This window comes from Balaenoptera acutorostrata, chromosome 3 (genome assembly GCF_949987535.1).
Source record: "Balaenoptera acutorostrata chromosome 3, mBalAcu1.1, whole genome shotgun sequence".
Taxonomy (NCBI): Eukaryota; Metazoa; Chordata; class Mammalia; order Artiodactyla; family Balaenopteridae; genus Balaenoptera; species Balaenoptera acutorostrata.
In genome coordinates this window covers 33,829,075-33,973,253 of record NC_080066.1, presented here as the reverse complement: position 1 = coordinate 33,973,253, position 144,179 = coordinate 33,829,075, and the positions used below count along the sequence as shown (strand labels likewise).

The 144,179-nt window shown below is 46.5% G+C and overlaps 3 protein-coding genes and 1 pseudogene across 7 annotated transcripts; 2 read left to right on the top strand and 2 right to left on the bottom strand.

Moving 5' to 3' along the window:
* Positions 1 to 44,701: 44,701 nt before the first annotated feature.
* On the top strand, positions 44,702 to 101,750 carry CTXND1 (cortexin domain containing 1). The gene is made up of 3 exons (XM_057541992.1): positions 44,702 to 44,777; positions 95,731 to 95,892; positions 97,513 to 101,750. The coding sequence occupies exon 3, from the start codon at positions 97,575 to 97,577 to the stop codon at positions 97,752 to 97,754; it is 180 nt and encodes a 59-aa protein (XP_057397975.1). The 5' UTR covers positions 44,702 to 44,777; positions 95,731 to 95,892; positions 97,513 to 97,574; the 3' UTR covers positions 97,755 to 101,750.
* On the top strand, positions 91,206 to 93,391 carry LOC103000905 (histone acetyltransferase KAT7-like; annotated as a pseudogene).
* A 3,083-nt stretch (positions 101,751 to 104,833) lies between the features above and the next one.
* On the bottom strand, positions 104,834 to 120,329 carry LOC103000621 (annexin A2-like). The gene is made up of 3 exons (XM_057543786.1): positions 119,709 to 120,329; positions 118,798 to 118,927; positions 104,834 to 106,095 (listed from the first exon to the last, which is right to left on the bottom strand). Exon 3 carries the CDS (start codon positions 106,088 to 106,090, stop codon positions 105,422 to 105,424), a length of 669 nt encoding a protein of 222 aa, XP_057399769.1. The 5' UTR covers positions 106,091 to 106,095; positions 118,798 to 118,927; positions 119,709 to 120,329; the 3' UTR covers positions 104,834 to 105,421.
* On the bottom strand, positions 111,307 to 142,996 carry FAH (fumarylacetoacetate hydrolase). Of its 5 annotated transcripts, none has more exons than XM_007194230.3 (14): positions 142,837 to 142,995; positions 138,071 to 138,181; positions 136,786 to 136,907; positions 136,244 to 136,293; positions 135,793 to 135,883; positions 133,884 to 133,981; positions 133,741 to 133,793; positions 129,121 to 129,220; positions 128,243 to 128,373; positions 126,309 to 126,384; positions 124,115 to 124,161; positions 122,156 to 122,257; positions 121,275 to 121,392; positions 111,312 to 112,123 (listed from the first exon to the last, which is right to left on the bottom strand). In XM_007194230.3, the coding sequence occupies exons 1-14, from the start codon at positions 142,915 to 142,917 to the stop codon at positions 112,101 to 112,103; spliced, it is 1,203 nt and encodes a 400-aa protein (XP_007194292.2). In that variant the 5' UTR covers positions 142,918 to 142,995; the 3' UTR covers positions 111,312 to 112,100. The 5 variants fall into 5 exon arrangements, with proteins under 5 accessions (XP_007194295.2, XP_007194292.2, XP_007194291.2 ...); XM_007194229.3 differs by lacking the exon at positions 111,312 to 112,123 and adding an exon at positions 112,962 to 113,188 and having other exon boundaries at positions 142,837 to 142,994; XM_007194233.3 differs by lacking the exon at positions 124,115 to 124,161 and having other exon boundaries at positions 111,307 to 112,123; positions 142,837 to 142,996.
* Positions 142,997 to 144,179: the final 1,183 nt, after the last annotated feature.

Genomic DNA, 144,179 nt, shown 5'->3' with positions numbered 1-144,179 from the left:
GTGTCTGCATTTGACAGCATTAATTGGTCAGGTAGTCCATGAGTACCAAGAAACCACACATTTATGAAAATCACTAACATGCCTTCTTAGCTTCTGATTACTTTAATCTGAAATAAATCTGTCACCCCTATGTTTATTTGATGTCTATACTACTAGCTTAATTATGCAAATGGTACACTCTTAAAATGATCTAAAATAGCATCATTGATTTTGATGAACAAAGGCTACTTCTGATAAAAATTTCTCACCATATGTTTCATGGATCTTTTCTTTTGTCTTCAAAGATAGCATAAACCTTCCCAAATATGGGTATTTTCCTCACACAGAAGTAAATCCTCTTTTCTCTCCTGCTTGGTTCTCTAGGCAGCTTCCAAACAACATTCTATCCTGGTTGTTGTAACTGCAACAAGTAAACAAATAGAGACAAATATGCACGGCTTAATGAAATTATAAATACATAACGATGCCCTTCTGTTTTAGTTTTGTGCTTGCAATGAGCTTTTCGTTTCCAAGAAAATATCCATGTGAGTGTAATCTTTGATTTCATTGCAACTTGAGTAAGTTCCACATCTCTGTGCCTGTTGCTAAGCTGGGTTTTCATTGTGATGTAGTTTGCACACGGCTAAAGTCTTTCTTTTTGAAATGAAAGTATAAAAAGTCAGTGTATATAATCTAGTGGGAAGCAGCAACATAGCACAGGGAGATCAGCTCGGTGCTTTGTGACCACCTAGAGGGGTGGGATAGGGAGGGAGGGAGGGAGACGCAAGAGGGAGGGGATATGGAGACATACGTATACACATAGCTGATTCACTTTGTTATACAGCAGAAACTAACACACCATTGTAAAGCAATTATACTCCAATAAAGATGTTAAAAAAAAAAAGTCAGTGTATAAGCTTCAAAAGGTACATCAAGCAGCATCTGTATAATGAATGGAGAGATAAAGCCCATGTATGAGTTCCCTGTTCACTAAAGCCTAAGTAGCTTAATTAGATGATAAAGACACACTTCTAATGGATGAAATGCACTTTGTTGAGCACTGCTGCCTTTGAAAGGTGAGTTCTGGTTGGAAAAACAGTAAGGAGTTTGAAAACCAGAAGGAAACTTCTAGTCCAATGGTTCCCAAATTCAGCCTTTGGATTGATGTTGATCCTTGAAGATACGTTTACTAACACATACAGAGAAAGAAGCAAAAACGACAGTGCAGTAATTTTTCATAAAAATAGAGTCAAATTAAAATCTAGAAGTCAAAGCAAACAAATAAACCAAAGAATCAAGCACGAACCACACAAAACTATTTTCCTTGAAAAATAGAAGCACACACACTAACGTATCTCTCCGTCACTGTGGCAGACAGATTTCTAAAATGGTCCCTCACAGCCCCCACCTCCTGGTGTTCATACCCTATGTAATCCCCTACCCTCCATCCCCCAGTATGGGTTACAGAGAGTGACTTACTTTTAATGAATAGAGTGAGGCAAAAGTGATCGATGTCACCTCCCAGATTTGGGTATAAGAGTTCATGACTTTCCCCTTGGCCGGCACCGTCTCTGGCCCTTCTTGCTTACTTGCTCTGGTGAAGCCAGCAGCCAGGTGGCGAGCTCCTCTGTGGAGAGGCCCACAGGTCAAGGAACAGCCAAAAAGCTGAGCAGACCTCCCCCAGTCTAGCCGGGAGACCACCAGAGCCCCAGCTCACGGGTAGATTGCAGCCTTGGGAGAGACCCGGAAGCAGGGCATCCAGCTAAGCCACACCCAGAATTCTGTCCCACAGAAGCTGCGACATAGTGACTGTTGTTGTTTTCAGCCAGAGTTTTGATGTAATTTGTTGTAAAGCAGTAATGAAGGGGTTCAGAACAAGCGTCCCCCAAATGCGCCACTTTTGCATACGGATTATTTGGAGCTAAAGGCCAGCAAGACTCAGCAGGCTCAGAGAAACTTCTGCCCCTCCCTTAATGGTAGTTAAGGTATAGAAGGTATAGGAGTATTTAAATTGGGGGGGTCTTCCCCAGAATGAGAATTATTACCAAAGATAAGTTTTGATTTGAGCGACGCATCTGTACATCAGGGTAGACACCTAATTACCAAACATCTGTTCTTCTTCTTTTTCTTGTCCTGTGAATGATCCTCTTGTCCTTGGAGGTCCCAGGCCCCATTCCTTCGCTCAGGATGACATACATACCTCATTTTACCTTTCTGTCATTGAACATCTGTATGTACAAAATTAAATTTGGTTTCTCTCCTATTAATGTCTCATGTCGATTTTTGATTATTAGACCAGCTGAAAGAACCTCTGAAGGGTAGAGGGAAATTCTTCCTACCCAATACGTAGTAGGTAGCTAGAACAGTTACTGTTGTTCCCAGTACAGTACACATATAATCATGGGGAGACTTTTGTAAACAAGACAATAAGTTAAAAGAGAAAAGATAAATGTATTTGCTTGAAAAATAATGCTGTTTTAATTTTACATGGCAGAAGATATCAAATTCAAAGTAACTAACTTCTATTTCACTGAGGAAACTGAATATCATCAATTCAAAAGATACATGTTAGGCTGGGAAAAAATATTCAACACAGATGGCGGATAAAGCACTGGTATCTATAATGCACAAATTAACTTTTTAAAGGAAAAAGAATAGGAGATTCACAGGAAAGCATAGCCAACTGGCCAATAAGCCTACGAAAAGATACTCAAAACCCTTTGAAGTCTGAAAAATCACAGAATAAATAATGCGTTATCATCTTAAACCCATCAGGCTGACAAAACTAAAATGAATTGTAAACTCTCCCTCTGGTAAGCTTTCAGGGAAAAGAAGATTCTGACACACCACTGATAGAAATGGGAATTTGTTTTAGACCACTAGAAAAGAGTCTGGCAGTAAGTTTTAAAATTAAAAACATACTCTGAAACTATAGTCTCTCTCCTGGGATTCTACCCATAAGAAAAAGAAGCACCAAAACATAAAACTTCATATATCAGTACAAGGATGTTTACTGCAGCATATTTGTAATGGCCAAACCCAGAGACAATGCGAACCAGCATCAGTAAAGGAGACGTTGATATAAGGGAGCTGCATAACATCCTGGTGTCCCAAGCAGTTAAAATGAGGCTGTGCGTCACTTCTTCTTGAACAACAAGCATGCGTGATGCAATCTCACTCATGCAAAACAATGATCCCCCAAGCTTATTTTACTCACACATGAGAGAGAGAGAGGCAGATAGGTAGATAGACAAACAGACACAGACATAGTCAGGAAGGAGACAGGGAAATAGGAAAATACCCATTAGGTTCTTAACATGTGTTGGAATTGGGGTAGAGACAGAGCCAGGGGAGAGACAGAAAGGAAGAAGGGCCAGGCAGGCAAAACAAAATGAGAATTTAAATTTAAAATGATGTCCTGAGTAAATAGAGCACAACTTCATTTGTGTAAATGTGTGTGTGTGTGTGTAAGGATATGTACAAAAGGATAATGACAGAAAGGTAATGATGACTCTCTCAGGAGGTCTGATTTCAGGGACTTTCATTTTTTCCTTTATACTGTTTTGTACTGTTTTCCTCCCCAACAAACATGTATTATTTATATAATCAGGGTGAAAAAAAACCTCAAAAATCTATTTTCACCGTGGAAATGAAGGAACCCATTTATCATTTTTATCAGTTTATATATTGTACTAGTTCTACAGAAGGTTTTATTTGAAAAAAGAGTTCTGCAAAGCACTGCTCTGGACAATAAGAGCCTTTCTCCCTGGCCCCCAAGCCCACTGGAATTCCAGAAGAATAGATTGATATCTCTGTTTGCCAGCAAAAAAAGTGAGCTTTAACGGATGACAACTAGACTTGTGGTGGTGACCGCTCTCTGGTGTAATCAGAAGTTGAATTATAATGCTGTACACCTGAAACTTTTATAATAAAAATTTTTTAACCTAGAAAAAAATTAAATTTGCAAAAATGAAAAATAAGCAAATCACTGTTGAATTAAAACACATTGCAAATTATAGTTTACAAGACAGGCTAAAACTGGCAGCCACAGGCTGCATCCAGCTCAGGGATGATTTTATGAGGCTCACAGTGTGTTTTTAAAAAATGAATTAAATAATGGGACTTCCCTGGTGGTCCAGTGGTTGACTCCATGCTTCCACTGTAGGGGGAGTGGGTTCGATCCCTGATCAGGGAACCAAGATCTCACATGTCCCCTTTAGTCGGGACTCACTCCCTCTACCTCCCATACTTCCCCCTGAGCCCTTCCTCATGTCACCTGCCTGACATCTGCCATCATTCTAGGTGTCGACCCTGATTTACCGCGATACAAGGGACAGCGCGGGCCAGAAAGTGACTCTGGGGCTCACTTTGATTGCTCAGGCAATGAGCTCCCTAGGACCAGGATAGGAAGCTTCAACTTCCCACAGGACCTAAGATTTCCAGGTTGTTGCAGCCACATTCTCAGACAATGGCTCCAGCAGCTGCACCCAGATTCACACTGCTGGTCCCTGTGGTTTGCGTGTCCTTCGCCAGTAAGGCTTCTGTCTGCCAGCACGGTCCTGTGGAACACACATCCACAGCAGGGCCAGGGAGCAGGGTGAACCCCCAACCTCATCTCTCCATGAACCTACCTTTGTAAGTTCCTCCTTCCCTAAATAAAGCCTGTGCACGAACCTATACCAGGTGATGTGGAATTCACTCAAGGCCCTGCTGCCAGACGATTGCAGTATTGGTCTCCCAATCCCTCCTCCTTTGGGAATTCATCTCCTCTCAGTCAGGGAAAGTCAGGCAACAGCTACGTTCTGGTTGCACCCTGGCCCTGACTTAGTTCATCACCCTTCTCCTGTATTCTTCTTCTTGCACCTGCTTCCCAAGCTGATGTGTGTTGGCAACGTCAGAACTGACAATTTGGTTCCAGAGCATTCTCAGTGTTTAGGTCGACACGTGCCCCAGGCATGATCCCAAGAGCAGAAGCTCTCAGCCTTCACTGTGAGGTTCCCCAACTGAATTGCTCTTGATCTTAGCTCTCCATGACTCAGCACAAAGGGACCGCACTTTGTTCTTAGCAGCACTGTGTCTGCTGCTGTGGCCCGGGTGGGGATGGGGTTCTCCTCTCTGATTTAAAGAAGGAAAAAGAGTGTATTCGGGGCTGAGTTCTTTCTGGAAGAATCCATGTGATTACTCAGACAGCCTTTCTCTTCTGGTTGTTTCTTATTCTTCCCTTAAAAAAAATGCCCCGAGTTTGCATGGGGGCTTCTTGCCAAGCTGTAAGCATTTGAGCCACCATCTACAGGCTACTCTAAGGCCATCAGGCATCTCAGGGGTTGTGGTTGGTAATATCTGCACGGCGGGGAAAGGGAAAACAAGAATGCCTCTCTGCTAAGTTGCTGTGGCAATCTATGTATGTCTAGAACGGTTGTTTGGGAAAAGAGCTGGAAAGAGAGGTGTGGACCTTGGAGAGAGAGACTTCCCCTACTGGGGTGTTCACAGAGTTCTCAGGAGAAGGTCTTCTGGGGCCTGGGCTGGTGGATTTATTTGCAGAGCTCTGAAATGGGTATCAGACCAAGAGGTAGAAACCCAACTGAAGACTAGGGAGAGATTTGTCTAGAGCCTGGGAATAAGGACAAATCCTGAGGGCTGAGCACCTAGAAACACCACAAGAAAAGATGGGGTTCAGAGATGGCATCAAGGAACAGGTGGGCAGAGGGTCTGCTATCCAGGACCAGAGATCCACTGAGCACCTGTGTAATGGATTTTTATAACATGGGACATACTGAAGATTCTGTTGTTTAGCCCATAACTTTTCAACCAACTCAGAGAATGGCCAGCAAAATAATTAATGATCTTCTTGGACTTGGTAGATTGTAATATCCTTCTTGTCATTTGAGCCTTACAGAAGCTATTTGTTTTGAAGTAAAGATATTAAATTCATGCTTGAGAGGATTAAGGAAGGAAGACAAATGGCCTCAAATGAAATAAACTGCTTCTAATGGAAAATGCCTCTTGAATTGCTCTAGCATTGTTGCCCTCCAAATCCCTTTTTTTCCCTTTTGCCTGGGCCTTGGGGAGTTGGACACTGTCTACTTTGGGTCAGTCACTTCTCATGCCCAGGCCTGATCCTTCATCTGTGAAATGAAAGGGATGAAACAACATCTCAATCCCTGACCTTTAGGGATCCTGTGATTTTCCATTCAGACAGTCTCTAAGCCTTAGGTTTGTATATGTATGATTGCTCACAGAATTAGAAATTGAAGTATAAGCTTTAGGAGGTATGCGTTTTTATAGATACAGCTGGAGTGAGCCATACAGGTTCATTAAAGAAGGGGATGCATTTGCTCAAGAGAATGCATCCAAGTTCTTCCTTTTACTTGAGTAAAAGATAAATGTCATGGCCTGAGTTCTTTTAAATTAGGTTTATTAAGCTTCAGACCACGCTCTGAGTGCACATTAATGTGCTGTCGAGTTTTCAGCTTTATTTAATATCACTAGGAATAAATGTGATGAAATCACACTTTATATTTCCTTTGATGGCACAGGAACTGAGATTAGGCAACCTTTCTGGAAATTAAAAACTAAATAGCCGTCCATGAATCACTCTTACGCAGGCACAAATCATTTCTTTTCCATTTTCCATTTTCTAGCTCAATCACTTTTCAGATATTACTCTCTGATTTTGAAATCACTGATCTCAAAGACTGGATGGCTATAAAGCCCAAATCATCCCACTACCTTGACCCATCATCACCTGTATGTCTATCGAGTCTGCCTTTCTTGGTCACAGAAATAGTCTCCAAAGAATGGCTTGGAGCAGTGCACCCTCTGGGGACACAGCCAGGTGTGTCCCTGTCTGGAAGCCCCTGTGCCTCTCTCTGGAAGGGCCCAGGTCCCACTGCCCTGGTGAATGTATGAGGTTCGCAGTGTGACAATGCTAAATAGCTTCTACGTCTGGCCTGATTTTGTACTCCACTCATACATGGATTCATTGGCAATACCAGGGCCCTGCCCTCTGCTGGCCTCTCTGTGCTGGTCACCAAGAACTCCAAAGAGGAGCAATAGTCCCTGCCCTGGAGGGCTCATTCCTGCAGGGAAGTCTTCCCTTCCCTTCCCATCTGTCCCCGCCTAGGTTCTTTGTTCTCATGGCTGCAGGAGAGCTTAGAGAGCCTTTACTTTCCCTTCCCCATTCCCCTCAGATGGGTGAAGCAGCTCACCTGCTTTCACGCATACATTCTCAATAGCCAGGCTAGAGTCTGACAAACAGTAAATCCTTCAGATCGAATGAATTTACCATACTTTCCCAAGGTTCCTCCCCAATAGTGCTGTGCACATATAAGAGCCTCAATAAATATTTGTTCATTCTTTATGAAATAGAAGACCCCAGTCAGTAAATACCACGGTCATTATATTGATAGCAAGGGCATTGTATGGAGTCAGATAATACAGAGTGTGCTGAAAAAAGAGAGTCACTGACCTGCAGGCATAATGGTTGACTTACAAAGACAGAAAGAAAAATTCTTCATTGAAGCAGCAAGAGCAAATACATATTACATACAGTGTTTACAGGGGCCAGCTCCAGTAATACGAAGCAGAGTAATGAAGGATGTACTGGGAGTTGAGAGGAAACCAGTTGATAACTGGTACCTGGGGCGGGGCAGGGGAGAAGTCATTTAAACTGAGAGGTACAATCAACAAGAAAAAATAGAACAGCCATGAACCATACACAAAATGGAACATAAAAATATATAAAGCAAACTTATTCGATATACAAAGAGGAACTAAAATCTTGCACATTGCCTAAAGCATAGTGGGTGCTCCATAACTATTTCTTGAATGGTTTTTAAATGATTTGCCAGGATCACAGTTGCAATCGGCTTCAAAGTATCCATTTCAAATGGATTTGGCAGTAGACTCTGATAGAAGAAGGTCCTGAGGGACTTACCTTAAAGCTGTATGTGCACAGCAAGGCAGAGTTGGGTTTTGTTTGTTTGTTTTTTAGATCGTATGTTTCTTTGGAATGATTTTAGAAGTCGCTGGCTGATAGAGAACATGCATAAATAAAAGCCCTGACAAAGTCATTTGGCATTGCCTTTGGTACTGGGTGATTTTAACACAACACTATCAATGCATTATAGATAAAACAGACCAAACTTGAAATTTGAGAGACTGAATACTTACTGAATCAATGGCACTGTATGTATGTATGTATATATATATATATATACACATATATACACAGTGTGTATATATGTATGTGTATATATATATATATATATACACACACATATATACACACTGTGTATATATGTATATATGTACCCTGTGTATATATATGTATATATGTGTGTACATACAAATATACATATCAAACTTTGACCTGTAAATGATAACATACCATATTTTCAAGTTACAATTAATCATTTACAAAAATTGATCTTAAATTTTAAGATCCAAAAAGTAGGAATTGCAGGAACCAAATTTAACACTCAAGAAGCAATAAAACTACAAAACATAAAACAAAAATCCAACTGGATATTAAGAAACACCCCGCCAAATTCTACCAGATAAAGGAGGGGGAAGTGACACCGTGTTAATATAATTGAGTATCATCAGTCATTACAAATTACATTTCAAATGTTTTTGACATCTGTCAAAATGTTCAAGATACAACCGTGAGTGAAATAATTGTAAACATTCTTTACTGACAGCATGATCTCAAACAGAACCAGATATGAGCAATCTGGGTATGGATAGGCACAAATAAAGATACAATAGACCCTTGGTTTGGTTGATGGATAGGTTCTGATATCTTCAACACGTTCTGTCTTTGCTGATAACATTTAATAACTGCATAAAAATACAATAAAACATTACAACACCTTTTCCTCACTTATATCATCAATGTAGCAGTTGGCTTGGGGCACGGTGTAATTGGGGGGTGGGTGCAATTCCCAAGAAATGATGTATTTGTTACTTCAGAGCATAGACAAAATGAGTAAAGAGCCGCGATGCCAATAAGTTGCAGATGCTGGACCAGTGCCAGGCTCTCTTACCAGTTAAAACATTTGGTTCCACACAAAAGACTCACAGTACATGTACTAGTCAGGGCTCTTGAGGTTGCAAGTGACAGAAACTTAACTAAAACTGAATTAAGAGGGGAAAGTGGGAAGTAGAATATATTGACTCTTGGGACTTCCTTGGTGGTCCAGCAGTTAAGACTCCGTGCTCCCAATGCAGGGGGCCCGGGTTCGATCCCTCGTCAGGGAAATAGATCCCACATGCTGCAACTAAGACCCAGCTCAGCCAAATAAATAAATAAATATTTTTTAAAAAGTAAAGAATATATTGACTCTTATAACTGAAAAGTCCAGGGATTTCCAGCTTTAGGCATGGCTGTATCCAGGTACGCAAACAAGGTGGTCTGTCCCCATCCATCTCTTGCACTGCTTCCCTCTCAGATGCCTTATTTGTATGTGTAGTTAGCTATAGTCACTAGCAAAGGCAGAATTCTATGCTATGGGCCACCCCAATGGAAAGAGCACATCTCTTTTCCAGCCACTGTAGAAGTCCAGGAGCTGACTGCAATTGCACTGGCTTGGGTCGCATGCTCACTGGTGATTGGAGGATGGGATCTGCCAGTTGGCCAGGCCTGGGTGACTGTGCATCTCTGAGCCCACTTGGACTTAGCGCTACCAGAGTCACGTGGGCTAAGATGGTGGTGAGCTATTTGACATTTTTTCTTTAAGTTGCTTCCTCTAGCATATGTGACTGGATACATACCTAAACGAGGACATGGACGACCCATCCATGTCATGAGCCTTCAAGATCACTAGATATATTCAGACCATGAGGGTCTAATGTACAGAAAATACATAGCAGTGTCCAACAGAAATATAATGACCAAACACATAATATAAAATTTTCTAGCAGCCAAATTCAAAAAGTAAAAAGAAACAACTCAAGTTAATGTAATAATATAATTTAACCCAATATATCAAAATTAACATTATTTCAACATGTAATCAATATAAATAATTATTAATGGACTATTTACATTTTACCTTTTTTTTTTCATGCTAAGTCTTCAAACTCCAGTGTATTTAATGCTTACAGCCCATCTCAATTTGGACCAGCATACTTTCGAGTGCTTAATAGCCACGTGTGGGTTACTCTCTCAGACAGCACAGATACACATTATAACATTATACAACATTAACAGTGTTGTTTCTGGAGAGATGTCATTTTCTACTGCATATTTTCCTGTATCTTGTAAATTCTCTATAAGGAGCATATATTTCTTTCTAAATAATGGTAAAGTAATAAGAAGTATGTCAAGGTCGTTCCTGTAACGTGTTCATTAATGGGATAAGGCCAGCTGAAGGGAACTATCTCGTAATCTTCCCCAAGGGTCTGGCCCTGGCATCATTCCCCAATTTTTTTAGTGAGCAGAATAAGAACAGATGCTTCTGACTATTTGATTTGCCATTAGTGTGATGCTGAAAGCCTTAGAGGCTTCTGCAAGTGCCAGAAGCAAAAGGCAAAATAATCTCAACAAGCTGGAATGATGGCATGAATCTAATGAAACAAAATGTACACATGAAACAATGCATCCTTGATTGGGTTCAAAAAGCTAAGTGTCCATGTACAGAAATATGGATGCTATGGCTAAGGGAGGTCATTTACCAAAGGAATTAAGAGGTTAGGTTGACACTCTAAACTCAACATCAGTCAGTCGTTGAGGAGGCTACTAATAACGGGTGCGGAGGCTGTATTAATAGAAGCAGAGTGTCCAGAACAAGGGAGCAGATGGTCTTGGTCTCTACTCAGCCATCAGCCACTGAAAGTATCTCATTGTTCTGGGTACCAGGATTTGAGAGGGATGAATTCAATCAGATTTTCCCAGAAGAAAACAAGGAGAGGGAACAAGAAAAAGAACTGAAGAGCTAGCGCCCCAAGTTTAGAAAACTGGAGGAAATATAAAGCGCACTAAAAGATAGGAAAAAATGCCCACCCTCACCCATGATAAGAGGAATACAAAATAAGGCAACACTGAGGTGCCTTTATCCAGTGTTCAGCTTGGCAGACATCGACAGTGTAATGACATTATCCACTGATAAGATTACCGGGGTCCCCCTTCTACATTGCTGGAGGAGGAGTAGAAACCAAGCATATTTTGACACCCAGAGCAGATCATATTTTAATACCTCTTCCTTTGTATTTATCAACTATTTTCAGTAAAAATGAGGTCAAACAAAAAGTTATTGTTATGGCCAGAAGAGAGGTGCAGTTATTTTGTTTTCTTTCTTGAACTTCACATCTCTAATGAATCATACCATTAAAAAAGATAAAAAGGTACAAAAATAATCATTACAGTACCAAAAAAATATGGCTCAGTGCTTTTTAATTTCATTAACAAAAATTTTTAAATGTGTACATATTCGTCTCTCATAGTAATAAGTAATAACATTGCAGTTTCTGTTTTTAAGACTAATTTTTGTGAATTTTTGAAGTTTTCAATGCAAGTAGAAGCTTTAAGTGATCGCACAGAAGGATAGAATTGAAGTAACCTGAGTTCTGTTTCTTCATCTTTATGGTCACTGCATAATCCTAGTTTATTTTTAATCTACTGGTTAAGCCCAGGCATGTGGAGGACCATGGGGGCTTGAGACAGGATTGCACCAGAAGCAGGCCCCCATGGACATGCACACCCCGATTCTGGAAACATTTGCCTCTCATCCTGCACCAATCGCTGACTCTGAATGGGGCCAACGGTATAACAATGAGTCCTCCAGATTAACTTTCATGTAGATAGAATGCAGTGATTGCATGTAGATTATTAAAACCCAATAGTGACTGCAGCAATTATTTAGAATTCAGATCAATCAAAGATCTGGGGAGGGAAGAAGTCTTTTATCACAGACTGTCGAATTTCCAGTTCATGGGGTCAAAAAGAAAGCACACCAATTTTCAGTTGGTTTTACTATTGGCTTTTAACTTTCCTACAGACAATACATCCCTTGTTGCCTCTACCAGGGGCCGAATTTTCCCACTTCCCTGCCCTCCGTACACTACTGAGAGGCAGCAGAAATTGGTACAACACTGCCTATGGAGGAGAATGTGGCACTATGAATCCAAGTTATAAGTGCTTTCACTCTTTCACCCAGCAATTCCACCTCTGGGAATTATACCACAGATACTCTAGCACTGGTACGAAATAACATATTTTTTATTCACTGTAGTTTTAAGTTTAAAAGACTGGAAATGACCCAAATGTCCATTAAAAAAAACTGGTGAAAAAAAAAATTGAAAATGGCGTATTGTATCCATAGGATGGAATAACCTGCCACTGGATGGGGGATGGGGGGGTAGGAATAAATCTCTCTTCTGCTGAATCAGAGAGTCAAAAACAGCAAAGCGCAGAACAGTATGAATAATATGCTACCTTTTGTATACAGGAGGGAGAATGTGAACTTAAATTTACGTTTGGGTCTACACTCTGGAGAGACATATCAGTAATTAATGACAGTCGAGGTGTGGGGGAGGAGATAAAGAAATGGATGGATGGGTGGATGGATGGATGGATGGATGGATGGATGGATGGGGAGAGAGAGAGATTCAAAAAGAAAGAAGTCTCAGTGGAGACATACTAGGTCTCTTCAGATCTGTGCTTGGCCATCCACTTCATGCTTGTTGCATGTGTCTCCAAAGGGCAAAAGTAGGACCCCTAGGCTGAGGTTACGACCAGTGCTCTGTTTAGCTCAATGTCTGAAACAGACGAGCAGGGGAAGGAGGGTGGGAGGGAGGGAGAGAGAGAATGAGAATGAATTCAACTCAGCATTTGGTCTATTGTTTTGATGCTCTAGGGATTTGACTCAAACGTGGAGCTTTCTAGAAGCAGTTCACTAGTCTTTCCCTTGAGACATTAGCACACAGGTCTTCCTGACATAAGTCACTTAGACAGCTTACACTCCAGGCGTCCTCTTTGCAAAACATTACAAATTCTACCAAATCAGAGCAGCGGCCCGTATGTGAGTGATTTAACAGCTTTCAGCACAGGGTTACGTTGTCACACTGACTACATGGCACAGACAAACGTAGCCGAGGATTTTTATCTGTTGAGTGTATATTTTTAATGAAGAACCCATTCAGCTTGTCTTTCTGATGAATGAATTTAACGTCCTTTTCATAAACTTGGAAATGTCTCCGGTGACTTCCCATAAATCCGTTCTAATGAGCTCGGCACAAAAGTTGAAAGTACAGGGGAAAGTTTAGGAAAACTCACGTTCACTCCCTACCTCATTTGACATCAGAAATTGCTTCTCACGGTATGGTAGAATCAGTAGCCTCTCCAGATGAGTGTGAGTGTGACATGTAATCATCAATTATTAATTCATTGCCTTCTACAGAAAATGTTTCATTGTTGTCCCTCAGCTACCCCAGCAGGCGGAGGCTCATGATGTCTTACCTGCACATCTGTATAAGCAGGATGGGCGTTGACACAGACTTCAGATGTTGCCAAAAAGAGAAGTAAGGCTAATGAGGGTAGAAAACAGTGGAGAGGCTCAGATCATGTAAATTCAGGTGCCTGGCTACGTTCACACGTGACTGAGAGTAACTCTAACATGGGTCACAGTTGCATCTCTGCCTGAAGGACAGAGACAGTCCTTTGGAGAGGAAGATTCTGAAGATTGCAAATGTATTATTAGAATCTTGGAAAGTATCCACCATTAGGACATGCACTGAAAGCAGAGGAAATTGGTCTCCTGGATGAAAATAAGCAACGATTTCAGAGAGGATCCATGATTTGTTTTGTTGTAACAGCCCATTTATCAGGGAAATAAACATTTCATTGGAATGAAAAGCCCTGTAGCTCTTACTTCTGTATTTTCTTCAAATAGTTTTTAATATGTGGGGACACAAACATCCAGACCATAGCATAAGGCAACTGTAGTCCTGACTTGCCAGTAAATAAATGTGCAATTTGTTTCTGTCTCTGTGAAGATTTCAATACTTTAGCTTCTTTCAAAAGTGTAGTTTGCATATTGGTCTGTTTATTTGAATTTGTCTCTCTGTTAAAGTAGAGGCATGTCTGACTACAACATAATGATTTTTTAAGAGAAATACTAGAGGAATAATAGAAGAAAGGCTCTCATAACAGATGAAGTAGACTAGGAAACACAAATCAAACAGGCATTATAAGAACAAATAAACAACGTTCTTATTTATTTTAGCATATAAGTATTTTATCCACCTGGAATTAATTTTGATATATATGTCTGAGGTTCTAGCTTTCTTTTTTTCTTTTGTTAAAAAATCTCCTCATTCGTTTTAGACCTTTCCAAAGTATCTCTCATTAATACTTCCAAGTTTAACATATGTTTGTGTTTTTTGCATTAAGGGGGAAAAGTTGGGGCCAGGCATGAGTCCTAAGACTGAAAATGGAAACAAACCAATTTAAATCAGTATTTCACTGAGCAACATTTAAGGCCCAAATCCATTTTCATTCCTTCCTTACTTTAGCATGTATTTACTGAGCATCTACTTTGTGCTGGGTATTTCTTGTGCACCTATTTGGTACAAAAGAACTGTCAGAGGCCAGGACATAACTTTAAGGGGCTGAAGCCAGAGCCCAAGGCCTGTCCAGAGTGGTCACAACCAAAAGGGTGCCATTTGGCAGCCCTACTGGGATCCCCTTGCCGAGGTCCCTGTGGACCCTGACTTGCTTCCTTTGCATATAACTCCCCTTTGGCGGTTTCCCCAGTTCCAGAGTCTTGGTTGCAACTCTTTATTTTTTATTTTTCCTTTTTACCCTCTGACCCTCTTCACCCATTTCTCCCTGCCCCCCAAGCCCCTGCCTCTGGCAACCACCAATCTGTTCTCTGATTCTATGAGTTTGGCTTTTTATTTTGTGTTGTGTTTTAGATTCCACATATAAGAGAGATCATGCAGTATTTGTCTTTCTCCGTTTGATTTATTTCACTTAGCATAACGCCCTCAAGCTTCATCCATGTGGTCGAAATGGCAAGATTTCATTCTCTTATGGCTGAATAATATTCCATTGTATATATGTACCACATGTTCTTTATCCATTCATCCATTGGTGGACACTTAGGTTGTTTCCATATCTTGGCTATTGTAAATAACGCTGCAATGACCATGGGAGCGCATATATCTTTTTGAGTTAGTGGTTTCATTTTCTTTGGATAAATACGCAGAAATGGAATTGCTGGATCGTATGGTAGTTCTATTTTTAATCTTTGGAGGAACCGCCATACTGTTTTCCGTAGTGGCTGCACCAATTTACATTCCCACCAACAGTGAGATCTTTCAATTTTAAAAAATTAATATTATTTTGACCACTGCTATGAAATGTCATCTTTATCATGTACTAATTTCCTTAAAATATTTAGTTTCTTGCTGTTTATCTGCCTATTTCTGAACTATAACCAAACTGGTTTAATTATCACGGCTTTCAGCCAATGCTCATAGCAAAAGCACTGACATCATTGTTTTTAATTCCTCAAAAATTTCTTGGCTCTTCGTGAGCATCTATTCCTTCTGATGAACTTAAATCTATTTGACAAGTTCAAAAATGATCTTCCTGTTTTTTCATTAGAATCACATTTGATTTATAAATTGGTTTTGAGAGAATTAATATCTTGGAATAACTATTCCATTGCCTAGGCATCTCTCTTCAATTATTCAAGTTTGTTTTTATGTCCCTCAGTAAAAAACAAAACATTGCTAAAAATAAAGACCCAGCCAACTTCATAGTAAGTTTACTCTTTTAACATTTTATTAATTATGTTGCTGTTTGCTCATGGAGTCTGTGACATTTCCTATTTAATTATTGCTAGGACAATTATGGATTTTTTGAATACTTATTTTGCAGCCAGCCAATTTATATTACTTCTTCCAGTTTTTCGATTTCTTCTCTCAGTTTTCTAAGTAGGCAATTGTATTACCTGTAAATAAGTTATGGTAATTTTTCCTTCTCCTTCCTCACGATCAAGCTTCTTTCCCTTTCTTGGTTGAATGACAGAGAACTTTCAAGAACAGGGGTATACTGAGAGTGGTGTGTAACGTCATTTTCATTTTGTTCCTGGTTTTGAGGGGAAAGCCATCACACACTGGCCATTGTCTTGGGAGTTACTCCCCGTCACGGCAGAATCAGGTTAACCCAGGTGTGTCCACCCCGGCCCTGCTCGCAGAGCTTTCCTGTGGAGGAGGCTCTGAAGGCAACGTGCCCAGGCCAGGCTCCACCCACTGTGCTTCCTGCATCTCCTTCCAAGCATCTGTGGTCACTGGGTTTGGCTGATCTTGAAGGGATGTGAGTGAACAGCACTGCTTCTCACTGGAGGTCTGCAGGTCGACGAGGAGGCTCTGCTCCATGTCCCTCGTCCCCTCCCTGGGACCATCACCAGCAGATGAGCAAGGGCCTCTCTTCCCCTGGTGGTGGTCGAGGGGCAAGAGGGGAAGCAGAAAAGGGGAAGGACTTTTGAAGTCCAAACTCAGAACTGATATTTTTTCATTTCAGCCATGACAAGCCACATGGCCAAGGCCAAGCTCAAGAGAAGAAGTGCACTCCATCCTAGATGAGCCAGAGCACAGGTGTGGATGCAGGGAGCGCCATGCTGCAGTGCACTACAAACTCCACTCCCTCAAAAAGGAACAGAAAGACTGCAGGAACAGCAGAGGCAAATGATAAAAGACATGATATGTTAAACCTACAAAATGTGTAGTTAAGTTTAAAGAACTCTCATTAGCATGAACATTAACTTAATGCAAATATTATATACATCCTCAAAAAAGTTGTAGAAAAAAAAAGAGGCTGTTAATAATAACCTGGATCTAAAACACTAGATTATTCCATCAAAATATTGTGTTAAATGGGGGGGGGATAATGAGAGATTTAAAAGCTTATTAAATTTCTTATTTTTCTTAGAGTTATTTTTCACTGGAGTAAAGAAAGACAGGTTCAAGTATGTTTTTCCTTAAAGGTAATAACTAGTATAGTAAAATGAGATATATAGCTTCTAATCCACATAAGGAAAAAAAGCAGCATGAAAAAATATTAGCACCATAACAAAGAATAATTGGAAAAAATAGGAAAGCAGAAAAGCAGAAGGACAAAATAAGAGAGTCATAGCAAACATATACTGTGGGCCAGGTCCGGCTCTATGGGCTCCACGTGCGTTAACTGGTCAACTTCTATCACAACCCTGTGGGGGTGGGTCCTGTTATGACCCGCACTCTGTGGCTGAGGAAACTAAGGTGTTGAAGTAACTTGTATGCAATTAATTAATTAATTATGCAGCTAATAAGAGACAGAGGTGGGATTTGAACCTGAGGAGTCAGAGCCTAGAAGTCTAAGCTCTTAAAATTGCTCTCTTCTCATTGCAGGCTTGCTGATCATCAATCACATTAACTTACCCTCTACTGCATCAGCTCAGCTGTTATCACATCAAGTCTGAACTGCTTCTCCACCCCTATTCAAAGACACACTCCCAGAGCAGGTCATAAGCAACCACAAACAACAACAAGTCCAACTCTGGTCTTAACAAAAGACATAGCTGAAACAGAATGACCCCCCCAAACTCAACATAAAGCAAGGGCCAAAACAGCCTGTGGAAATAGACATGAAAATATACCATGTAAATGGAAAGGAGGCAAAAGGAGGGGTTGAACATAAACAATGGTAGAAGGGATGACCAGGAAGAAGCAGACCCGAGACAAAGGCAGTGAAGGAAGGAGGCCAGACCGCAAATCGTGAGGCCAAGGCTGAGAAAAGGGAAGACTTAGCAATGACGCTGGGTAAGTAGCATCATGGCCAAGTTAACCAACCCAAGAAGAAAAGCAGGTCTAAGGAAGAGACGCCAGCTCCATCCACTCAGTCATTCACTGAAGAACCATCACAGCATTCCCAGGCAGTGGAGGGGCACGGTGAGTAAACTCAGCCACAGACCCTGCTCTGCAATCAAACAACTGCTTAAATAAATGTAAGATTGAAATGTTGGTATGTTTTAATAAGCTAGGGGACTGGGGACTATGCTACAAGAGCTTATCACTGGGGGAGGGTGTTGACCTGATCAGGGGAGCCAACAAAAGCTTCCTGGAAGAGGTACCATTTGAGCTGAGACCTGATGGATGACGCAGCATCTGGAGACGAGCATCCCTAACGACTCAACATAAACAGTTAACTCCCCAGCCCTTCATTCTTTTCTCCCTTCCCCTTGCCCAGTTTATTTTTATATCACGTGTCACTTCCTGAATATGTGTTATTGATGGATTTGCCCATTGCCAGCCCTCCATCCCCCAATCAACTCTAAATTCCAAGAAAATAGGACTATGATTGTTTTTGTTCACCGTTGTATCCCCCAGACCCTAAAATGGAGCTTGGCACACAACAGGCACCAGATACACATTTGCCAGCTCCATGGATGAATGTACGTGGGGCTGGACTCAGGGAGGGGAAGACCTTTTCTGACTGGGGATTCAGCCGCCACATGCCACAAGTAAACATCTGCTCCCTGGGCCGTCAAACCTTCTCAGTCGTTATCTGTGAAACTCATGCTGTCCCTCCAAGTACACTCACATGCTGTCACCCTCGGGGTAACAGCATCACAGCTTGATGCCAGCAGTAGCCGTGCGGTGGAGAGAGCAAATACGTATGCAGGAGAGGAAGGCTTGCTGCTGGCACAAAGTCCGAGAGGTGGGTGAGCTCTGGGGCAGAAGTGGAGGGGTTGGACATAGAACCAAGGACAGTCAACCCTTTGTATAGGACAGGAAAGTAGAGTGTGTGGGTACAAATGCAGGCGAGCTGCCAGGTTGGTGGTTGAAAGGGCATGATCACACACAGGGATGGTAAGTGTGACCTTTAGAATAATACTTTGCACTCATCATGGGCAAATGACACAAGGACTCAGGTCCCACCGGCTGGAGGAGTGAAGTCGGGGGTAACTCATGCATTTTTTTTGAATTTTTATTGGGGTATAATTGATTTACAATGTTGTGTTAGTTTCAGGTGTACAGCAAAGTGAACACATATACATACATACATATATATATATCCACTCTTTTTTAGATATACATATACATATATAACATATATATACATATATGTATATATATGATACATACACATATCTTACATATATACATATATGTATATATGATACATATATACATATAGGTGTATATATGATACATATGTAACATATATACTTACATGTGATACATATACATATATCACATATATACATATATATGTATAAATATGTTATACATATGCATATATCCACTCTTTTTCAGATTCTTTTCCCATATAGGCCATTCCAGAGTATTGAGCAGAGTTCCCTGTGCTATACAGAGGTCCTTGTTAGTTATCTATTTTATAATAATAGTGTGTATGTGTCAATCCCAACCTTCCAATTTATCCCTCCCCCCCTTCCCCCCACTCCCCGGTAACCATAAGTTGATTTTCTACATCTGTAACTCTATTTCTGTTTTGTAGATAAGTTCATTTGTAGCCTTTTTTTAGATTCCACATATGAGAGGTATCATATGATATTTGTCTTTCTGACTTACTTCACTCAGTATGTGAACGCATTCTTACTGAACAAGTTCATAAGGACTTGAGCTAATCTGCAGGAATCTGTAAAATGTTGGTGGGAAAGTGTGTAGGAGGAGGAGTTAGGACCCCTGCGTGTGACTCCCCTTGTTGCCCCTGATCCAGCATCAGGTGACCCTTGGACAAGCCCCTCCAATGATGAGTTAAAACAAGATCATCTCTTTTACCAAATTCCCTTCTCTCACTTCCCAAGAAGAGAGATTGCCTGGTCCCTGTTTGCAGGTCAAGGATGAGTGTACACGGACCAAGGGCTCCCACCCAGCCTGGGCTGCTACCTGCACATGGAAACTCGGAAACTTCCTTGGCCTTTAAACAACTCCTGGGCTGCTGCAACCACAGGAAGTGAAACAGCACGACTGGCCAATGACAAGTGGTATCATTGGGCTGAAACTTAAAACAACAGGGCCCATATGGGGAGGAAATTATTTTTAAATGACTGAAATGTCTGATTTGCATAACTTATAGTTCTTGTTCATATTTGCACCCAGTGGGTGTTATATGAATATTTGAATACTTGATGCTTGATTTATATCATTTGGTAGGACCTCTCGTTGTTGAGAAGGGTTTAGACCAATTGTTTTTTTTAAAGGCTGCCAGTATCTGGAAAAAGTGAAAAAGCATCAGAACGGATTTAGGAAAATTATAGTATACCTTAAATGTTTACATTGAGTGAAACAACACTTTAAACATACGCACAAAAACACAAGGCATCTGTATGCAAACCTCATTTGGCAAGAAGGTGCAAAGTCAAATTTGAGAACCTTGGTGGCCCTGATCCCATACGGACACACATGTTCCACCCTCATCCCCACCCCATGTTAGATCCTGTAATTGACATTATACACTGTTCATTTGGTGGGCTCACCCTTCAATTGCTAAACATCCTCCAGATAAACAGCCTGCTTGATTGGCAATCAGAAGACCAAGAATCACCCCGGTCCCTCCCTCTCAGTCACTTTGGGCAGCACCTTCCCAAGACATGGAAAAAGAAAGGACAGCCAGGTAGCCTGAAGGGCCCTTTCAAGCCCTGACAACATGACTAGGTTCACTTTGGATTCCTGATGGTTTTTTGCAACAAGACTTTTAATTCATGGCACTCCACAGAGCTGGTGCTTTTAAGATCAAACTAAACTTTCAGGCCGATGGTCGCTCCCTCTCACCCACATAAATGGCCGTACTGGACCTCGTTCTCTCTCTGCGTCCATGGCAAGTCCATCGTGGGTCACAGCAGCTCTCTACAGACATTGATTTGTGGCGGAGAAGGGGACACCCTTCCTGAGTGACAGAGAGGCGTCCAGGCCTCCTGGGCCAGAGGCTGGTGGGGAGGCCAGACGCAGTGCCGTCATAATCACGATCAAGAAATGCCAAGTCCTTGGACTTCCTTGGTGGCGCAGTGGTTAAAAATCAGGCTGTAACACAGGTTCGAACACTGTTCCTGGAAGATCCCACATGCCGTGGAGCACCTAAGCCCGTGCACCACAACGTAGCCAAAAAACAAATAAATAAATTTAAAAAAAAAAAAAAGAAATGCCAAGTCCTTCTGGATTGATCATGATGGGCCCAGGATGCTGGCTTTCAGGAGACCTAGCCTCAGGGAATTTGAAAAAAGAAATCACAAAGATGAACAATTCCAGAACACCATGGGCACTGGCCTGCCAGGCTGGCCTTGACAGCGTCCTTCCCCTTCTCTGGGTTAAGAGGACCACCCTCATGCCTGCCTGCCCAAAACACCCCAACTCTTTTTTTTTTTTTTTGGCCGCACTGTGGGGCATGCAGGATCTTAGTTCCCCGACCAGGGATTGAACCTGGGCCCTCGGCAGTGAGCGCTCCAAGTCCTAACCACTGGACCTCCAGGGAAGTCCCCACCCCACCTATTATATGACCATATTTTGTTCTTCCTTCCTTGCCTTCCTCCTCTCCCTCTCTCTCTCTCCCCACCATAAAGCCTCAAGTTTGTCTATTTGCATGTCTCCTAAACAGGAGGAAAAAATAATTCCAGAGATGCCCGCAGCAAATGTGTACCTAACAGTAGGTAAAAATCACTGAAAACCCACAAAAGATAAGATAAACTCAAAAATGACAATATAAGTGTATATGTTTGAATATGCATTGGGGTCACTCAGATATGCAAAGAAAAGGCAGCTTGTTTATGCTGTTTCTGATGTAATCTTCCTCATGAACCCTGCCCAGCTGGGTGATGTCAACGGTTGACACAATGCCCCTTTGCCTTGAGAAAAAGGCCCTGGGGGCTGAATTCTCCACCTTCCAAGCTGTCTCTTTGCCCTTCTCCTGCCCAGCAGGGGAGGTGCGGGTCTTTCAGCCTCACAGAGTGAGCTGCGGATTGGGTCAGAATAAGAGTCATGTTTTGTCCCCCTTTTCCCCATCCCCAGCTTGGTCACAGGCTGATGCCGAGTGAGGCAGGAATCCCTCACCCTAGGGTCCGGGCCACCCGGACCTGTGCTCACGTTCTGGGTGCTGCTGGGGCTTCTGCAGAAGGAAGCAGAGTTCGGTGTGCACAATATTTATCAGGGATCCCGCCTGTGAAAGCAAGGGGGAAGCAGGACCAGGCAGGGGGAAAGCCAACCCAGCAAAGTCCCAGCAAAGTCCCAGCCACCCGAGCTGTTCTCTCTGGGGCAAGAAGGGGCCCGCAGAGCGGGCTGGGCCTTTACACCCCTGCCGGGCGCAGACCCCGGGACACCCAGGACCTTGGTGAGGCAGGTCTCGGAGGCTGAGGCGGTGCCCACGGGGGCAGCAGGCCCTTCCCTGAGGGGGGTCTGAGGTGACGGAGAGCGGGAGGTACCTGGGGCAGGCCTGGCTGTGCTTTCCTTCAGGCTCCTGCCAGATCTCAGCCTGGAAGAGAGGCAGTAACCGCCCAGCCTCCAGCGCCTCCTCCCCTCGACCTCCAGGATTTGGGCCTGGACAGAGCAAGCCGCGGCCCACACTCCAGCCACATGTCTCCCTGCTCCGTCCACAGCACCCCCTACCCAATACCGCAGCTTCCTCCCTCCCCAGGAACAAAGGGAGAGCTCCCCAGAGCTCGAAGAATCTTCCAAAAACATGTGCCTTGTCACACACACCTTCACTGAGAGCAAAGCTGACTCCTTGATGGCCAAGCTCGTCCCTCAGGCCACATGGGGCTCAGCTGCCCTGACAATTCAAAGAAGGGGCATCCGGAGGATGGCGCCTCAGAAACCCCTCCAGCCCATGCAGCCCAAAAAAGGATATTCTGAAGGAGACTGGGCAGCTCAGGGCATCTGTGGGATAGCTGACTCTCACCCTCACCTCCACCCCTGCCCGCCAGGCTTCAGGAAGGGCAGAACCAGGGCAGTGTCAGAGACCTCGGCGCCAGAGGTCCAAGATCCCTCTCAAGGCCACTGCCGCCTGTGTCTCTCTGTGTCTGAGACCCAGACAGAGACTCAGATGCCCCAGCCGGGGTCAGTAGTGACCACAGACCAATCAGCCTGTAGCCAGGAGCTGGGTCCCGTGGACCAACACACCACTGGGATCCTTTCAAGGAAGAAGGGCCATGACCAGCCCACCATCCAGGTGGTGTTGACAGCAAAGGCAGCTGGGGAATAATCCGCCTTCTGTAGGACCCTGAGCACTGAGAGGGGTGAGTCATTTTTCAGTGCCTGGGAAGCCTTTTCAGCTTGGCACACGGCAGATGGTGCTAAGGTCAAGACCAGGAAGTTATTCAGTTCACTGAACACAGATGCCATGTGAAACTCAGCCCAGCTTCTTGCAAATAGATATCCTTGATCACTAAAAAGACGGCCCCCACCTCCTCCCATTCCAAGCCCACTCCACACATCCTGGCCAAGTGCATCCTGGCACAACCTTACCCATGCCACCCACATACTCAGGATGGTCCAAGGTCTCCCTGCAGACACCCCCCAACTCCTCTGTGACTTGGTGGCCCCCCACCCAACACTGCCAGCCACAATGTCCCACTCACTGTTTCTTTTCTTTCTTTTGTTTTTGTTTTGCCGCGCCACATGACATGCGGGATCTTAGTTCCCCAACCAGGAATCAAACTCGTGTCTCCTGCAGTGGAAGCACGGAGTCTTACCCACTGGACCACCAGAGCCAGAGAAGTCCCTCACTGTTTCTTCCTGTACACATAACTTTGAGGTGTAATCCACATACCACAACATTCACCCTTTTTAAAGTATATAATTCAGTGGGTTTTAGTATGTTCAAAGTTGTGCAACCATCACTACTATTTAATTTCAGTATATTTTCATTATCCCCTAAAGAAACCCCATACCCATTAGCAGTCACTCCTGATTTCCCCATTCCCCCAACTCCTGGAAACTACTAATCTAGTTTCTGTCTGTACAGATTTGCCTGTTTTGGACATTTCAGAAAAATGGAATCATACACTATGAGGCCATCTGCCACTGGCTTCTTTAACACAGCATAATGTTTTCAATGTTCATCCATGTTGTGGCATGTATCGGTAATTTATTCCTTTTCATGGCTGAATAATATTCCATTGCGTGGATATACCACAGTTTGTCTATCCATTCATCAGTTGATGGACATTTGGGTTGATTACATTTTTCTGATTAGTACTAATGACACTGCTTTGAATATATTTTTACAGATCGTCCTCAACTTAGCAAACCTGAGGTTACATCCTGATAAACCCATTGTAAATTAAAAATATCGTAACTTCAAAATACAGTTAATACACCTAACTTATAGAACACCATAGCTTAGCCTAGCCTGCCATAAACATGCTCAGAGCACTTACATTAACCTACAGTTGGGCAAAATCATCAAACACAAAGCCTATTTTATAATAAAGTTTGAATATCTCATGTAATTTGTTGAGTACTGTACTGAAAGTAAAAAACAGAATGGTTGTCTGGGTCCAGAATGGTTGTAAGTATATCAGTTGTTTACCCTCATGGTTTTGGGGCTGGCTGGGAGCTCTGGCTTGCTGCCCATACCCAGCATCACGAGAGTATCTACTGAATATTGCTAGCCTAGGAAAAAATCAAAATTCTTTTCTTAAAAAAATATTTATTTATTTATTTACTTGGCTGTGCTGGGTCTTAGTTGTTGCATGCGGGATTTTAGTTCACTGACCAGGGATCGAATCCCGGTCCCCTGCACCGGGATTACAGAGCCTTAACCACTGAGCCACCAGGGCAGTCCCCAAATTCTAAGTACAGTGTCTACTGAATACATATCACTTTCTCACCATCGTCAAGTCAGAAAATCCTAAGTCAAGCCTCTTAAATCAGGGACCGTCTGTACAAGTTTTTGCATGGACTTGTTTTCAATTCTCTCTGGTATATACCTGGGAGTGGAATTTCTCAGCACTTGTTAACACTTACGTTTAACATTTTGAGGAACTGCCAAATTGTTTATCAAAGTGAATGTACCATTTTGTATTCCCAAAAACAGTACATGAGAGTTCCTATTTCCCCACATCTTTGCCAAAACTCTTTATTGCTTATCTTGTTTATTTTAGCCATCCTAGTGGGTGTGTAATCGTATCTCATTGTGGTTTTAGTTTGGATTTCCCTAATGACTAATGATGCTAAGCATCTTTTCATGTGCTTCTTGTCCCTCTTGAATAGATACAGGATGATGATGATGAAGATAGATAGATAGATAGTTAGATAGATATTCTATCTTGTATACATCTTTGCAGGAAAGTCTATTCAGATCATTGCCCATTTTTAATTGGGTTCTTTGTCCTTTTATTGTGGAGTTGCAGGAGTTTTTTAATATGTTCTGGATACAAGTTCCTCATCTGGCATAAGATTTGTATCAAATTTCGTTATTGAACTTTATGGCAAGATATGTGTATACCTTCTTGGAAAAGATATATTTCACATATTACAGCAAATAGAACAGGCAATGTTTACAAAATCTTTTTGTGTAGAAATCATGCTGGCTTTCTGTTTACTGTCAACCCTGGAACAAAACCCTTCCCACTGAACCACCTCATACGAAGTATGGGAGGTATCATTAAACCTCATCTTGGATAAGCAATCATTTCTGCCTCAGGGGAGATAATAAAGGAGTTAAATCAACTCCTAGCTTTGGGGCAATTTCATGCAAAACCTTCCAAGAGTGACCATCCCCCCTCAAAAAGAAAGAAGTGTCCAGAAATGCTCAAGATGTAAACAAAACTCCCTTCACCCTCAGAAGGTAGAAACCAAGATGGGTAACATCTGAATGGTGTTTGGTCTTGCTTTGGGTGGAGGGTGAAGGGGTGGCAGAAAAACACCTTTCTCTAGTCTCGTGTCTTCCCACCTTGAAATTCCCTCCTTATTTCTATACTATAAATGAATTGAAATCTCCTCTGGGACAAAGAAAGAACTCATTTTGGATTTCAGTAAGGTCCTAAAATACCTCTATAATAATAGATTTTGCTTTACTCCAATGGCAATTGGAGCCATGTAAAGGTTTTAAGCAAGAGAATGACATGATTTGATTTGAGTTATTAAAGATCGTTTCAACTACATGATGAAGAATGGGAAGGGCCAACCTGAAAATAAGAAAAGTTCGAAGGTTGCTGCAATAATCTGGAAGAGAGATGATGGTGGGTGAGGACAACAGGGATGGAGAGAAGTGGACAAATACAGGGGCTTGGTTGTTAAGAGTGTGGAGTACAGTGAGGTTGATCTCACGAATGACTCCTGCGTCTCGGATTTGAGAAGTTGGGTGGGCATGGTGCCACTGACAAAGATAAAACACATGAGAGGAGGGGCAGGGGTAGGGAAGAAAAAGATCGGTTGGGTCTTAGACACGTGGAGATAGAGCAGCCTTAAGTGCAGCTGATGGTGATTGGAGGTGTGGGCTTGAAGGTCAGGAGAGACAGGGCGGCTTGGTTGGAGGTCTGGGAGCTGTCAGCACAGAGATGGTCATTGGAGCCTTGAGGGTGAGCAAGATGTCTAAGTAATGGTGCACGGACTGAGGCAAGAAGAGGGCCCAGGACAGAGCCTTGGGGAGGTTCGAGCCCTAAGAAGGACATGCCAACTGGGCAGCCTAAGACAGATATCAGAGAGGACAGAGGAAAGCCACAGGAGTTGGACAACATGGAATGAAGGGAAGAAGGAGGATGCTATGAACTGAACGTTTGTGTTCCCCCAAATTCATATGTGGAAGCCCTAACCCCCTACGTGACGGTATTTGGAAGTGAGGCCTTTGGAAGATAATTAGGTTTAGATGAGGTCATGAGAGTACAGGCCCCAAGATGGGATTAGTACCCTTATAAGAAGATGAAGAGACACCAGAGCTTCCTCTCTCCACCAAGGAAGGACACAGGAAGAAGATGGTGTCTGCCAGCCAAGAAGAAGTCTGTCACCAGAAATAGAACTTGCCAGCACCTTGACCTTGGACTTTCCAGTCCCCAGAACTGTGAGACAGAAATGCCTGTTGTTTAAGCCACCCAGTCTATGGCATTTTGTTATAGCAACCCAAGCAGACTAAGACTGAGGGCATGGAAACTGAGATAAATGTTGACAGAAGTAAAGAAAGAAAAGGAAGGAAGATGGGAAGGAAAAAAAGTAGGGCCGTTGGATTTAGTCATTTAAAGTCTTTGACACCCTTGGTGAGATAAGCCAGATCTTAGTAAATTGAGCAGTGAGGGGAAGGTGTAGACAGTAAGTTCAGAGAACACACTCGAGAACAGCAGCAGAGTGATGAGGAGGTGCCTGGAAGACCCAGCTAGAGGGTTGGTAATATAATGGCTTGTGCTCTGTCTTCTTGGTCGTCCAGAATTTAATGCTTTGCAGTTGAACTTTACTTGATGATGTGTCTGCATCTCCAACTGGTCCTTAAACACCTTAATTCCAGAGACAGTCTTATTCCTGTCTATGGCCCCAGTGGTGCCTAATATATAAGAGCTGCTCAATAAAAGCAGCTCTTATATATTATTTTTAATTTATATTTTTCTGTGTGACAGGTGATGTCTGGGTTAGAGGACCCTGGGCCCACTCTCCAGGGCAGAATACACGTTGTGTCACTTGTTTCCACAGCATTTGGAAGGAGGCAACTGTGTTCCTCCACTTGAAGGAAAAGCATATTGAGCTGGCTCAGCCACATAGGGAATTCATTGTTCTTTCCACCATATGGCCTGGTGCTGACAACAACCGGGGGTAGTCACTGCCAGCTCCCACGAGCCCCAGGATGTGCAAGAAGTGAGGAAAAGCGAGGGTAATAACACAGCAAGAGCTGGAAGGGGCCTAACATCTTGCTAAGTCCAGACCCTAAAGATCTAATCATGCTGCTATGGCAACAATTGTTTGTACAACATTCTCTCAAGAATGCATTTGCCTCCGTGATAGTCAGGGTGATGGGACCCGAGGTCCTGCTCCACTGACCCAGAAGCTCTGCGGAAATGGCACTCAGGTCCCCTTGCAACCATTATCTTCCACCTTCACCACTTGGAGGGCAGCTGGAGACTGGGACACACCACCATGTTATTCTCTTGGGAGGTCTGGTCGAGAGAGAGAGAGAGAGAGAGAGAGAGAGAGAGAGAGAGAGAGAGAAAGAGAGAGAGAGAGAGGAAAATGCATGATCTGGGAGTGAGACAGACCTGGGTCGACTCCCCACTCTGAGTTCAAATCACACCCAACTGAATTGTCAATGGAAGATTGGTTCTCAATGGATTCTTTAATTGAGGTTCGTGGAGGGATGCAGGATCCATGGCGTCTGTATTAGTACCTCACTACCCTTCCTCATTCCCTGTTACAGCCCTGTTGGACTAGAGGCCCAGACACACCCCTTTGTGAAATGCACGCTCGCCGGCACTAGGCAATGCTGTCAGGACACTAGAAAGAGGAGTGACCTCTTCTAACTTTTGAATCTTGTACCATGTGACTATTTACCTATTAAAAATACAACTCAGGGACTTCCCTGGTGGTCCAGTGGTTAAGACTTCGCCTTCCAGTGCAGGGGGTGGGGGTTCAATCCCTGGTCAGGGAGCTAAGATCCCACATGCCTCCTGGCCAAAAAAGCAAAACGTAAAACAGAAGCAATATTGTAACAAATTCAATAAAGACTTTAAAAATGGTCCACATCAAAAAAAAAATATGAATCAGAAGAAAAGCAAATAAGTTGTGAGGGAAAGAATTCCAGTATACTTCTTGAATTTTTTTTTAAAAAGAAAAATTAAGACAATTAATATACATTCAGAGTGGCTGGCACCTGGTATCTGTTATAATAAGCTCTGTACTTGCCTATGATTTTTTTAAATATTCTTTTTCTTTTCTTTTTTAGCCACGCAGCATGCGGAATCTTAGTTCCCTGACCAGGGATTGAACCTGCACCCCCTGCAGTGGAAGCACAGTCTTAACCACTGGACCACCAAAGAAGTCCCTAAAAATATTCTGACATAGTGGAGAAAGAAGCAGATGCATCAGTGGCAGTGGATGGAGAGAAGGAAGTGGTGATATTAAGAGGCATAAGCCAACGACCCTCGGTGACTGATTGCAATCAGGAGGTCAGGCAGGCATGACTGCGGCTGACTTTGCAGTGTAGACCTTAGAAACCTGGGTTGGGTGGTCATACGCAGGATTGAGATGAGGAACTCAGGAGAAGTGATCTGAAAGGAGAAGGTGATGTGTGTAGTTTAAGCATGCCGAGTTTTGGTGCCTGAGGGCCATGGACAGGAGTCCGCTCTTTCTTTTTTTACTGAATTATAATTGACTTACAATATTATATTAGTTTCAGGTGTACAACATAGTGATTCAATGTTTTTATATGTTACAAAATGATCACCATGATAAGTCTAGTTACCATCTGTCACCATATAGAGTTATTACAATACTATTGACTATATTCCCCATGCTGTACATTACACCCCCGTGACTTATTTATTTTACGGCCGGATGTTTGTACCTCTTAGTCCCCTCCAGCTAGTTTGCCTGTCCCCCTCACTCTCCCCGCCTCTGGCAACCACCAGTTTCTTCTCGGTATCTCTGAGTCTGTGTCTGTTTTGTTTTGTTTATTCATTTGTTTTGTTTCTTAGATTCCACATATATGTGAAACCATATGGTATTTGTCTTTGTCTGACTTATTTCACTGAGCATAATACCTTCTAGATCCATAAAACTCCTAGAAGAAAACACAGGCAGTTAGCTCTTTGACATTAGTCTTAGCAATATTTTTTGGATATGTCTCCTCAGGCAAGGGCGACAAAAGCAAAAATAAACAAATGGAACGGCATCAAACTACAAAGCTTTTGCACAGCTTTGTAACAAAGCTGAAATGAAATCAAATTTATATTTTAAGGCAGGACAAGAAAATTTAAACATAAAATTATCTCTCTGTGTCCCTTTGGGTCCCCTCCCTCCCTAATGTGCAGGGTGCACCTGCATTACACATTAACCAGACCTCCTCAAAGATGGGAATGCCTGCTCAACCTTGAAGATCAATTTTTTTCCTTCCTCCTGATGCTAACAATATAACTTCTTAAAAGAACAGCATTCTTTCCCAGCTCTGCAGGGGGTCATGGTGACTTGCTACTTGCTTTGTACATGCCTACCTGGACCATTTGTCTTTGGTGAACTTTATGTAAATATCAATACATCATCCTGATGAATGATCCGTTATCTCGAAAATGTGTATAACTGTGCTTTTGACTTTTTTTTTTCTTTTATCTTTGGCTGCATTGGATCTTCGTTGCTGCACGCAGGCTTTCTCTAGTTGCGGCGAGCGGGGGCTACTCTTCGTTGCATTGCGCGGGCTTCTCATTGTGGTGGCTTCTCTTGTTGCAGAACACGGGCTTTAGGCGGGCGGGCTTCAGTAGTTGTGGCTCACAGGCTTCAGTAGTTGTGGCTCGCAGACTCTAGAGCGCAGGGTCAGTAGTTGTGGCGCACGGGCTTTGTTGCTCTGTGGCATGTGGGATCTTCCCGGACCAGGGCTCGAATCTGTGTTCCCTGCATTGGCAGGCGGATTCTTAACCACTGCGCCTCCAGGGAAGTCTGACTATGTCTTCTTTATTCACTGACTCTACAGTGGGAACCCAGTAGATACTTGTTAAATGAATGAGTGTGTGTGTGTGCGAGAGAGAGAGATAGAGAGACAGAGAGGAAGGGGGAGAGGAGAGGCATGTATGTGTGTGGATAGGGAGGGAGAGAGAGAATGAGAGAAATACTTGTCATCCTTTTGTAGGCTTGTGGGGAATATGAGATTAGCAGGCACAGGATAAGAGCATAGCAGACAAACACACTCGGGGTCCCCTCCTCCTTCCGTAGCTAGAAATGACAGGTTACTGTCCTGTAATCTGAGCAGCCAGGCTCTCCTGAGGCAGGTCATCCGAGGGTCATCAGTGGTGGCCATGGCCATGGGAATTACTGTAAAGGGTACCCGGGACTCTCACCTCGCTTCTGCCTGGCTGACCCTTTCCAATGACAAATGCATCAACCTCAGGGAAGAAGACAAGAACGGATCACAGACAGAGACTGAGTGGCCTGAGATTTCATTTCACTCTCTCTCCTTTCCTACCCTAAGCTCAGAGCTTTTTAAAAGTCTTCTTCTCTCTCAGCTTTTCCTCCCTTCCATCAGCTCTTCCCTTCATGGGGCACAGCTTACTTGAATTAGAAGTGCATCCCATCCGCTAGACAATGCTGAGGTTTGGAGTCTGGAGTTAGATAGAGGATATGGGGAGATGCTAGCAGTGCCTGGAGCTGTACCTCATACCCAGCCCTGACGGGGAAGAGGAGGCACAGGGAGTGAAGAGGCAAATGGTCTTTTTGGAGTGGGGCTTCCTTATGGCTCTTCAGGGGACTGTGGGCTTTTGAGCAGGCAGTGCTTCCTGGGAAGCGTCCATCCAGACCCACTCACTTGTAGGAGAGTCAGGAACCACAGACCTAGGATCAGGACGGTGATGAGAAGTCTGTGAGTCCCGGAAACTCTGCACTCCGCCCGCCCCCGGCCATTTGCTACTGCCTTCTGCTTGCCCAGAGAAGAAGCCCCTTAAAGCAACAGTGCGTGCCTGTCTCTGGAAGTGAAGCAGGAGGGAAGCTGGGGCTCAGCCCCACTCCAAGAGAAAGCCCAGAGACAAGGGTGGGATGAGGAGGCCAAGTTCTCAGAGGACGAGTAACTCTAGACTCCAGCAAGGATGGAAAAGAGGGTCCACAGTAAACAGGGACTCTGCAGCACCAGGGCTCCCATGGGGCATCACCAACTCGAACCTAATCTTCCTGGGAGCAGGTACAAACCTGCATACCACCTCTCAACACACACACACATACATATACACACACGTACATACACACATACAAAAACATACACACACACACAAACATACACACACACATACACACACATATACATATACATACACACACACACATGGTCACCCGTTCTGGGCTGAAGGAGGAGACGAGGGGCCCAAAGATCTCTGTACTGAATGATGCAGATCCCAGAGAGGTCAGACTCTTCCAGGCTGATCTTTCAAACTCGATGGTTCTCGAATCACCAGGGATCATGCTTGAACAAAGATGGCTAGGCCCTTCCGCCCAGAGACTCTGATTCAGATCTGGGATAGGGCCCACGAGTTTGCACAGCTAACAAAAATGAGAATTCCCAGGTGACGCTGATGCTGGGGTCCTGGGGCCACCCTTTGGGTTCTCAGGGGCTGCTATGGTCAGGCTGCAGGCAGATCAGTTTAGGAGTGTTGACAGACTGGAATGGCCTTGGGAAAGCCTGGAAAAGAGGAGGAGTCATGGAAATTGGTGCATGACATCCTGGCAGGTGCCAGGACAAAGGTTGTGACAGCAGAAATAAATGGGAAAGGGTCAGATGGAGAGCAATTTCTTTTGCCTGGAAAATTCTACAGCCCTAAAGGCTCCACCAGTCACAGGATTTTTTATGCTCCCTGTGAACCTGCTGGCATTCCTCAAAAAGTTAAACACAGAAAATTACTATATGACTCAGCAATTCCCCTCCTGGGAATACACCCAAGAGAACTGAAAACACCTGCCCGCACAGAAACTTGTATAGGAATGTTCATAGTGGCATAACAGTGAAACAGTGGGAAACAACCCCAAAGTCCATCAACTGGTGACTAGATAAACAAAATGGAATATTATTCAGCCATAAAAAGGAATGGAGTATTGATCCATGCTACAACACGGATGAACCTGAAAACGTGCTAAGTGAAAGAAGCCAGTCACAATGGACTCATATTTTGTCATCCCAGTCCTATAAAATGGCTACAGTAGGCAACTCTGTGGAAACAGAATGCAGATTAGTGGTTACCAGGGTCTAGGGGGTGAGGAGAAGAGGAACTATCTATATTATGGGTGTGGGGTTTCTTTTTGGAGTGATGAAAATGTTCTGGAATTAGACAGTGGGATGGTTGCACAACATTATAAATATACTAAAAACCACTGAATTGTACATTTTAAAACACTTCAGATTGATATGTACACATTGCTATATTTAAAATGGACCTACTGTATAGCACAGGGAGCTCTGCTCAATATTAGGTAACAACCTAAATGGGAAAAGAATTTGAAAAAGAATAGATACATGTGTATGTATAACTGAATCACTTTGCTGTACACCTGAAACTATCACAACATTGTTAATTAATTATACTTCAATGTAAAATAAAAAGTTAAAACAAAAACAAAAAAATTAAAAAATAAAATACTTCAAATGGTGGATTTTATGTTATGTGCATTTTACTTCAATGAAAAAAAATTTTTTTAATAACCTGCTTATATTTTCATTCTCTCTAGATCCCCTTCAAGAGGGCAAGACTTGAATCAGGGCTTAGAAAAGAGTGTTCACATAGGGAAGAGCAGACTTTGAGGGAAACAGCTCAGAGTGAGTGCCCTGCCTTCATTTACCATGGCTCAGTAACACCTGTAACTATGGGGCATGGAGAACAATTGCTTCCATCCCATACACACAGCTCCTGTTACACAGCAGGAAAATGCCAACCTTCTCTCGGGCATCTTACGTTAGAAGCAAACATGCCTTACAAACAACAGCCTTGCTCCTGGTGGCAAAAATCAGTCCAGGGGACCAGTGCTGCCTGGCTTTATTATGGAGTCAGCGGGAGGGGTGGGCAGCTGGCCGCAGGCATCAGTGGGGCTGCAACCCAGCACAGACTTGATACAGACAACGCAGCCTTCCCCCACCAAGGCACTGAGTCACTGGGCTTAACACAGGGGCCCTGAAAAGGACCATGCCCTTCCCTCATTCACTCATTTGTTAATTCAGCATTGACTGAGCAACCGCTACCTGTCAGCTGCTGTGCTGGGTGCTGGCCCAGCAATAAACGAGTCAGGTGTAACCGAGCTGCTTCTCCTCTGCCTCTGTGGACACAGGGAGACTCAGGTGAGGCACCTGCCTGCCTGCTTCCATCTCAGGAAAGCACTTCTGCACACACTGCTGTAGCAAGCAGAGGTATGGATAAGGTATGGGCTGGTTTATGCTGTGCAAAATCTAACCAACAGATCTAGTGGCTGAATGCTATGAAATCTATTTCTTGCTCAAGTTGTCCATGACCAGTAGGGGTCAGTAGGGAGCTCTGCTCTACGCAGTCCTTCACGGACCCTGACTGATGGAAATTCTACCATATTGTGGCTGTACTGTTTGGAATCCATGGCTTTCTCCATCACCTGGCAGGAGAAGCAGGTGCTGAGAAGCCTTTGCATTGGCTGTTAGAGGCTTCATCCTGGAGGGGACACACTCATGTCCGCTCACAATCCATTAACCAGAAAGAGTCAAATATAACCCTCCCATGTGCCCAGAAGGAGAGAATCACTGTGGATTAGCACTAGAAGCCTCCACGATAGTCACCTCCAGGGGAGAGCACTCATTTCTTCCTATGGACTTGGTGGACACAAATATCATAACAATATAAGTAGTAAAAAATGCAAGGGAAGATATTCAGAATCCCATCACCCTAACAAATCAACCATTTTGGGTTTTCATTTTTTTTTCTCTTCCTTTCACTATTCATCTGAATAAATAATTGTACATTGTTTAGTGTTTTTCATCATGTTTTGCTCATTATCATATGACAAACATTTTCCCACAGTCTTCATTAGCATTACTCTAATAACTGGCAACCACTTCAATTGATGTGTCCATCTTTAATGATTCTTAACTATTCTCTCGCCCTAGGCATACTCATTATACACCAGGCTCTGCACTCACGTTTTACCTGTGTAACCTGGCTCAGTCCTCACAACACCCCTAAAAATGCAGACACCCATTTATCCTCCTGTCCAGGGAAGGAACCCGAGACATGAAGATGGTGAGTAAAAAGCCCAAACCCTCTCAGTGAACAAGTAATAAAGCCAGAATTTGAACCCACACCTGTCTGGCTCCAAAAGTTCACCCGTGGTCACAGCCAGCTGGTCTCTATTGTGGATCTTGCTTCCAGAAACCCTTCGAGTGTCTCATGGCAACAGAGCTTTTGCTGTTGCCCTGCATCCCACAGAACCCCCCCTTCCCTGGCACATTAAGACCTTCCCCAAAGCGGGTTCCCAAAGAATTCCAGGTAATGGGATCTTTACTAAGGATTTTCTCCAGGAGACAAGAGAAGGTTACATTGTAAACCATTCAGCAAGACTTTCTGAAAGTTTGTTCTAAACGTGTCTTTCTCAGAATGTGTATATATATATGTATATGTATATGTATAACTGAATCACTTTGTTGTATAGTAGAAATTAACACAACATTGTAAACAACTATACTTCAATAAAATAAAATTTTTAAAAAAAACATGTCTTTCTCTCTTCGCAAAATATCAGCCCCTCTGGCAGCTGTTTAATAATCCCTCCCTCCACCCCTTCCTGCATCTCCCCTGCTGCCTCTCTCCAGAATCCTCCCCCTTATTCTGCTCGAGCTGCAGCTCCAGAACCTCCCGAAAACTTGTCCTCTGCTTCCCAATCCTCTCCCAGATAGTTTCCTCTGGCTGCATCTCTTTCTGGGCCGGGATCTCGTACCCTCTCCCGGCTCTCCAGTTCTCTCCACCTCCCAGTCCCGCCCCCTGCAGCAAGAGGCTATCGTGGATGCCCATCCAAGATGCAGGCCAGCTACGAGTCCTTCCCCCTTTAAAAGGTGGCAGGAGGGTGGTATGCATGACTAAGGTAGTCAGGGGTCTTCCATGCCATACCCTTCCCCTCATACTGTAGTGTATTTCCTGAGGGCACATGGGTACCGCCTGGAAACAGGCTACAGAAGACCAGCACCTCTATACCTCCTCCTATGGTACAAGGGACCATAGGCTGGGCTGACACCTCCCTCCTGCACCTCCTCCAACGGGGCTTCGCTCCCTTGTCTGCATCTCCAGCCCCGAGGGGCACTGAGCATCGACACCCTTGAGTCTTCCCCTTCCAGCTAAATGCCCTGAGCCCTGGGCTTGGCAGAACCTAGGGAGGCAATAGACCAGGAGGTCTGGTGTCACTTGGCCACACAGTAACAATTTCAACTTCAAGAGTGAAAACGTGACGATGGCAGGTAAGGCAGTTGGACATGGCAGAAACTGCCTCAGCCAGAGACTCAGGAGACGGGTTCTAGTTCTGGGATTTTGGACTGAAGTCTCAGGACTTTGGACCAGCTACTTAATCTCTCTGTACTCTCCGTTTCCTCATCTGCAAAACAGATATCGTTCCCTGCCCCCTCCGCCCCGCCTGTACGGATGATGTATGAGAAAGGGCCCTGCACGCTCTGAGCTGGTCCAGCTGGCAGGCGCCACCTTGTTCCCTGGGGCCTCTTCATTTAGGATTGGGTCATCCATCAGTCGTTTGCAAAATGCAAAGAGGAGGGGCGGGCCATCACCAAAACCTAGTGCCCGCCGCCCTTCTAGTTCACTGAGAGCATGAGCCAGCCTGAAGGTTCTGGCCCTGAAATGCAGGGTGATGGGAGACGGAGGGGGAGCTGACCCCACAGCTCTGCCTTGTCGTCAGCAGCGGCAGGGAGCCCAGAGCAGAGGCAGAAATGGTACTACAATGCAAACAACAGCCAACAGCTGCGGATTTTCCAAAGCTTCCCCTCAAAAGCCACTTCCTCCTCCCATCCCAGGATGGTACGCCAGAGCTGATGGGAAGCTCAGGGTGCTCCAGTCCGGTGGAGAAAAGGTGACCAGAGAGAGCAAAGGGTTGGTCCAAAGTCACGTGCAGAATCCTGCCCACTGTGTGTGCCCTTTCCAAGCTGCCTCCTGAGGTAGCCCCTGAGGTCTTTCCTGAGGGTCTTTGGGTCTCCTCTTCCCAGGTCTCGGAGGCAAGCAGCCCTCCTCTGGGCTAGGACATGGCCAGACAGGGAGAAGCCCACAGCTGAGCTTTCACAGGCAGACCCTGCCCCAGTGCCTGACACCCAGCACGGGAGGCAGGAGCTCTCCCATCCCCACCAGAAAGCAGCCTCGCCTCCCCCACCAGGTACCCCACCTGGGCATCCATGTCCTCAACTCGGGCCCATCGCTAAAGACACAGAACCTAAGAAAACAGTGACCCGCCCTCGTGAACATGCACTCCAATGAAGAGAGACAGACCACACCCAACTATACAAGTAAGTACAGTGGGGATAAATGCTACAAATAAACAAAGCAAGGTAAGTGAGACACAGTGGAAGGGTCAGAGTTTCTATTGTGTATAGAGTGATCATGGAAGTTATCTGACATTTCAGCACAGGAGAAAGGGAAGGTGCAGTCCTTGTTGATCTCTGATAGAAGAATGGTCCTGGTAGAAGGAGCAGGAAGTGCAAAGGCCCAGGGGCAGGATGAACTGGGGATGCAGAAGAGCCTGTTGACTCTCATGCTGAAGAAGCATGAGTGTGGGTGGAAGGGGCAGGAGAGGAGGGTGGAGAAAGACCAGGGTGATTTCCTAGGGACTGTAAGTCATTGAAAGACTTTGGATTTCACTTTGAAATGGAAAACCAGTGGAGATTTCTGCAAAGCAGTGGTAGGTGTTTTTTTTTTTTTCACTATTATTAGTGAAACATTGCTTTACAATGTTGTGTTAGTTTCTGCTGTGCAGCAAAGTGAGTCAGCTATATGTATACATACATCCCCTCTTTTTTGGATTTCCTTCCCACCTAGGTCACCACACAGCACTGAGTAGAGTTCCCTGTGCTATACGGCAGCTTCTCATTAGTTATCTATTTTGTACATAGTAGTGTATATATGTCAATCCCAATCTCCCAGTTCATCCCACCCCCCCCCTTCCCGCCTTGGTAACCATAAGTTTTTTCTCTACATCTGTGACTCTATTTCTGCTTTGCAAATAAGTTCATCTGTACCATTCTTCTAGATTCCACATATAAGTGATATTATACGATATTTGTTTTTCTCTTTCTGACTTACTTCACTCTGTATGACAGTCTCTAGGTCCTCCACATCTAAAGCAGTGGTAGGTTTTAAAGAGGGTAGCTGTGGCCACTGTTTGGAGGAGTGGTCAAATTCTGAATGTATTCTGTAGATGGGACCAACTTAATTAACCAGGAAGTGGAGAGTAAGAAAATGCATCAAAAGTGACAGGAGGAGTTGAGGCTGAGTGGAATCTGCTGCCTGCGTCTCCTTACCTACGGCAGAGCCGGTTTCCCAGGCTGTGTCCCCACTGTGGGCTTCAAGAGAAGACCACAGTTGTCTGGAATCACGAAGCTGCCAGCCACAGAGAGCAAGCTGTGTCGCCCAGGCCCAGAGCAATCGGAACCTTGGGCTGGGAAGGAGCCTTGGAGACAGACCAGTATGACTCTCCCCCGCCCCAGCCCGTGTCAGAGCTCAAATCCCTCGGCAGCCCTCCAGGCAGTGGCCACCCACCGGTGCTGTGCTGAGAATGTTACAGGTGATTTCAAGCCACCAATGACTTACAAACTGGCTTGAAATTTTCCAAAAATTTAAAACTGGCTCTTGCCAGCTAGTACAGGCTTATACTAGCACCTGGGGCACCACTTCCCTCCACTCTCTTGTTGAGCATCTCCTCAGACGGAAAACCTACTGCGTTCGTAATTCATCCCATGCTGGGTTACAGCCAGAAGCTTTGGAAATAAATATTTTCCCCCCAACTGTCTCCTTGCTAATCCGGCCATTGAAGTAAAAGAATCCCTGGGCCACCAGCAGGAATTGGGAACCAGGAAGCTATATGCCTGCTTCATGAGGAGGTCATAGATGCATGTCACCTGCTGCAGAGAAGGCATTGGTACCTATAAATGTGCTAGGGACCCACGGGCACAGATTCTGGGCCTTCAGTGGCATCACTGGGGCACAAGCTGATGCCAATGATGATCGCCAAGCAGGGAAGAGCAAGCAGACTCCACAGGGTAAGGTTGGTGCTGTCCTACCTGTAGTCTCTCCCACAAAGAGGGCAGCCTTCCACAGAAGCTGACTCCAGTGCTCAAATATCCACCAGAATCAGGTGCAAATGAGTGACACTTTAATCCTGTTGAAAGCGACCTCTGAGTTAAAAACTCAGTAGACACAGGACATCCCTTTATGAAGGATGCCACTGATTTGTTCCTGGTGGATGCCGAGTAGGAGCAGGTGGGCAAATTTCTCTTTTTAAAGGTCAACAATAGGGCTGAGCCAACCCAGCGACACTCTGCTAAGTGGTTTACATTTGATGTTGCATTTGATCTCTGCAACAATCCTGCAGAATTGTTATCTCCATTTAATGATCGAGAAGATGCCCTGACTTGGCCATGGTTATATGTCTAATGAGTTGTAGAGCTGTCTGACTTCAAGTCCAGCATTCTTTCCAGTGCACCCCAACTTCCCCCAGGGACCATTGAGCCCATTTCCAGCATCACAGTCTCAAGTTAATGACCACTGTGGTCAAGAGTGATATAATTGTCTGCTTAATGTTCCCACCCCCTTTTCTCTGGATGGAGACATGTCAGAACAAGGCATCACTGTTCCATCCAATGGTTGTGGTGATTAATGTCGTATTCTATTATGGCTGCATCCCCTTGGCTACAGTTTACTGGCTATGGGAGGCTGTATTTTTGCTCTGGGTGACCCTGGCTTCACTGACATTAGGCTTGGCCAAGTGATTTGCTCTGGCAGCAGCTTTAAGACCTGTGTCCACTCTTTCCCTCTGCCATCAGGCCAAAAATATTCCATATAGAAACTTATTCTTCAGCCTGGGTTCCCAAGTGGGGTTCCCAACATGGTACCAAGCCACAGCCCACCCACAATGGACACGCAGCATGATTGAGGGGTAAACTCTACTGTAGTGAGACGCTGAGATTTAGGGTTGGTTTGTGACTATGGCATAACCTCGTCTATCTTAACCGATGCCCCAGCTAGTGGGAATTTGTCCCAAGCTGGGTTAATGAAGCCATGACTTGGACATTTAGAAACTAAGAACCAAGAAAATTCATCAGTTTGGGTGACTAAAGCTGTTACATAAAACTCAGGAGGCTGCCGTGTTTTCATGGGTTGAGGAGGAATGGAACCAAGGGTTAGATTAAAGAGAAGAAGCAGACATGGTGAGGTGAGAGAGAAGCCTGTGCTTCTCCAGCAGCCTTTAAGCTAATTGGCATCTCGGTCCTTACTCTGCCTTGGTTGTCTTACTCTCCTTGGATTCTCTAATCCTTCCAGGAAGTATGCCTTATTTTTAAGCTAGTTTAAGTTGATTTCTGTCCCTTGCAACCAGAACCCTACCTTATCCATCTCATTTCACAGATGAGACCCTGAGGATCAGAAAATGGATAGGACTGACCCAAGTTCTCAGTGTCCTCTGTGGCAGTACCAAGACTTCACCCAATTTGGTCCAGTGCACTGTCCTCATTCAGCTAGAGGGCAGGTGGAAGGTGCGCAGGGGACGCTTGGGATTAATCTGGGGCTAAGAATTCTCAGCCAAGGAACTGAGTTCTCAGAATTTGAAGAGAGAGACGAGATTGGGAAAAGCCTAGAATATCAGGATGCTGAAGGACTGAAACATAGAGTGGGAACTTTCCCCCAAGATTTTTTTTCTGAATGTTTAAATAATATATGTTCATAATTTTTAAAACCTATGTCATTTAGAAAAGTATAAAAAAGAAAGTAAAAAAGTCATCTGAAATTCCATCCTTCAGAAAGAAATCCTGTTGAACTATTAGTTGATTACTCATCCAATATCTCTCTAAGCCTATATATAATATATATATAGCCATATATAAATAGATTCAATTTTACATAAATGGGATTATATTATGTATGTGTGTCTCAGTTCGTTCAGGCTGATATAACAAAATACCATGAACTGGGTGTCTTACATGCAACAGAAATTACTTCTCACAGTTCTGGAGGCCGGAAGTCCAAGATCAAGGCGCCAGCTGATTTAGTGTCAGGTGAGAGCCAGCTTCCTGGTTCACAGACATGTTTCCTTCCTGCTGTGTCTTCTCATGGTGGACACAAGTAGGGAACTCTCTGGGGTCTCTGTTACAAGGGCTTAATCCCACTAAGGAGGGCTCCACACTTATGACCTGGTCACCTCCCAAAGCCCCCACTTCCTATACCCTCACAGGGATTAGGTTTCAAAATATGAGTTGTTCAGGGACATATTTAGTCTATAGCAATGTGGTTTTGCAAACTTCCTTTTACACTTAACATTATGTCGTGAACATTTTTTCTGCCAATAAGTACAGAGTCACATTGTTATCATTAATGGCTACAAAATTCTCCACCCTATGGAGGAAATCATCCTGGCATGTCCTCTGTGAGATTCTATTAAGTACACAACATAGCACAAGAGCTGAGAGCTGGTGTCCGGAGTTAAACTGCCTCAGTTTAAATCCCAGTCCCCCATTTTCCAGCTGTGGGAACTTGGGGAAGTTGCTTGACTTCTCTGTCCTGTCTCCCCTTCTGTAAAATGGAGATGCTAACATTATCTTTCTATTCAGCTGGAGTTAGTAGGGGGGTTTGGAGAGATTTGTTTTGTTTTGTTTTTGAGAATTAAGCAAGTTAATACACAGGAAGCGCCTAGGACAGTGCCTGCATCACAGTAAAGTCTCAATATATGTCATTATTATTTAATTAACCCGTCCCCTAGCTATAGACATTTAGGTTGTTTCCAATTTTTCACTGTTATAAATTCTTTATGCAAAGCAGTAAACATCCACTGTATGCATTTGATTCACTTGTCAAATTATCTTTTTAGATAAATTCTTGAAAATGGTTTTGCTTGGTTTATGGCTATGCACATAAGGTATTCAATTTTGTTCTTAAACTGCTTTCTGGAAATAATACTAATTTACATTCTCAGCAACAGTGAGAAGAGAATGCCTGTTTTTCCAAGCCCCACGTCAACACTGAGTTTTGTCAATAGTTTATAAAATTTGCCAATCAAGAAAGTAAAAAGCACAACCTTCCAAACTTCTTATTTGTATTTATTTCATTGCAAGAGAGGATGGCTATTTTGTCCTATTTACCAGATATTTTGTCCTATTTACCGGATACTGTGAATTGCCTGCTGGTCTCTTTAATTCTCTGTTCGATTAGGGTGATCATCTTTTTTCGTAATGACTGTAAAAGTTCTTCGCAAATTATGTACATTAAAATGTTGCTGTAATATTAGGTCTACCAGATAAAAAATAGGACATCCAGTTAAATTTGACTATCAGATAAACAATTAGTGGCGCATACTCATACTAAAAAATATGTTGTCTACCTGAAATTCAAATTTAACTGAGTGTTTGTATTTCTATTAGTCAAATGCAGCAATCTCATATCATATATATACACATATACAGTAAGTATCTTTTCCATTTTGTCATTTACTTTTTAACTTATTTTATGGTGTCTTTTTTTATTTTAAATTTATTTATTTATTTATTTATTTTTGGCTGCATTGGGTCTTCGTTGCCGCACGCGGGCTTTCTCTAGTTGCGGCGAGCGGTGGCTTCTCTTGTTGCAGAGCACGGGCTCTAGGTGCATGGGCTTCAGTAGGTGCGGCACATGGGCTCAGTAGTTGTGGCTCATGGGCTCCAGAGCGCAAGCTCAGTAGTTGTGGCGCACGGGTTTAGCTGCTCGGCGGCATGTGGGATCTTCCAGGACCAGGGATCGAACCCATGTCCCCTGCTTTGGCAGGCAGATTCTTAACCACTGTTCCACCAGGGAAGTCCCTTATGGTGTCTTTTTTTTTTTTTTTTTTTTAATTTTTTTTTTTAATTAATTTATTTATTTATGGCTGTGTTGGGTCTTCGTTTCTGTGCGAGGGCTTTCTCCAGTTGTGGCAAGTGGGGGCCACTCTTCATCGCGGTGCGCAGGCCTCTCACTATCATGGCCTCTCTTGTTGTGGAGCACAGGCTCCAGACGCGCAGGCTCAGTAATTGTGGCTCACGGGCCCAGTTGCTCCGCGGCATGTGGGATCTTCCCAGACCAGGGCTCGAACCCGTGTGCCCTGCATTAGCAGGCAGATTCTCAACCACTGCGCCACCAGGGAAGCCCTGGTGTCTTTTTTAACAAAGAAATTTATATGGGTTTTTAATAAATCATACTTATCAGTCTTTTCCTTTATGGTTTCATGATATACTTAGAATTTCACAATCCCAGGTTTACAACAAATATTCACCTATATATTCATCTAATTATTTTTTGGCTTCACTTTTTTACCTTCAGTATTGGATGGATTTGGAATTTATTTTTGGCCTAGGGAACTATGTAGAAAATCAGCTTCCACTAGCCCAGTATCATTTTTTGACAAATTCCTCTATTCTATCAACTTGAAGTGCCACATTTTAACACCACAATTTCTCACGTACTTCTAAATTTGAGCTCTTCGTCCTGCTCCATTAAACAGTCAGCTCTGGGGCAGTAACATGCTGTTTTAATTACTGTGGCTTTGTGATAAAGGCGGTGTAGCGTGAGGGAGGTTTAAGCACAGGTGCAGAGGTTATGGAGGCAGAATGCCTGCATCACATCCCTAATCCCCTACTCCTAGCTGTGTGATCTGGTGTGTGATATTTATCCTACAGGGCCTGTATTTTCTTATCTGAAAGTGACAGCAATAGTAGTATCTGCATCACAGGTTTGTTGTGAGGATCAAAATGCATTAATACACGTAAAGCACTTCCTTAAATAGTAAGCCCTGGGTCACTGTTGCATTTTATTTATTCCTTCATGCATGTATGCATTCTTTCATTTTAATATCCAACAGGCCTAGTTTCTCTTATACAGAACCAGGCCTAGTTTCTCTTCTTTATCAACATTGTGTTGACTGTTCTCTCTTTATGCTTCCACGTGAGACCTACAATCATTATGTCAAGTGAAAAAAAAAGATTCTACTTGGAATTTGATGACGACTCTATTGAATTTACAGGTAAAGAGGATGTCACAAGGTTACAATGTTGGCGTATTTCTGTCCCAGAATAAGGACTGTGTCTTAATAGATTCCAGTCTTCTTTGGTGCCTCAGTAGACAGTAGAAGTTTTTAACAAAGTAGAATATATTCCCTGGTAAATTTATATGCCTAGCTTTTTATGGTTTTGCTAGTAGTAAGAATGACATTTTTTTCTACTGGCATTTCTAACTGGTTAGTAAATACACCGGAACACTGTTAGTTTGGGATGTTTATTTTGTAACCTGCCAGTTCCTTGGAAAAGACTACTATTTCACTCAATCTTCAGTTTGGATTTTCCATCTAAACAATCACATCTGCTGCATATAGTCATTGTTTTTCTTTTACTTCCCAATTTTTAAAAAGCCCCCCCCCAATTTTTTGTTTGTTTTACAAAGGCACAACTTCAGTGTTTTTACACCTTTTTCCTTTTCTTGTCTAATTGCATCAACCAGACTTTCCAAACCAGCCTCTTGGTCTTGCTCCTAAGTTTGGTGGAAACGTTTGTCTCGCTATGAAGCATAATGCAGACAGATGCTCTGAGAGAGGTATCTGCTTTCGCATGAAGGAAATATCTGGTGGGAACGCTTGTGAACAGCATATCAGAGAAGCCCAGACTGGTCTGTGCGCCTGCAAGGGGCTCTTGGGCCCCCTCCGCGCTATCCACGCTCTGGTCTGGGGGCTGAAGTTTCTCCCTGCGTTTCCGCTTGAACAGCATCCAGCTGCCTCGCCTTTAAAATGCCAGGGCGGCCGCGGCTCCGCTCAGAGCCCCCCTCTCGGCGGTTGGCCCGCGCTCGCCGGCGCCACCGGGGCTCTGACTCAGCCGCAGCCCGGCCGCTGCCCGCCGAGCCGGGCCTGGGCAGCTCCCTCCGCGCCCCGCGCCCCTGGCCGGCACGCGCCGCAGCGAGCGCTCGGGACGGCCTCGCCAGGTAAGCGTTGCAGGAACATCCCGGGACCCGCCGCCGCGGCGCCTGCGGGGCTGGGGCGCAGCGCGGTCGGCGGTGCCGGGGCGTCGCGCGGGTGGGTCCCCGGTCGCGGAGCCAGCCCGCCGGCCACAGGAGGAGGATCTGCTCGCTGGGGTCCCGCCGGGCCCCGCCGCCCCCTACGCGAGGGGACCCGCCTGGCCAGCCGGGACCGGGACGCCCCTCCTGGTGGCACGGCGCCCGGGGCGCGCCGCGGTGGGCACGGGAGGGCTGGCAGGTGGCGGCAGCCTTGGGCCGCCCGGGTGGGAGCCGCGCCGGGCTCCGCGTTGCAGCAGCCCCAGTTCTGCTTCGGGGCTCGGGGCTCTAAAGCCTGGAAGAGCGGCGTGCTGTGTTCAAGGCGTAGTCACTCTCCTGAGCCGTCCCCTCTCCCTTTGGGGGTCCTCGGCCCCTCTCCACTGGGGGGTTTAAGGAGTCCGAGTTGAAACTGAATCAAAGTTAGAAATTTCTTCTCGTTAAGTTCAGTGCCTAAAATTCAGTCCCTTCTTGTGGCTGACAGTGTACCTGGAACAGATTTTTCTCAGTGTAGCTGATGAAGGTCACATTTGAGGTAACTTCTGGGGAAAGTTCTGTTGGTGGCAGCCTTTCTAAAACGTCAGGCCCCGTTGGATTTTGTCCGGATCTGCAGCGAAAAGCCTCATACAACCTTTCAAATATTTTTTCCCTTGTCAGTGTAGAAGCAGAGAATGACTGGGTGATTTTGGGGGAATGCATTATGGAACTGACTTTTATAATAGTCTCCATTGCCCATAAGGAAAGTTCTGGAAGGGAAAACCTGTCAGGAAAGACCAAGGTGATACACCTTCTCACTAGATGCTCAGTAAGGTCACAGTGTGGCTTTGGACCCAGAAATAAAGTCCCAGGCAGGGCCTTCCCTGGGAGAGATTCCGTTCTAGTCCACTTCTGCATCAGCTTGAAGGATCTTCTTAATCACTGTGTGGGTTTAGCTGAACCTCCCCAGATTCCAACCAGAAAATCTGAGTATCTATGATGCAATCTTACTCCTTTACATAAAATATGTACCCAGTAAATTAGGGGGTTGATGCCTAGGTGCCAGGTAACTTGGGTCTCCTGTACTTTCCCTCCGTCTCTTTAAGCCACCTCTTGAGATGAACTGTAATAACCTGATTTGTGGTCTTTGCAAACCTACAAAGTGGGTTTAGGACATCAGAAAGCCAAACATCCAAGGCCTTAGATGTGATTTACGAATTGGATTTGGATTAAGGCTATATTTTCAGGGATGGCTCAGCCTAAGACATGTAGCAGCTTTGAGGAGAAGGAAAATTGTCAAGCAAAAACTTACCCTGGAAAACTGTTCTGGAACCAATGACTTCACATTTATCCAAAAGAGATATTGTGGGTAAGCTGTTAGTTGATTCTATATGATCTTTAATATAGTCTTATTCCAAATGATTAATTTCCCAGTCACTTCTTTTTTCAGTTGTATTTAATATCTCTGAACAACGTTCAAGTATTGAATGCCTGAAGTATAATGTGTCTCTGAACTCAAATATGTTTGGAAATTTACAGCAAATTTCCAGCCATTAGATAGTTAAGATGTAAATTTAAAATAGACAAGGTTATGGTAAAATAAAGGGCTTTTAAAATAGTAGGAACCTGAATTAGCCTGAACAGAAATAGTTCTATTAACTGCTTGTAAGTTGTGATTCAGAGGACTGCATATCTCTCCAGTTTATTTACTTACAGGGTTAATGAAAAAGGTAGCCACTCTGAATATACTGCCCTGCTAGTTAATTTTTCTCCAACAAATACTTACACTGCCAGGCCACCCCATCACAGCACAGACTCAAAATCTGCAGTCCTAGGGTGGTTTGTGTGCAGTATCATTCAAATTCGACAACATTTCCAAGATTTAAATGGAAAATGAAATGGTATCAAGGAAAATGTCCTTAAATTATCCTGTCTGGCCACAATAGAAAGAACAGCGTTTCTAAAATTGACAAAGTTCCAAGACTCTGAGGCTATTGCTCTAGTAAGTCCTGACGTGTAGGAAGACCATAATGGCTCTGAATTTTGGCATCGAAGGCTCTGGAACTGATCCATGTCAGTGAATTTTTTAGATAACTGAAGTTCACATTAAAACATTAAAAGTGGCAACATTTTCAAATATTTGATTTGTTTGGGAAGGAAATATTCCTCAAGTGCACTCCGTGCTTCCCTACAATCAGACAGCTGGCTAATGGGAATGTTTGCATTTCCTGATGCCTGGGGACCAGCCCTGTGAAAATCAGTTATCTTGTGTCCATAGGGGAGAAGGAGCCCTGACGTTTGCATCCAGCAGATCAGCATTTAGTCCTGGCTCTGCCTGTGGTCAGATGACCTTGACTTAATCGAGATGCCTTTCTGAGCTTCTGTTCCCTCATTTGTAAAACCCTAGGAGAACCGATACCTAAAAGTCAGTTCCATTTGTTAAGTACTTACTGTATGCTAAGCATTTTATACATGCTGTCATTTAATTCCCAGAGAAACAATTATCATTCCCATTTTCCTGATGAGGAAACTTATGATCAGAGAAGCAACTTGAATTACCCAAGGTTAATTCAGGGTAGGAAAGCTGCTATTCCAGACTGGGATCATCTGATTTTGAAACCTATATTCTTCTGACCTATCATATAAAGTTGCTAAAAGGAAAACATCCCTGATGTAGAGTCAGCACTCAAAAAAAAAAAAAAAAAAAAAAAGGTAGCTGCCCTTAACTATGATGACCAGTTCCACTTTGTGAGGGTGAAGTTAAATGAGGTCATTCACGTTTGAGCCTGGGGAGTGGTCCCTCTGTAACTGGTCTCTGTACAATCAGTTATTACATGGAAGCTCCTAACTCCTGAGACTCAGTTTCCCTGTTTTAAACTTAGGAAACCATTGCCTTCTTTGCTGGGTGGTTGTGGAAATCATAGTTGGTGATGTATATGAAAGAGCCTAACACATAGTAACGAAGTCCTTGTGGACCTCCCCTTCCGGTGTCTGCCCCTGTCTTTACCATGGACGTCGGTGCTCCGTAGATTTCCTCTGTGTGTTCTTGAACAGAGGACTCTATGCTGGCCATTCCTGAAGGTGGTCCCCCCAGGGACAATGATGCTTCAAGCCCTTCAGATGGAGCCCCCTTGGAAAACTTATTTCAAGGGAAATATAGAAGGCCAACATCCTTGATGGGAAGAGGTGAGGTTGGGATCCCTCATGCCAGAATCTCATAAGAGACCCCTGTAGCACAGAGGGGCGTCCATACAAGCAAGCATCCTTCAGCGTGCCTGTCCCCTTTAGTCATGTCTTGTCCTCTTGCTGACCCAATGACAAAAGAGTGAACGTGCCCCAGGGTCTCAGTAAATGACTGGCCTCAAGGCACACATTTCACGTTCAGTATATAGTTTACACTCTGTTCTTATGGGAATTTTAAAAAATGTTTAATTCTTTTGATATTTTTTAATGTTTACATTATTTTTAAGTATTTTATTCTACTCCATAATACAACTTTGTGTTAATATAAAGCAAGGCAGCCCACTACCAACAACACTCTGGGAAGAAGTGCCCTTCTATCCTGAGCCACACTCCTGCACCCTCCATGGTATGCATACCCCAGGTAGGGAGGCCAGGCCCTAGAAGGGTTTGGACCCTTCCTCTAAAAGATCTGACTCCTAATGCCTTGGCACGTAGAACCCCACAGACTCCAGAATGGCGTTTCATCCTTGCCCTTGGGATGGCGTGACAGCAAGGAACCCTGAGTTTCCCCTACAGATTGAGCAGGGTTAGAGAAGCAGCCACTCCTGCAACCCACGCCCGTGGCAGACATTGGGGTTGAAGTATGATGTTGTCTGAGGCCTCTTTCCTTGGCTTGCAGACAGCCGCCTTCTCCCTGTGTCTTCACATCGGCTTCCCTCTGTGTGTCTGTGTCCTAATCTCCTCTTCTTATAAGGACCCCACTCATATTGAATTAGGACTCACCCGTATGACTTCCTTTTACCTTCATTACCTCTTTAAAGGCCCCCATCTCCAAATACAGTCACATTCTCAGGTCCTGGGAGTTAGATCTTCAACATATGACTTGAGGGGAGCCGGGGACACAATTAAGTCCATAACAACATCTGAGGGAATGATGCTTGAACTTGGCCTGTTTGAGAGGGTGCGGTCCAGGCTGGCACAGTAACGAGACCCCATACAGAGGAACAGCCACAAGTACCAGGTCTCTGGAGGGCGTGGATGGACCTGCATCCAAACCTCCATCATTAGGGCAGTTGTTCAGCTTCCAAGATGGCCCTCCTCTTGGAAATAGTCTGCTCCCCTCTCTTATTAACTGATGTTTGGGAAGGGTGCTCTTGTCCAGTGGGCCAACGGACTGGCCAAACGGACATTCTGGATTTGACTCCCAGGAGGTGACCTGGGCTCCATCAGTATCGACCGTCAGGCGGAATTGTCCAGTATGATCAGAGCATATGTCCCCCTTCCCTGTGCCCCAGTTAAAACACTAAGATAGTCGTTCTCAGTGTCTATAGAAGAAGGGAGAAACGTTGCCACCATTAGCAAACCACGCTTTGAAACTCCTGCGCCTCCCCAGTGGCCGCATCTCCAAGCGAGCAAGGACAATATTGTTAATCAATATACATGCCCAGTGGACTGTAACGCTCCTAAAAATCTGTCTTCTTGTTCAGCAATTTCTCTGATTTCTGAGAATGCTCCTTAGAAAGATAATGAGTACCTATGTGAGTGTGGGGAGGTTGGGTTTGCAGTATTTCTATCAAGAATTGATTTCCGGGACTTCCCTGGTAGTCCAGTGGTTAAGAGTCCATGCTTCCGGGGCTTCCCTGGTGGCGCAGTGGTTGAGAATCTGCCTGCCAATGCAGGGGACAGGGGTTCGAGCCCTGGTCTGGGAAGATCCCACATGCGGCGGAGCAACTGGGTCCGTGAGCCACGATTACTGAGCCTGCGCGTCTGGAGCCTGTGCTCCGCAACAAGAGAGGCCGCGATAGTGAGAGGCCCGCGCACCGCGATGAAGAGTGGCCCCTGCTAGCCGCAACTAGAGAAAGGCCACACGCAGAAACGAAGACCCAACGCAGCCAAAAATAAATTAATTAATTAATTTAAAAAAAATCTGTTAAAAGAGTCCATGTTTCCAACACAGAGGGTTCCCATTTGATCCCTGGTCGGGGAACTGAGATCCCACATGCCACATGGCATGGCTAAAAAATAAATTAAAAAAAATAATAAATAAAAATAAACATAAACATAAAAATAAAGATATCCAAAAAAAGAATTGATTTGCCCTCTTACCACTCCGCTCCCCGTCCCCTCAGTGCCTCCACTCCCCCATTCAGAGGAGGGGTTCCCCACCTGTGATTCCAAGCAAGGAACCCTTCAGCTGCTCACAAGACAAAAGCTACCATCTTAGAGGCATCTTAGAAGCAGAGGTGGTGGGGGTTATGGGATAATTGAAGGAAAGGGCTTCCTATGTGGGAATGTGGCCAGGATGATGGAGGATGGGGAAGGGAGAGATCCAGTAATCAATTCCTTGGCTGGTGAGACTCAAAAATTATGGGACCTTGGAGATATTCTCCCAGGGGGGACACGAGGGACTCGGGGTTGTCAAGTTCCCCGGACCTGGCTCCAAATCTTAACTCCACTGCTTACAGCTATGTGACCACGGACAAATCACCCCACCACCCTGAGCCATAGTTTTCTCATGCATAAAATGGAGATATGAACGCTGAATTCCGAAGTTCCAGGAGGAGCATACAGAAGAGAACATGTGAAATCAAGTAGCACCATGCTTACCATGCAGCAGGCCTGCAGAAGTGCGTGTGGAACCTGACTCTGATTGTACCTGACGTTGCAAGAATGAAACAGAGAAATTCTCGAAGAATCAGCTGGGAGACTCGTTGTAAGATTCAGATTCAGAGGCTCAACTCTGAACCCCTGAATCAGAACTACCCGGCACAGAGCTGGCAATGCTCATTTCAACAAGCTGTGAGAGAGATGATTAGCACGCTAAACTTTGGAGTCTAAAGTTTGAGAATCACACCCCCTGCTTGGGGAAATTAGCACTGTTTGCACCCTTGCTTGATTTAAACTATGGACCCCTCCAGGTCCACAGCTCCTTCTGTCTGGACAGAAACATGAATGCTCTCTCTCCTTCTCGACCTAGAGAGGCACATTCGTTCCCACAACGGGCTTCACTCAAGGGCATTTTGTAATTTCCTGTTTTCCACAAAAGTCATGACAAGCCGGCTGCAGCACGCCCTGTAGCCAAAGCTTTGCTGTCCAGGCTGACGTGGCCTCAGTCTCCGCTGCACCAGCCCTGGAAAATCACAGAAGGACAAACAGCGGAGGCTGTATCTGGAAGGAAACCTGTGCTTCTAGGTCTAAGGCAATTGTGTCTTTGGCCATGACTTTTTTACCACAAAAGTCCAATTTCAATCTATTGCTCCAATTTCAATCTATATGTTCATCTTTGATCTGTCTTGTGGTATTTTTTTCACCTTTATACAGAGTAAACTTTGAAATTATCTCAGTTTGCTTCTTTGGAGGAGAAAGATTTTAATAGCTTAATAGCTGAGTCCTTTGGATTCAGAGCAAGGAAGGTTTACCATTTATTTATTTATTTATTTATTTTTAAAGATTTATTTATTTTATTGATTGATTGATTGATTGCTATGTTGGGTCTTCGTTTCTGTGCTAGGGCTTTCTCTAGTTGCGGCTAGCAGGGGCCACTCCTCATCGCGGTGCGCGGGCCTCTCACTATCGCGGCCTCTCTTGTTGCGGAGCACAGGCTCCAGACGCGCAGGCTCAGTAATCGTGGCTCACGGGCCTAGTTGCTCCGCGGCATGTGGGATCTTCCCAAACCAGGGCTCGAACCCGTGTCCCCTGCATTAGCAGGCAGACTCTCAACCACTGCGCCACCAGGGAAGCCCATACCATTTATTTTTAAAGGTATTTGCTCTGAAAAAAGTATTTTTCTGATTATTCAAGTTTTAGATATACTTTGTAGAAGTTTGGGGAAATACTGAAAAATAAAAAAAAGAAGGAGGGCTTCCCTGGTGGCGCAGTGGTTGAGAATCTGCCTGCTAATGCAGGGGACACGGGTTCGAGCCCTGGTCTGGGAAGATCCCACATGCCGCGGAGCAACTAAGCCCGTGTGCCACAACTACTGAGCCTGCGCGTCTGGAGCCTGTGCTCCGCAACAAGAGAGGCCGCGATAGCGAGAGGCCCGCGCACCGCGATGAAGAGTGGCCCCCGCTCGCCGCAACTAGAGAAAGCCCTCGCACAGAAACGAAGACCCAACGCAGCCAAAAATAAATAAATAAATAAATAAATAAAGAAGGAAATAACAACTACCTACGATCCCCAGCACATAACTATCATTTTGGTAGTTCCTCCTGTACATACCTTTTCCCCCTGTATACACACCTTTTTGGTGTTATTGCTCATTTGCTTGTTTACATAACTGGAATTTGTGAGCATAAAACCAATGACTTGTGGTCAAGAGCAGAGGATGCTGTGGGGTTCAGGGGTGGCCTGGGGCAGGGCTCACTCTTGGAGAGTGAGTTTGATGAGGACTTTGGACGATGGGCAGGATTTGAGCAGCACAGGTAGGCTGGGTGGCATTTCAGGCAGCGAGGGTGGTGGCAGAAAGAAATAGGGGCAGCGGGGACAGAGCCTCAGGGTGGTTTTGAAACATGTCTACAAGTTCTTTGACACTCATTCCACCAAGAGGTGGAGCCCGTGCCGCCCCCCCCCTCCCCCTGCCGTGAGCCCAGGTGGGCCTTCGTGGCTGCCTCAGTGAATAAAACTGTTAACACAAGTTTGTGTGCCCGACGCACAGTGACAATGCACAGTGAGGCCAAACAAACGGAAACATCGGCGTTTGGAGCAGAGAAAGGTTTATTGCAAGGCTACGGGTGGCTCATGCCCTAAAAAGCCTCGAGCTCCCAGAAGGGTTTTGGCAAAGCCTTTTTAAAAGGCAGGTGAGGGAGAGGATCTCAGGGTAGGTAATCAGATCGTGCACAATTCACTGATGGGCTGACGATGAGGGAACAGGGCGGGGTCACAGGGGTTAACTTTGTCAGTCCTTAGGCTCCGGGAGGCCTGGGGCAATGTGCTCATGGTCATCAAGTAGTTAACATCTTCCAGTTGATGGGGGGTTATCATATCTGCAAAACAACTCCGGAAATTTGCATCAAATACTGTTATCTAGGTACTTCGGAGAGGAGCTAAAGCAGAGGATATGGGGGGAAGGAAGGCCCCATAGGGCCCTGCTTGGTTACAAAATGAGGTGCAAGGGATGCTTTGTGGCTTCTGGACTGGGTTAGAAAAGGCCATTCGACTAACGCTGGCCTCTCTTGGGACCCTTGCTCTGTGACCCTTGAGCTGCCTGAGGTCGCCACGTGGAGAGACCACGTCACTGAGGGCAATGCCCGAGGAGCCTGGCTGCTGCAGCCCCCGCTGTGAGTCTTCCCAGCCTGGACGTGAGACGCGTGAGTGCCGGAGCCTTCCAGAGGGCCCCAGCCCCACCCAGCACCCGGCCTTAACTGAACGTCAGAACTCCGAGCAAGAACAACCAGGCTGAGCCCAATCAGCCTCCAGCTTCATCAGCAAAACAAATGACTGTTATTTGTTTATGAATAAATAACCAGAATAAGTCTCTTCAGGGACCGTGTTTATTTCCGTCTTGAGGCAAACACACGATTGCCAAGGGCAACACGAGGACGGCTGGGGTCTAGAGGCCCTTGATGCCCAAGGCCTGATTTCCCCAAACTGCTCAGCTACAAGTCATCACCTGCAGAAGGATAGAATAACAGCAGTTGGTGTTTGCACCATCATCTCTACACGTGGGCACTAAGCTTAGTGCTTTCTGTGACGTCACTCCTCTGATCCTTATCTTGACTCTATAAGGTTGCTGCTGCAACCATCACCCTATTTTACCCGTGAGGAGACTGAGGCACCAAGAGATTAAATAATTGACCCAAGGTGCATTGCCAGTAAATGGGATCGGGGGTGAGATTCAAAACCCAGGGACTGGCTCCAGTGCCTAGTCTCAACCTTTATACTCTCTCCCTCTCCAGGGAGTGCTGGAATACAGACGAGACTGTATATCTGAAGGGGTAGGTACTTAACGTATCAGGGGCTGAACTGACCTTCTCTGTGGGAAAGATCTAGTCTGAAGGGCTCCGGGAGGAATGGCAGGAGCAATGGCATCACCAGGACACTCATCAGAAACGTAAGTCCTAGTCACTGTGTCGCCTTTGCTTTGATCGCAGAGGACAGTGTCTGGGTCTGATTAACCTTCCTCACAACCAGAACTGTGCAGAGCTATCCAATCCTTGCTCACCCATCCACCCGCATTGCCCTTTGCTGTGAGCGCTTCTGCACAGACTCAGAGGAGAGTCTACCCAGTCTTCAACAATGACGGTCCTTTACTTTCCCGAAAAAGAGACCCCTTAATATTCTGCATGTCCTCCTGGGAGAGGGAGGTCTGGCTTTGCCCCCCACCGTGTCTTACCTGGGGAGCAGGCAGCTACAAGCCCAGCCTGCCATGGTCAACCGTGTGTCAGGCTGCCCCTCCCCACGGTTCGGTTTATCAAGAATAATAAAAGCATGTTTGTAGGGCCTGTTGATTTTAACACATCCTTTACCAGCGTATCCCCCATCGTCCTGAGCTGGGGGCTTTGCACATAAATTCTCAGGCCTCATCTGTTCACTTGAATCTGCCTTGCTGGGCTCAAAGGAAAGAAGGCATTAGCAGACTGTGAGAGGATTGCTCTACATTCTGCAGAAAACAAGCCGACATTTTCAAGGACTCTAAACAGAGAAGGGTGATGAGTCATAACAGGCTGGACTCATCTTCCCATTTCCCACACCCTTGGTGACTGGGATGTGAAATTCGGCCAGGTGCTGCGTGACGGTCTCTGTGCGGACGGGGAGATCCAGAAGACGGACGCTGCGCCGCGCCGCACTCCAGCGGAGCCGGACTCCTCTGGCTCTGCAGATGGCCCAGAGCATCAGACCCCTCCAACACCCACTGCTTTCCCCCAGGAGCCGCCAACACCATTCTTTCCACTTGTGCAAAATGCTCTCCCATGTTTGTTTTTGTGTTTTTTTATAAATTTATTTATTTTATTTTTTATTTTTTGGCTGCATTGGGTCTTTGTTGCTGCATCCGGGCTTTCTCTCTGGTTGTGGCAGGCGGGGGCTGCCCACCCCACTCCTCATTCACCCACCCGGTGGCCACCCTTCAAGTTCTCCTGGGGCCTGGTTCAGAGAACAAACCAAGGTGACAGTGGACAAAGGGAATTCCCTGGATGGTAAAGTGTCTAGTAACCATTGCAGTGGCCACTGACCAATGTGTAACTTTTCCAGCATACCTTGGAGAGACCTAACTTTGCATTTACCAAGCTGGGGGAGCTTAAAACAGGCCCCAACAACCAGGCCACCTAGGAGACCCTGGAGGCTCCTGAAACCAGGCCTTGCTGGTTGTGCTGACCCACATCTGTTCTGGGGGGCAGGTCAAGGGAAATGCACAGCCTCCTTCCTGAGTGAAGAGGATGTGGTTGAAAGGAATCAGAGGATTGGCAGATGGAAGCCACAGCTCAGCGTGGTCACAGACGAAATCTTTGACAAGTCCAAGGCTCTGGACCTCCCTGGGTAACAAAGATTGCATGTTCTAACTCATGACCTGCTTCTTGAAGCAACACATGCCTGGAATAGCAAAATCAAATACCTCCAGAAGCCCGGCAGGTGACATAATGACTGAAGCAGGCTGGGTCTAAGACAATAGGGAGTGGTGGAGACTGTGGAAAATGAGACCCAGGAACAGTCTAAAGGGGGCACTGGCAACTTAGCTCCGACTACACGTTGCTGAGCAGATATATAGGCCCAGGATCGCCAGACCCGACAATCTTCCAAAAGCAGAAATTCTGAATCTTATCTAAAAATCTCCCAATGGCCAATTCTTTAAAATTAAAACAAAATTAAACTCATAGCCATTCTGCAGCCCAAGCATAACATATCTTTGCCCAAATCCACCAGAGGACACTTTTGTGACCTTGGACGTCCACACTACGCTGGCATTGTCTGGTGGAGTGAAATAGGAGACCCAATTTAGAAAACAGACAATTCAGAGCTGTTCTGGTGAGGAGCAGCCAGATGGGACCATATCTTGGCCGCCCTTTGCTGCCCCAGGGGGTGTTGGCCCTGAGACCATCAAAACTGAGGATTCTTCCCCAGGCTCACAGTCGCCCTCTGGTGGGCCAGGAGAGTTTCTGCAGGTTTCAAACTAGCCACAAAGTCCCTGAAAGCAGAGGGTGAAGGGCGTCTGGGGTGAAGAAGCTCGTTTCAGGACCCGTCCATCTCGCCTGCCTCTCAACAGGGTCAGTCACTTGGAGTGACTGTGATGCAGTCAAAATGCAGCCCCTCTATCTCTTTAGGGTGCCCCCAAATCTTCTCAACCTATGTCACGTATCAGAGATATCTGCCTGGATAAGGAGGTCTCTCCAAACCTCAGTTTCCCATCTATAAAATAGGAATACTAGTGTCCGCTCTGCCCACCTCCCAAGGGTGTTATAGGAATGCAAATGGGATATGAATGTGAAAGTGTTAGATGTGAATCAAGGCAGAAGATAGGGCTTATTGCCATTTTGCATGTCTGGGTTCTTGGCTAGCAAGAGCAGACGAACTTGACTTTGGTCCTTCTCTCCTCCTTCCCCAGCTGCACTAGGCAGGCCTCCAGGAGGTAGGCCCAGCATTATGGATTTCTGAATGTCCTGATCATCAGGACGCTGTGGCTTTGCCAGTGGCAGTGTGTTTCTGTCATGCTGTGGGTAGAAGGGGTGGCCCACAAGCAGCCCTGCCTGCTCCTGGGTGGGCTACTGCAGGGGGCCCACACTGGTCTTGAGGGGTACCTGCCTCCTCGACAGCCAGAGAGCGCGTCCAGTCCTCCAGACACTGGGTGATGGCAGAAGGTAGAGCAGGGGCTGCCATCCTCCCTGTGCCCAGCCACTGAGCATCCCCTCTGCTCAGAGGGGTGTATGGGGGTCCCTGCCCTCAAACAGGGGGAGGAAAGGAAGATGGGCACATGGCTGCTGAAGCCTTTCTATGTTGGACCAGAGCACACACTTGAAGCCAAGTCATAAGAAACCCGAAAGGAGATCTTCAATTCAGATCAGAAGGGGTGGATTTGAACTTGGCCTGAAATATTTCTCTGGGGAGTGGGCTTTAGAGGCAGAAGTGTCTGTGTGAACAAAGGCATGGAAGTGGGGAAAGATAATTTTTTTTTGGAACCAAGATTTTCAGTTAAAGAGGTAAGAGATATATTCATTTGTTCATTTTAATTGGCATTATTATACATGTATGATTTTTTAAGATATTTTTCCTGATTTGATCCAATGAAAAGACCAAGAAGCAATAACACCCTAGTAGCACTGAGTATCCCTAGGACCCAGATTTTGGTATCTAAATACAAGTTTCCATTAAAGGGAACCAGTACTCCTTAGGGAAATGACTGATTCTAGGGACTGTTAACCAACTGATGCCAAAGAAGACTTCAGGGACTGAGATGATGTCAAAAGGTTATACAAACCAGATTAATAGGGCTCCCTCCGGGCAAAACTGGGACAATTTTTGCCCCATTCTACTTGATTTTAATGTATTGACTATGTGAAAATCTACTGAATCGATCAAAATATTGTGTTTGTGAAACACAGTGATTGGAGTATAATATATGAGAAAAGGAGAAGCAGGAGGCAGGAAAGGAAGCGGAGGGGAGGGAGGGAAAGAGAGGAGGACAGGAGGGGAGAGAGGGAATGGGGGAAGGAGGAAAAGAAGTGGGGGGGAGGAGCAAAGGCCACCCTCCCGCCTAGACACCCACTGCCTTAGGAAATCTGGACTGTTAAAAATAGGAAGGCACATAGCACAGGGAGATCAGCTTGGTGCTTTGTGACCACCTAGAGTGGTGGGATAGGGAGGGTGGGAGGGAAACGCAAGAGGGAGGAGATATGGGGATGTATGTATATGTATAGCTGATTCACTGTGGTATACAGCAGAAACTAACACACCATTGTAAAGCAATTATACTCCAATAAAGATGTTAAAAAAAAAAAAAAATAGGAAGGCCTTTCCTGCGAGCTCCCTGCCCATCCAAACCCTACTTGTTCTGGAGGGGGGGCAGGTGGGACTCTTGGTGGGAAGGCTTCCCAGGAGACATCCCTGCAGGGTTCCCCCTGCCCTGAGCACCTGGACCCTGGCCCTGGGGAGTGGTCTGGGTGAGCGGTCACACCCAGGGGCTCTGCTGCCCATAGATAAGCCTTTGACCGCCAGCCCACTTCTTAGTTGCTATTGGCTGGGCCATTGCTAGGTTTCTTTTTTTTTTTTTTCCCATATGGATAGAAATTTATTATTTGTAGAGCACAGTTCCAATAAAATTGGGAGAATTTTCAATATCTCTCCCTTAATAAAGAAAAATTTTAGTAAACAAGATGACAAAGTATCCATATTATTTGGAGAAAAATTTTAACATACCTTGTAAAACAATTCTGAAATTGAAGAAGGTAAATTAAAATGATTATTATGGACTAATATGAATGATTTAATGTTTTATAGGTGAATTTCTTGGAAGTCACTAAAGTTTATAGCAGAGTTGTATTTTATATGTGTTAATACCTGTGTGATACCCGGGGAATCTGTTTATTTATAAAGCAGAGGTACCATGACTCTCCCCACCTCCAAGGCCTTGGCCAGGGGGCAGTGAATGAGCACTAAGACTTTCAGGCACAGCAGCTGGTATTGGCTGGATTCCAGCACTTTTACCCTGTAGCGCTAGTCTCCCAGCGGCTTCTCCTCAGGGCCTGGCACAAAGCAGGACCCAAAGGTGAAGGAAGCCAGGTTTCTCCTGGGGACTTCTCTATGTCCCAGGATGTCTGGATGGCTTCAGAATAACGATGCTGGCTGCTGAAAAGAAAATAATGTCCCTCGTCAAGGGCTGCTTGAGCGTTTATTCACTGGTTTTATTTTCACTTACATGTGACATGTGCCACTGGTTTTTATATCTTGTACAAAGTACCTCCAATAAACAGATGCATTTTTATTTTATTTTTTTCCTGGCTGCACCGTGCGGCATGTGGGATCTTAGTTCCCAGACCAGGGATCGAACCTGTGCCCCCTGCAGTGGAAGAGCAGAGTCAACCACTGGACTGCCAGGGAAGTCCCAAACAGATGTATTTTTAAAGAGCTCTTATCAATGAATCAGTGAGACAAATCAGCTTCTAAAATCCTTTTCCCCTTAACAGATGTCTGGAAAGTTCTCAGGACTTCCAGAAGGGAGTCTCCATGGAGAGACTTCTCACTTTACACAGTGATTAGGAACTGATTCCGCTGCGAAGAGCTTATCATTTGGTGGGAGGCGGGGTGCTGGGGGGAAGTTGAGCCTGCAGTTCAATGTAACAGATCCGCAGGCCAGCGGATCAGTTTAGCCTGGGCTCTAAGCCATGTCCCCATCGGGGTCGCCTGGCGGAACAGGCAAAACAAGACAGCCATATAGAGAGGGAGAGCTTGGTCCTCCCTGGGGATGAGGGACACGGGCAGATGCAGATTTTATGAGCCCTAAAATTTATACAATTCAGGGAGCCCTCCTTCATAAAGCAACACAAAATTATGAAAAAAAATTAAGCACAAAAGAGAATCTTTATTTCGAATGAGGAAATAAATCACAGCAAATTACAAGTAATAAAAACATTTCAAAACTTTTTTTGTTTTAAAAAAAGATAGGGCTTCCCTGGTGGCGCAGTGGTTGAGAGTCTGCCTGCCAATGCAGGGGACACGGGCTCGAGCCCTGGTCTGGGAAGATCCCACATGCCGCGGAGCAACTAGGCCCGTGAGCCACAATTACTGAGCCTGCGCGTCTGGAGCCTGTGCTCCGCAACAAGAGAGGTCGCGACACTGAGAGGCCCGCGCACCGCGATGAAGAGTGGCCCCCGCTTGCTGCAACTAGAGAAAGCCCTCGCACAGAAACAAAGACCCAACACAGCCAAAAATAAATAAATAAATAAAATTTTTTAAAAAAAGATAAAAACCCTACAGACATCACAAAATTCATAAAAATTAACATAATTTAAAAAATTCACTGCTTGCCCCACCTGGATGACATTCTTATTCCTACATTTTTGGCTGAATTTTGATCTCTCCTTCCTATTTCAACTACTTTGGTAAAATCATTTCTACAGAAAACAGAAATAGTGTCAATCTTCTTTCATAGTTGGCCAAACTTTGATTTTTGGGGGGGGGCGGTGCTTAATTTCAAATGTTTCTTTTAGCTTCGCACCTCATTACTGATAATGTCTTAAATTATCATATGTGAGGAAACCTCTATCATGGTTTTTTCACTTATCAGGGGTAAGATTTCAAGGCTTTCCCAGCCTTCTCAGGCACGGACTGATCTTAACTATTCTGAATGATGACACTCAGCCAGCTGTCTTCCACATCCACACTACAGTGGGGTGTTCAGAGCTTCCTCAAATCCTCATGGGTGTCAGTATTTCATGCCAATCCAGTAAGAAATCAATAAGAGCCACACAGATGGCTGAGCTAGGCCATTTCAGGCCAGGAAGAGCGTGCCCAAGACAAAGGTGTGGAGTCTACTTTGGGGAAGTCCGGGCAGCTCCGGGGGTCCATGAGGCAGGAAAGCACATGGGAACAGACGGAGAGTGGGAAACAGTGTCAGAGGCTGGCAAGGCTCTGAAAATAGACTAACCTGCCTTTGCTTAAGGAATGCAAGGCCTGTCCATGACCATCGATGCATGGGAAAGCCAATACAGTGGATTCTAAAGATCAAGTCAGACAAGCCTCAGTTTCGATCTTCCCTGCCACTTTGTAGCCAGGGGAAACCTAGCTACACATGGCATTTTTATACACAAGTCATTGTGGACCAGGTAAATATGTTCCAGTGATCCAAACTGAATGTATTTCCAACTGAACTTCCTCTTGGCCTGATCCCCCAAATGCCGCTGATTCTCGAAGGCCTCAGACTGGAGGGGAAGTGAGCCCAGTGGTGGGCAGCTGGAGTAGGAAAAGGCAGTGTTCTTAATCATTTGAAGTTAATATATCTTGCTTTTGCAAATTTTGCTAAAATACATGACCACGAGAACATACTGTTAGAGCACATGCCTCCCAAGGTCTTAGAAGGAGCCCATGCAAGTGAGGGGCCCTGAAACTTAAGCACCATTAGCCTTATGGGAAAGGCACCTCTGAAGAGGGACACAGAAGGTCTGGGAGGGCTTCCTGGAGGAAAGGGCCGTTGAGCCAGGCCTAGGAGACTTTTTTATTTCCTGTGTAACTGTCAATTTTATTTAGTTTTTATCTTTTAATTTTAAAAAATTGCAGTAAAATATACATATCATACAATGTTACCATTTTAACCATTTTTAAGTGCATAGTTTAGTGGCATTGAGTACATTCACATTTTTGTATAACCATCACCACCATTCATCTCTGGAATTTTTCCATCTTCCTAAACTGAAACTCTTTGCCCATTAAACAATAACTTCCCTCACTCAGGCCTAGCGGACTTTGGCTGGTCAATGAGAGTGAACATTTAAAGTGCAGGGACTAGAATGAACCAAGGTCCCCGGTGTGTCAGGAGCAATGGAGAGGGGGCAGGGAGGCTTGGGCAGAGCCAGGCCACAGCGGGCCTTGAAGTCTTGGCCAAAGGGCTGACTTGACCCTAGGGATGATGGAGCTGTAGCACGTTGGTGATTAATACGGCCCTTTGACATGGCTAGTCTGGCAGTGGGCGTCGGACAGAGAGATGGGCCGCAGGGGACCAGGAGGAGGGACCCGGGTCAGAGTTCTAGGGCTTATGAAAGAGCGGGAAGGGAAGGTCTGGACAGGGAGGGCTTCAGAAAGCCAAGCCTCCAGAGCTAGGATGTGGGAGACAGAAGCAAAAGGTCCAGGAGAACCCAGGCAGCACTGCTGTCACCCATCGCTCAGAATGTTAACAGGTGTCACTTGAAAGAAAAAGGAAGTTGTGGCCAAATAAATCTAGGAAACACTAATTATGAAACAGCTACACTGAGGAATGGATAAAGAAGCTGTGGTACATATACACAATGGAATATTTCTCAGCCATAAAATGGAACGAAATTGGGTCACTTGTAGAGATGTGGATGGACCTAGAGACTGTCATACAGAGTGAAGTAAGTCAGAAAGAGAAAAACAAATATCGTATCTTAACGCATATATGTGGAATCTAGAAAATGGTAGAGATGATCTTATTTTGCAAAGCAGAAATAGAGACACAGAGGTAGAGAACAAATGTATGGATACCAAGGGGGAAGGGGGGGTGGGGTGAATAGGGAGATTGGGATTGACATATATACACTATTGATACTCTGTATAAAATAGGTAACTAATGAGGACCTGCTGTATAGCACAGGGAACTCTACTCAGTGCTCTGTGGTGACCTAAATGGGAAGGAAATCCAAAAAAGAGGGGATATATGTATACATATAGCTGATTCACTTTGCTGTACAGCAGAAACTAACACAACATTATGAAGCAACTATACTCCAATAGAAATTAATTTAAAAAGAAAACAGCTACTCTGGATCTCTTGGGACCTCTAACACAGAAATCAGCACACTTTTTCAGTAATGGGTTGGATAGTAAATATTTTAGGCTTTGCGGGCCATGTGGTCTGAGGCCACTGCCGTGCAAAAGTGGCCATAGATGTGTAAACACAGGTGTGGCCATGTTCTAGGAAAACTGCTCTTATGGACACTGAGATCAGAACTACATATCCTTTTCATGTGTCGTGATTTCAGGTTTTTTGTTTTTTCAACTATTTAAAAATGCAGAAACCATTCTGATCTCATGGGCTATGCAAAAACAGGAGGGGACCAGATTTGGCCCACGGGCTATAATTAGCCGATGCCACTGTTCCATGTCAGGGTGCAGTGGGAACATCCCAGAGGGACCAAGAGATGGGGTGTTTCCCAAATGGACTGAGCAGCGCTCAAGGGGTCCCTTCCCTGTCCCAACATGTTCCAGGAAATGTTGGGCTAAGAATTTGAACCTGCAGGATTTAGTATGGTTCTCAGCTGCTACAGTTTGAATGTTTGTGTCCCCGCCAAATTCATGTATCGAAATCCCAACTCCCAAAGTGATGTTATTTGGAGGTGGGACCTTTGGAAGGTGACTGGTCATGAAGGTGGAGCCCTCGTGAATGGGACTGGTACCCTTACCATAGAGAGATTTCCCTGGCCCCTTCCACCATGTGAGGACACAGTGAGGTGCCTGCAACCTGGCAAAGGGCCCTCACCTGTCTGTGCTGATACCCCAGTCTCTGGCTTCCAGCCTCCAGAGGTGTGAGAAATAAACTTCTGTTGTTTACAAGCCACCCAGCCTGTAGTATTTTGTTATAGCATCCCAAACAGACCAAGGCACCAGCAAAAGACAAGTCCAGATAGACAGCTGGTTGAGGAATATTTTGCAGTGCTTGCTGGGAACCAGACTCTCTTCTTAGTGCCTTATGTATATTAATTCTTCTTAGTCCTCATCACCACCCCATGAAGTTGTTACTGCCACTCTTCCCATTTTGCAGATGAGCTAACTGAGGCTAGGAAGGGTTCAGCAGTTTGCTCCAGGCCATCATCATGAGGGGACAGAGCCAAACTCAAGGTTTTGAGAGGAGGAAGGGGTTGTCAGGGTGGTGGGGCGAGGAGAGGGCTGCCTTAACTGCAGAACTACACAGTGGCGACTCCACGCAGCCAGGAGCAACATACCGGGACATCCCGGTGAAGATGGCCAGCTGGCAAGATTGGCCCTCAGGAGAGAGGTCAGGCTGGAGATAGAAACTGGGACTTGATTTCCCCTGCAGCCTTCCAGAGTGACGTTATGCACCTCACTCCCAGCTGCTCCCCGCCAGACAAGCCCACAAGTAGGTTATGCAAAGGAACACGGTTCAGGAGGAGCTCATTCTGAGATGCTGAGCTGCGGAGGTCAGCCAGCCTGGTCAGCTTTCCCCCGGGAGACACGTGTGCACCATGGCCCTTGGATCAGGAGGGCACCTGTCCTGAATCCCTTCTATGGCTCACACTGGGATGTGCTTCAGGGACCCAGACAGAGAATCCCATTCTCTAGGCTTCTGCGGCTCCGGTGTCTGACTAGGTCCCTGTCAGCACGGGGGTAACCCCACAGGATACCATAAATGGAGGAACACAGGAGGCCCATACGCTGCTTCTCCTTCTGCTTAGCTAGAGGGAGGGGCTGTCTTGCAGCCCCTCCCCCTGCCTCATCGTCTCCCCATGACTCCACAAGGAAGAACAGCTGAGGGGCAGGGGAAGAACTCTGGTTGCAAAGCACAGAGAGGTCACGCAACCTGACCAAGGTCACACAGCCACCAAGAGGCAGAGCCATTACTCAGACTCTGGGGGTGGGGGTCGCCCCTCAGCCTGCTGCTGTCTGCAGCTCACCGTCCCTGCCTCACTGAAGAGGGCCACGACCAAGAAGCAGGCTTGTGTCCAGAACTGACCTAGGGCGTCTGGAACACTACGGGGTGTTGGGAGGGTGGACCACCGGCGCAGCAGTTGTGAAGAGGGGGGCATTTTGACAGAGGTGATTTGACACAGCCAAGGTGTGGCGTCCCAGTTTTTACTTCTAGATGTTGTGCATAATAAGCAGCCCATCTCACCCTGTCCCTGACCCAACCTCTGCCCAGACTCCATCCATCCCTGACCTCCATCACCCTACTAATTTAGCACAGTGACTGGTTTTTAAAAAATATTTAGTGATTTGTTTTCCAAGTTTCGTCCAAATGCCCCTGGTCTCAGAGGATCAGCCTCCAAACTGTCAAGTTTCTGTAACCAATCCCTGTCCTCAAACCCTCCCCACCCCCAAGAAGTCTGCAAATGCATTGAAGGAAGAAGGCTGGTGTTCCTTGGTTTCTGGCTTCTGCACAGTGCCCTACACGCAAGGACGGAATCCGCCAAAACCTGCCCGTCTTCCTAGTGAGGACACCAGGCTCGGTGACTTGCTCAAGGTCATTCAGCTTTTCCACAGCAGATTTGCTCCCATTCTGAGGGACACTCTTCTCCTCTGTTTATGGGAATGGAGGAGGTAGGCAAGGAACCCTGTGATGGTGACCCCATTCCTGACCAGTGTCGGATCTCATGGGGAGCCCTGTGGATCCCCGAGGGCCGTGGACACCCACAGGGTTGTCGTCTATCTTCACAAATATCTTTGCATATGCAGATGAGTCTTGCAGCTTGGAGGTGCACAGCCACTGTGGCTGCCTGCCTTGGAGGGACCATTAATTTCAGGGAGATTAATTACTCCTGGGGACAGCCAAGTCAGTCTCCTGCAGCTTGCCTCTGTTGGTCTGAGTCATTGTGGGGAAACAGGCTTGTGTCGCTCTCCTGAGTCCCTCGTACCAGCAAGTACAGCCAGCGGAGTGCAGCCGTCAGCCCTCTGATCCAGCTTTGGGTGGAAGGAATGCTCCTTGGATAATTCAGTCACTGTGGTTGTCCCCTTGTCAGAGGACACCAGGTGATTTGCTGTGTGGGTGGCGGTGTTCTGGGGAAGCCAGCACAGAGAGCCAGGCGGGTGTGCAGGCTGAAGGCTGGGAGCATCTTTACTCCTACCGTCATCGTGGGGGACTCACGCCTATGGAGGGGCCATCAAAACAAAAATCAAAGCAACAGCAAATATTTTCATCACGTGTTTACTCTCTGTTGGACACTCTGCTTAGCACTTTCGACATACATCTTCCTTTATTCTTTTCAGAGATCCAGTGAGACTCATTGGGATATTATTATCCCCATTTTAAAGATAAGGAGACTGAGACTTGAAGAAGTTACATCACTTGTCCAGTGTCACGTGGCTGGTGCGCCAGGTGGCCAGAATCTGAGCCTGGACATCTTGTCCCAGGACCTGAACTTGTAACCACTTCCCTCCCCTCCTAAGAAGGGGACTGCTTTCTGTTTTCACATGAGAAAGGGCTTTCAGACGCTAACTATGGTGGTGAGAAATAACGGCAAAAGTGGCTCAATGTACCTGAGTACCTGAGTCAGCCTGACTGTTTATGAAAAGACACTCCCTGCTGAGGCTCTCCGGGAGGTGGAGGGTTTTCTTTGGGAGGATGAGGGGCATGAAGAACCGTGCGTTTTGGGGGAGTCCTGTGCCCAAGGTTGTAGTTGAGGCCTGGAAGGGCGGCCTGAGCAGAGCTGTTGAATCATATGTACTGCTCATCCGTGTCGTGCAAATCAATTTCATTATGAGGAGAAAAAAGGTTGATTCTCTCCATTTAAAAGAAAAATCTGTTAAAGACTCTTTGCCAGTGTTGAAAAGGTAAATAATTACATAAGGGCACAAATGAAATTGCTGTCAAATTAGAAATGTAGGTTCAATTTCCTAAACATCTCTTTGGCCGCTGGTCTGATATAAGACATTTGGATCACTCCAGATGAATGAGACTTTGTAAATGAGTCCTCCGTGCTTCAGAAAAAGAAGGGAGGTTCACAAAAGCCAAGGGTTTTCCCTTTTTCGCTGGCTGCCTTGCCCACACTAGGCTGGTCCTCACTGCCACTACCCTCATTCACAACCCTCATCATCTCTCTGCTTGTTGATTGCAGGTCTCCAGGTGTTCAGTGTCCCAGGCAGACCCCACCCCATTCCTAGGGCGTGGCTCTCCCCATGCCCACCCCAAGTACTCCCTCCAAACATAGGAACTTACTACTCAGAGTCATTGTGGATCCCCATGCCCCAATGGCCCCAGAAGCACCACACTATCCGGGTGCCCAGACTGGAACATAGTCTCATGAACCTGCTTAGCTTGGTAACCAAAGCAATCCCATGGTTATTGCTTTAATATCACCATTAATGGAAACGCGTTTCCAAAATATAAACTGTGCACAGGTATCAGCCATTGCTGTTCTCAACGTCCACAGACGTTTCCCTGGTCGCAAGATGGGAAACGTTTTTACAAAGTTAATGGGCTTTTCTCTTTCACCTTCACCCGGTTCATCCTGGGCAACGATCTGCTGGAGAAGAGATTAGAATGCTACAGGCGGCATGCAGAAAGAAAGGTCACACTCATATTCAGTTCCTGACACAATCAAAAATACAATTATGCAGCAGAATAATAGCCTTGCAAGCCAGGCTATTATCCTGAGAAGAAATTTTCCAAACTCCCTTATTTCCTTCTTTATTTAGCAAATCACAAACCAACTTAGAGTAGTTGGCTCATAAATTTCTCCCACGTTTTCGAGCCTTGTCTATGTTCTTAATGAGATATTAGCTGCATTCAAGAAGGAGAATTAGACTCAGGGGAAGTAAAATTTAGAAAAAAAAAAAAAGAAGAAGGCAGGACAAAAAATGGCAGGGGGGATGGTGAAAGAGAGATTGAAGGTGGTGAGATGTGTCCCCCAAATTCTCCACACTTGGACTTGGCAGGGCAAGGTGCATTAGAGAAGTTGAAGGATCACTGAGGACTGAGGGTCCTTCCCCTTGGGGATGGTGGGACAGACACAGAGAAGCGGTGGTCAGATGCCTGAGCAGAATTAAACTCGATATCAATAACAGGAAGGCAACCAGAAAATCTCTAAATGTTTGGAAATTAAGCAACACACTTTTTAAAAACTTATAGGTCCAAGAAGAAATCGCAATGTAAATTAGAAAATATTTTGAGCTTGTGGGTTACAGCTAAAGCACTACTTATGGGAAAATGGATAGCTCTAAATGCATAGGTTGGAAAGAGAAGAAAGGTCCAACTTTAATGATGTATGTTTCCAACTGAAGAAGGTGGAAAATGAACGGCAAAATCAAAGGCCGTAAAGTAAGTGTAGAAATCAATTAGATAGATAGCAAACATACAACAAAGCCAAGGGTTAGCTTTTTTAAAAGATTAATAAAATTGGGACTTCCCTGGTGGCGCACTGGTTAAGAATCCGCCTGCCAATGCAGGGGACACAGGTTTGAGCCCTGGTCCGGGAAGATCCCACATGCCGTGGAGCAACTAAGCCTGTGTGTCACAACTACTGAGCCTGTGAGCCACAACTACTGAAGCCCGTGCACCTAGAGCCCATGCTCCACAACAAGAGAAGCCACCGCAATAAGAAGCCCGCGCACTGCAACAAAGAGTAGCCCCTGCTCACCACGACTAGAGAAAGCCCACACGCAGCAATAAAGACCCAACGCAGCCAAAAAAATTAATTAAATAAATGTTTTTTAAAAATTAATAAAATTGATAAACTGGTAAAGAAAAAGAAAGAAAATGCTAATTACTGATATCAGGAATTAGAGGGCAGCATTACAATAGATTCTACATATACTAGAAAATAGTGAGATGGGACTTCCTTGGTGGTCCGGTGGTTAGGACTCTGCACTTCCACTGCAGGGGCCGCGGGTTCGATTCCTGGTTGGGGAACTAAGATCCCACATGCTGCTCAGCACAGCCAAACAATAATAATAAATAAATAAATAAATAAAAATTTAAAAGAGCAAAGAAAATAGTAAGAGAGTGGTATAAACAAACAACTTGCAGTCAGTTTGACAATCTGGATGAAATGGATACATTTCTTTAAAAACACAGCTGAGCAAATGTAGTGGTCCAAGGGAGGTGGCCTTGAAGTTTGGCTTTCTCGAGCTCCCTTGCTTTCTGTGTGGCCTCTGAGACAACACCGAGGCTCAGCACCCCATCCCAGAGACTGAAGTGAGCTGCACGGCCATCAGGCCAGATGGAGAAAAGAAGAGGGCTCAGAGACGCTACAGCCAGGGAGAGCTGGTGAGAAGCCACGTCAACCAAAGAACCAGAACACCACCGCCAAGTTACAGCAGCCGACAGCATGAGCAAAGAAGAGCCGTGGGGACACAGAAGCCAGGCAGAACAGGGACCTAGCCCCAGTGGCCAGGGGACCAGCACAGCCACCACACCTAGTGCCACAGGACACATGATCCACACACCCCACCTCCCTGGAGCCCAGACACCATCTTAGAGAAGGATGAACTAGAAGACTCTTGGAAGGACCTACCTTTTTTCCCTAGAATGCCTGACTGTTGCCTTAAGGTGCTGCGTACAATAATCAGATCAGACAAAATTTAAACTGTGTTTGACACTTGGAAAAAGAGTACTTCAATAACAGGCAAAAAAGAAAGACGTTACATTTTCTCTGTGTATCAGAGTTGTGATGGGAATGATTTTCAATTTTCATACATTGTCTCGTTTCCAAGAGGACAATAGAAGTGTCAATGTATAATTTTCAAAAAGTTAAAATCGGACTTCCCTGGTGGCTCAGTGGTTAGGAATCCGCCTGCCAATGCAGGGGACATGAGTTCGATCCCTGGTCCGGGAAGATCCCACCTGCCGCGGAGCAACTAAGCTTGTGCACCACAACTACTGAGCCTGCGTTCTAGAGCCCACGAGCTACAACTACTGAGCCCACGTGCCTAGAGCCGGTGCTCTGCAACAAGAGAAGCCACCGCAATGAGAAGACCACGCACCGCAACAAAGAGTAGCCCCCGCTCGCCACAAGTAGAGAAAGCCTGTGCGCAGCAACAAAGACCCAACGCAGCCAAAAAATAGTTAAAATTACGACTCTCATGAAAATATATAAAGTGAGCAATGATTTATTCAATTCTTTAATGAAGGGACCATCAGGATGGTAAGGCTAGCTCCAAGAGAATTGGAAAAAGTAAATTATTCGAAGTCCCTGAAAGAAAGCTGCTTGAATACAGTTGCTGATTTACATACAAAATTTTTAATGTCTTACAGAGCAATAAACTGTAAGCTCTGGAGTGATCTTTTCTACCAGGTAAAATTCTTTGCCTTGCTATCGGGCAAGAATCATCTGCATTGCTAACAGTTTTCTACAAGTTACATCTACTCTTCAGATTTGTAAAATAGTCTAACCAATAAATAGTAAGGAGCAGATCAAACAGAGGCCCACAGCCAGAGAGAATCAATACAGCCTGGGCAGGCCTACTAGACACAAACACACCCAGCAAACACAGAAAGGTCATTCAGCAATCCTATGGCCCCATTTCCAAATCTTGCACACTTTTTCTTAACAGAAATGGGTGAGTATATGTTGACATTTGTGCCATTTGGGAGGTTGTGAATATTCAAGTGACAGGAGCTGAAAGTCCTCATTCTTTTCAGTGGTGACATCATCCCCCACCCCCGACCCCCAGGGACATTTAGAGACTTAGCGTGACACTGGCCACCCAGCAGAATGCAATTTATGATTACACTGCTGCAGATCTGCAAACAGAACTGATTCTCTGCCTTATGTAATTCTGTCAGCTCCAGAATTCCAGAAAGTAGCTCTAGAAACTAATCAATTGATTTGAGGAAGGTCTATAAAAGTATCTTGTTATTTTCTAATAACTAGCCAAGCCTTAAAGAAAATTAGGTCCAGGACCTTCAAATAATTCAGAACAGCACCAGGAATCATACTTTGCACCATGCCCACCATTGCTGTTTTTCCCAACCAGACATGTACCCGCCTCACCCTAATCAGCTCCTCCTGCCTCACTTCAGTATAAGGCCTTCCAGCCTCAATGTGAAAGAATTTAATATCTTGGGGAATATCGTCCAGCCCAGATGGAACTCTCTTTGTTTGAGATAAATATAAAAAGGAATTTTTTTTAACGATATGTATGTATCTTTTATATTTTTTGCACCTAATGTTCTCCCCTAATCAGCCCAAAGCACACCATCACAAGGATTACTCATACTTTGCTGTACAGCAGAAATTAACACAACATTGAAAATCAACAATACTTCAATTAAAAAAAAAAAGCTAAAAGAATGGGTTATTCAGCTTTTGACTACCATACACCAGAGTAGAATTTTTTGATCAAGTCAAGATTGCTTTGAAAGCTAGAATACCAAGGGAATAGGAGGTTATCACCCTTTCATTTCCATGAGACTATCAAGGTCATGGAGTTCTTCCACCCTATAGAGAGGATGCTCCAACACAGCCCCCCTCCCCCTCCCATCTAGCCAGGCCAGGTGGCTTGTGGTCCCAGAGTGGAAGGAGAATACGGTGGAGAGCAGTGCTTCTCAAACTCTCCAGCGAAGAACCTGTTGTTGCTGGGTTTCCCCTAAACTCCCAATCTGTGGTTTTACTGCGCATGATCAGTACTCAGCTTGTACCACGTGACTCATACCTAGCTGGTCAGTGCGGTGTCCCGGGAGAGAGTCTGCTATCACACACGTGGATGTCACTGCAATGTCAAATTGCTGTAAAAGTTTCCTAACACTCACTCTCAAGTCTGTGCTGACCTGGTGTGAACCAGGAAGTTCAAGGACAGACATGAAGCCTGCTGTAAAAGAGACAGAAAGCCTGAAGCCTGTCGCTTCCAGGGCGAGAGATCATGGGAGGGAAAAGGGGGACAAGGAAGGTGAGCATGTAGAGGGGCAGGAGCTTGTTTCCCAGCCTCACGTGTCTTGGGGGTCACACCATAGGGGCTTTCAGAACACCCAGCTACATGTGAGGAGCTCACAAACATGGGGTCAGGAGCTCACTTTCTGGGCATGCGGTGAGGGAAGTTGCAGGACCTAAGATAAGCCCACTGATGGTGACCATGTGTAGGAGAAGTGGCACAGAGGTGGTGAGATCACAAGCCCGAGGTCGTGCTCCTGGGTCCCCACTGCCTGTCGTCACTGCGCATCCTGGGGTGTGACGTGTGACAGAGTCAAAAGCCCAGGGTTAGGAGGAAAGTAGGACCATGGATGAGGACCTGGAAACAGGGGCAAAGCCCATCATTCCAATAGTCCGGAAGGGACCAGGCACACTACAGCAGTCACTGTTCTAGGGAACGGAAGCCAGCAAGGATCCAGAGGAGGACTCTTGGATCTGAAGGTCCTTATTGCCCACTGCAAGGATGTCGTAACCACTCGTAGACACAGATGTCAACTGGAGGAGGAGGAGGGAAGAGAGGCAGAACTCAGAAAGCCTGCACGTTTACCTAAAGATATGGACCATTGAAGTCAGCCTCAGTGGGAAGTGGAAAGTTGAATGACAAATAATGAATGAATGAATGAAACTGAAAAGCTGAAGAAAGTAGAAGACTGTGATATTGTTAATGAGTCAGTGTCCCCTACTGCTCACCAAGGTGGGTGCCTGTGAAGGACATTCAGTCTGCTGTAGGAAACACAGGTACTTTTTCTTTGCACGCCAAGGTTACTGGGTTTGTTTTGTTTTTCTTTGTAACATTAAGGAAGGAGCTGGAATTCAAGAGTCAGGGGAAGCATGTAGGAAACTATGTATTTCACAAAACACAAGTAATTTTTAAATAGAATCTGCTAGGCGCACTCAATAAAACTCAGCGAACCATGATCCCAACAAATAAGATATGAAGACTAGAGCAGTTAATAGACAAAAGAGCAAAGATATGGGGCGGGGGCAGTGAATGTTGCTCGTTTCAAAATGAAGAATTGCTTCCTTGTTTCTTTCTCTTCATTCTTTATATCCCACTGAAATTACCAAAGAAATAAAATGGAGACACAAACGCCTGTAGCAGTGCAGGAAAAGGAGTCAGGGTGCCCTCAGTGGAGCAGAAGAGGATAACAATTTCTGGAAGATATGAATCAGATGGGAGCAGGTGACAATCACTGGTTGAATGCTCAACACTTATGTCAAAGGTTGACCCCCGGAGGGACGTGGGACTATCTCCAGCAGCAGCAGAAGGCCCAGGGCCAGAGTATCAGGCTCTGGCAGCCGGGGTGCTGGGGTGCTCAGCCCTGGGGCTCAGGAGAAACTGAAAAACTCCAATCTGAGAGCCGTGCCAGGGCCTCCTGCATGAAAGGCTTGCCATTTGCCCCAGGGTCTCATGCATGGACTGCTTCCTAAATGAAGTAGAGAATTTGCTCTTGGAGACTGCTAACCCAAGCAGGAGGGCCAGGGGAGGGGTGTGGGGAGGGGGCCACCCCACCAATACTGAGGGGGAGGAGAACTCTTAGGAAAGAACAAGACCTCGAAGCAGCATCTGCAGGAGAAGGCAGGTTGAGCGATGGACATTAGAGAAAAACAAAGGGGTTTATAAAGCTCTGCCCTGAACCCAAGCAGGGAGGATCCAGAGCAGGAAGGTGCCCTATTCCTTCTTAATTGGCTGCAATCGGGGATTTGCTTCTAGAGTGGATTTTGAGCTGCCCACCTTCCCCTGGGAGGAGGGAAGGGCTAATCTCTTCCTTCTGTTTCTGGCCCAAGTTCCCTGAAATAAAACTCGCCTCCTGCTGCCCACTTCAGTCACTGTGCCCAGGGTGGACCCTACCTGTGGAGCCCTGCAGCTCTTAGAGCAGATGGCTGGGTGTGCGGAACCAAGGTAATTGCTGAAGGATCCACAGCGGCTTCCAGTATAAATGGATCTACACCTCCTTTCATAGAAGTGAGCAGACAAAAATATGAGGACATTCAACATCCCAACAAGCTGAGCAAGACTCGGGATAAAGCTAGAATAAGAAAATGGGGTTTTGGTAAAAAGAAAGACAATGGAACAGGATAGAGAAGTCCAGAAATAGATGGTTCTGGCTATCGATTGCTGTGTAATTTACCACCCAAATCTTGACTTGAAACAATAGTAACCATTCATTTTGATCACAGATCTGGGAGTTGAAGTCCGCTCTGCTAGGCAGTTATGGTTCAGGATCTTTCAGGTGGTGGTGGTCAGACGGTGGTTACGGCTGGGGTCTTCTCCAAGTTCTTTCGCTCCCGTGTCTGGCACGTGGGTTGGGAAGACTCACACAGCTGGTGCTGGAACAGCCTGGCTCTTCTGGCAGTCTCTCCACATGGCAGCCCTGGGCAGTTCCTGGCATCATGGCGCAAGGCTCCCAGAGCCAGTGCCCAAGAGAGAAGAGCAAAAGTTGTGTGACCTTTTCTAACCCAGCCCCGGAAGTGACACAACATCCCTTCCACCTCATTTTATTCATTGAGGCAGCCGCAGAGGCCCAGCCAGGTCCAAGGGGAGGGGCCGTGGACTGCCCCTTTTGCAAGGATTTGTGGACATATTTTTAAATCTGTACCTCAACCCAGTTATATGGGTCACTTGACTTGCAGTGAAGGTGCCACAGTAACACAGTACGAGAAAACATGGTGTTTCCAATCATTGGTGCAAAAGAGATCGGATATCTGTTTGGGGAAAAAAGACGAACCTTACTTAACAGCAAACACAGACATTTATTTTAGTGCATGGCAAAATATATAATTTCTGGGAGCAAACATAGGAGATCTTCATGACATTAGGGTAGGAAAAAAATTCTTAAAAAGGATATAGAAAGCACTAACCATAAAAGGAAAAATTAATAATCTGTATTTTATTAAAATTAAGAACTTCTGTTCACTAAAGACATCAGTAAGGGAATGGAAAGGAAACACAAAGACTGAGAGAAGATATCTGCAATATACATATCCAAAAGAAGATTCTTATCTAGTATATATGTCATGCCTACAAATCAAAAAGAAAAAGACAAATAGCCCAATAAGTAAATGCTCAAAAGACTTAAATAGGCATTTCACAGAGGAGGATAGCCAAATAGTTAAAAAGAAAAGAAAAAAAAAACTCATTTCACATTAGGGAAATGCAAATAAAACCCACACTATACCCAACAGAATGGCTGAAATTTAAAAGTCTAAAAATACCAAATGCTGATGAGGATGTGGAGGGACTGGAATTGCTGGAAGGAATGTAAATGTGTACGTCTACCTTAGAAAACACTTTGGCCATATCTGCAGAAGTTGAACATACAACTACTATATGGTCCAGCAACCTGACTTCAAGGAATACAACCAATAGAAATGGGTACATGTATTCACCAAAAGATAAATAAAGAAGTCCAAATATTTCTTAGCAGCACAATTCATAATAGGCACAAGCTGGAAATAACCCAAATGGCCAACAGCTGTAGAGTGAAAAAATAAATTGTGCCATGGTCACACAGTGGAATACTTTGCAGCAATAAAAAAGATCTATTGATAGATGCAGAAATACGGTTTAAAAATCATAGACCATAATTTGAGTGAAAGAAGCCACACACAAAAGAGTACACACTTCATTTCATTTATAGGAAGTTTATAAGCAGATAAAACTAATCTATGGTGATATCAGAATGTGATTTCTTCTGGGGAGCAGGATACATGTGTGTGTGTGTGTGTGTGTAACAAATATGCCTAAGAAATTATATTAAGTAGTCATAACCACAATACCTCTATCATAACCAACAAAAATTAACCCTAACTCTTTAATATCATACAATATTTAATCCATGTTCAATTTCCCCCAATTATTTCAAAGAAAAATATAAACATATATATTAGGTACTCAGAAATAAGCAGAAAATGTGCATTTTCTCATGGAGAAAATGATAAAACATGATTAATGAACATGAATGAAAGCCTGAATACTTTTGTCATGAGTCGAAGACTCCATATCATAGAGATGGCAATTCATTACTAATCAATTTATGAATTCAGCACAATTCCAATCAACATCCCAACAAAATGATTCTAACATATTTGAGGGCCAAGGTACTTTTGAGTAAAATTAGAAAGTGGAGGACTTGGACTAGCATATATCAAGATGTACTATAAAGTCATTGTAACATAGTTTCAGACAGCATTGTACTGGCACAGGGAGAGACAGTAAACAAATTTAAAATAGATAGCGAGCCCAGAAGTGGACTCCTGTGTAGATGGAAACTTGAGGTTGCATTACAAATCACTGGGGAAAGGACAGACTAGACAATAGATGGGGATGAGATGATTGTCTATCCATATGGGGAGACACAACTGTGCACCTCCATGTCAGATAACATGAAAATCAATTTCAGATGGATGGTAAACCTAAGTAAGAAAAACAGAATGTCAAAATTCTAGAAAATATATATAGGAGAATACATCAAAGACATCAGGATAGGAAAGGATTTAAGAAGTCACAGAAAGAATAAATTATAAAGGAAAAGATGAATGAGGCTGACTATATTAAACTTTAAAACAATTTGAACAAGTAAAAATGGATTCTATGAACAAAGTTAAAAGACAAGCCACAGACTGGGGGGAAATTTTGCAAAGCACAGGACCAATGAAGAAATATGTAAAATGAAGAAACAAGGACTTCCCTGGCTGTCCAGTGGTTAAAACTCTGTGCTTCTAACGCAAGGGGCATAGGTTCGATCCCTGGTTGGGGAACTAGGATCCTTCATGCCGTGCGGCATGGCCATAAATGAATGAATGAATGAATGAATGAATGAATGAATAAATAATAATAAAATAAAATGAAGAAACAAACAAGAAAAAGAAAAGTATACCTAGGAATAAACCTACCTAAGGAGACAAAAGACCTGTATGCAGAAAACTATGATACTGATGAAAGAAATTAAAGATGATACAAACAGATGGAGAGATATAGCATGTTCTTGGGTTGGAAGAATCAACATTGTGAAAATGACTATACTACCCAAAGCAATCTACAGATTCAATGCAATCCCTATCAAACTACCAATGGCATTTTTCACAGAACTAGAACAAAAAATTTCACAATGTGTATGGAAACACAAAAGACCCTGAATAGCCAAAGCAATCTTGAGAAAGAAAAACGGAGCTGGAGGAATCAGGCTCCTTGACTTCAGACTATACTACAAAGCTACAGTAATCAAGACAGTATGGTACTGGCACAAAAACAGAAATATAGATCAATGGAACAGGATAGAAAGCCCAGAGATAAACCCACACACATAGGGTCACCTTACCTTTGATAAAGGAGGCAAGAATATACAATGGAGAAAAGACAGCCTCTTCAATAAGTGGTGCTGGGAAAACTGGGCAGCTACATGTAAAAGAATGAAATTAGAACACTCCCTAACACCATACACAAAAATAAACTCAAAATGGATTAAAGACCTAAATGTAAGGCCAGACACCATCAAACTCTTAGAGGAAAACATAGGCAGAACACTCTATGACATAAATCACAGCAAGATCCTTTTTGACCACCTCCTAGAGAAATGGAAATAAAAACAAAAATAAACAAATGGGACCGAATGAAACTTAAAAGCTTTTGCACAGCAAAGGAAACCATAAACAAGACAAAAAGACAACCCTCAGAATGGGAGAAAATATTTGCAAACGAAGCAACTGACAAAGGATTAATCTCCAAAATATACAAGCAGTTCATGCAGCTCAATATCAAAAAAGCAAACAACCCAATCCAAAAATGGGCAGAAGACCTAAATAGACATTTCTCCAAAGAAGATATACAGATTGCCAACAAACACATGAAAGGATGCTCAACATCACTAATCATTAGAGAAATGCAAATCAAAACTACAATGAGGTATCACCTCACACCGGTCAGAATGGCCATCATCAAAAAATCTACAAACAATAAATGCTGGAGAGGGTGTGGAGAAAAGGGAACCCTCTTGCACTGTTGGTGGGAATGTAAATTGATACAGCCACTATGGAGAACAGTATGGAGGTTCCTCAAAAAGCTAAAGATAGAACTACCATACAACCCAGCAATCCCACTACTGCATATACCCTGAGAAAACCATAATTCAAAAAGAGTCATGTACCGTAATGTTCATTGCAGCACTATCTACAATAGCCAGGACATGGAAGCAACCTAAGTGTCCATCAACATATGAATGGATAAAGAAGATGTGGCACATATATACAATGGAATACTACTCAGCCATAAAAAGAAACAAAACTGAGTTATTTGTAATGAGGTGGATGGAATAGGGTCTGTCATACAGAGTGAAGTAAGTCAGAAAGAGAAAAACAAATACCGTATGCTAACACATATATATGGAATCTAAAAAAAAAAAAAAGTTTATGAAGAACCTAGGTGCAGGACAGGAATAAAGACGCAGACGTAGAGAATGTACTTGGGGACATGGGGAGGGGGAAGGGTAAGCTGGGACGAAGTGAGAGAGTGTCATGGACTTATATATACTACCAAATGTAAAATAGATAGCTAGTGGGAAGCAGCCGCATAGCACAGGGAGATCAGCTCGGTGCTTTGTGACCACCTAGAGGGGTGGGATGGGGGTGTGGGAGGGAGCCGCAAGAGGGAGGAGATATGGGGATATATGCATATGTATAGCTAATTCACTTGGTTATAAAGCAGAAACTAACACACCATTGTAAAGCAATTATACTCCAATAAAGATGTTAAAAAAAAAAGAGAAAAGTAACCCATCAATTCAAAAAGAGAAAAACGAATTGCCCAATAAAGTTATGAAAATATACTCAACATCATTAGAAATCAGGGGAAAGCAAATTCAATCCACAGTGAGATACCATTCACACCACCGGAATGGCGGTAGTTCAAGTCTAACAATACCAAGTCTTGCCAAGGATGTGAAGCAGGAGCTTCTAAGGACTGCTGGAGAAAGTGTGGATTGGAACAACCACTTTGGAGGAAAACTTGGCACTATGCAAGAAAGTTAGAGAAAGGCTTATTATAGGACTCAGGGATTCCAGTCCAGTTAACACACCATAGAAAAAACCCGGCCCAAGTGTATATGCATAAGAACATTCACTGAAACATTGTTTTCATTATTAAAACTTTGAAATCATATAAATGTTCATTATTTGGAGAAGAAATGAACAAATCTTGGTCCAACCACAGAATTCTATGCAGCAGAGAAAATGTATGAACTAGCATGTATTTTTAGCATGGGAAAAATTCTCAAAAGTCATCATGTTGAATGAAAAAGCAAGCAGCAGGGTGATGCAGACTTCATAACAGCCTGCATTTAAAGTTTTAAAAACAGAGGAAATAGTACTCAATGTTGTGTATGAATACATACTTATATAGTAAAAATATAAAAATATGCATAGGAATGATTCACAACAACTTCAGGATAGTATTCACATCTATGAAGGAAAATGGCATGTGGGCTCTAGTTAGAATACCTAGTTGGTTTCCACTACATCTCTGGTGTTTTGTTTATTTTGAAAAAGGAGACAAGCCAAACCATAAATATTGGTTAAAACTGGATAGTAAATATATAGATATTCTCCATATTCTCTCTAACTTTCTGCATGTTTAGCTCTTTCAAATAAAATACTGGCAGAAAAAAATGGTAATAGATACTATTGAGAAAAAAGGTAATGAGAAAACAATTCATTGGAAAGCAAGAGAAGAGCGTAGAATTGATCTATAACATCAATAATTTTTTAACATCTTTATTGGAGTATAATTGCTTTGCAATGGTGTGTTATTTTCTGCTGTATAACAAAGCTATACATATACATACATCCCCATATCTCCTCCCTCTTGCGTCTCCCTCCCACCCTCCCTATCCCACCCCTCTAGGTGGTCACAAAGCACCGAGCTGATCTCCCTGTGCTATGCGGCTGCTTCCCACTAGCTATCTATTTTACATTTAGTAGTGTATATATGTCCATGCCACTCTCTCACTTCATCCCAGCTTACCCTTCCCCCTCCCCGTGTCCTCAAGTCCATTCTCTATGTCTGCATCTTTATTCCTGTCCTGCCCCTAGGTTCTTCAGAACCTTTTTTTTTTAGATTCCATATATATGTGTTAGCATACGGTATTTGTTTTTCTCTCTGACTTACTTCATTCTGTATGACAGTCTCTAGGTCCATCCACCTCACTACAAATAACTCAATTTCGTTTCTTTTTATGGCTGAGTAATATTCCATTGTATATATGTGCCACATCTTCTTTATCCATTCATCTGTCGATGGACACTTAGGTTGCTTCCATGTCCTGGCTATTGTAAATAGTGCTGCAATGAACATTGTGGTACATGTCTCTTTTTGAATTGTGGTTTTCTCAGGGTATATGCAGTAGTGGGATTGCTGGGTTGTATGGTAGTTCTATTTTTAGCTTTTAGAGGACCCTCCATACTGTTCTCCGTAGTGGCTGTATCAATTTACATTCCCACCAACAGTGCAAGAGGGTTCCCTTTTCTCCACACCCTCTCCAGCATTTATTGTTTGTAGATTTTTTGATGATGGCCATTCTGACCGGTGTGAGGTGATACCTCATTGTAGTTTTGATTTGCATTTCTCTAATGATTAGTGAACATCAATAATTTTAAAATCCCATCAAAATGGAGAAACTTTGGAAAGTCTGACCAAGAGTAAGCACAACTGAATAATATATGCAGAGAGAAATAAGCAAATAACTACGGCCAAGAATGACCAAAAAAAGTAATAGGAGAATACCATATACGATTTTATGTCACTAAAGTTAAATATTTACATAATATAGACAATTTCCTCCTCCAAAAAATTATGTTTCCCAAATTGCTATAAGAAGAGGTAGAGGGCTTCCCTCGTGGCGCAGTGGTTGAGAATCTGCCTGCCAATGCAGGGGACACGGGTTCGAGCCCTGGTCCGGGAAGATCCCATATGCCGCGGAGCAACTAGGCCCGTGAGCCACAACTACTGAGCCTGCGCATCTGGAGCCTGTGCTCCGCAACAAGAGACGCCGCGATAGTGAGAGGCCCGCGCACCCCGATGAAGAGTGGCCCCCTCTTGCCGCAACTAGAGAAAGCCCTCGCACAGAAACGAAGACCAAACACAGCCAAAAATAAATAAATAAATAAATTTATTAAAAAAAAAAGAAGAGGTAGAAAATCTAAATACACTGGCATCCATTAAAAAATCAAAGTGTTGTTCATCATCCATTTCCAAAAAAGACCCCAGGCACAGGCTGAGTTTTAAAAACGGCTAAGGAACAGATAATTCCTCTTCCTAAACTATTAGATATGCAGAATTATACAGAAATCTTCCTCTTGTACTTAGAAATTAGCACAACCTTGATACAAAAATCTAACAGAATAGTACACCAAAAAATCAATAGATCCATTTCACTTAGTAATGGTTGTAATAACCCTAGATAAAACATTAACGTTTGAATCCAGCAGTGTTTTAAAAATAGTGTACAGAGTAGAATTTATTCCAGGATATAAATTTGGTTCAACATTAAGATATTTTTTCATAGACAGTGAAAAAATCCACGTTCATCTCAAAAGATCCTGAAAATCATTAGAATACTAGAATCAATAAGAACAGCTAGCATTTATTAAGCATTTACTATGTGCTGAGAATTTCCCATGTTTTATTTAATCCTCATAACAATCCTATGAGGTCGATGTCATCATCATCCCCTTTTCTCTATATAAGGGAACTAAAACTTAGAGAATTTAAGTACTTTGTCCAAGCTAGGAATAAAACATCCTTAACTCGGTGGAAGTTATTGACCAGAAACTAATAGCCAACACCATAATCATTGAAATAGGATTCCAACCCCTTGCTTGGATCTCCACCAGCCCTCATCTTTGGCAGTCTTGTCTCAGTTTCCTAGATGTTTCTTTTTAGAGCTATGTTACTATGCAGTCCACAGGAGGACAGAGGCCCTGCTTATAAGTGGCGCAGACGAAAAACACAAGATGAATTTTTCCTCTCATGTCCTTGCACTAGAGCCTACCTTCTGCCATTGGAAGGAATTCAAGGAAACCAGAGATTTTTGTTGGAGATCATGGATAGTGTCAAGTCACTGCCCTCCCCAGCAACCAGCATTCAAGAGTGCTTGTCCCATAAAGGAATCCTTGATCACATCATTTGCCCTTTCTGAGCTACAGTCTCAAAATAATGGCACTGGATTGGATGCTGTCCAAGGTCATCACTTCTGATTCTATATTGAAAGACTGATTATCCAAAACAAGGCTCAAATTACTTTTGAAAATCGCAGCAAAGGAAACGTCAGCTTCTTGGCCCACCTGCTGCTAGATAACACTTGTAAAATTTGTAAGAAGGAAATGTGAACATCTCAATTCATGGCTGGAAATGAATTATGTTCCTTAGAAAAGAAACATCTCTTCCCAGTTTGCAAAACTTTGGGCTCTTGTCAGTTTACCCTTCAAACCCAGGAAAGCAATTTGTGGAGCTCTGCAGAGGGGATTTGCATTAACTTGGGGGAAATACTATCAACAGAAAGTGTTCCCTTTTGCCATATGTTTAACACAAGTAGAGACAGAAAACATATGCTCCGTGCACTTTCATGGAGACCCAGCCCTAGCAAACAGGAAGACAGTGTTCAAAGTTTTCTAACGCAAGATGAGGTAAGGACAGACATTTTAAAATGTCATGTTGGTTCTGTGTAGCAGGATATTCAAAGAGATGGAAATTTAACATTTCTTTCTGGGAAATAAACTGCTGATGAGCAGACCTAGAGAGATGCCGGGGGAGGCGGGCATATTTGCATGAGGAGCCTGGGAGCCTCGTGAATGGAAACTGATTGAGACTCTACCCCTTTGCCCCCGAGATTCAAGTTCCAGAAATCTGCTTCAGTAGCTCACGATTTGCCTAAACAATATCCAGAGGGAGGAAAGAGCAACGAAGCCTCTGAAATAAAATCATCGTGAGGATAAAAGCATTAGGCTTGGAGTTGGTGTCTCTTGAGAGAGGAATGGTTTGAATCCCTGAGGCTGTGGATCCTGGGATCGGTCACAATCCAGCCATCCTGGAGACTGACTAGAGTCCCAGGAATGTGGCTCATACATGAGAGCGAATCTAAGGAGCTGTGACGTGGGGTCTCCTGACAGAGCACTTTGGAAGGCTAGAACAGCCCACACCTGGAAGAACCACCTACGCTATAAAGTAAGCTTCCTAGTTGTCCACCAGCTTCCCGAGGTGATGTGGCATCCTTTGGCCTCAAGGGGGCGCTCCACCTGGAAGGCATGAGCAAACTGGCCCTTTGGTCATAAATAAGCATGTTGGGGACGTCTTAGTCCCAGGAAACATATTCAAAGTTGGTGACTTTGGAGCTTGAGCTGTTCAGTAGAACTATTAACAAGAAACGTGTTCCTGTTGTTTTATAATCCCAAAGTGGCAAAGAGGAGCACAGATATATAAGAGGAGAGGAAGCCTAGTGGTGGCCACCAGGCTGTCCCCAGTTCTCAGAACAAGGAAGGGTGCCTCCCCAGTCCAGGGAAGCTCCAGGGAGGCCATGATGCACTGGAGGACTTTAAGCAGCTTCATGGACTTGGCCTTGGTCTGGTTGCTGGACCCCAGCCCAACTTGGGCTAAGCAGCGGCTCTTGACAAACCTCTCATGGAGATTGTTTAATTTTGTTTTCCAATACTGCATATTTTTAGTTCATTTTGACCATTTACATTCTAGAAAACATCCATATCATTGAATTTTTCAAATGTATTGGTGGAGTTTTACACAGCACTGCCTCTTTATATTTTTAATCTCCTTAGTGTCTATGGTTATAACCTCTTTCTCATTCCTAAAGGTGTATATTTGCTTTTTCTCTTTTTTTCTAGATTAACCTTGCCAGAGGTTAGCCCAGGTTCGAAGTATACAAAGACCTTTCTCTGTGGTTTATTTTTAATTTTATTGGTGCTCTGTTTTGTGAATTGTTAATTTCTGCTTTTAATTTTACTAATTTCATCTTCCAGATTTCTTTGATGCTGTTTTTTTTAACTCTCAGTTGATTTCTTCTTTCCCTTTGTTTAATTCTTTTTGTTTAATCATGAAAGCTATGATTTTGGCCCTGAGTGTAGTAAACAGCTGTCACTCACCTCACCCCCTAACTTCTAATATGTAGTATTCTCATTAGAGTGATTTTCTAAATATTCTGTAATTGCAGCTTAATTTTCTCATTAACTCAATAATTATTTTTTAACATTATTTAAATCAAATAGCTTGTTGGTTTGTTAGTTTGTTTAATCCTTTGTGGTTGGAAAATACAGCCTGTAAAATTTCTACTTTTTAAAATGTGTGGGTGTTTTCGTTGTAAATCGACACTAAATCAATTTTTGTAAATGTTCCATGAACATTTGAAAATAATGTATATTCCCTACAGGCAATAAAAATGTCTCTTCAGCTTACCAATTATATTATTCAATTATTTTTTGTCATTCTCCTAGTTTTATCTTTAAATATTCAAACACATATCTTAACCTACACTACCCTATCAATATTAAAATAGAACTGGCATTAAATTATTGAATTAATTAAAATTATTAAAATATTTACATTACCCAAATAATATTAAAAGTTTATTATATTCTGATTTCCTTCCCCCTTCCCTCCCCTAATTTTTATTGAAATAATGTGGAATTTTAGATACAGATTATTTTTGTAAAGTCTTTATGTTATGTAACTTTTAATTTTAAAATTCTTTTTTTAACATTTACACTGTTTTATATCTATATTTATTACAATTATTTACACTATAGATTATTTTATTGGTTTTATTATTCTCTGCATGTCTTCCTCTCCCTTGAATCTTTCACTTTGATTTATTTATTGGTATGAATAAATTTATTCATTTATATCAATATTCATTTATTGAAAGGGGTACCTCTTCAAGCAAGTTTTTTTTGGCTGGAAAGATGGAGGACGTGTATGCGTGAGATGGGTACTTCAAATCCATTAATATCTGAAGATGTCTTTCTGTTGCTCTCACAGCTGAATAGCATTATTTTATACAGAATTCTTTGTTTTTACTCTTCCCCTTCAAAATCCTAAAGATATTGCTCCCTGTTCTCAAGTAGTTAGTGTTATAGAGGAGAATCTGATGCCAGTCTATTGACATTATTTTCTTATGCTCTGTGAATAGCCTACTTTTCTCTCTCTCTTTATATCCTCATAGCTTTTTTTCTTCCCCACTATCTTTGAAAGTCAGAGGTCACCAAGAAAAATGTAGGTGTAAGTCTCTTTCCATTAAAAATCCATTATATTAAATTAGTCCTTTTAAGCTACAGACGTAAGGCTTTCTTCAGCTGAGGCAACTTTTCTTCTATAATTTCTTCTATTCTTTTCTCTCCTCCTGAAATTCCTATTCCAAGTGTAATTTAACTCCTAGGTATGCCATGATACTTATTGTTTGAGCAATCATATTCATTTCTGTTTTCCCTTACTTCTGAGATCTTTCCTGTTTCCTGGAAGTTTGAAAAAGTCTGAGGCAAATGACAGGAGCAGGTCATGGACAGGATATGACATGCTCTTCCCAGAGGCCTGAGAAGTCACGGGCCGGGTGTGGAGGGTAGCTGTGTAGTCATCATCTGCTTTTCAGTGGAAAGCACAAGCAGGAGTCAGCACAGGGAGGGTACCAGAAGGATGTTCTGAACTGTGGGGAAGAGCAGAGAGACCTGCAGGCCAGACTGAGACCAGGAGGGTCTGGGTGACTCAACTCCACATCCCCGTATGCACACTGAACCCATGAACCAAGCAGGTGATTTGGGAACACGGTCTGCGGACAAACAGAGGGGAGTCTGAAAGCAAGCTTATCAAAGGAGGTAAAAAAATCAGAGAGCAGGCTCTCAGCAGACCAAGAGTAATGTCAAGCTTTCCAAGTGTGTTTTGTCCCTGCGCTCATGGGAGAACGGGAAAGATCTGGGCCAGAAAAGGACCATTCTTGCATTTGATCCACATGCCAACCCCATGAGATAGGCATAGTTAGCCCTATTTTATAGGCAAGGAGGTTGAGTCTTAATGGGGGCAACTTTTTCAAGATCCTCCACTAGTAAACAGTGAAGTCAGAATTCGAACCCACATCCATGTGTCCAGAGTCTGAGTTTTCCCGTGGTGTCACACCACCTTATATAGCATTATATATATACACTATATATATATATATATACACCATAACAATGTAGCATTATCTTTTTTTTTAACACGCTCCTCGTAACCAGTAGAAAGCTAGTGCCCTTCCTGGCATTATTCAGCGCACTGCCTTCCAGAAATGAAGATGGTTTTTTTCAGGTGTTTTCTATTTGAGAGTGATTCTATAAGGAAGAGAAGTTCACTAAGTTTACCACAAATAATGGATCTTTTAGTGTAAGGACGAGAACAGCCTTGCCCCTGTTCTCCGCTCATTGCCTCTCAGGGTCTCTACTGATGCGCTTGCTCTGGCTTCTCTTGTTGCTGTGACTGCCATGCCTGAAGGATCAGCAGGCTGGGAAGGGCAAGATCTACAGCTCCCACTGCACCACGCTCCCTGCCTCAGTTCTTGATGTTACAGCCTCAGCAAGACCCCTGATGAAACTCTCCGTATCTTTTTTTTTTTTTTTTTTACTTTTATTTATTTTTGGCTGCATTGGGTCTTCATTGCTGTGCGCGGGCTTTCTCTAGTTGCGGCGAGCGGGGGCTACTCTTCATTGCAGTGTGCAGGCTTCTCATTGCGGTGGCTTCTCTTGTTGCGGAGCACGGGCTCTAGGCGCGCGGGCTTCAGTAGCTGTGGCTCGTGGGCTCTAGAGCGCAGGCTTAGTAGTTGTGGCGCACAGGCTTATTGGCTCCGTGGCATGTGGGATCTTCCCGGACCAGGGCTCGAACCCTTGTCCCCTCCATTGGCAGGCAGATTCTCAACCACTGCGCCACCAGGGAAGTCCTCTCCATATCTTTGTGCAATTTCTTTCCCCTCTCTTTCCCCAACTATATGGCTGCCTTTGTCTGACTTGCGTCAGTGCCCAAAGCTGGTGTGCTCTTGTTCCACCTTCATTTTGGTTTTCAGTTCCCTTTTAAGGTGCGTTTTTCTGACAGCCTGCCAGTGAGTCACTCCTCCTCTAGTAAGTAGACATCATGTTCTTGTGTACCTTTGATTGATTTGTTTCCATTTCTCCAAACCTGGGGAAATAGAGCATGTCTTTTATAGATCGAATGTAAGAATCAAAAGGGTTGTGTACAGAAATGCCTTTATCTTAAACCTCTACAGTGACTTCCTGTTGCCTATGTAACAAATGACCACAAGCTTAGCGGCTTAAAACAACAGAAATATATTCTGTTACAGTTCTGGAGGTCAGAAATCCAAAATGAGTCTTAAGGGGCTAAAATCAAGGTGTCAGCTGGGCTGGTTCCTATGGAAGGCTCCAGGGGAGAATTCATTCCTTGCCTCTTTCACTTAGAGAGGCTTCCAGAATTCCTTGGCTTCTGGCGTCATCATTCCAGTCTCTGCTTCTGTGGTCACACTTCCTCCTCCACTGTAGCCAAAAATCTCCCTCTATAATTACTCTTCTAGGACACTTGTGATTACATTTAGGACTCAGCCAGAGAACCCAAGATAATCTCGCCATGTTAAGATCTTTAACTTAATGACATCTGCAAAGTTCTTTTTGCCATATAAGATAACATTCACAGATTCCAAAGGTTCAGTTGTGGACTTCTTGAGGAGGTATTATTCAATCTACTGAAATCCACTCTCTGGCTTCCAAAGATTCATCTCTATCCTATATACATTCACCCCATTCTGACATCCCCAAAATTCTCAACCCATTATAGCATCAACTCAAAGTCCAAAATTATCAACTCCAAATCTAAATTATCTAAATTAAGTATAGGTAAAACTCTGCATATGATCCACCCTGGGGCAAAATTCCATCTGTGGAACTAGAAGTCAAGTTATCTGCTCCAAAAATACAGTGGTGAGACAGGCATAGGATAACAGTTACACACATTCCCATTTTAAAGGAGGAAAAAAAATGGAAGGAAGAAAGGAGTCACCAGTCCCAAGCAATTTCAAAATCCAACTGGGAAATCTTCATTAGTTTTCAAGGTCTGGGAATAATCTGTGACTCAAGGATCCACACAGCTCTGCACTCTGAGCCAAAGCTCTTCTCAGAGTCATTATTCTATTGTCTTGAAGAGTAGAACACTTTGTAGCTGACTAGTTTTATCATCCTGTTCCTGCCTGTAGAAATTTTAGAGTCCAATAGTCTTCCTTCATTTTATCTTGTCTCTGTCCCTTTCGGTTCCAGCCAGCAGCATTCCTAATGTAACATTCTCAAAACCTTTGTATATTACCCATGCATGTCCCAGGGATTCACTCCATTAGATAAGAGAGTCCTCCAAAGACCTTTTGTGGATAATCTCATTTCTATTCCTGGTTTCTGCTGAGATGGCTGAGTGGCATATCTAATCTCTTCCCCACTAGCAAAAGGTTGTCCAGTCCCACCCTTGGTCTTCTGTTCAGAACACGCTTTCCTGATAGTGAATCTCCCAATTTTAGCATCTTGTGCAATCTGGGTAGGGTAAGAGTCCTTGATGTAAACTTCTAGGCATTTCGAGTTCTCTGCACGCATGGGTAAAGCAGCTGCAGTAGCCCAAGGGCAGTCTTCTAAAAAGCAGTAGGTGTGAGCTGCTAGGGTCAAAACATACAGAGGCTGGGAGGTGTGCACACCGAATAGTTAAGGGAGTATGAGATCTAAGTGAGACCAACAGCATCGGCATCGTATTATAAAAGTGATACAGCAGAACTGGTATGACGGCTTATGGAAGTATGATACAATGATGATGCCTTCTCTTGGCGGAAATATTCTCTTTTCTTTTATCTGAAACGGTGCTGCTTCATACAGCCTCCTTGCTCTGCAATGTTTCTTAGAAGTTAGGGATATTTAAATATTGGAAGATAACAAGTTCTCACCACAGTATTCCATGAATCCCATCCCCTCCATACATCCTTCCCGCCCTGGTAGTGGTTATGGTCTTAATCATCTCTTAGCATATGCTCATCATTTCCCTCTGGCAAGACTGTTAATCGCTCTGATGGAGGCGTGGAGCCACCAAGCGCAGTCCCACAGGACAACGTAATTGGTGTCGGGTTATGACACTGGACATCTTCTGTGTCCTGAGCAAATGTCATCCACTTAACCCATCTGTCATGTGGGGAAGTGATTCTGACAGGTCACGTTTCATAATGGTTCCGCTACTATTTATAGAACCAGTGGATGATTGCACGTGATCAGCTCCAATCTTTGTTACCTGATTGAATCCACAATGTCGATACAGCCCGTTGTTTCTCCCCACAGTAATAAGTGACATGCTTTTTCAGTCCCCTTGCTTCCTCCCATTGGTGTCCAGAGGGCAGCGGCTAAGTGCAGGTTTGCATCACCTCTGACCTTTCCTGTGAACCCACAAGGGGTGGGCCTGGCCTGGTTCCAGCCTGGCAGTGCCCCTCAGCCAGACTTGGACCCTGCCCTTGAGGAACTGACACACTGCTATGGACTGAATTGTGTACCCCCCGCCCCAAAATTCATATGTTGAAGCCCTGACTCCCAATGTGTTGGAGATAAGGCATTTAGGAGGTAATTAAGGTCAAATGAGGGAATAAAGGTGGGGTCTTCGCCTGATAGGACTGGTGGTCTTATAAGAAGAGGAAGAGAGGGCAATGTCTCTCTCCCTCCTTTCGTGCTCATATTGGGCTGGCCAAAAAGTTTGTTCGGATTTTCCGTAAGATGTTACAGAAAAACCCGAACGAAATTTATGGCTAACCCAATACGTTGAAGAAAGGCCATGTGAGGACACAGCGAGAAGGAGGCTTGTCTGCAAGCCAGGGAGAAAAACTCTCACCAAAAACCAACCCCACCAGATCTTGATCTGGGACTTCTCGCCTCCAGAATTGTGAGAAACTTAATTTCTGTTGTTTAAGCCACACCGTCGGTGGTATTTTGTTATGGTAGCCCTAGCAGGTAAGGCACACATATGTACAGAAACAAAGAAATATGTCAGCACAGGGAGTAAGGTCTCGAGCACCCCACTTCCAGCCCCGGGGAAGCACATACATTTGTATGTAAATCCTCTATTTGTGTTCCCTTTGAACTGTGGCTGCCCTATTGCTTGTTTGTTTCCTAAAACCCTGACTGAGATGCTTGTTTCCAGGGCCTCTATTTGGACTGGTCACTTTGTCCTGTGACTTCCCCATGGCATATGGCAGGACTCTTTTCCATGTGGATCTTCTACACCCCAACCCTAGAACCGCTCACTTCCACAAGTGTGCTGGCTCAGCCCAGCAGCCATTCCCCTTCAGGGTCATTCACTCGCCCAGATCAGAAGCCCGGACTCAAGCAAGTTCACGTCCAGCCGCCCCAAGACCGTGGCAGATGGAGCATCTGGCTTGCGCAGGTGCCACGCTGAAGGACGGTTCAATTCTGTTGCGGGCCACTGAGCTGGCCCCTGGGAAGGCTGGCTCCTCAGCTCCCAGGGGACGGCAGCCGAGTTCAGTGTTGCATCGCTCCCGGGTGTCAGGTCCTCACTGGGAAACGGGGTTGGAAGGGACGTGTGCTGGCCCAGTAATTAAGATTAATGCGCACGCTCCGTCTGGAGGGTGGAAAGATGAATTTGTTCTTTGCATCCAAGTCCTTGGCATTCATTCCAGCCGGAAGCATCCAGAAAATGCTGATAATCTTCCTCTGGGGCATGTTACCAGCTTATAGGGACCAATTCTCGCCCCATACAAGACACGGGAGGGTAACGAGACAATTTCTCTGAGGTCTGACTTTTACAATTGGTGCAGAGTATCTGATATTAACTTAAGGCAGACCGTTGGCCAGGGATTTCAGAGTCTGTGCTTGAGAGGTCACACTGGGTGCAGCTGTGAAACACAAGAGCATGAAACTCCAGCATGTCCCTCCGTCCCTGAGAGCCACCAAGGACCATGTGGCTTCAGTGCGTGTGGCCCAAAGCACAGGCCTGGCTGGGGTCAGAAATGTGAGTGTGCTCCAAGGTCAGCTATGCTATCACTCTGAGATGCTGAGAAAACCCCTCCCCCTCCCTAAATTCCAGTCTCTTCATTTCTGAAATGGAGAGAGGTGGACTAGATCCGTATTTTCAAAGTATGGTCCAAGGAACCCTAAAAGTTCCATGGGAGCCCTGAGTGCAAAATGTACACCACACTCAAGATGGTGTCACCACTGGATAGGGTGAGAGGAAGGGGTCCTGCATGCTCTAGTAGTTACAACAGAAGGATATATTTCTGGAAAAAGAAAAGGCAAAGCAAACATGATTAGGCAATACAACTGTCCCTCAGTAGCTGTGGGGAGTCGGTTCCAGGATTCCACTGGATACCAAAATCCACAGATGCTCAAGCCCGTTATATAAGATGGTGCAGTATTTGCATGTAATCTATGCACGTCCTTCTGCGTACTTTAAATCGTCTCTAGATTCCTTATGATACCCAATGTAAACACCATGTAAATAGTTGCAAATACAATGTCTATGCATTGAATACCTCCAGATGAGAGGGATGTCTGAGGACCTCATAACAGTAGTTGTCTGTCTGGAAATGAACTGGATTGCTTGGAGAGAGAAGTCGTCAAAAACTGCTCTTCGTGGTTTTCTTCTTGTACTTTTTGAATTTTGAACTGTGTATAAGTATTGTTTTATACAACGATGTTAAATTTAATCCTCAAAAAATTAAAAATAGAATTACCCTTGATCCAGCAATTCCACTTGTGCGAAAGAATTGCAACAAGAGAAGGCTCTAGACGCTGTGAAGCAGGAGGCACTTGGGATCGTCCGCAGGATTGGGACGCTACAGAGGCCGCCCCGGAGCCCGCCAGAGCCACCGTTCCTACTGCTGCTGCCGCCGCTGCCCGAATCGGAACCGGTGGGCCGCAGCCGCCGGCAATGCCGCAAAGAAAGAGGAACGTAGGCGGTAGTTCAGATGGAACCGAAGATTCCAATTTTTCTACAGATCTCGGGCACACAGACGGTTCAGAGAGTGATGACACATTCCGGCCATCTGCCCAAGTCACCCGCTCCTCAGCCCGGCTAAGCCAGAGTTCCCAAGATGCCAGTCCTGTTGGAAACGTGCAGTCTTTCAGCACTGAGGGCCCTGCTTATTCTACCAGGACAGTGACGCATCGTCAGCAGCAGCCCACCCCAGTGACTCCGAAAAAATACCCACTTCGGCAGACTCGTTCATCTGGCTCAGAAAGTGAGCCAGTGGTTGACTTTTCAGAAACTAAAAATACAGCTGATCATGATGAGCCTCCACCTCGAACGCCAGCTGGAAATACCCCTTCTTCTGAGTCTGATATAGATATCTCCAGCCCCAGCGTGTCTCACGATGAGAGCACTGCCAAGGACATGTCCCTGAAGGACGCGGGCAGTGATCTCTCTCATCGCCCCAAGCGCTGCCACTTCCATGAAAGCTACAATTTCAGTATGAAAGGTCCTACACCAGGCTGTAACTCCCTAGGACACCTTACAGGAAAACACAAGAGACGTTTCTCTACATCAGGATGCCCTCTCTATCATAACCTCTCAGCTGATAAATGCAAGGTGAGAGCACAGAGCCAAGATAAGCAGAGAGAAGAAAGATGCTGTCCCACAGGCAAGATGGCAGCAACAGGCATGCAACCAGGCGCCAGGCACCAACAGAGAGGCAGTTGCGATGTAAAGAAAAGGTTGCTGAACTCAGGAAGAAAAGAAATTCTGGGCTGAGCAAAGAACAGAAAGAGAAATATATGGAACACAGGCAGACCTATGGGAACACTTGGGAACCTCTCTCGGAAAACCTGACTAGCGAGTATGACTTGGATCTTTTCAGAAGAGCACAAGCCCGGGCTTCAGAGGGTCTGGAGAAGTTAAGGCTGCAAGGCCGAATCACAGAGGGGAGCAATATGATTAAAACTATTGCTTTTTGTCGCTATGAGCTTGATACTTGGTACCATTCTCCCTATCCTGAGGAATATGCACGACTGAGATGTCTTTACATGTGAGAATTCTGTTTAAAACACATGAAGAGCCAGACAATACTCCGCTGACACATGGCTAAGTGTGTGTGGAAACACCCACCCGGAGATGAGATACAATGCAAAGGTTCAATCTCTGTGTTTGAAGCGGATGGCAAGAAAAACAAGATCTACTGCCAAAAACTGTGCCTGTTGGCCAAGGTTTTTCTGGACCACAAGACATTATATTATGATGTGGAACCCTTCCTGTTCTATGTTATGACGGACGCAGACAACACTGATTGTCACCTGACTGGATAGTTTTCCGAGGAAAAGAATTCATTCCTCCACCACAATGTATCCTGTATCCTTTCCATGCCTCAGTACACGAGACAGGGCTATGGCAAGATGCTCATTGATTTCAGTTATTTGCTTTCCAAAGTGGAAGAAAAAGTTGGCTCCCCAGAACGTCCACTCTCAGATCTGGGGCCCATAAGCTACCGCAGTTACTGGAAGAAGTGCTTCTTCGTTACCTGCATAATTTCCAAGGCAAAGAGATTTCTCTCAAAGAAATTAGCCAGGAGACAGCTGTGAATCCTGTGGACATTGTCAGCACTCTGCAAGCCCTTCAGATGCTCAAATATTGGAAAGGAAAACACCTAGTTTTGAAGAGACAGGACCTGATTGATGAGTGGATAGCCAAAGAAGCCAAAAGATCCAACTCCAATAAAACCATGGATCCAAGCTGTTTAAAAGGGACCCCTCCGAAGGGCACTTAAAGTGACCGGTTACTCCGAGCCAGCAAACCCCAGCAGTAGGAATCCGTACCCTAGGGATCTGTCTGTCATTTCTGTTGCTCTTGTGATTAGCAAGTACAGTATCCTTTGGGAAGGCCATCCCCCTCAGGACTGTCCTGGCTCCGACCTTCATGTACACTGCAGACGCTGGTTCTGAGGAACTGTTGTTCGGCCTCAGTGAGGTTGCCTGGATGGGATCTGTATTAGACTTGAGTGCAGATCCCTTGTAGCACTGACCCAAGGTGTTCTGTTTTGGTACTGTACCTGTCCAGTCACTGGTTCTCTCCTCTGGCCCCATGAGGTCGTGTCGTGTCTTCTAAACTTTGTAATAGTGCTTCGTCTTGCTGCCCAGTCACCAGACCACCAACTACGGTTACCGCCACCAGGACCTTCCCAGTTATTCCTTACATGTGTTTTTGGAGAGGCAGGGAAGAGGTAACACTTCTGAGTGTGTGTGTGTGCTGGGAGGGGTCCCTTCCCTTTGGATTTCATCTCACTTTAAGTTTTTTCCTCTATTTTTACTGAACGACCTGTTTTTGATCAGTATCAGGCTGACAAGAGCCAAATACTTTTGAAGACTCTCGCAGGGATTAGTCTTGGTTATAGCACATTATCTGAATGAGATGGAGAAAAGAATTGAGAGGTGGTGATTCTGTATTTGGATTTGAGCTCACCTGTGGGCAGTGGGCAACGTCTTGGTGGAAGGGAATGGAATACTACTTTTTGCCTCACCAGAAAGTGCCCAGTAGTAAATGTTTTCTCCTCTTTACTCCCTGCCCGTCTTTACGTTTGCAGGTGCCCAAATAATTTCCAGTTCTCCCTTTCATGCTGCACGTTAACTGGTTAATTATACTGCAGAGACCTTTTCACCAGTACCAGTCTGATATAGCACACCTATACTTCCACATAAGTTACCTTGCTTTTGTCTGAACATCCTTGGAGAAGTGACTGAAAATGACTTCCGTGTCTCAGCCCATGACTCAGCAAGGCAGAATGGTCACCGCTGCCAGGGTTTGCTTCCCTTTTCAACAGTGTCTCACCCTCCCTCTAGGACTAAAGTGCTTATGCCCTTCCAAGAACTCCTCCTCCATTTCCTTTTTTGGGATTTACCACCATCCCCCCATTCTCTGGTCTCCTATTTTTGGTGTTGTTTAAGTGAAGGAAGAGATGCTCCCTCTAATTTCTCTCTAGCCCATTATAACCTGCTACCTTGGGGCAGCTTGTGATGTATGACATGTCACCCTTTCCAACTTGGTCTCCTACAACACTGCTGTCTTCATGTGGAGCCCTCACCACAATCCCAGCTCTGGTCATTTGTGCCTTTCTCTTGTCATCTTTGTACGCTACTTATATTCACTGTGGGTTGGGGGGAACTAATTTTAAGCATGTTCAGTGGCAGCTCCCTGACAGTTTCAGTGTCACTGTTAAAATTTATCCAAAAGCAACTTCACTGGGGGTTTTCTTAAGGGTTAAAGGCCTTTTACAGAAGCTAACCCTTCCCCACATGTGGTAGAATGTGCTGTTCTATAACTACTCCTCAGTAAAGCATGTTCTCTGTTCAAAAGAAAAAAAAAAGAATTGCAACAGGGTCTCAAAGAGATATTTGTACACTCATGTTCACAGCAGCATTATTCACAATAGCCAAGAGTTGGAAACAACCCAAGTGTCCATCAATGGATGAATGGATGAACAAGACGTGGTATATTCATACAATAGAATATTTATTCAGCCTCTAAAAGAGAAGATTCTGACATTCATTGAATGACTCTTGAGGACATTACACTAAGTGAAATGAGCCAGTCACAAAAAGAAAAATACTGTATCGTTCCACTTATATGAGGTACCCAGAGCATAGAATTGTGGATGCCAGGGACTGAGGGGAAGGGGGAAATGGGGACCCGTTGTTTCCTGGGCACAGAGTTCAGTTTTGCAAGATGAAAAGAGTTCTGGAGATGGATGGTGTTGATGGCTATACAACAATTTGAACGTCCGAAAGCCACTGAACTGTGCACTTAACAACAGTCACTATGGTAAATTTTATGTCATGTGTATTTGACCACAATTTTTTTAAATGTTATATTTTTTATTTTTTAAATTAATTTTTATTGGAGTATAGTTGCTTTAAAATGTTGTGTTACTTTCTACTGTACAGCAAAGTGAATCAGCTATATGTATACATATATCCCCTCCTTTTTGGATTTCCTTCCCACTTAGGTCACCACAGAGCACTGAGTAGAGTTCCCTGTGCTATACAGCAGATTCTCATTAGTTATCTATTTTATACAGAGTAATGTATGTATGTCAATCCCAACCTCCCAATTCAGCCCAGTTGTTTCATGGGCACAGAGTTTCAGTTTTGCAAGGTGAAAAGATTTCTGGAAATGGATGGTGGTGATGGCTGTACAACGATTTAATGTCCTAAAGCCACTGAACTGTGCACTTAACCACGGTCACTATGGTAAATTTTATGTCATGTATATTTCACCACAATTTTTTTTAATGTTATATTTTTTAAAAGGGAGGAGGAAAGAAAAAACAGCGTCAGAATAAATTGTGGCCGCTCCCACCACCATGCCCAGGGAGAACTGCCCAGGCCAGACCTTCCTGCCGGCCCAGCTCACGACTGGGAGTGGGCATCTTGGGAGGTAATCAGCCTTCTTCTGTCCTGTTCTGTTTCAGCTGCTGCCAGTGTGGGCACCTGCTCTCTAAGGGAAAGGCCACTGCTCTCACTGGCTCCCAGCTGTGATGTCTGGTCACTCCCCCTCCCTCCTGGAGCAGCCCCACCCAGGGTGCGAGCCCACCCAGTGGCCCTTGTGAAGTGGTGATCACTCCGACCAGCAGGTCAGTGCCCTCTGGGAAGGGGTGAGGATGGAGACGAGGTCTGAAAGAGGGGAAAGCGGGACTTCCCTGGCAGTCCAGCGCCTCTAACACAGGGGGCATGGGTTCGATCCCTGGTCAGGGAACTAAGATCCCGCATGCCATGTGGCGCGGCCAAAAAAACTTTAAAAAAAAAAAAAAATAAATAAGTAGAGGAAAGCATAGTCACCTGTGGTTACAGATATGCCAGGACCAGCCAGCCCAGGGTTGCATAGGTGCCCTTCTGAAGTTGCAAAGTGGGTGGGGGATATGGGTCCCCACTTTACTTTCCATCAGAGAAGAGAGAGGCATGCAGAGGCCTAGGGTTTGGGATGTGGGACCTTGGGTAAGTCATTTCCCCCCTTTCTGTGACTCAGTTTCCACGTTTATAAAACGGGCCTATTGATACACGGCCCACATGCCTCCTGGGCTGTCATGAGGATCAAATAATAAACTGGATGTGAAAGCACAATGTACAGCTCAAGGGCTCTGAAAATTCATTGGGGGGGCGGGGAGGGGGCTGACGATAACGAGCAGCAGTGCCCCTCGTCCTAAGCTCTCCCTGACCGCTGGGCTGCAAGGACGTGACCTGCCATCTTGGCCTGCTCTGGGGCACCCACAGGGCCGGGGACCATGCTAGATGCACTGAATCCTCACACCCTTGCGATGCAGCCTCTCGCCCTGTATTATCACAGCAGGGAGGCGTAGGCCTGATACAAGGATAACCTTACACTGCCCAGGACTGCACTGCAAGGCAGCTGGGCTCGGGGTCCACGTGACTGCCAAAACTGTTCTTCCCGTCACACCCGCAGTTTTGCAACTGTGACTCTGGGGCTCAGCAAAAGTCCCTCAGGAGTCCCAGAAGGCCCCCACAGAGGGGGAGGGGATGCAGACCCTCCACGCTGCCTGCCCACCCAACTCTGGGACAGCAGCCCCTCTTCAATCTATTCATGTATTGGTGTTCAACGTTCATTTTCATTTGAAACGTAAGTTCTACTGCTTTAAAAAATATATATTAATTACCTAACTTTTTAAAATGCTTTCTGGGGACTTCCCTGGTGGTCCAGTGGTTAGGACTCTGTGCTCCCACTGCAGAGGACACGGGTTCGATCCCTGGTGGGGGAACTAAGATCCCGCAAGCCGATGCAGCACAGCCAAAAAAAAACCAATGATGATAAAATAAAATAAAATGCTTTCTGATCTCCCTCAGTCAGTGGCTTGGCAGAGTTGAAAGCATTATTATAACTCGTCCTAAAGGGTTTCGGAGAGTGGAGGCAACTGCAGGGGCTCCATCCTCAGGAGGTGCTTCTGCTACAGCCCAGCTCTACCCCTGCTGGGACTCCTCTGTCACCTCCCCCACCCCCTAGGACGCACTGGCTGGGCCCTGACGCCTGGGTTGCCTATCAGTTTCGCGGCTGAGACCACGTAGGCTCCTGAAAAGGAGGCCCGTGACCCTTCCTCTCCTCGTCCTCATGTGGGGGAGGGAAGGGGAGCAGCAGACTCCCACGCCAGGGGGACATATAAGAAGGGGGAGGGCTGTGCCCTGCCCGCACCCCAGGCAAGGTGGCACGACCCTCCGGTCCCCACTGCTGTGGCTCTCTGCAGGGGTGGAAGATGGTACCAGTCAACCGTGAGCCGGAGGAGGAGCCCCAAGCCGCTGCCGAGAGATGGAGGACCCCACGCCTGAGCCCGTCTACGTCGACGTGGACAAAGGACTGACCTTGGCCTGCTTCGTCTTCCTCTGCCTCTTCCTCGTCGTGATGATCATTCGCTGCGCCAAGGTCATCATGGACCCTTACAGCGCCATCCCCACATCCACCTGGGAGGAGCAGCACCTGGATGACTGAGGCGCCCGCGGGCGGGGGCCGCGGCGGGGGACCGAGACCCCAGCGCTCTCTGGACAGGGCTGCCCCAGGATGCGCCTCTGTCCCCTGGCCACCGGCTTTCCAGCCCACGGAGGCGAGAAAGGATTTGGCCACCCGGGGGTGGAGAAGGTTCACCTTAGCCTTGCCTGCTCTCACAGGAGCAGCAGGGTGAGATGATCGGGAGGCTGTGAGTGTTGCAGTGGTGGGCCAGTCTGGGGATGAGAGCGCTGGACCGGGAGTCAGGAGGCCCGGGTGCCAGTCTGGGGAGTCACTGTGAGCCTAGGGGGCGGTCACCTTCCCTGGCTCGCGCACACCTTTTGGCATCGGATATGGGACAGTTACCCACCATCATAACAACAGTGGTCTCGTTTTGAGGAGACTCTTGCCCTTAACATGCAAAGTAGCACACACACTAGCCCTGGAGGCTCCCAGCACAGACGTTCACCTGAGCCCCAGCCCCTTCCCAATGGGCCAGCAATGGAGCGCGTGGTGACGTGGGAAAGGAGTTGGAAGGTGCATCACCCCAAATTCACAAAAGGCGCAGGGGCTGCTTCCCAACGGTATTTTTTTAAACTAAAATATAGAGGGGTATATTTTTCCTGTTATAAATGAAATGTGTATTTTGGAAGTTTGGGAAAATACAGAAAAAATAGAAGGATGGGGGAAAATAACACTTATAATCCCACTTCCCCAAAGCCGCCATTTTGATATATTTTCTCCCAGCATTTTTTACATGTATTTTTAAATAGTCAAAATCATACTGTGTGCATGATGTTGTATCACTTCATATTAGAGCATGAACACTTTCTCATTTCATCGAGCACTCTTTATAGCCGTCATTTTTACTGGCTGCAGAGTATTCCATCAGGTGGATAGGTCATCGTTTCATTATTATCTCCTTTGGTCTGACATTTCTTTTTTTTTCTTTTTCACTAACTTTTCCTCATGCAAACTTATTTCACCCAGTGACCTCTTGAGAGCACACAGTTATGAGATTAATATGGGACAGGAAGACCTGGCTTGTCCTGTCAGTCACTCTAAGGCTGTGTGACCTTGAGCAAGTCACTTCACCTCTCGGTGCCTCCGTTCCCTGATTTTAAAAAGGGGAGGAAAAGCCTTGCCCTTTTAGTTTTATGTAAACCTCATGTGAATGAAAGGACAGGAGTGGGAGTGCTTTGAATGTAAACGTGCTGTGGGGGGAGACAAGGGATAAGTTGTTGATAATGACTCTTCTCCCTCTTTTCCCACCCTTCTGACCCCCTCCCACCCCATCACCTACATCTAAGGCCTTGCAGCAAGAATATTGGACCAGAGCCCACAAACCTGGTCCCAAGTCCCAAATCCTCTACTTCCTTGCTGTATGACCCCAAATAATTCAGCCTCTCTGAGCCCCAGTTTCCTCATCTGTAAAATGAGGGAATAACATCTACCTCACAAGGTTGTTGTGAGGATGAAATGAGAGAAGATGGGCAAACATTGGTGTATTTTCTTGATTTAACCACCCCAGGAGAAGCCAGGGGTCTGAGCTGGGAGGAAGAGAGGTCTGGCTTCCCCCTTCTTTGCAGAGCCTGGAACCCTGGGCTTTCCTCAGTTCCCAGGGCCACTTCTGAAAGGCCAAATCTCCCAGCCAGGACCACTGGTCAGAGGAATACTCACAGCAACCTCTCCCAGCACCTGACCTCAAGGGATATGGTGTCTATTAATTTACATAATTATCATTGTCATCGGTATTCCCACAAACATAATATGAAGTTAAACTAGACCACCAGAACTCCCCCTCCTTCTGAATGCATTTATTCCATCTCTCTAAGACACACCTGCCATCCCCATCAGAAGTGCCCTGCAGCTGTGAAGAAGCTCAAGGCTCCCTTCCCATCACCTGCATCCCAGCCATGGGTCCCACTCCATCCCATGTCACCTGGGAAGTGGGTTTCCAAAGCACCATCACCACTAGGTGACCCCTGAAAGTGAACAAGGCCACAGCTGCTCAGACAGCATTCCAGGGCATATCCAGCTGTCCCTTCCTCCACACCCCCACTGTGTGGGATGCACAAAGGGACAGCTGGCAAAGGCAGTGGACCAAGGTGCATTGGAAGCTCTGTGTGAGGGGAGGATCTAGAGCAAGGGCCTTGTACATTGCCTCAGGCCTAGCAGCAGCCTTCACTCTGCAGCCTACCTCAGAGATACCAAGCACTTCTGTGAAAAGCTCATCAGCATGGATTTACAATGCAAATCAGAACCAACACCCAATCAGTTAATAACAGATCCCAAGCAACAAGAAGAGGTCTTGAAGACCTCACTTGGAGATACTTTAGAGCTCTCAGGAGTGAAAAACAGGTGCCTGAGGGCTGTGCTACTCAAACCATGATGAAGGACAAATAGCATCTGCACCACTGAGGGGCTTGTTAGAAATCCAAAATCATGGACCCCTACTCCAGACCTACAGAATCATAATCTCTGGAGATGGGGCCCAGGAATCTCTTAGCAAGATCTACCAAGCAATTTGTATGCATGTTCAAGTTTGAGAAGCACTGCCTTGGGGATCCTTTGGTCTCAATTATTTCTTTTCCACACCTAGATTTGCTAATATTTCCCACTCTATCTCTTGACTCTTTTTTTTGGTGGCAAAGGGAAATAATATTTCAGAAAAAGATGGAAAATTTCAGAATCACTCCTAATCCAAGCCTCCACAAAATAGTGATTTCTATCGTGTGTCCATGTGTTCCCTTCTAATCCTTGCCCACGTGCAAGATGTTTTTTTTTTCATAAAAGCCTTCGGTTACATCATTTAAATCAACATCTCCTAACATTTCATCATAAGCATGTTTCTGCTACAGTCTTCCTATTTATCATTTTACTGGCTATAAACCATGCCATCTAGTGCATGTACGTAGTTATCCAGAGTCCTATTAATAAGTACTTGGATTGCCTTCATTTTCCCTATTATACATGTTGCAAAATAAAAAAAATTTAAAAAAAGAAAGCTAAAGACAGATATGACGAACCCTGGGCTTGCTCAGGATGGTGGAGAATAAATATTTAAATTACACCCCTTCCACCTTAGAGACACATGGGGGATGAAGAGCCATCTAAACATTTGATCATATTAAGGGGAAAAACCAACTGAAATTTCAAGCTTCTGCTGTTGCTTTAGCTGCTAAAGGATGGAGGAGATGGTCCATTGTCATCAGAGCATCTTAGCCAGTTTCTAGCTAGCTGAGATGAAGTTTGGGGTTTAGTATGGAGAGGTAAACTGTCCAGCAAAAGAAATGAAGAGAATTTTTGAAGACTGGAAGCTGGCAGAGAGCAAATGAAAAGCATTTGTGGCATTGGCCCTAATCCAGGACTTAAGGCAAAATATGATCAGAGAGAAACTCCCCGCTGCAGGGAAAGGGTGATGGATTTTCCAGACAGTGGTGTCTCGTGGCTGATTTTACATTGTTGCCTGTTCTGTGCTCCGCTACAGTCCCTCCATGTTACTCCAAACCCTCAGTAAAGTCTGATACACAATCCACTTTGTGGTTGTGGTACTTGGGGGCAATAAAGACATCTGGAAGGTGGTCAGTGTGAAGAAATGTAATCTGGAAAGGGATAATCATCCCAGGGACAAGTGAGGTAGCAGAAATAAGCAGAAGCAGGAAATCAGAAAGCAACTATACTCCAATAAAAATTAATTTAAAAAAAATCAGAATGACGGTTGCTAGCATAAATGTGACCGCTGAGAATGCTCAGATAGGCTGATATGAATAATAGCACACTAGTTTTACCAGCCTGGTATATCAATTCCCATCATCTCTATTTCATTTTTTCCAATTAGTTGCTCAAATATCTACATGCTCTTATTGAATTGAAAGACCCGTGACTCCCTCTCCTATAAAATTGCCCCAGAATTTCGAGACTAACTCAATCCAAAAGGAGCTGGTCCTGCTTCCAATTATCAGGTAGAGAGAATTTCAAAGTCTGGTGTGTCCACTAGTGTGGTTTCACACCCCGCAGTCTAGCTGTGGAAGATGGGTCCTACGTGTGTGATAGATGACAACCTGCAGTGCCCTCTTTGGTTTATAGCCCAGTCTGCTGAGAGGTGCTCGAGCTAAGCTCACTGTTCCACATTCACATGCCCAGTCGTTCTGTCCAAACAGTACAGCCAGGTTGGCTGTGTTCAGAGGGACAGGACAGCCTCGGCCATACCAACCGGCCCCCTGAATCCTCATGTCCTTGATCATCATCAGCTAAGACTCTCCCTCCTTCCTGGGGAGTTTGTCTTTGGGACCCGTATCACTCAGAATCCTAGCAGGAAAGAGATGCACACCCAAAGCATTAAATGAAGAGGGTTTAATGAAAGAATATTTACAGAGGTTGGGCAGGGTTAAGGGAAATGAAAGGGGTTGGCAAAATACCCATGGACGGGCAACAGGGTGAGTCCATTACCACTTGGGCCTGAAGCGACAAGGGGAAGGGGTGTTCCCAGAATCCAGTGGAAGCTGTAGCAGTGGGAGAGGAGTCCCCCAACAAAAGCCATGGGCACAGGTAGACAATCAAAGTGCAACCCAGTGAGAAGAGAATATATACTTTGATTTCTCACCTTCTGCCCTCTAATCTCCTATGCCATCAGCCAAGAACAACAGAAGCTAAAGGACAGGGGACTCTGGGTGATATCCTTCATATATATTAGCAAACTAGAGCAAACGAAAACTAACCAGAACAGTGCACCCCTATTACCACTCAGCATCCATCGTGGATGGGGAAAATATACATGTCCCCAACATAGGGGAAATATAAATTCCCATCAACAACCACATTGTCTGAGGCTGCTATCAGTTTAGTTCCACTCCCCCCGGAACTTACATTGTAACTTATCCCCCTCTAGGTGAGTGAATGAAACGATTCATATAAAGCATCGCTGCTAGAGTCCCCTCTTCTATGACTGGTCAGGAGGCCTAGGTTGATAACCACAGTGTCATTCTTCTGCCACCCATTCCATATCCCCTCTACCTTCTGGCAGTCCCTCCACTGCTGGAGTCTTTTATCCAGTGGAATGACCCAAATCTTCCTTCACAGAGGATCCAAATTCTTGGTGCCCTGTCTTTTTTGGTTGCCAGTTTCCGCAGACCCCCACCCCCTCAAAGAACTTGACAAGGCCTTGAAGGCCTCGCCTGGAAGCATTTTTGAATACTCAGGAGAGAACAGGTGCCCTAGGACAGCGCTAGTCATGCTACGGTCGTAGGACGGATGGCATCAGCATCACCGGAGAGTTTGCTAGGAATCTAAATGCATGCGCCCACCCCAGACCTACAGAGTAGGATATGGGTTGAGGAATAACGAGAGATTCCCCAGTGAATCCCTGGGTTCCAGAGCTAGTCCTCCTTGCCCTCATCGTGGAGCAATACCGTTCCTTCTGAGATATTGGAATAAATCACCCTGACAGCACAGTGACCCCCTTCTCCACCTCCTAGTCCAAGATGAGGAGACACAAATGGCTACAGGATGATCTCAGTTTCCAATTTAACAGACCCATAACTATGTTCCCTGGTGGAAATATTTCTTCTTTGTTACTAGGAATTTCCAAACCCACCAAGTTCAAGGTCACAGGATGGAAAACAAAAATTCTATAACTGGGTTATTAGGTATCATAGTGAGAGGAATCACTCTCGCTTCCATCCCTTGGTTCCCAGACTAGCATCATCCAGCTCAAGGGAAGATGCCAACGTATATTGGTCTCTGGTCTAAGGTGAATACTGCGTCCTGTAGGTCAGCCACCATACCTGAGCCTTCCACAGGCCATTCTAAATTTCACTCAAGCCAACTGCTTCTGGGTGATGAGGCATGTGGTAAACCAGTGAATTTCCTGGACATGAACCCACAGCTGCACTTCCTTCACAAATGAGTTCTCAGGGACTTCCCTGGAGGTCCAGTGGTTAAGACTTCGTCTTCCAATGCAGGAGGTGCGGGTTCGATCCCTGGTCGGGGAGCTAAGATCCCACATGCCTCGGGGCCAAAAAACCAAAACATAGAGCAGAAGCAATATTGTAACAAATTCAATAAAGACTTTAAAAATGGTCCACATCAAAAAAAAAACTTTAAAAAACAAACAAACAAGAAACAAATGGGTTGTCTGGTTGAAGGTCATGTTTGTGAGATACACTGAGATAAATGAAACACCACAAACAGCGAGGAGGGCAGAGGTAGCTAATCCGTATGCAGAATACGAATCTATTCCCACCACCCTCCATGATGGAAGGGGTCCAGTGTAATCAACTTGCCAGTGGTGGCTGGCCTGTCTCGCACAACCCATCCCTGGGGAAGGATGCCGTGTATCAGGGGCTGGGCATTGGCTTCATCCTGGGCGGGGTGCATACCCAGAAGTGATGGAAACCAACCAGGTGAGCCTTAGTGAGGGAAAGCCCATGTTGTTAAACCCATGTACAGCCTCTATCCCTTCCACTACGGTCACTTTGTTCACAGTACCACTGAGAACACACCAGAGTGGAGAAGGGAAGGCATCCCCAGGTTGGGTCATCGTGTCCACCTGATTATTGACAGCCTTCTCTGCAATGGATACCTTTTGATAGGCATTTAGGTGGCACATGGATATCTTCACATTCAGGGCTCCTTCAAAGACATGCTTCTACATACATCTCCTCAAGACTGCCTTGAGTCCTCTCTTCCAATCTTACTGCAGTTGGGTCAGCACTCTGATTCTCCTACTGGGGAAAGTCAGAAGCTCCCGACAGCATCTTTATCTGCCACAGACACTTCCTGTACCATTGGGTCTGCTGGGTCTTAAGGCTCAATTGGTCAGGTAGCTTTCGTCACAGCCTGAACCGTTCTAGAGCCCTTAATTGCTCTGGGTCCCATTCCGAACCAGCAGCCTTATAACGTACCCGGTAAATGCAGCAGAGTGGCACACACAAATGTGCTCCCATTGCCTCAAAAACCCAAAGAGGCCCATCACCCATGGAGCCTCTTTCTTTGTGATGGATGATGCAAGGAAAAGCAAGGTTTCTCACCTAAGAGGGAATATCCCAACATGCCCCCGACTGCTGGAGCCCTAGAAAGTTCTCCAATATGGCAGGCTCCTGGACTTCCATAGGGGTTTTCTCTCACCCTCTGGCAAGCATGTGCCATGTGTGGTCCTTGCTACTTCACCAGAGCCGGTTAGCATAATGTCATCTATATAATAGACACTCATGAAGTTCTGTGGGTTGTTAAGGTGATCAGGGCCCCTACAATACAACAGAGAGAAGGAAAATGGCAAATCCCTGAGGTAATGCAATTAAGGGGTGCCACCGTCCCCTGCCCGATGAAGGTGAACTCTTTTTTATTACCTTTATTTTTTTTTTCCCTAAAGTAAAAATTCAGTTTATTCATCTGTTTACAACACAGTACTCAGAAGGCAAAGTGTTTCACATCATAGATTTCACTTCCAACTCCTGGGAATGTTCATTTCTTTGACTATAAAGAGAGACTAGATTGGAAAGCCAGGTAATGCTTAGGCAACTAAACTAAGGATGGAGCGGGTGGGATGGGCAGTGCTAACGTCATCCTCCCAGGGATGGGCACAAGGGGACTGTTAGCCACAAGCCGACTGTGTAGAACTGTTAGCTGGGAGCGCAGAGCAGCCATCCTGGACCCTTGGGCCATCGCGGGCTTCAGTCATCCCTACCACACAGGTACAGCAGCGCTTTCTGGTAGTTGCCTTTGGTGTCTTGCTGAATGTAATAGTACAGGGACTTGCCATACTTTTTCTTGAATTCGGATCTAATTTTCAACATGTCCACTTCACTGTGGGAGGTCATGATTCTAATCAGGACCTTATCGCGAGTGCCCCTGCCCTTCATGGAGTCGTACAGTCTGTCAGCAAAATACAGGGGCTTGTTCTGAATGCACTGGACTCGGTTCAGGAAGGCATTTTCCAGGCCTCCTCTGACCTCCTTCTTGATGCTCTCCAGCATGTCATAAGGGCTGTAGCTCTTGTACCTTTCAAATACTTTCTGGAGGTGGCACACACTCCGCTTGGTCAGGATGCTGATCCACTTGGGAACATCAGTTCCTCTCCTCTTCATGCCAGCAACACGGAGATCCCGGGCATCTTGGTCAATCAGTTCATAATCAATGACATAGCCATCCTCTGCTCTTTGACCCTTCACGAGGGCAATCATCAGCTTGCGGAAGTCACCAGATGTGTCGGAAATGATATCCTTCTCCAGATCGGTCTTGTACATTTCCTTGTAGACTCTGTTGATTTCCTGCAGCTCCTGGTTTGTCCTTGAGCAGATGATCTCAATGAGGGAGTCCTCATCGGTCCCCAGCCACTTCATGGAGGCTTTCAGAGTATATATACATTTACATATATCATATTGGAGAGTATAAACATATGTACATGTAAAGAGAGAGCGAGCACAAATAACACAGCAAATGGGGTAAAATGTTAACAGTAGTTAAATATGGCCAGAGACTTCTGGTGTGGTCTTTATATGGTGTTCTTTATACTATCCTAATTCTTGCAAGTTTTCTGTAAGTTTGAAATTATTTCCAAATAAAAAGATTTGTTTTAATGGTAATAAAATGTTACCATTTCTCAAAAAACCCCCCCACAAAACACCACAATTTGCCAGGCTGAGAAAAGTGTTGCCCTAGAAGTTCAAAGTTGCGGAATCCAGTCTCAGCTCTGCCACTCAGTAGCTATGCGAAATGAACAAGTCTCTTCGTTTATACAAAAACTATCCGAGACAGTGCGGGGTCCAGAGATGGAGGTAAAGAAGCAATAGTGCCCTTAGGCTTGGGGAATAGGCGGGCTTTCCCTGGGATCCATGCCCCGGAGGGCTCAGCATATCACAAACATACACACACACATGAATATATTCAAGAGCACGCGCGCCCCTCTCCCCTTGGGACTCATCCTGATGCGGCCCCACTTGTATCCTACGTAACCTCTCAAGAGTAATGCTGCCCAGGCCCCAGGGGAACGCCTCTTCACACCTCTGGGCTGTGTCCTCAAAATAAAAGTGCCCATGTGAATGCCACACAGCCGTGTGGTGGGTCACTGCCAGCGCTGGCGATGGGTGCGTCCTCCCTCCCGCGGCGGGGGCGCGGGGGAGTGAAAGCACTTTGGTAAGAGAAGAGACTGATTAGGTCACTCAATACTTCCTCCTAGCATGGATGCAACTGATTCTTGCCCCAACCTGTGTCATTTTTCAGTCCTACCCAAAATTCATTTTCTTGATTGTTTTCCAATCTGTGGTTCTGGTACGGGATTCACAACAGCTGCACGTGGCAATTAGGGCACATTTTGCAATGTTAACTAATTCAGATTAATTTATATATACATAAGTCTCGACATAACATAAATGGAGCGTGATACTAATTCTTTACTTTGGCAACCAGATGGTCACTGAACACTAGGATTATGAATAGTTTTATTTTTATAAAAAGCACTTAATAGGATTTAATCGAATTAAAAAAAATAAATTTAAACATTTCAACTTGATTTAAATAAGCTTGATATGAAATGCTGATGTTCTTTAATTATAATTTGTATCTTGCCTTTTCCTTTTAATAGATAATTTTGAATGCCAAAGAAAAATAACTGGAAATGAATATAAAGTAAATTTTTCAATTTTTAACATTTAAGGTGTTGATGAAAATATTTACATTTCATATACTTTGAGTATAACTCAATTTACTTTGTAATCATTTACATTAGTCTGTCAATAAAACCCAAATTATGTGAAAAGCTTGATTAAGATAGGATAATTAGTGATTCTAATGAAATTAAGGCAAGAAAAACTAACTTAAAAAATAAAATTTTATTTTAAAAATATTGATATAGCAATTCATGAATTTGTACATCTTAAATGCTCATTCCAACATCACAAGCCCATCAACACTCTTCAAGTGCAATGATAATTATATTCATTTATGTTTGATATTTTGCCAGTTTTCAATCATATAAAAGCCATAGCTTTGCAAATATTTTTGTTTTGTAATTATGAAAATGTGTATGCCAAGGTAGGAGAATAGAGAGCATTTAACAGTTTGTAGCTTCACTTGTATCTCTTAAATATTGAGACATAAGTGGGTCTCCATGTGTATTCTTGGCCAAGCAGGGGTGGACTTATGAATACGACATAATCCCTGTCCCTAATAATCTCCCAGATATTCAGTCATTTATTTAACAAGTATATATTGAGTGCCTACTCTGTGCTAGGTAGGCACCGTGCTAGGTAATGAAGAACTTTCCATGAGCAAAAGCTGACTCTGCCCCCAGGAGCTTAAAATCTAATGAAGACAGACATTGCTCAAAAATCACAGACAGCAATAGTGTATTCATCTCTGGGATCAAGTCCTCTGTAGACACAGAGATGTTCCATCCAGATCCCGTTTCAAGAAAGGTCTTATTGTTCCAGCTTTTGTGTGCTGTTGGCAGACAGCCTCAAAATAAGACTGGCCCCAGTCTTATTTAGTTTCTCTCTAAGGGCAGAAAAAAACCAAAGCCAAACAGACAAAGCAGACCCTTCAAGCAAGCATCATTTGTAACCATCTCCCATAGCTCGGTAGTTCTTTGAGTAACTTTCTGCCTCTCCCTCAGCCCTGGGGTATCAGAGAGGACAGAGAGAGAGAGATACACAGAAAACAAACTCTTACTGTGGAATGCAACCCTGCCACATTAATTTTTCTGGGGTTGCTAAAAGGAACATGCTCCCGAACTAAAGAAAGAAAAGAAAATTTTAAATGTAAACACTTTGGAGGTCCATTTTGGTATCGAGACTCTTTGAGATAATTATTAATTACGATACTTAAAATCCTAAAGTTCCCGGACTTCCCTGGTGGCCCAGTGGTTAAGACCCCGTGCTTCCAATGCAGGGGGCGTGGGTTCGATCCCTGGTTGGGGAACTAGGATCTCACATGCTGAGCAGTGGAGCCAAAAAAAAAAAAAAAAAATCCTAAAGTTCCCTTGTCTTCAAAAACATTATCTTGGCTCAAATCTACCCTCATCCTCAGAATAGCTCTAAATGGCATTTTAAGGTAAACCAGTGTGAGTGAGTGGGCGCAGGGCAGGGAAGTCCCACGGTGAAAGCAACAAGGTTCCTCTTTCCTTGCTCCCCACCCACCCAGGGCAGGGGCTCCTGGGCCCTGGTACCCAGTGCCTGCCAGGCCCAGGACAGTGGCATGCCCGAGTCCAGCCAGCTCCCTCTGACACCCTCCAGTATAAACTCCAGCAGGCCGCATCCTGTCAGAAACATCACAAGGCTTGTTCCTCCTGATCAAGTGAAGTTTAAAATGGATTCTATTCTCAGTTGCATAGTCATCCATTTAGATTCATCATGGGCCACTGGTTAAAACAGGAAGCGTGAATGAAGTATGAATTAATAAGGAAGATATAGTGATAATTACAGCCAATTTGCCTTGGGATGTTCATCACCAGATCTGTCAGCTCCATCTATTTGATCAAACGTCTCTAGTTCTTAACATACCATTGTTAAAAAGAGAAAATTTGGCCATGAAAAGCATTTTTGTCTATTTCATTACCATTATACACAGGTAGGTTTCAGTGAGCTCAGTTCCCGAACTAAAGACTATTAAATTCACTTCTCATCTGGAGCTGGCAATGGGAATTTCGAGATCGAGGCTGGAAGACAAAGAGGCTCATGTTGCTGAAGGTTAAGGGAAAGTAATCGTTGGAGAAATCCCACGCCAGACCCCCTATTAACATCCACCCTGTGTGTGTCTCAGACTCCAGGGCCGGATCCAACGGGTTCATCCAGCATCACCAGCCCCTAAGCCCATTAAATGCACAGTGAGGGGATAAGTATGTGATCTCCATAGCTGGCATCAGCACTCTCTGCTGCCAGCGGGCAAGTGGATTGATAATGATTTTAGATGACTTCTGCCCACGACCCAGGGACCTCTGGTGAAGATCTGCCATGTGCAGTAGCTCTTTAGGTGTATTTAGGTGAGGAAAACAAGATGGGTCACTCATGCATGCTGATGCCAGGAGATAGAGCTAAGTGAACAAACCCAAACACAGGGTGGAGAACAGAGATTTCAGGGAGTCAGCAGGAGCAGAGGTGGCCCTGGGAACACAGCCCACAGGAATTCAGAACAAACCCAAGGAAGACTTTGGTCTTCCAAATTCAGAGAATACATGTTTGGATCAATCTTATCTAGGCAGTAGGGCTCTGGGAGACCCTGGTGACTCTACAGTTAAGTCCCCTACATACGAACCTTCAAGTTGTGAACTTTCAAAGATGAGAACATGCGTTTGCATGTCCAATCACGTTAAGTTAGTTCACGTGTCTGGAGTATATTGTCACGTGTGTGCATCCTCTACAAGTGGTTGTGCTTTTGGCCACTTTACTGTGCAGTACTGTATAGAGTACAGTAGTACAGTGTCTTTATTTCAAGCCCAGGATGTCTGGAAGCAAGTGTAAAAGCAGCAGTATACAGCCGATTGTGTTAGTTGGGTACCTAGGCTAACTCTGTTGGACTTACGAACGCACCCTTGGAACGGAACTCATTTGTATGCAGGGGACTTACTGTACAGGATTTCCACTGAAATCAGCAAAGCATTGAAGACCATGGCCCCAGGGCGCAGCTTCGTGGAATAAAATCAGCTGTGCAAGACCAGTTCAGCCTCAGCGCACGATGCTTCCCAGCCTGTGTGTGGCAGAGACTACGAGCTGCACCCCACCCCCGAGGATTCATTCTCCCCTTCTTCTTTAGCAATCAAGCTCTGATTTTTAAGCTGAGGAAGCAATGTGTTCAGTTAAAAGACTATATTCCCAGGCTTCCTTGCAATGAGGTGTGGTCTTGTGACTATGTTCTTGGCAATAAAACACAAGAAAAGTGTAGTATGGGGTTCCCAGGAAGGCTGCTCAAAGGGTACCTAACTCAGCTAGGAGGAGGGCCCTTCAGCCCTTCATCCCCCCAACCCTCACCTCTTGAATTTTTCTTTCTGCAAGCCTGGAACTTGGGTGTGTTGGCTGGAGCTCCAGCAGCTTTTTGTACCATGCGGTGACCTTGAGGTTGAACACCATGTGCTGAGGATGAGGACCCTGGGTCCCTAATGACACTGTGGAGTTGCCATACAAACTCCAGACTTCCTGGCTCCAAAATGCTTTTAGGTGAGAAAGAAATACCTTAATGTTCCTTAGAATTGATAAACATGCTCCACTCTCAGGTCTTTGCACTGGCTGGACCCTCTGCCTGGAGCACTCTGCCCCAGATGTCCATCTGCCTTGATCCCTCACTTTCTTCAGCTGTCGAGCAAAAAAGCACTAAGAACCCGAGGCACTAAGGCCTTCTCTGACCACCCTGTTTATAACGGCACCCATGTCCCCCACTGTTCCATAGAACCTATCCCCATCTGTCATAGTGTAACCGAAAGTGGGGTCCGGCTGCTAGCCACTCAAAGCCAATAAAGAGGCAAGGTTGGTGGAAAGGAAAGTTTGCTTTACTTTGGATGCTGGGGGTGGGGGTGGAGGGCGGACTCCTGTCCTAAGGCTGACTCCCCCCCCAATCGACAATCAGGGGGCAAGAGCTTTTATAGACGGAGGGAGGGGGCTACATGCAGAAACAGCACAGTCAGCTCCGACAGTCATCTTGAAATTGGTCATCGGTGATCTGACCACCGTCATCTTGATGGTTTTAAGTACAGTTAATCTTCAGTTCCAGGGTTGGTTTGTTACCATTTCTCTGAAGCCAGCTCTCGGAATTGTGGCAGCTTATGTCATGGCTACAGTCTGATCATCAGGTAGTTAACTTCTCCACCTGGTGTGGGTTTCAGTATCTATAAGGCAGCTCACAGGATATGGCTTAGAATATTATCTATAGCCCCTGAGAAGGAACTAAAGGTCCTTGACTTTGCTTAAGGACAAAGCTATTATTATTTGGTCTCCTTTGACTGTTTTCCTTTGTTTCTGCATTTTCTCACTTCTCTGATTAAACTTATCCTTTGGCTAAGGTTTTTCCACAGACAAAAGGCAGGCGGAGGACATGGGGGGCATAGACCATAGGGTCCTGCTCCATTTCAATAGTGTATATCTTTTCCTTGTCCATTTGTTTCCTGCCTATCTCCCTCCACTAGGAAGTAATCATCACAGGGCACAAGGGCATCATAAGTCACAGCTTTTCTGTGACTGCTGCACCTCTTGTGCCTAGTACAGTGCCTGGCACAGAGAAGGCACTCAATAACGATTTGGTGAATAAATGAATGAATGAGTAGCGTGATCTAATGGGCAGGCTCCGCAGGCTCAGTCATCCTCCCAGGCCCTGGTGTGGGGTCCATGAGGCCCAAGATGTGTCACCAGGCATCCTCTTCCCCTGTGGTCACCAGCAACCAGGCTGCCTGCCTGCAGTGGGTAGGGCAGAGGAGACGGGGCAAGGCTCACTCTCCTGACTCTGGTGGGCTTGCAAGAGGAGAAAAGCAAGCCCCTGGCCCTTTACCTGCCCTCTCACAGTTCAGGTGTGTGAACCCTTGACCTGGGGGCTCAGCCAAAGGTTCATAATGTGCTGATATGGCTACAGGGCCCTTGAACCAAGTCAGCACCCCACGTACATCCATCAGTCGGCCCCAAGAAATACTGAACGCGAGGGGTACTGTGGTGCGTAAATTTATGTGTCAATTTGGCTGAACCGCGGTACTCAGATATTTGTTCAAACGTCAGTCTAGATGTGGCTGTGAAGGTAGTTTTCAGATGAGATTAACATCTAAGTCAGTGGACTTTGGGTAAAGCAGATTATCCTCCATAATATGGGTGGGCTTCATCTAGTCAGCTGAAGGCCTTAAGAGAAAAAAGCCTGATCTCCCTGGAAGAGGGGATTCTTCAGCAGACCACCTTCAGACTCAAACTGCAGCTCTTCCCTGGGTCTCAAGCCTGTGGCCCACCCTGCAGATTTTGGACTTGCCAGCCTCTACAATCACATAAGCCAGTTCCTTAAAATAAATGTCTCTCTCTATATACACATCTACTTGGTTGTGTTTCTCTGGAGGAATCTGAGCTAATACAAGTGCCATTCTTTTTTCCATGTTCCAGAGAATACTGGGAGCTCTAGAATGTCTCAGGAGAAACATCAGACCCTCAGCCTCACTAATAAAAACTAGAAAACAAAGTAATGAATGTCTCTCAAGGAAGCGGTACACAAACCAAGAACACGAGGAGACATTGCGCAGTCACAGCCGTGCCAGGCTCAGAGCATGGAGAGAGAGCACGATGGCTTTATTTATTACTGAATGAAGAACCAGGCCTGCGGCCACAGTGGGGGTCCCTGGTCCCCCGCAGGGAGGTGGAGAGGGCGGTGCTCAAGCCTTGTGTTTCCAGGAAAGCAGAGAGAACCTCAGGCCGGAGAGAGGGCAGGCAGCACTTTCCCTGCACACCGGCCAAAGCCAATGCGGTACCCGTCCCCCTGGCAGTGTCCTGCAACGGAGGAGGACAGGGGTCAGCCACGAAGCCGCTGGGCTCAGGGCAACCAACGCCCAAGCGGCCACAGTGCCGGTCAGCACACAGCTGGGCCCAAGGCAGGAAGGCGCCATCAGAATGACAAACAGGTATTTTCGACAGAAAAACCACCTTCTCCAGAAGCTGGGCAGAGCTGCAGGAGCACCAAGATGGAACTCCAGGCCCGCCCTACTGTCAGGGACCCTCACAAGCCGTGCAAGGATGGCACAGTGGCTTTCCTGAGAGGTAAAGGAATAGGTATAGGTCAACTCTCCCTAAGTAAGTCTGAGTTCAAATCCTAGGCTTGCTAATTAGCCTGAGGCTAGACTGACTGGGTTCAAAGCCTGGCTCCTCCACCTACTGGCTCCATGACCTTGAGTCCCCTTGGAACTCAGTTTCTTTTCTCTTCATTTTTTAATATATTTATTTATTTATTTGGCTGCATCGGGTCCTAGTTGTGGCACGTGGGATCTTCGTTGTGGCATGCAGGCTCCTTTAGCCTAGTTGCAGCAGGTGGGATCTAGTTTCCTGACCAGGGATCAAACCCAGGTCCCCTGCATTGGGAGTGTGGAGTCTTTACCACTGAACCATGAGGGAAGTCTCTGGATCTCAGTTTCCTCATCTGTGAAATGGATCTAATGATAGTACTCACTGCGCAGGGCTGTTGCAAAGATGATGTGAGTTAATACACAGAGAACTCCAAAAGAGTGCCTTCCCCAGGGGAAATGCTCAGTGTCAGCTATTATGATGATTATAAGCTGGGGGATCAGGGGCAACTTGTTTAACCTCTGAGCTCAGCCCCCTTGTCTGCAAATGGGAATAGCAATCCTTATCTCTCAGGGTTGTGAGGACTCGATGAAACATGTGGCTGAAGCCCTAGCATGACATCTCTCCCAGAGCAGATGTTATACAAATTCACTCAATTCCATTTCAACAGAAAGGCAGAGAGGAGGAGGCCCTTGTCCCTGCACCTGAGAAGGGTCCACTGAGTGGGAGCAGCTGTCTGAGTCAGAGCAGAAAAGTCTAGGAGGAGCTGGGAGAGCAGCATGGAGGAGACAGGAGCAGAAAGGAGGGACCACCAGAGCTGGGACTTGACAGGTGGATACGAGTTCGCCAGGGGGGACACAATGAAAAGGGTGTGCTGGACAGAGGGAACAGCGTGTGCAAAGGCATGGAGACCCAGGCGAGAGATGCACGAGGTGCATTTATTCAGTGAAGCTGTTGTGTGGGGTCCCCTGAGAAGCCAGATTACAGAGTGTTCTTAGAAGCCATGTTAAGGAGTTTGAACCTTTTCCTGAGGGCACTGCGGTGACTCAGAGGAGTTTTCAGCAAGACAGTGAAAGCTGTGTTTTACAGCTATGTTTTAAAGAGCGCCCTCTCCAGTGGCCCCTAGAGCGAAGATAGATGGAAACACATAGATTTATGAGTGTCAGGCCTATACAGAGGCTCCAAGGCTGCTCCGATTGAGATGCTTCTCAAGCACCACGAGCCAGGGCAGTGCTGAGGTGACGGCCACCTGGCCCATGACGAACACGAGGGCCACTGCAGGGGATGCCCGTGACCTTGAGTTACACAAAACACCACCAGACCCCCTCACCTGCTGAAGATGACCCCCAGATCTGGAGTTAGGCCTTCTGCTACCCAGTGTGAAGAAGGGAAAGCAAGGAGTTGCAATATTCCCACAACCGAGAGAAACAAATCGAAGCTCACGGCTGAGAGGACTCCCAGCCAACTGAACACTGAGACCAAAGTCAGCTCTGGGAGACGGGGTCAGGGATGTCCCCGTGAGCCCTTCCAGTGAGCCCAGGGACAGTCCTCACGGCCACCTGTAGCTCAGTACAGCCTACCCAGCCTGTCTCCTCCCACTTCCCCCCACCTGCCCAGTCATCCTACCGGCCCTCCCTGTGAGGGCTGCTCTGACCGCTGGCCTTCTCTGGGGAGGTGGCAGCTTGGACACCTCAGCAACATCCCCAAACCAGCCCCTCGCCCCACCCGGAATCACCGAGACATATCCTTGCCACCCCAGCACTGACCCTTAACACTCAGTGTCACCTTCTGTCCAGAGCAACATCCTTGCCTATTCTGTTTCATTATTTTTCCATCAGTCACTTTAGAATCTCAGTGCTCAGAAATATTCGTGTCCCTGGGGGGGAAAAAAAGCCTATTAAAGCAAAACCTGGCAGAAATTCATCAATCTTCTATCAAAGCAGCTCACTCCAAGCTGCAGCATTTTCAAAGCGCTTTCTTCCTGGAGAGCTGCAAATCCTGAGAGGGTGTCTTCCTCCTCCCCATCCCCAACACGGGGTGCTCTGTCAGTCACATTGCTCCTTCCTGCCCTGGGTTACAACAGAGCCACCACCCCCAGCAAACAGCACTGCCTGCTTCCTGAGAACAGATGCACGATTACATCCTGGTAGGAAAGCTAGCCACTTCCTCCCCATTTTACAGCTGGCAGGCAGATGGTCTAGATGGGGTTTCTTAACGTCAAGAGACGACCTTCTGAGTCAGATGATTCTTTCTCGTGAGAAGCTGTCCTGTCCACTTAGGATGTTTAGCAGCATCTCTGGCTGCCATTCAGAGACAGCCGGAACCGTCTCCAGATGTCACCAAATGTCCCCCAAGGGGCAAAGCCACTCTGGTTGAGACCACTGGCCCAAAGGATGAAAAGTGAGGCTCTGCACCCAGCTGAGGAAGGTCTTTCCAGGGTCTTTCCAGGCTCCCAAGCTGCTGCTCTCGAGTGCAGGGAGGAGAAGCTGGGGGCAGGTGCATTCAGGCAGGGACAGAGGGCCCCGAGAGGCCAGAGCATGAGGAAAGTCTGCACCCAAGTCAGAGCGTGTTGCCGAGCCCTGGGCAGAGGGCAAAAGCAGCTCCCTGCCTCCCTGGGTTGGGCTCCATCAACCACGAAAATGGAAGGGAAAAGTATACTCATCTCCTCTGGAATGTTATCTGATCTCACTGGCCCTTTCCTGAAAACTGACCCTCTGCCTACTCCCCACTCCATCCCACCAATGGGAATGAGAATCCATAGCTACAGCCCAGTTTTCCAGCTTCCTGGAATGCCATGCCTGCAAGCACACCAGGGTGCACCCCTCACCTCCCAGAGGGAGGGGATCCCAAGGCCCAGAGACAGGAGCCAGACCCAGCTGAGTTACTGGCAGAGCCAGGCCTGAAACCAGGGTTTTCTCTGCCACCAGAGCTTCAGGGAAGTCCCAACTGTATTATGTCACTGAATGAAACTAAAGGAAATGATCTGGGAAAGCAAATGGGAAGGGCTTGCAACTGTGGGGAAGTAAAGGTGGTGAGCTTTGTATTCCAAGGGAGTTGGTTGCATTCCAGGGCTGTCACCCGCCAGCTGCGTGATTCTGGTCCAGCTACTTCACCTCTCTAGACCTCCAATGGTTCATCTATAAATCAGAGTAATAGCACCATGGGAATTAAATGTGATAATGCAGGTAAAGTGACATGCACGGTACCCAGCACACAGAAAGTGCACGATAAGCTGCTGTTGTGTTACTGTTGTCTTCATCGTGGTTTTTTTGTGTTTCAGTTAAAGATTGTGTTTTAGTTAATGATTTTGTGTTTTAGTTAATGATAAATAGCTTTAGGCTAGACTTCTGGTTCAAGATAGGGCATGATTCTATACATCAACACTTTCCTTCTCTTATATTCCTATGGAAATGGTCAAAGCAATATAGATATAAGGGAAAAGTCTGTGGCAACACTAGAAACAAGAATGGAAATACTAAAAAAGATGGAACTTGGGGGCTTCCCTGGTGGCGCAGTGGTTGAGAGTCTGCCTGCTAATGCAGGGGACACGGGTTCAAGCCCTGGTCTGGGAAGATCCCACATGCCGCGGAGCAACTGGGCCCGTGAGCCACAATTACTGAGCCTGCGCGTCTGGAGCCTGTGCTCCGCAACAAGAGAGGCCGCGATAGTGAGAGGCCCGCGCACCGCGATGAAGAGTGGCCCCCACTTGCCGCAACTAGAGAAAGCCCTTGCACAGAAATGAAGACCCAACACAGCCAAAAATAAATAAATTAATTAATTAAAAAAAAATCGGACCCCTATCTTATTAAAAAAAAAAAAAAAGATGGAACTTGTGTTGGGCGTTAGAAGACATGGAGGATTAAGAATGGTGGGAGGGGGTGGAGGGCGTCCCAGGCAGCAAGAACAGCCCAAATGCCTGGGGTTGGCAGTGGGTGCTCTGTTCTGTAGACAGAGGAGGCTTCCTTGCCCAAAAGGTTGGCCAAGGCTGGCGCACAGGAGTGGATGCCATTGGTTGGGCTGGGGCTTTTGGTCTCCCAGAAATGAGAACCACATGGTACCATAGGCAACATGGCATACTGGTTTAAGAGCACAGACCCGGGAACCCAACCGCCTGGGTTCAAATCCTGGTTTCTACACTTTATCATTCCAGTGGTTAGAAACGGATTTGGGGAATAGTCGCCCATGATGAGAGAGCAGGGAGATGACGAGGTGGCATCTGAGCGGGTACAGCCAGAGAAGTAGGAAGAGGACTGGGAAAGAGCCACAGAAACCCAGCGTGGCTTCCGGCGAGAGGGTGGCTCACCCAGGTCAGGCGCCAGAGGGGTCGTGCCAGGTGAGGGCACAGCACTCCGCCCACTGTGGTGACCTCAGCAAAGGCAACATAGCTGACACGCCCGTGCCCCCCGTCCACCTCCCCACATGCGAGCACAGAGCTCAAGTCTCAGCCACATTCACTCCCTAGAATTTGTCAGGCATCTCCTTCAGTATGAAATCTCTTCTTTTTGTTTGTTTTTTTGTTTTATTAATATATAACTTCTACCTCTCTATTGCCAAATTGTAATTTTTATTCTTGTTCCAGGGAATTCCACCAATCTATTCCCGTTTCCCTCTTTTCTTGCCAACATGTGCATCTTCAGATCCAAGGAATTGCCTTTCTCTGAATTTCTCTGCCTGGTCTCCATAAATCCTTCTGGAGCAAGGCACTGTACACAAACAAACAAGTGACCCTCGCAGCATTTTGGCTCCTTCCTCACCCCTTCCTTGACTCAAATGACAGAATACATGTGAATCCCATCTGCCTGAGTACTCATCTCCTTTCTTCCAGGCCCTGGGCAGCTGCCGGGTCCACAGCGGCTTAGCTGGGGGCTTATATAATAGTGACAAGAGAGAGAGCTGAAGCCGTCATTTCCTCCTCTCCCATCCCATCTCCTTCCTTCCTCTCCTCAAGCCAAAACTTCAGAAAACGCTTTCACTCGATCCACAGAACCACGACTGAGGGCCTGCAGTAGTTCTGGCAAGCACTGTAGCACCTCTTGATCAAAGCTGGCAAGGGAATCAGAAGACCCGAACCGTATCCTGGCTCCCTCGGTGTGTGAATTTCCGCCAATAACCTACCTCCGATCAATCTAAGTTTTCTACTCTGTAAAATCGGGGCAATGACCTTACCCAAGGGCTTCTGTGAGTATGAAACAGAATCATGGAAGTGGACGTGGCGGTAACACGGTTGGCCCCCACAGATATTCAGGAACCGTTAGTTAAAACTGGTATTAGAAAGGGTATGATAGGGCTGTAGGAACAGTAGGGGCAAAATGGGTACTTACTGGTTAATTCTGGGCATCATTTGCTGCTGTCTTGAGCTCTGCCTGCGTCTTCTCTACTCAATCCACTTCATTTATTCAACCAACCAGCAACCACACTGAACACCCACTATGTGGCTGGCACACAGTCAGACTGCAGAGAGAGGTAAGGTCTGGACCTTGTCCTCTAAGAACTCTGTAGTAGGCTGACTAATGCCCCCCAAAGGTATCAAATACTAAACCATGGAACCTGTGAATGTTACCTTATATGGTAATGTTTTTGCAGATGTGATTAAGTTAGGGATCTTAAGACGAGGAGCTTATCTGGGTGGACCCTAAATGCCATCACAAGTGTGTCATAAGAGAGAAGCAGAGGGAGATTTGACAGATAGAAGCAGAGGAGGCAACGTGAAGACAGAGGTAGAGACTGGAGTGACGTGGCCTCAAGCCAAGGAATGCCAGCAGCCACTAGCAACTGGAAGAGGCAGGGAGTGGGTCCTCCCCTTGAACCTCTGGAACAAGTGTGGCCCTGACAACACTTGGACTTCAGACTTCTGCCCTCTAGAACCATGAGAGAATACATTTTTGTTTTAAGCCAGCAAGTTTGTGGTCATTTGTTTCAGCAGCCCTGGGAGACTAACACAAGCTCTTAGCCAAGCATGGAAACAGACATGCGTACAATTAACCAGAATTCAGTGAGTTGCTCGTGGAGAGGACAGACTGATTCTCCCTGAGCAACCAGAGAAGGCGTCATTTGAACTGAGCCAGATTTAAGCTCAAAGGTCTACAGGCAGTAGGGAAAGCAGGGTTATGATTAGAATGAGGCTCAGTGGGGAGGACAGAATCAGATGAGGGAAGGGTATGAATTTAATGAAACAGGCGACAGGGTGCCAGGAGAAAATCAGGAACAGAGGAGTAACAGGGGGAAAGCCGACCTGAAGGATGATTTTCCAGGCACCATGAGCAGGATGGATTGCAGGGGGCTGGAGCGAAGCTGTGCAAGCAATCCAGACACGGAACGATGGTGCTTGGAGCAAGCCAGCTGCACAGAGACGGCAGGACACTTCAAAGGGATGGCCGACAGGATGTGCAGATGAAATGGGTCCAAGGTCCCAGCCCACAGAGCAGAGAGTCAGCAGTACCAAGACAGGGGCAGGGAGTAGGGGTGACAATAGGACACGGGAAGGGAAATGTGTGGTCGGCAGGCAGAGACCAGGATGTGGAGAGCGAGTGCAGAGAACGGGTGCCCCCTTAACCTGCCTGTAGGGCAGATGGGCATGGCTGATTCCCACGCTTCAGGTAGGGACTCCTATTAAGGAGGGGTCAGGATGCTGGGCATTCTCAAAACTGGGTTCTGGAAAAAACAGCAATGACAATGAGGACAACGGTGAAGACCGTCACCAATTTTAAGCACTCACAAGGTACCATGCACCTTGTTAGGCTCTTTAGATATTATCAAAGGGGTTAAGAATTGGGGTTCTGAAGATAAGCTGCCTGGATGCGAAATCTGATTTCATGACTTACTGGTTGCAAGATCCTGGGCAAGTTATCTACCCCCTGCTAGGCCTTCATTTTCCCACCTGTAAAATGCAGGTGCAGCAGTGACAGTGGAACATGACCCCAGGGGGCAGATCCTGCACTTGCCTTGTTCACCACTGGAACCCCAGCATGGGAGTCACAGCAGCTGCTCCAGCAACGTCCCCTGAAGGAATAAACTGGTTCGTCTCATCCTTACAACCATGCTGTGAGGTTAACTACTGTATCATTAACTCCATTTTAAAGATGAGGAAACTGAGTCCAGAAAGGTTCAATAACTTGAGGAAGGTCACAGGGCCGGTGGGGATGTGGGAGTCCAACCTCCGCCTGACTCCGAGGAACGGGCTGCTGACCACGGGGGTGCCTTCCTCTCCAGCAATGATATGTGGTGGACAGAACGACCCCCCAAGATGTAAGGGGTGTCCTGACCTCCTCGGAATGGGCTGCTGGGAAATCTCGTCACTAACTCAGCCAGGTCATAAGGCACAGGGTCATAGGGCACAAGGTCAGAGGACACAGGGTCTTTGCACTGCAGAGTCCAGAACAATGGGAACCTGTCATTATTTTAGAATTTTGCTCAGGGAGGAAGGAGACAAAGCAGGACTTCTGCAGTCTTTTTGGTTCAGGGAGACTCAGATTTAAAGTCCCTGGCAGGGACTTCCCTGGCGGTCTAGTGGTTAAGACTCTGCGCTTCCGATGCAGGGGCCATGGGTTTGATCCCTGGTCGGGGAGCTAAGATCCCACATGCCGCGCGGTGCAGCCAAAAGATAAAAAAAATTTTTTTAATTTAAGCAAAAATGAAGTCCCTGGCAGCCAGGGTTGGGGCGAAGGCCAGTTCAAGCAGACACAGACCTGGAACTGCCCGAGTGGGGACGAGTTGGGACAGATGGCTTCCTGGCCAGACGGTTAGGACGGCGCCCGCGGGTGAGGAGGAGAGGATGCCCGCAGGCCCCGCCCCCCCTCACCTGTGATGATGACTTCATCCCCGTCCAGCAGAAACTTCCTGGTCTGTCCATTCCCCAGCTCTATGGCCCTCGTTCCCCTCCACGACAGCTCCAGCATGCAGCCAAAGCTCTCTGGCTCCTTCATGACGGGAAAGGGAAGAAGGTGTGATATGTATTTACATCATGGTGAGCGTGGCGGATCTGGTGTAGACAGTGGTTAGCAAGGCGGGGGCCAGGGGGGCTGGGAAGGCGCGGGGATCCCGCGGCCCTCAGAGACCCTGCCTCGGTGGGACCACTGCAGAAGTGTCCTCGAGGCCGGGCACCCTACCTGCCCTGCTCACTCCATTCAGGACTCGGAGGTGCAGGATGCTGGACGAGCGTGCCCAGGCCCCTCCTGCCAGGCCCCTGCCCACTCCAGAGACTGCGGCTTACCCAGACGCTGTCATGCCTGACCCCACCCACTGGGAAGAGACTCTCCATCAAAGAGCCTGCAATCTCGACCTTGCCGGAAGCGACTGGTACATGCACCACCCCAAAGTCATCACCAAGGGCTCATGGTGGGGGGCTGGGGGGAATCAGTGGGGCCACTCATCCTGGGTGGGTGCACTGTGAGGTGGTGACAACCAGACACTGTAGTGGCTTCCCGAGTCTGCCCCCGTGTCACTCTCACTCTCCCCCAGTACACAGACACAGCCTCTCATCCCTACACCAGCCTCTTCTGAATTTGAAAAAGAAGCCCCTTCTGCACCCAGAGATGGATGAAGCTCTGAGTAGGACAGAGTTGAAAGATACACCTGCTTCGGGCTGGAATCCCTTCTCAAGGGAGAGCTGAGGGCCCGCCAGTCTGTAGGGGGAATAGGGGTACTCCAGGTGGGCAGCCCCCAAGGCAATCAGATACTCACCGGCCCGCTGATGGTTCCAGAAGCCAAGAGGTCCCCCGGCCGCAGGTTGCAGCCGTTGACAGAGTGGTGAGTGAGCTGCTGCAGCATCGTCCAGTACATATACTGCAGGCGAGGGACGTAGAGGTGGGGACGGGCAGGGGTGGGCTTCTCCCAGCCTCCTGGAGCAGTCTGCCAGCCTGCGCCACTCACTGAGGCCTTCCCTGGGCTCTCTCCCGGCCCTCAGAGCAAGGACAAGCTGTCCTCCTGCAGCTACCCTGTGACCCTCCCCGTCTCTCTCCCCGCCCCTTCACAGGCTACAGCCCCGGCTCCTCTGCTCCTTCCAGCCCTCCCCTAACCCACCTTCTCCAAGAAGCGCTCCCCAAGGAGCTGACCTCACTGCTCAGACCCTCAATCTGCAATGTGCTCATCTGTCCATAATTCCACTCTGTCCTGCGATTACCTAAGTTGACAAGGTCTAGGTCCTCATCATAGCAGAAGCTTCTCATGAGCAAAGACCTCCTTTCCATTCTCCCACCCTGGGCTTTGGAACAGACACTGGGCAACAGAGCTGAACGACTCAAACAGGACCTCAGAGCAGACTGAGGAATGAAGGAGCACTAAAGGAGGTCAGGCTTGGTGGGGGCGGCCGAGGACCACACGCCCCCCGAGCAGCTCAGAGGCGGCACGCCTGCGCCTCTCCAAGGTCACAGCTTCTCAGATCTGCCACTCCTGGAGCTACACATCCAGGCAGGGGAAATCTTAGAAATGGATTCTTACCCAAGAGACCCCTTCAAGGAGGCCCCCTTATTCCTTCTTAGTAGACTAAGGAGCCCAGAATAAAGTTAAATTAGAAGGGAGACTGGAGGAAAAAGGAATACATTGAATCAGAGGATGTTCAAGCGGTCAACAAGCATATGACAAGGTGCCCAGCTGCATCAGTCTTTAGGGAGATGCAAACCGAAATCACAATCCCCCAGAAAGGCGGAAATGAAAAGGCCGGCGACATCACGTGTTGACTTGGATGTGGAGCAGCCAAAACGCTTACATGCTGCTCGTGTGAGTATAAACTGGAACAAGCCCTTTGGAAAAGTGTTTGGAAGTACCCCTCAGCTGAGTATGGATATATATCCTCTATGACCCAGCAATTCTACTCCTGGATATCCACCCAACAGACATGCGCACATACATGCACCAAAAGACTTGGACTAGAATGTTCACAGTAACTCTACCAAAAAAAATGGAAACAACCCAAATGTCCATCAAGAGTAGAATGGAAAAATCAATTGTGGAACATTTATACTGTGAACACGATACAACAGCCAAGAATCATGAACTGCCACTGCAAACTGCAACATGGTTAAAGCTCAGAAACATGTTAGAACAAAAGAAGCCAGATAGAAAAGAGCATATACCATATGATTCCGTTTTTATAAAATTTAAAAAACAGACAAAATGAATGTAGGGTAACAGAAGTCAGCAGAGAGTTTACACCTGACGGGGAGAGAGGTGATGGGCCTGGAAGGGGCCCCAGGGGACAGCTGAGGTCCTGGAAGTTTCCTATTTCTTGATCTGGGTGCTGGCTGCACAGGGATGTTGTTTTGTGAGAATTCATTGAGCTGTACACTTATAATGTGTGCAACTTCGTATTTATGTGTTATGCTTCAATTAAAAGTTCACTTTAAAAAAATAAGTCACTCTGATCAACCCAGCCCCTGGCAAGACAGGAGAAGTCAGGGACTAGCCCCTTAGAGGAATATCTATTATTCCCCAGGAAAAGCACTGGCCGTGTCCATGCAGCGTCCATCTGGAGGGGTCTCTGTGACCTCCTGGCCTCTTTGGAAAGAAATAGCGCCATGGAAGCTCTAGGCCCACATGCTGACCCATCATCATAGCCCAAAATGGATGCTATTCCCCTGGTCCTCCCAGGAAGAAAGGTCTCCCTCACTTCCAAAAAGCAGTTCGCCTAACTTCAAAGCTTACCTTAAAATTGGACCTGCATATGGTAGCTGCTTGGTTCATTCCTTCTCCTGTTGGGTAGACAAGACAAGTAACAATGACAAAGAGACTTAATTCTATTCATCAAGGAGGGAGGGACCCACCTTGTAGGGGGAATTGTTTTGTGGTTTAAGCTTCCCATTGTCTAATGTGATTCTACCTAAAGAGTCCATGAACCAATGAGTTCACAGGATATCAGAGCTGGGAGCCTTCCACAGAGAGGATCTAGTCCACGGATGGCAAAGAGATGCACACAAGACACCACTTCCTCCTCCCACACCCACGGCAGACAGCACAAATTGACCACAGTACTGGTATCCTCTGAGATCAGATGTAGCCTCAGAACCCCCCTTAACACGATGCTCCTGGAAGCTGATCATCAACTGGAGATAGTGTACAAGTTGAAACCGACTTGCCATACCCCCCAGAGCCCTTTGGACAGCTGGGGCCATCTGTCCCCTGCCAAACTCCTCCCGTGATGGATAATGTGCTACTATTTCAACTATATTTATTAAACAATTACACACCTACTACACACAAGGTACCAGGCCATTGCTGTACCATTTCTGAAGAGTGCTAATAATCAGAAAGCTCTTCTACTCCCCAAGGACTGGCCTTCCTCCCCTGGCCCTGTCTTCCTTTCTGAGGCTGCACAGAACAGGTGTGCTCATCGGCCCCATGGAAGGTCAGGGTCCCCCAAGCCTGCTTCACCCAGACCCCAACTCAGAACATCAGAACTGCGCATTCAGGACTGGTGTGGGGAAGGGTCTTGGAAGCCATCTCTGCACTCGGTCCTCCCTCTTCCAGGTCTTTCGACATCTCTGGGCACTGCACCTTCTTGATAATCTTGTCCCTTTCTCCGATAGTGCACTCCCCTGGATGTTTCCAGATGGGCAGGATGAAAACAAGACAGAAATGAGCTCCAAAGAGGCATTTGTGGGTAGGAGGACACCAGCCCAGAGCTTATGACATTTGGCTGTAGTCTCAGCCTTTCCATCGGCCGGCTAAACGACTCGGGGTGCATCCCTTTTCCTCTCTGAGCCTCACTTTCCCAATTGATAAGGTGAAAGAGTGGGGCCAGCACAGGTTTCCAGGGGCGCTCTGGCGGCTACGAGGCTCTTCCTAGGAGCCCTTTCTTGTGTAGAGCATCCTACTCCCGAGAGAGACAGCTCCCTCCTCTTCCTGGCGGACACGGCCTGCTGCCAGAATCACCTCCGTGAAGGATGGAGACCCTGGAAGCTGCAGTGAGAGAGCCACAGCAGAGCCTGGGGTATATAAACAGGACAAAAGGAGGAGAGGGATCTAGGAAGAAAAGAGATTGGCCAGAGCGTGGCCCAGGAGGTCTGTGTGCATCCCCCAGACTAGCCCTCTCCCAGCGCCAAGGGCCCCCATCAGGATCGGAAAATGACACCTGATTCGACCCAGGTGCAGGTGCTGTTCTAGACCTTGATGTGAATCGACTTGCTTACCGCTCACAATTACACCTTGAAGTCGATACCACCATTATCCCACTTTCCAGACGACAAACTGGCACAGACAGATTCAGTAACTTGTCCAAAGTCCCACCGCTGGGCAGGGGCAGAACCAAGACTCGAACCCCAGCCGTGGCCTGCAGAGCCCGGCTCTCCCTTACTACTGCTCCACTGGCCTATTAGCTCAGCCCAGCGGGGCAGCCTCAGGGGGACACGGGCCCTGCTGCGAGGCTCTCAGGGCTGACCGAGAGCAGGACCGGGGGCTGGGTGTGCTGCCTCCATGTGGTCCCAGAGGACAGAGCCAGGCCCACGAGGACAGGCTTTCAAACGGGCACTGGATAAAACATGCCACCCAAGGGTGAGGGGTTGGCAGTGGCGTGTGAGCAGAGGCTGGGCAGACTTTGGTTGGAGAGGCTGGAGAGGGGACTCAAGTGGAGGGTGGAGGTCCCAGACTCCACGGTTTCTGGCCCTAGCAGCTGAGAGCCCGGTGCTGTGGGGCTAAGGCCCCGTGGGCCCCGTGCGGTCCCCAATGAGCACAAGGGTGTCCCTTCCCGTCCTTTACAAGAGCCCCACGTGTCTCCCAGTCTGCAGCAGGTGGCACCCCCTCGCCTCCCCCCTTCAGAAGCTCAGCGGCCACCTGGGCAATGGCACTTGGGCACAGGGGTCCACCTAGCTGCTGGACACACCCTTCGACCCCACAACAGTACCTTTCAGGGTGACAGAGAGGTTGATGTCGAACGTGTAGGGTTGGTCGTGGCGGAGATACGGCAGGGGCTTGGGGTCCTGTGAGGGCAGAGCACAGCACAGAGGGGCTGGGCCAGCGGGCCGAGCTGGCCCAGGCTGAGCCCCACAGCCCAGCAGAGCAGCTGGCAGAGAGAACCTGAGGGGGAAGGGGTGTCCCCTCTCCAGGGCCCAGCACTGTGTCCCTGGACACTGGGGGGCGAGGGTGGTCATGTGTGCTAGACTCTGGGAAAAGAAGCCGAGGGAGGGGCATCGGCAGGTCAAAGGTAGAGAGAGGACCCAGAAAGCCAGGGAGGGGAGCGCTGGGGAAGGGGGACAGTGGGAAGCAGACAGCGGGAAGGCCAGAGATGCGGGAACAAAGCCAGGCCTGCAGGGAGAGGCCAGGCCAACAGAAAGGGAAGGCGGAAGGCAGGGGCAGCTGACAGAGGCGCTCAGCCCTTCTAGTGCTGGATTCAGTGTGTAGGCAGCTTTGGTAGCCAGAGCTTTGGTAGAAGGTCTGTACTTTGGCCAAAAGCAGTGTTTTCCCAAAGAGCAACATGTACCTGCATCACTAGTGGGCCATGAGACAATGCGGGGTGATTTTAATGGTTATGTGTTTCTTTTTATGATTAACTTGGTGGCTAGTAATGCGGATAGGGACATAAAGTTCCTTTTCTAAATATATTATGAGAGTTTTCAGATGGAAGCTGTTTTAAAGAAAAGCATTCAATAAATAATCGTTCAGAAGTGGCAAGGGTTGTCAAGGTTGCACGTAAAGGGTATTTGGGAAGGGCTGGCATGAAGAGAGACAGAGGCCAGAGGTCTCTGGCAAGGGTGCAGCAGTGCCTGTGAACAGAGATCTGGACCAGGGATGGAGCCTGGAGGGGACGAGCAGGGCGTGTGACGGCAGGCCAGGCGGTCCTGGGAGGGCGGGACTCACCAAAGATGGAAGAGACAAGTCTCTGCGACTGAAAATGATGGGGAGGGAGATGCTGTGGCAGGAGAGGCAGAGGAGGGAGCAAGGGGACAGGGTGAGGGCCGCACAGGAGCTTCACGAGGCACCGGTCTGTGGGGAAAGACTCCAAGTGTCGGAGCACAGCTCCATGGGATGACAGGAAGGCTGAGAGGTGTCCAGGAGCCACGTGTGAGCAAGGCGAGATGTTCAGGCGAGGGGGAACGGGACCGGGGGAAGGGCAAGGCTCAGAGCTCAGCTAGGGCTGCCCCCACGTGGAGGACGGAGTCGGCTGGAGCATCGCAGGACTCCAGGAGATACAGGAGAACCAGGACAGGTCACATGCCAGAAGCCAGGGGGAGAGAGTGCCTAGGAAGAGTAGGGGGCCACCAACGAGTCCACATTGAAGAGGGCACAAGGCCCTGGCACTGACCAAGGTCACTGGGCACATTGGGGAGACCACCGGTACTGATGGGGTGGGAGCAGCGGCCAGATTGGGACAGGCTGAGGAGTGAGGGCTAGGATTGTGAGACGGGCCTGGACAGTGGTGCAGGGACAGGAAGCTCGGGGAACACGAGGCTCAGGACCAGGACGGACGCCTTGCTGTCTGACTCCACGCTGCATTCTATCAGTTGGACTCCAGGGGGCGCCATCACACAGAACACAACTTGTTGATCTGGAAAGTTGTGCAATGTGGTGATACTGGAAGGGACCCCTTTTCCTGCCAACTGGCCAGTTCCCGGCCTCAGAGGATTCTAAAGGTTACAAAATTCCATGTTCTCCTCAAGAACTGTGCAGGGGGCAGGGAAAGCACAAGGCAGAATGATTAGTGCCATGCCTGCCTGGAGATCCCCACAACCAGGACCTCCAGCACATGGGCATCCTCCAGACCCTCTCTATCCTGCTGGGCAAACAGCCTCGGCGGCAGAGGGGCCTGGGTTTGGGACTTCTTGCAGAGGGCGTGCTTACCTGCTCCGGGTTGGAAACAGCAAAGGGCATGAGGGCATCCATGGGCACCACCCACGGAGAGATGGTGGTTCCAAAACTCTTCCCGAGGAACGGCCCAAGAGGGATGTACTCCCACTTCTGAATGTCTCGAGCTACAGAAGAAGGGCCGAGCAGGGCTTACAAAGGCTGACCGGGCCCCGCGGCAAGGCTCCCCGCTCCCCTTGACCAAGGAGCACAGACACTCAGCACAGCCCTCCCCCACCCCCGGTGCTCTGGCCCCAACCAGGACCAAGGACAGAGGTCCTCTGAGGTCACTGTGCCAGGCTGAAGAGAAGAGAAGGATGACCAAAGGGCAGGCAGGATACTTCCCCATGAAGGGGTTGGAAACTCATCCTCATACTGGGAGGCAACACTTGCTGAGATTCACGGCACCACTGTCCTCCTACAAATGGCAGAGGGGTTGACATGGGCTCAGAAACCGGGCTGCTCTGTTTGAAATCTTAGCTCAGCAACTAGCTGAAGTCGTCCTTGTGCCTCATTCCTCACCCATGTAAAATAGGAATAGTAATATTATCAGTGTCTTGTAGGGATCTGGCAGGAGAGTCTATGTAACATATTCAGCCCTGGGCCTGGCACAAAATTGCTCAAACATACTAGCTGTGACATCAGCCTTGTCCCTGTTCAACTTACAAGAAAACTGGAGCTCAGAGAGAGGTGAAGTAACTGACCAAGAGCTCAGAGCTGAGAGGTCTGTTTGATACCCAAGCCTGTGCTCTCAGCCACTTTGACCGGCACCAGACCCAGGAGACCATCCACGGCCTCCCAAATACCCAGCCTTCACCCAGAGCAGAGTGCGCGCAGGAAACTCAACACCAGGACGCCCGACATCCCGTAATTACCACTCCAGTCGTTCATAAGGACCATTCCAAAAATGTGCTCATGGGCCTTAGAAATGGGGATCGGCTCTCCAAATTTGTTCCCAGGGCCTACAAAGAAAGCCTGACAAGGGGAAAAGTTGATGAGAATCTGGCTCTGACCTGCTGCCCCAGGTCACTTGCCTGGAGGGTAAAGGTCAGGCATTTCCAAACCCCGGCTAGGGACCTGGACCGCTGTGTTCGAATCCACTGTATTTCTATGTCATGACCGGCACCCGAGTAGACAGACGGCTACCTCGGGGACATGGTGAGCAGCTGCATGCCAGTGCCCACCCAGGGCCCCCACTCATGGCCCCTGATCACCAAGGCAGCCCCCTTTCCCTCCTTCAGCCCACTCCACACCTCTGCCCTTTCCCCTTCACCCGATACCGTGCTCTGCATTTTAAGATTTGACAGCTACACCAGGCTTGTGAAAAATGAAAATATCAGGGTTTGTATTCCTATCACAAAAAATCAGAAGGCCTCTGTGATGCAGCAAAGAGAGCCTGCCGGGGCGTATCCCACACCCCAACCCATCACCCACCGTCTCAGAGGAAAGCATCATCAGCACAATGTCCAGGAAACAAGAGAATATGCAGACATCATTGGGGGGAAAACATTGAGAAGATAACTGTCAAAAGCACACAAAATCAGCTATGACATTTGCAGGACCTAGGCTGCAGTTATAGTCATTCTGTGACAGCGTTTAAACATTGCAAATTTTTGTCAAGATTCTAAAAAAAAAAAAAAAAAAGATGCCATCTTATAGAGAACCTTACCACCATCATCAAGATTATCTGTGCTCCCTACCCGTCACTGTTTCTCCACACTCTGACTTTCTATTTTTCCCCTGCCTGAGACCATCTGGGACCTGGGACCCTTTGCTGCAGTGCTTGCACCTAGACAAACCTCTCCTTGAGGAACAAAATGCAAAGAAACTATATGGGACTAAAAATAACTGCGTGCATGAGCAGTTGGGGCAAATTATGGACAAAAAGATACAAAAGACCAAAAAACCCAAGTGCTATTTCTGAAGAGCTGGGAGCAAAAACGGTGTTGGGAACAAAAGCAGAGTACTGCGCATGCCCCCTGCACACAACACCACCTAAGGGGTGGGCAAAACACCTAAGCCACCCCTCCGGCCCAACCCCTGGACACACCTCTACCCTCACCCCAGATAAGGAACAAGTTTGCCCCGCCCCTCCCCGCCCCCCCGCCCACCACCCCCCCAGCTCAGGGAACAAGCAAGGGAAACTGTTGTCAGTTCTCACTGCCCCCTGCTGCAGCAGCAGGGGCCCCAGTAAAGCCTTGCCTGAATTTGTCTGCCTCTAGTCAATTTCTATTAATTAAGGAGGCCAAGAACCCTGGTCGATATCATGCCCACCCCTTCCACCACCCCCCTGCCCCCTCCCCGAAACAGGAACCAACACAGGTGAAGCATCTGTCTGCAGAGTCCTCCGTTCCCCCAGAGAGAAGACCCTGGCCCCCAAACAGGGGGCCCTGCTCTGGGGGATCTGGGTTGGGAAACCTCCTCTTAGGATTCACGGGGCAGCCTCACAAAGGCATCAGGGGGCAGAGGGCTGGCCAGTAACGCCCTGCTGGGACTAGAGGACTAGTGCCCACTTGCTCCCCTCCTCTGGACAGAATCCAAAGAAATCACAAGGCAGGGCTGGAACTACAGGGAGGTCCAGCCTGCCTCCAATCAACCTAGATTCCCACGCCCCCAGCCCTACCAGCGGACTCCTCAGCCCATTCCGTCCACCTGCATGAGGAGACACTCTGAGCATCACCTGAAGCCCTGAGTGCTGACTATGAGAAGCCCCCTCCATGGCCTGCCCGCACCTCCCTGCCCCGGGCCTGGCTCCGCTACCCAGCATCCAATGACCCGGCAGGGACTGAAGACACTGCCGGTGTCCCTGGATCCTCCCAGCCAGTTCAGCTCCTCCTTCCCATCTCTTTCCTGGTCCCTTGACCTTGGGGGCTTCCTGGAATTCAGTGTCCCTCTCAGAATGCACAGCCCTGCAGCATGAGGGGTCCTTGGGGTGAGGGAACCAACTGGATTGATGTCAACATCTGGCTGTGAGATGGCAATCTTGCTGTGCAGGATGTTACACTGGGGGAGAGTGTGTGAAGGATTCTGGAGCTCTTGGTACTGTTTCTTACACCTGCACGTGAGTCTACAATGATCTCAAAATAAGTTTAATTAAAAAAAATGCACAGCCCTGAAATAACCACAGTTCTGAGGTTGTGCAGGTCCAGCTACAAGTGCAATGGGGCTGATGTAGTTGATTCTTGTTATTGGTAATAATTATATTCTATAAAGTCATTAGAAACACTGAGTTAGCAAATACAGGTATATCGCTTCTAGGGGAAATACGGGGTTAAGTTCCTGCCAGCCTCTGGTCACAACATTCACATCAACAAATCAGCATATAACCTTGCTTTGTGTGTGCTTCTGTTTAAGGACACCTGGTTTCATATACAGGCCTACCTTGGTCATATTTCAGGTTTGGTGCCAGACTACCACAATTAAGTGAAGATCTCAATAAAGCGAGTCACACGAATTTTTTTTGCATTCCCAGTGTTTATAAAATGAGTTATGTTTATGAAATAATGCCATTTGCAGCAACATGGATGGACCTAGAGATTGTCATACTGAGTGAAGCCAGAGAGAGAGAGAAATATCGTATGAAATCGCTTATATGTGCAATCTAAAAAGAAATGATACAAATAAACTTATTTACAAAACAGAAACAGACTCACAGACTTAGAGAACGAACTTACGGTTACCAGGGGGGAAAGTTGGGGGTTGGGTGGGGGGAGGGATAGTCAGGGAGTTTGGGATTGACATGTACACACTGCTATACGTAAAATGGATAACCAACAAGGACCTACTGTATAGCACAGGGAACTCTGCTTGATATTATGTAACAACCTAAATGAGAAAAGAATTTGAAAAAGAATAGATACATGTATATGTATAACTGAATCACTTTGCTGTACACGTGAAACTATCACAACATTGTTAATCAACTATACTCCAATATAAAATAAAAAGTTAAAAAAAAGAACTTTAGAGAAAAAATTTTAAAATCAACTGAAACTCCAGTAAAAAAAAAAAGTTATGTTTACACTATACTGTAGTCTATTAAGTGTGCACTAGCATTAGGTCTAAACCATCAATGTACATATCTTAATTAAAAAATAATTTATGGCTAAAAAATGCTAACCATCATCTGAGCCTTCAGCAAGTTGTAGTAATGACATCAATGATCACCGATAACAGATCACCATAATGAATACAATAATGATGAAAAAGTTTGAAATATTGGGACATCCCTGGCAGTCCAGTGGTTAAGACTCCGTGTTTCCACTGCAGGGGAGCATGGGTTTGATCCCTGGTTGGGGAACTGAGATCCCACATGCCGTGTGGCATGGCCAAAAAAAAAAAAGAAAAGTTTGAAATATTACGAGACGGGACTTCCCTGGTGACGCAGTGGTTAGGAATCCGTCTGCCAATGCAGGGGACACGGGTTCGAGCCCTGGTCCGGGAAGATCCCACATGCCGCGGAGCAACTAAGCCAGTGCGCCACAACTACTGAGCCTGTGCTCCAGAGCCCGAGAGCCACAACTAGTGAGCCCATATGCCACTACTACTGAGCCCATGTGCCACAACTACTGAAGCCATGCGCCTAGAGCCCATGCTCTGCAACGAGAGAAGCCACCGCAATGCGAAGCCCGCGCACCACAATGAAGAGTAGCCCCCGCTCACCACAACTCAAGAAAGCCCGCGTGCAGCAACGAAGACCCAACGCAGCCAAAAATAAATAAATAAAATAAGTTTATTTAAAAAAAAAAAGAAAAGAAATATTACGAGAATTACCAAAATGTGACACAGAGACACAAAGTGAGCAAACGCTGTTGGAAAAATGGCACCGGCAGACTTTGCTTGATGCAGGGTTGCCACGAACCTTCAATTTGTAAAAACGCAATATCTGTGAAGTGCAATGTAGCAAAGTGCAGTAAGACAAGGTCTGCCTGTATGTGGTTGAGTTCATGAACATGAACTCAAGGCACAGGCACTATCAGGCCCCAGGGCAGCTTATCCAGCACACACGTTTTCTACAGGGTGCACATCACAACCTTCTTGTGCTTGGGAACACTAGCTAGCACCTCAAAGAAAAGCACAAAAATGGAAAATAACGTGGCACTGAATAGAGTAAAAAGGACACTTGTTTGCAGTATGAAAGCTGAGACACAAAGGCAGAGCAGGGCCTTGTTCAACCTCAGATGGGGACATGCACATCGGGAGACTCAAATTTTCTGCCACCCTGTGCATGCCCTCAGGTGACCCCCAAAAGCTCCCGCTAGTACTGACTTGGAGGTTACGAACGAACTGTTACTGAGTAGGTGAATTTACAATACGGAATCAGTGAATAATGAGGATGGACAGTACTTCCGATGGCCAAGTGGGGACCCAGGACTGCCATTAACGTGGCTGAGATCGGGGAACGGCCCGTTGTCCAGGGCGGCCATCCCAGGGAACTCTCCTGCCCTACTGTATATACAGACCCCACGCCAATAAAACACCAAGACAAGGTTTACCATTTCCAACTCGAAGTCCAAGAGTTTGCAGGCACCATACACAGGAGGCTTAGCTGGAATCATACCAGAAAGAGAGGCTAGTGAGTGCCAGGCATGGAACTCAGGGTGTGGGGACACAGAGAGGAGCACGGCAGGGTACTTACAGTCATCGGGTCTCATCTGTCCCATGGGCCTGCGGATTGGGGTGCCAGACACCACGATGGAGGAAGCACGGCCGTGGTAGCCCACTGGTAAGTGCAGCCTGATGAAGAAAGGAGAGAGAAAGCATCAACACTGTTACACGTGCCAAGTAAATTTCAAAATGTTTTCAAATTAAAAATGAAAAGGAGAAGGAATAGTCAGGGAGTTTGGGATCAACATGTATACAGTGCCATATTTAAAATGGATAACCAGGGACTTCCCTAGTGATGCGGTGGTTAAGACTCCGCACTCCCAATGCAGGGGGCCCAGGTTTGATTCCTGGTCAGGGACCTAGATCCCACATGCATGCTGCAACTAAGAGTTCCATGCCACAACTAAGGAGTCCACGTGCTGCAACCAAGGAGCCCACGTGCCACAACTAAGGAGCCCACCTGCAGCAACGAAGACCCAACACAGCCAAAAATAAATAAATAAATAAAATAAATCTATTTATATATATATATATATATATATATATATATATATATATATATATATCTCATGCACATGACTTTTGATCCTAAATCTTTCTTTCAACAGCTACAAAACATTTCATATTGTGAACAGACCATGATTTTTCAACTAGTCCTCCACCAATAACCATTCAGATTGCTTCCAGCTTTGGGTCCTTAGACAGACTGCTGGTAAACATCTTTGCCCTTGAATATAAACATTATTTCTGTAGGATAGATGCATGAAAGTAAGACTGTGGGTCCAATGGTATGCACATTTTAAATTTCTAGTATTTTACTTTATGTATTTTATGTATTTTCTGTTTCGGTTAATCACAACAAGCATATATTACCTTTATAATAAATGATATATGCATAAAGTAAAAAAGGCACAGCCACCGACCACTTTGCATCAAACGTTGAGAGAGAAAGCCTGTTTGCTCCTACCCTGCAGAAGGAAATGGGCTGAGACTCCCCCACTTGGCCTGGACCATGCACAGGGCCAGAGTCTTGACTCACTGGCCTCCTGCAGTCCTAGATGCACCCTGGCCTTGTTCTGCAACCCTGGCCTGGTTGCTTAACTTCTCTGGGTCGTAACCCACTCTCTTCCCCCTTCTTCCTCTTGGTTCTGACAGACGCAGCCCCTTCTGGCACAGCTTATCTGAAACACCCACTAAAAGAGGGGAAAGTCTCTGTCCACCCCAGTGACTGTGTGTGGCCCAGGGCACCCGGCCTGGGGCGTGCGCCTGCCACTGTGCTCTGAATAACCGTCTCATCCAGAGGACAACACACAGCAAAGGACAAGGATCTCGGCTCTGCGTTCTAGGCTCCGGCGATGGCCATGACCTGGGAGTTAGGAGACAGCCTTTGGCCCTGTTTGTCCTCAGGCAAGTTGCCCCTTCTCTGTTTCCCTTCCTGTGAAATGGGGTTGTCAGCCATAGCCTTGGCGGTCCCACAGAACCCCTATGAGGATTAAATAAATAAATGCAGCCCCCGTTTCGAGCTGACCACACTTTGAGAAAACGCAGCACTGGGCACACTTGAGGATTCTCATCCATCGGAAGAGTCTACGTATGGAGAATGCTGGCATGGAAGACTTGCCAATAGAACCATAATTCACAGCTTACAAACAAAAGGATCTGGAAGGATGTGAGTGAGTCAGGATCTAATTCCAACCCGTGTTCTCCAGATCAAAGAGCTTAAGGGAAGTCCCCACGATCCCACAGCAGGTCCAGGGCTGAGGGGAGAGGAGGACCAGAGTCTGAGGCCACCGTTTCCAGAAGCGGTGACATCATGGTCATTGTTAGCTTTCCTCCCGGGTTTCCTTAACCTGAGAGGACTTGGCAGCTCCTGGGACAACACACTGCCGGGCACGTAAAGACAGACTTGGAACTTAGCCACACACTGGTCCAGAACATACCAATTGGGCATCAGTGCGTTCTCTGTGCCCCTGAACATGACTCCGACGTTGGTGGCGTGGTGCCGAGAGGAATAGAAGTCCGTGTAGTCGCCTGCGGGGGAAAGGCCGGGAGATGCTGTCAGTGACCTGGATGCCGCAGGTCAGAGAAGGGCCAGTTCCGAGTGGGGTCGGAGCTGGAGAACAAGGAGAGGTGGGCGGAAGGGGCCGGGAGAGCACGCCCAACATGCGACACAAAGTCGCCTCACTAAAAATTCGTTTTGAGAACTCCCAATTGAGAAACGAAAAAGAAACAAGGAGCCAAGACTTCCTGAAACAGACAATGGAATTTGCAAAAGAGTGGCGGACACCCCTCCCACCCGCGGGCTCCGCTCGCCAGGCCTTTGCTCAAGCTGTGCCTGCCCCCTAGCAGCCAGCTGCTCCGTGTGCATCCTGGTAAAGAGACTGGACTCACCTATGGTGGCCGGAAGATGCATCGTGGCGGAAGCCTGGGGGGTGAATGCACTGAAACACAGAACAAGGGGCTTCAAGGTCAAGCTTCGGTCATTGACAGGCTCAGCCTAGATCATGGCCCAAATCCTGCTCACAGTCTCCAGCGAGCACTTCCAGACCGGCCTGGGGCCACCCCAGGATGGGCATCCACCCACTAAAGACAAGTTGCCTCTCCCCCGCTTCTATGTTCCACTCTAGGCAACGGGCTAAATTACCCCTTGTTTGGAAACCAGACAAGGACACAAATGATGCTGATGAGGAATGGCTGAGTGAACAAGGGAGTGGGCCGGTGGGCCAGGCATGGCCTGGACACCCCAGTCCAGGCAGAGAGGTAATCCCAGTCGGCCCAGAGCCCTCCCACCAAAATGCAGCCCAGGCAGGTCGGGGCTGGATGAGGCCAAGGCAGCCAACCCGTGACTCAGAATGTCCCCGACGACCACACCGTCCTCTTCCGACAAGCCAGGTCCCCTCCTTCCCACCCGCCATGGTCCACGGGCTCCTCACCGCTTCCAAAGCTCCGTGTCATCTCGGAGCCTGGCTTGGCTGGTGGACAGCAGGTTCTGCAACAATCCTCTTGCCTCCTTCCAGGCAGCCTGACCCAGGCCCATGAAGCTGTTGAGAGTTGGCTAAGACCAAGATGCGGAGGAAGAAAGAAGATCACACATGGGAAAGCCCCTTGTGCTACCCCTCCTACTGACAGGAGAGAGCCTGGCCAGCTTTCTGGGTCCCCTGTCACTTATCCCAGTTCATTCAAACTCTCAGGACTTTGGTTCTTAGTTCTGTCATCTGTTCATCGAGCTGGGGAGATGTGTCATCTTTCCTGATGGGGCTTCATCCCCTCATGGACTTGCAGGCAAGTGGCAAAGCCTGGGAGCTCCTATCTGGGACAGCTGCCTGGTTAAGTGTGGCCCCGCCTGCAGTGAAGATGGCTGCATTCCTCCGGAGGGGCCTCCGGTCTGCAGGGGTACTGCAGTCTACACCAATCCCCTTCACATAAGTTAAGAAGAGGTTTCTGAGCCAGTGAAGTGGAGCAGAAAAAGCACTTGTGGATTCTCCAGGCCAGAGTTCCAACCCCAGCTCCAATCCTTGTACCCATGTGACCTGGGAGAATTGTGTCCTGTTTCAGATTAGACCCTCATCCATCTAGTGAGGATTCCATTCCTACGCCAGAGGGTCGTCGTGAGAATTGAACAAGAGATGTGTGTAAAACTCCTGGCACATAGGAGGTACTCAATATATATCATCTTCCTTCCATGGAACGGGAGGGAGGACGCACACCAAAGCACTGGACCGTTTACAGGGAAGTAAATTCACGTCCATCATTCATGTACATATCCTTCAGGCTGACTCCTAAAGTGGTGGCAACACAGAGGGCTCTTGGGGCAAGCTGTCCATTCTTCCCAGGCTGGAATCAAACCTGGAGGGCAGGGCTCATGGCTCCCTCCCTCAGAGGGCCCAGCAAGCACTGGCCTGGAACAAGCAGAGACTCAACCAGCTTAAAATGAGGAAATGAACCAGTTATTGGAGAGCATCATCTCAGAGACAACTGGGGAGGGCCTAGGACTGCGGAGGGAGACACTCTTCTCACCCAGGAACCCACCCTGTGCTGTCCCAAGGCTACCTCCTGCCAGCCTGTCTGTCTCACAACCACCCCAACCTTATCCGAGTAAAATCTCTGAGCCCTCAAGGCACTACCTCTATCAGAAACGGAAGGCAAAGGGCATTTTCTTAGTGGCATTTGCAACAAAGGCCACTGAGATCCAGGACAAGCCATGTCACAATGTCCTACCTGATCAAAGACATCCTGGTGTTGGGAGAGGACAGGCCCAGTGAAGAGGTGCTTAATGACACTGAGGTCTAGGATCTGGTCACCAATCGCCACGCCGATCCTTGGTCTTGGCTGGGAGGAAGGTGGCATGGTCAGCACTGGGCAAAGCCTCAGCCGGCCTTGGCTCACTTACCCAGCAAGTCTGTCTATTTACGAGCCCATGGCTCTTGTCTTTAGATGGCCCTCTATGGAGAGGGACTGAGGAACTGGATCCTTAGCACCGTACCCCAGCTCCCTTTGCCTCTCAAAGGGCTGAAATTGACCCTGTGGTCTCTGTCCGGGAAGAACCTTGTGCCATGTCTGCCTCTAGGACAAGGGAAAAGAATCTGTGTTTCCTGAATGGAAAATACAACAAACACCCCTTGTAGTGGGTGAGTTGAAAGAGGCCTAGTCCAAGCCCCTTATCCAGGCAAAGGCCCCAGCAAAGCTCCTCAGGTGTTGCTTAAATGCCTCTGGTGATGAAGAGCACACCACCTCACCAGGCAACTGGATTATTTCTCAGGTTTAACTTAGGCCTTCCCTTGGGGGCAATTCCTCTGCACAGCAGAGCATGTCCCAGGCACAGTGCTGAGGGCCAGGGGCTTGGACTAATGAGCTCTGTTATGGCTCAAACAGAGCAGAGCTCGGGTCACCAGGGAGCATGAAGCCAGACTGCTCAGAGCACGCAGGAAAAGTTCCTTTCTGCACCATCAAATCCCAGCTTCAGCCCTGAGTGTGACAATGTCGCAAATATTTGGCAAAGCCTGACCTTTGTCCACATGGCCCTGAAGTTTGCTCATCAACAAGGAACTTGAGAGCATGTCTGCAGACTCGACCTCCTAAAGCTCTGTCCTGAGCTGAGCTCCCAGCTCTCCCGAACCACCAGCTTTGCCATTTCAGTCCCAGGGAGTTTCGAGGTGGGGCTACTAGCTGGCCTTATCTCCAGTGGCTGCTCATTTCCAGGGGCGGAGAGAAGACGGCTATCCCTCCGCGCACAGGGGTAGACCGGAGCCGCACCCTCACCTGGCCCTGAGGCCCCGGGCAGACCCTGCCCATGAGGAAGCTGCCTGGAGAGGCTGGGCCTCATCTCCCTGGGCAATGAGCTGGGCCACCTGGACCCCAGCGGCTGCCCACTCAGGGGATGTGCAGGCAGACCCCTGGGCCACTTCTCTGACCCTGGCCCCCACACCAAGCTGAAGGAAGGAGCCGAGGCCACAGAGCAACATCAGAGACCTAATCAAAAGTGTGGCTGCCTGTCTCCTCGGCTGCAAGCAACGGCGAGAAGCTGCCCTTGTGTTCCAAACCCTGGCAACTGTGAAACCACATGTTGAATCTTCTAGACCTAGGCGTGAGGACCTGAGAGAGTGAGTCCCTCTACTTTAACTGCTGGGAGTTATTTTCTTCAGTGTTAGACTCCCGATCCCTGAGGTCCTGCCTACTCTGTCATTCACCATCTTATCATTTTGGACAAGTCCCTGGTCCTCTGAGGGCCTCAGGTTCCCATGTATAACCTGAGGGAGACAAATTAGTAAGAGATATCCTATGTCTAACTTTAAAAGAATGCGTGTGCGTTGCCTCCGCTTTATAACATTTGGTCATATCCGATAGAATGTTGTCCAAAGGAAAGCTTTACCCACCTCCCAGCTTGACAGAGGGAAAAGCATGGGGTTTGGGAGCTCACAGCTGTGGGGTGCAACCCCAAATCTGCCTCTTACTGGCTGTGAGACCTGGAGCAGGATTCTTAGCCTCTCTGAGCCTCAGTTTCATCTGTAAAATGGGGACAGTAGCACAACAGCAAGTTTGTAGTGAGAATTCAGTTAATTAACATCTGTAAATCTCTTATCACGAGACCAGTCACAGGGCAGACATTCACTCAGACGAAAAAATTTATGGAGCATCTAATTCATCCCAGCAGTATACTAAGGCTGCAGAAGCACTGACGATAGAGGAGAGACATGGTTCCCACCCTCCAGAAGCAAAAGGAAGCACACGGTGAGGTGACAGACGATAACTGTGGCTGGAGTTCAGTGGGGAGCTCGTTCAGTGAGGGTGCTTAGGGGACAGCTCTCTCTGAGGAGGTGACATTTAAGCTGGGCCCAGAAGAGTGACAAGAAATCAGGCATACAGAGAGTAGGAAAAAAGAGTATTCCAGATAGAAAGAACAATACGTGCGAAGGTCCTGAAGCAGGAAACTGCTCTTAGAAAGTTCCAGAAACTGGGACTTCCATGGTGGTCCAGCAGTTAAGACTCTGCGCCCCAATGCAGGGGGCCTGGGTTCGATCTCTGGTTGAGGAACTAGATTCCACATGCTGCAACTAAGAGTTTGCTACAACTAAAAGATCCCCAGTGCTGCAACTAAGACCCGGCGCAGCCAAAGTAAATACATAAATATTAAAAAAAAAAAAAAAAAGGGCTTCCCTGGTGGCGCAGTGGTTGAGAGTCTGCCTGCTAATGCAGGGGACACGGGTTCGAGCCCTGGTCTGGGAAGATCCCACATGCCGCGGAGCAACTAGGCCCGTGAGCCACAACTACTGAGCCTGCGCGTCTGGAGCCTGTGCTCCGCAACAAGAGAGGCCGCGATAGTGAGAGGCCCGCGCGCTGCGATGAAGAGTGGCCCCCACTTGCCACAACTAGAGAAAGCCCTCGCACAGAAACGAAGACCCAACACAGCCAAAAATTAATTAGTTAATTAATTAATTTGGGAAAAAAAAACAACTTAACTCACAACTCTCACGTTGTGCATTTAAAAAAAAAAAAAAAAAAAGAATGTTTCAGAAACTGAAAGGCAGCCGGTGTGGCTGGAGAGAGCAGAGGGTCTGGAGGCAGAGGCAGGGCCGGAACCATGGGGACTTGAGCACCTTGGCCGTCAGCTCCAGATGACTGCAGCGTCTGTTTCTCAGAAGCCACGGTCCCTGTCTTCACAGAGAGAGCCAGGGTCTGCTCTACTAGTCCATGAGCAACCCAAGGTGGAGGGAGGGTGTCCCGTATGCCTTTGATCCCCAACTCCCAGTCCAGAATCTGGCCCAGAGTTGGGGTTCATAAGCATTCACTGAATAAAAGAATGACTAAAATGAAAGCCGGATTCATTCACTATTGTTCCACCCAAATTATGCACGGCTGGCCACTGGCATGGAGGAGAGGGAGGCTGTGCCTTGGCGACTAGGTCAGCCTGGACAGGCAGCCACCACCTTTGGAATGTCCAGTGCCTGCAGCCATAGCTTCAGACACAGCCTTTTCCGCCTGAAGGCCCTCAGCCTTCTGCAATGCCCAGGGGGCCCACTCCCAACCCCCAGCACTCTTTTCAGAGGGCAGTGAACCTCCCTCGTGGCTGTCCTTGCACATTCTAATGTGGAACAGCTGGGGCATGGAGTCTGCAAGCCACTAGCCATACCCTAAGGGGCATTCATTCCAGAGCCTTCTGGGAGAGCAAGTCAGAGCACCCCCCACCCCGCAAAGGCTTCTGCCTAATGGATTTGTGGAGTAAAGGTTGAGGACACACAGCTGAGGACAAAATGTCAGAGGAGAGCAGGGGAGGGCTCGCCAGCAGAGTGCACTTGGCTAACACAGGTTAAGGTTTAACATGCCTCTTATTTGTATTTGCGGCCCTCCAGGGGACTGAGTGTTACCTTTTTGCATCCTTGCAACAACTGGCCAGGCCTGGCAGTTGTGAAACCACATGTTGAATCTTCTAGACCTAGGCATTTTTTGCCATGGGGGCAGGGAACCCAGTTTCCAGGAAGGGGCTAACTGCCAGGAGCTCCATTTAGCAAACGGTTCCTCAACACTTGGGCGCAAGCAGATTCTGGGGTTCTATGAATCAGGAGTTTACCTTTAAAGTTGGGAGCAGAAAGCTAAGCCCAAAATACCATGAATAAATCCAAGGGAATCTGCTTTCCCCACCCAGGGACCTTCTTATATATTTGTTGATAAACCCCCAGTTTTCAAAGATTTCTTTCTGCCGATCAGACTACACTTACTAAGTGAAATTTCATTTCTCTGCCCAAAAGGGCTTCTTCTGATCAGCAAGGGAATGCCAGGGAGCCCAGGGAGCTGAAAGAAGGCCAGCTGGAGGTAAAGAAACGTAACCTCTTAGATCCCAGGGCTCTACTGCCAGCAAAGGCGCTCATCCCTCCGAGCTACTGAAAATACCGGGTCAGATAATATTTCCCGAGTTCTAGGGTTAGAAGCTAACCTGGGAGAAAACAACCGGTCACAACGTGGTGCCTTGGGGGAAGACAACAAAGCCAAAAGACTTCGGAGTAGGGAGTATGATTGTGCTTCAACTCCTCTGTAATAATAATAGGACTTGCTCTGCCTACCTAAAAGGGAGACTCATATGTACCGTTTCATTTTGCGTTTAATTCTCACACAAACCTGCAGAAACTGAGGCTGAGAATTTCAATAGCTTGCACGTCTAGAAAGTTACCAGGAGGGATATGAACCCACAAGTACGCTCCATGATCAGCCCCTCCAAAGAAAAAAGGCCCTTGCTTCCACCCCACCTCCCATCGCACTCCCCAGGGAGGAGAATGCGAGGCACCGTTCGTTAGGCCCCAAATGACACCGGGGGTCTTCGCGAGAGGCGTCTAGCAGGGAAACGACGGGCCCGACGTCCTGCTCCATCGGGTGCTGGCGGAGGTGGCAGGGCTGGGCTGAAGCCAGGGGCGGAGCAGGAAGGTGGCGTGGGGGTCCCGGGAGGAGGGGAAGCCCTCCCTCCCCGCGCCCGGAAGCCGAGCGCTGCAGCTCACGTTGCCTTTGGTGGAGAAGACGCCGTAGGGCAGGTTGTGGATGGGGAATTCGGAATCCTCGGCCACTGGGACGAAAGACATGCTGGTGGGCAAGGAGCAGGGCGACGGGCTGCGGGTTGCGCGCGGCCAGCAGGACGGGATTCGCAGAGGTGGTCACGCAGGTCACGCCCCCTGCGGGCTCCGCCCCTTCAGGCCCGTCCCTCCAGAGCTGACGCTGTGACACAGTAGGACCCGGCCCGCCCCCTCCGAGGGCTCCGCCCCTCCTGGAGCCCCCGCCCACCAAGAGACCACCCTCGAGCCCCGCTCACCAAGAGACCGCCCCTCCACGAGGCCTGTTCCTCCGCAAACTCCACCCCTGCACAATCCCTCCTCTCCCTGTCACTCCAGCTTCGCAAGCTCCACCCCCGCACAGTCCTTCCGGGCTCTCCCACTACAGTTTTGACCCTTCCAAGCAGCCCCGCCTCCTCTTTGAAGGTCCTCGTCCCGGAGTCCACCTCCCGGGAGACTTCGGTCCAGCTGCCAGGCCCAGGGGCCCTGGTCCTACCAAGAGCAATCCCCAGCTTGGCGTTTAAGGCTCTGTCCCTGGTGACTTCAGCCTCGTTTTCCCCCGGCTGCGTGGCCCGCTCTTCTGCTCAACAGAAGTCTTGTTGGGTTTCCGGGACACAGCAGACCCTTTGACGCCAGACGCTGCCTCCTGGGCTGGTACAATGCTTCCAGTCTCGTCCTTTCCGCCTTCATAAACCATGCTAATCTGTCAGCTATGGCATTTCCAGTTTTTCGGGGAAAGGAAGAGTCGTGCCTGTTTGGAAGGCTTACATTAATGAGATTAATATTCTAGAAAATATAACTCACCTGTTTATTTCATATTCTAGTGTTAAAATGACACTGACAAGATGTTTGACCTTGGACAAGTTACTTAACCCCTTTCTGCCTCAGCTTTCTTCTCTGTATGAGGTTGATGATCATGGTTCCTACTTCACAGAGTTGATAGGAAAATTGAATTAATTGTGGAGCATTTGTGCCTGGCATACAGAAACTCTATTTGTTTGTGTGTAAAGATTGAAAGGGGAGACTGAGAAAAAAAATACAGAGAGAAAAGAAAGAGAGGGAAAGGGAGTGAGGGAGAAAAAAATGAAGGAAGGGCGGGAGAGAAGAAGAACAAATTTACACCTTAATCCTCTTTGCAATGCTGGTGACACAGCAAAAAGGATGAAGATTTGAGATCCACCTCTGACAGCACAAAAGTGTTTTAGCTTAGGCAAGTTAAACTCTCCAATCATCCGTTTCCTCATCTGTAAAACAGACATAATAACAATACCTACTCCAGGGTTTCTGTGATGGTC

What these genes read in the sequence shown, in the direction of transcription:
- CTXND1 (XM_057541992.1), top strand. Translation starts at nt 97,575, where the DNA reads ATGGAGGACCCCACGCCTGAGCCCGTCTACGTCGACGTGGACAAAGGA.
- LOC103000621 (XM_057543786.1), bottom strand. Translation starts at nt 106,090, where the DNA reads ATGAAGTGGCTGGGGACCGATGAGGACTCCCTCATTGAGATCATCTGC.
- FAH (XM_007194229.3), bottom strand. Translation starts at nt 142,917, where the DNA reads ATGTCTTTCGTCCCAGTGGCCGAGGATTCCGAATTCCCCATCCACAAC. An exon ending in CTGTTTCCAACCCGGAGCAG is followed by an intron (nt 126,385 to 128,242) that starts GTAAGCACGCCC and finishes CTGCCCTCACAG; the next exon opens with GACCCCAAGCCCCTGCCGTA. An exon ending in CTGGAACCATCAGCGGGCCG is followed by an intron (nt 121,393 to 122,155) that starts GTGAGTATCTGA and finishes CCCGTCATGAAG; the next exon opens with GAGCCAGAGAGCTTTGGCTG.